General features: G+C 32.3%; 1 pseudogene; it reads left to right on the forward strand.

Annotated features, from left to right (window-relative positions):
• The first annotated feature begins 39910 nt into the window (after window positions 1–39910).
• Window positions 39911–40029, forward strand: LOC118603546 (annotated as a pseudogene).
• The last annotated feature ends 104150 nt before the right edge of the window (window positions 40030–144179 follow it).

A 144179-nucleotide genomic window follows, 5' to 3' on the forward strand; every position in this document is an offset into this window, starting at 1 on the left:
GGGTTCTTTCCTTCAGAATACTTTTGAATTGATCTAAAAATAAACAAATATAATATGTTTAGATCTTATTGCTGAATAATATGCCTTTATATAAGTATATCATATTTTGTTTATCCATTTAATGTTTCCAGTTTGGGAAATACACACACACACACACACACACACATACATTTTAATAATATCTACAAATAGATATAACTATGTACATAAAATCTATTGCTTTAATATATTATACCCCTTCAAGGAAGTAGCTTGATTTGATTGCTTTTTTTCTCTATTGTTTGTTAGCTTTTATTTAATGAATTTCCTCTCATATTTATAATTATTTTCTAATTTGAGCTTAATTTATTTTTAGCTTTTTCAGGTAGAAATGTAAATCATTAATTGTATATATTGTTATCTTTAAATAAAGCAGTTAAAGCTATACATTTTCTTCTAAGTCTACAACAAATTTTGATATGCCGTGGTTTCATTAAAATGCTATCAAATTTGTTATTTTTTCTTCAAATTACACATTGCATAGACCTGTGTTGTTTAGTTTTTTAAAGTGAGAGACCTCGTTTTATATTTATTATTTGTGTCTAATTTTAGGTGTTTGGGGAATATACTCTATACAATATCTATTCTTTTTACTTTTGGGGGATGTTTTATAACTCAGCATGTGGTCTGTCTTGGTGAATATCACATGTACACTCGACAAGGATATGTAGGTTGCTATTGTAGAGTAAATGTTATGTAATGCCATTTAGGTCTACTACATTTGGTAGTATTATACTAGGAGTTTCTATTCTCACTAATTTTTGCCTGCTTGTTCTATCTATTATGAGAAAGATGGATTGAAATTTGAAACTGTAGCTATGGACTTTGTTATTTCTCCCTTTAATTCAATCCTTTTTGCTTAATATATTTTGAAACCGTTCTGGTGCAAAATCATGTCATATATATGAATTGACAATTTTATTATTTTGAGATATTCTTTATCACTGGTCATATTCCTTTTTCTGCAGTTTACTCACTCTATTAACAGTCACATAAATTTCTTTATCAGTGATGTTTGTGTGATATATCCTTTTCTATCATTTTATTTTTACCTGTATGTCTGTAATTTAAAGTGTGATTCTTTTAGAAAGCATAGCATTTTATCTTTTTAAAATTATTTTTCAATCTAACACTCCAAGCCTTTTAATTTTTGTGCTTAGACTACTTAAAATTAGTATAACTATCAGTACATTTGGATTTTATTTATCATTTATTTTATTTGTTCCTTTTTCTCTCATATCCTTCCTATTTTGCTGAATAAATTATTATCGATATTCCATTCAGTCTCCATTCTTGATATTTTAACTGTGCCTTTGCTTTATTTTTAGCACTTGCTTTAGGATTTGCAGTATGTATCTTTAATTTGTCACTTTGTATGTTAGTTCAAGTGTAAGAATCTATAAAAATATGCTTCCATTTTACTTCCTCTTGTTTCAGGTAGCATGATTGATTATATATCTTCATAGTTAAAAAAATCATAAAATATTCTTTGTTTGTTTTACACAATCAATTATTGGTCTGGGTCATTAAAAAGGACCAAAACAAAGAAAGCACTTTATGTTTGCATTTATCTGAAGATTTATAATTTCCTGGTTCTTTAATTCATTTATAGCTCATTTTTCTAGCTAATATAATTTTCCTTCCATATTATGACAGAGTTCCTTTAAGATTTATTGGGTACAGTTCAGATGAGAATAAATTCTTTTACTTTAGTTAAAAATCACCCTGGTTTTGCCTTTATTTAATGGAGGAATTTTCAATAGAGAGAGATTTTGATTTTGATTTTTTTATTCTGCTTTTTCAAAATGGCGTTTTATTGTCTTCAGTTTTCATACATTCTGATAAGTATGACACCCATGTTATTTATTCTGTATGTATTTCTTTTTTTTTTCTTTTTATGGCTAAATTTAAAATTTGTTTCATGGATTTCAGTAATTTGATTAAGTTATGGTTCAATGTGCTCATATTTATGATTATCCTGCTTGGCTTCAATTTAGCTTGTTGTATCTGTGGATTTAGAGTTTTTATCAAATTTGGGGAAAAAATTACCCATTATGTTATTATCTATCCCCCTTCTCTTTTTTTAGATAGTAATTACTTGAATGTCAATCTACTTGATATCCCACAGCTCACTGAAGGTCTTTATTATTTTTTTAAATTTGTACCGTCTATTTTTTTACACTCTGTGCTTTAGTTTGGACAAATGCTATTGCCTTCAAATGTTTGAGTTCATTGGTATTTTCTTCTTCAGTGTTTCGGTTTCTCTTAATGTAGCCTAGTGAATCTAGGTTTTTCTTGTGAACACAAGTGCTTCCATTTTAAGGAACTGGATTGAGAGCTTGTAGTTTTGTTTCCTTTGATTTCTGAGCTGTGTAAACATAGTCTTTGCAATTACTTTTAGCTGACCTGAATGTTTTGTAAAGCATAGTTTTCAAAATTTAAAACCTTTCCTCCATAAATTGCTAGATATACCCGGATTTTGCCTTTCACAATACTCTTTTAATTCTGGAACAAATTTTCACTTTATTTCAGGATAAAATGATTCTGATATTTCTAGGAACAACGAAAATTTATTCCATTACCTATCACACACTAATCCAAAAGATTGAAATTGTACCAAATCAATTAACTTGTAATTCACTTAGAAAACAAATTGGTAATTGTAAACTGACTGCCATACACACAGGTTTAATGGAAAGCAAAGCTCATGAATACAAATGATGTAAATTTCCACAACTACCCCTTTCTTCTTCAGCATTTAATACTAGCAAAAATTAACATGAAAATTAGCATGATCCAACAAATTAAATTAAAAAGGAAAAGTTTATGAAATTAATATTTATTTAGTAATTGATATTGTAATATTCCATTTTACTTAGAAATTATTTAGCTATCAAAGATTTCTATTAATTAACCCAATATAATATTAACTCAAAGTTTTATCTTTTATCTAAAAGTCTTAGAAATTGTTTGAACTTATAAAATATGTTTAAGAGGCTCACAGTAGTTAGACAAACAGCAAAGTTTTACTGGATTTGTCAAGTTAGTCCATGTTGTCACTTTATTTGAACTATCAAAATAGCTAAAATATGTTTCTACAGATAAAATCATGGTATTTTTCAAATATAAAGTGCCATTTGTTAAACGTTTTATTCAACATAATTATTAGTAAGGAAAGAAGATGTTAAGACAGATTCAAAGTGCATGTGAGGGCATAAGTATAGATAGAAAATTAATGACAAGATATGATTGCTGAATTAATTTCAGTAATGACTAATACCCTTCTGAGCAACAATCTTTAACATTTAGGGTTGTCTTTTCTACAAGACAAAACTTAAATCTGACAAATTCTATAAATTAACATGTAAGACTGGGAGTTTTAATCATAGTAAATAGTGCATCAAAGAAATGCATTTTCCTAGAAAAATTTTAGATGAGTCTGAGCCCCCATATAATATTATAAGGACAATACCCAACTTTTTGCCTATTTCTATGTTTTGGATATTTTTTCTAAAAATTTCTCAAAGTGAAGCACACTGAAGAATAGGCAATATTTAAAAAAAGATATTTATTTTGATAGTGTTTTAAAAATAAAAGGGAAAGAGAAATAGCACTAATAACCCACCTCCTAGTCTCATAGCATATCCCCAGGTACAATCACATTCCTTTTCTTCTGATGGACATGACCTATAGCTAATAAAATGGCAATATTTTCTATTTGAGTATGACTCTTTTTGGCTCTTTCCTTTATATCTATATTCAGATAGAGCTAGATTTAAGTATAGGATTCAAACAAACAAAAAATGGTTAGGGCTTCAGACTGGAAGAAATTTTCCCCTAAGCTTCTGCCCATCAGAGCACAATACTTCCTGGTCCATGCCCACCAGGATTCCTACTCAGCTGTACTTGATTTTTTGACTCAACTGCAATAACGTACGTAGGATTATAGGAATGCTCTTTTTGATAACTCATATAGAACAACAGTAATATATTTAAAATTTATATATTATAAGCCAAATTATACTGCCTATATGAATCATATTTGTTAATATAATTTTTATTTCTCTTTTAATTTTAGAAGATTGTAACATTATTTAGCAACAGAAAAACTCCCAATATATAGAATTGACATCTTTTCCAATAACAAATAATCATAAACTTTAAGAAATAGCTTGCATCATGTTAAATATTGCTCATCTTATAAAATAACTAACGCTAATATCCTAGCAATATAACCAAATAATGTTATTATTGAAACTATAATAATATCCCCTTATAGTAACACTGTAGAATTTAAAAACCAATCCTAAACATATTATCAACTTTTATTCTTGCAAAAATTCTACAAGGTAGGTAAGATAGGTATTACTAACCCAATGTAATTTGTAAGAATGCAGTAGTAAGGGGAAATCTGAGCTCTAAATCCATAGATTCTGTTTCCAAGCTGGGTTTATTTCTAACCTTTAAACTTCCCCAGGTGTTTTATAATGTGTTCATATTAATTTTTAAAATGTGTGTAGAATGTGTCTTGGACAATTTTGAATTAATTTAGGTTACATGTGATAATTCTACAGTATTGTAAAAAGTGAAAATTCTTGAGTAATTTTACTATTTCTGTTATATTTCCCAACTAAAAATTTAGCAACAGAGTTCTAAATAAATATTAATAGTGGAATAGATTTTGAATTTGGGAGTGGGATTGTGCAACTCTGTATCATAAAATAATATTGTCAATACAATGAAATTTTCAATGTAAATTTTGTTTGCCCATTTCACTATACTTTAGGTCTGCACAAATCAGAATTCCATGAAAAGGAGTTACTAAATTATAACCAAAGAGCTAGTTCTACGATATATTAATCTGCAAAAAAAAAAAAAAAAAAAAAATATTGAAATACAACCACACTCACACAATTACATATTGACTATATATATAGTTACTTTCTCACTATAATGATGAGAAACCATGTGGCTGGTAAAGCCAAACACATTTACTGTCTGGTCTTCATTGAAAAAAACTTGATAGTTTTTTTGGAAAAAATTTCATTTTTATTATTTTATATCTTTACTACTACATATTCAATTTGAAGCAGGACACAATACTTTTTTTAATTTTAAATATATTTTATGTTTGTTGAGAATCTTATCTCATTATTACCTCCAAAACTTTCTAGGATATGCATTTTCACCCCTCTACTCTGTCATCAGTATTTCTTAATACAAAAAAATTGTATAACATTTCTGCACAATATAGCTGATAAATGGTTAAGGAAGAAGTTCAAATTAACGCCCCTTGCACATGAAATATAAGACTCACTAGTATATTCAGTTTGGGTCTCTTAGCCAGAGTTAAAGTGGGTGCTTGCTTTATGGTATATAGGGAGCTGAAATCATGTAAGAAATTTCCTGTGATAAATGAATAAGCAATAATAAAATGATCTCACTATTTTTATCTTCTCTACAAAAATGTCTTGATAATAGAAACTTTCTAGGCATACACAATCAAACAAAAACATTCTCTGCAGGACCAAACCAGAAGCACACTTGTCCTACATGCTACCCTTTGGGATCGCTCCAGAATTTAGATTGTGCTTGTGATTGAAGCAATTGTGTCTCAGGAATGTGTACTTTTACAATCTTATAAAACATTACCTAGGGCTAACTTATACATACTCTTTATAAGAAGAAAAATCTGGAATTAATGTCAATATTGACATCAAGGTGCAAGAACTAAACTATGGAAGAAAAGTTAAAATATAATTTCACTAGTTATAATGATAAAATCATGAAAGATTATAAAATAATTTACAATCTAGAAACATCATTGAGAATAAGAACCTTTAGAGTTTCACAGTGGAGTTTCAAGTGAAGGCTTATTTTTCATTCATCTGGTATAAAGCATTCAAGAAAAGACTAATTAAAAATGACAGACTGACACAATTTCTTCTAATGTTCTTATTCATTCATTTCAGTCTGAAAATGAATGATTTTGGTTCTAATAAACTATAACTATTTCTTCCTGTCAGCTTTATCTTAAATGTTGCTTTCTTAGTTACCAGTGTTAGAATTTGCCCAAGTTTACATATAATTAGTGCCAATTATTATTGCTAGCTTATCATAGCATGTATAAAAAAAGTATACTTTTCACTAAAAGCAAAAGAAAAGACTAAGAAAATTTTATGTTCTGTACTTTAAGTCATGATGATGTCTACTGTGAAAATGACACCAATAAATATCATTATATAGTATGGATGTAATGACTTTAATAAGACAATACGGATATTTTCTTTCAGTGTGGTTGTATAATTCTTATATCCAAGTGGTCATTTTGAGGTTATTCTGAGTTACAAAGCTATAATTTGTAACTAAATGGAAAGGAGAAAACCATCTCCAAGTTTCCTTAATTATTCTCCTATTATAACTTTTTTCAGATTTAATTATATGGAGGAAGAATATTATTATTACTATAACATTTATTCATTAGCTATTTGGTTACTTTATCAATAATTTAAGTCAAATTACATTCATAAATTTTATTCCTGTTTATGGAGTTTATTAAATAAACAATAATTATAATTATATGCAGTCAATCTTCTACCAGTCACTATTCTGGTATGTTATAAAAAAAAATTCTTAAGATGTTTCATGATATGGTCATCAGAATTTAATATTTAAGAATTATTTTGAGAAACCATGCTTTTCTACCAAAATAAAAACATTAAATGGGCAAGGATAAGAGCCTATGAAATAAGGGAATTAACAGAAAGGCAAATAGTAAAACAGATGCAAATAAGAAAATAAATATATTTCCATTAAAGATATATTTCAGATAATTATACTTTTTAACAATCAAATAATATTTTATCAAAGATGGATCTATATTTAAAGGAATAATGGCACAAATAATTTGTGGAAGAGAAATATTTATAGATAACATAATTATAATATATTTTATGTTTTAAAATCAAACTATAAATTTATAACATAACATATATTTCCAGAAATAAATTTAAAATGTTTAATCAGACTATCGTAATATATAATTTCAGGAACAAATCCTACATGTATTTTGAGATTATTTATAGTCTTGTACTTATTATTTATATATAGTATAACCTAGATGACATTTTATAAAATAAATGCAACAAATTTTCATGAAGTAAACTTGCCAAATTCAAAACATATAACAATATTAGCACCTAGATGTCTCTCTCATAATACTGTCAACACTAATCAACTTCCTAACTAACCCAATCTCCTAACTTATAACACCATAGAATAATATAATTGTCTTTGAAATTTATAAATAATAGTATAGAGTATATTCACCATCTTTGTCTTGATAGTTTTTGTGTGTGTGAAATTTATCCATGTTTGGGTGTTTGGTTGTAGTTGGCTCATTTTTACTTCTGTATTGTATTTCATTTTATTTATATACTAAAATGCAGTTTTTCATTCAGTAGGTAATGAGGATATGTTTTTTTATTAGCTTTTGGTTATTTAAAATAGTGTTGCTGTGTATATTTTTCTTCATATCTTTTTTTGGTAATTTTTATTTTTCAATTGCAGTTGGAATTAGCTTTAGGCTTACAGCATGGCGATTAGACAGTTATGTAACTTACAAAGTGAGGACTCTGATAATCTAGTACCCATTTGACACGATACGTAGTTATTACAATACTATTGACTATATTATTGATGCTATATTTTACAGCCCCACAACTATTTTGTAACTACCAGTTTGTACTTCTTAGTTCTTTTCTCTTACAGAAGGACCCAGCAAATTCATTGATATATACCCAGGTTGCCTCCATATCTTGACTATTGTAAATAATGCTGCAATGAACATATGAATGCACATGTTCCTTCAAAGTAGTATTTTTGGTTTCTTCAAATAAATACTCAGGAATGGAATTTGCTGAGTCCTTCTTTGTCTTGTTATAGTTTTTGTTTTTGTTTTTGTCTAATATAACTATTGCTACAACAACTTTTTTTTCATTTCCATTTTTATAAAATATAATTTTCAATCCCTTTATTTTCAGTCTGTGTGTATCTTTCCATCTAAAGTCAATCTCTTTTAGGCAGCATATGTAAAGGGCTTGTTTACTTATCCATTTAGCCCTCCCATCTTTTGATTGAAGCATTTGGTTTAGTTACGTTTAATTATTGATATGTATTGCCACTTTATTTTTCATATTTTTGATATTTTTTCTTCTTCTTTGAGAAGTCTCTTTAACATTTTTTATAATACAGCTTTGGTGGTGATGAACTCCTTTAGCTTTTTCTTAACCGGAAAGCTCTTTATCTGTTCTTCTCTTCTAATAATAGCAATGCTGGGTAGAATAATCTCGGTTGTAGTTTCTTGCTTTTCATCTGTTTAACTTTGACTATTTTGTGCCAATTCCTTCTGGTCTGTAATATTTCTGTTGAGAAATCAGCTGACAGTCTTATGGGAGCTCTCTTATAGGTAATTAACTTCTTTTTTCTTAATACTTTTAACATTCTCTCTTTGTCTTTGACTTTGGCATTTTAATTATAATATGTCTGGTATGGGCTTCTTTTGGGTTCATCTTGTTTGTGATTCTGTGCTTCCTGGGCTTGTATGTCTATTTCCTTTGCCAGGTTAGGGATGTTTTCTGTCATTAGTTCTTCAAATAGATTTCAATCCCCTGCTCTGTCCCTTCTCTTTTTGGTACCACTATAATGCAAATGTTTGTATGCCCGATGTTGTCTCAGAGGCCCCTTAAACTATCCTCAGTGTTTTGGATTCTTTATTTTTATTTCTGTTCTGATTGGGTGTTTTGTGCTACCTTATCTTCTAAATTGCTGATTTGATCCTCTGCTTCATCTAATCTAATGTTGATTCCTATTAAGGTATTCTTCATTTCAGCTATTGTATTTTTCATTTCTTCTGATGTTTTAACAGTTTCTATCTCCGCTTTTTATGTTTTCTATCTCCTTGTTAAAGTTCTCACTGAATTCATCTACTCTTCCCCTAAGTTCATTGAGCATCCTTATAACCAGGGTTTTGAACTCTGCATCTGGTAGATTGCTTGTCTCCATTTTGTTTAGTTGTTTTTCTGGAGCTTCGTTCTATTCTTTCATTTAGGACATGTTTCTTTGTCTCTCCATTTTGACTGTCTCCCTGTGTTTATTTCTATGTATTAGGTAGAGCTGCTATGTCTCCCAGTCTTCGTAGAGTAGCCTTATAAAGTAGGTGTCCTATGGGCCCAGTGGTGCTGTCTCCCTTGTCACTTGAACCAGATACTCTAGGTGTCTTCTTTGTATAGATTATATGTGCTCTCCTATTGTAGTTGAGCTTTGGTTGCTGTTTGCACACCATAGATAGGGATTGACCCTCAGGCTAGTTGGTTCTTGAGGACTGGCTAGTGACTCCAGTAGAGGAGCTGTTGTACAGGGACTCACCCTACAGAGTAGGATTCAGTTTAGCTGGGTTCTGGTGCCTGCCTATACTCAGCAAGACATACAAGACATACTGAGGCCAAATGCTACTTGTTTGAGCTTTGTGACACTTTGGGAGATTTTAGCAAAATCCACAGCATGAGCAAAGACAGGCCATTTGTATGAAAAATCCATTGGAAATGGCTTAGGGGTGCCTGAAAGTTGAACGGGATAGGGTCCTAGGGAATCACCAGGGCAGAGCAACCAATCATAGCGAGATTGATGGAAATTCAGATATGGTGGCCACCTGTGCCTACAGGCTGGTTGAGGGATTGACCCAAGAAAGGAATAGTGGCCTCTGCCAGCACTTCTGTCTGTGATAAAGCTGCCCCTCCAGCACTTACCCTGAAGCCAGACAACTCAGTTCCTCCCCATATGTCCTTGGCACCCTTTTGAGCAGCTGCCCCTGTATCAGAGCCCAGAGTGAAGGAGTCTGTCAGCAAGGAAGTCCATGTTCAGGATCCCTACAGCCCTTTGCCCCACCCAGCAACTATCTCTGCTGGTTTTTACAGCCAGAAGTTGTGGGGATATCTCTTCCCAACACTGGAACCCTGGGCTGGGGAGCCTGATGTGGAGCTGGGACCCATCGCTTCTCTGGTGGGACCTCTACAGCCAAGTTATCCCTCCTGATTTTTAACCATCACACCATGCAAGTGTGAGACCAGCCCCGTTGCATCTCCACCCTTCCCACCAGTGTTGAGGTGTCTTCTTCTGAGGTGTCTTTTAGTTGTGAGACTTCTGTTTAGTTAAACTTCAAGCAATTTTCAATGATGGTTGTTCTGTAGTTGTAATTATGACATGGTTGTGAGAGGAGGCAAACACAGCGTTGACCTACCCTGCCATCTTGCCCACAAATGATTCTTCTTTAATATCTTTGATGAAAATATGTGCGCATAACTTTTGAATATATATGTAGACATGAAATTGATGAGTCAAAGTTTTATATTTGTTCAATTCCAGTAGAAAACTATTGAGTAGTTTTCAAAGTGATTGAAACACTCTATATTATCAACTGAGAGTGTATTACTTTGTAATTGATTTCATATCCTTGTAAAACTTACTGTATACAGTTTTGCTTTTATTTTTGTTTTTCCTTTTAACTACCTCCAGTGGATATAATGATACCAAATTGAGGTTTTAATTTGAAACTCCCTTAAAGACTCCTGAATATCAAGATCTTTGCATATATTTACTGACAATTTAGATATATTCTATAAAATGCCTTTTCAAGTTTTAGCCTATTTTTCTATTGGGGTTTATGCCTCTTATTTATTGATTTACATGACTTTGACTTGTATCACCTATTTATATATTCTAGATAAAATCCTTTGTCATACAAGTAAATGTTTTTTAAATATGTCTCATTCTCTGTCTTGACTTTCCTCTCTTAATGGTGTCTTCTGATAAATAGAGCATAATTATTTCTGGCAGATACTTATATATTTGATTAAGTTTAGTGCTTTTTGTGTCCTGTAAAAAATTCTAGCCTACTCCAAATCAGGAAGATATTTATGTATTTTTTAGAAGGGTAATTGTTTTAATCTAAATATTCTATATTACATCTGGGGCTGGCATTGAAAATAAAGAAAAACACACCTCATTTTTTAAGCTATGTGAATATCTAAATTACTTCAGCACTATTGTTTGCAAAGATTATTTTTTTGCCTCCTGCGCTAAACTATCATATATGGCACGTGTTGAATGACCATTTAGATGTGCCTATTTTGGGATTATCTGTTCTTTTCTGTTGCACTATTTGTCAGTTCTTACTCTAAATGAGCATTGAATGTTTCTGCTCTAGTAAAATATATATTACAGTGAGCCATATTAATAAAAACCTAAATTGTGTATTTTGAAAGTAGTCAGTGCTAATAGAAAATAAAGAAGATAAAGTAATAGAGAGTACTAAGGGTAGATGAGAGACTTTACTGAGGAGACCACATGTGTCACTCTGAATAAAAGAAGGAGCGGTCTGTAAGGATAATGATGTGAGAACATTCCAGACAGAGGGAATAACTGAAGCAATAGCTCTGATGCAGGAATAGTTTGATATATTTGAAGATCTGAAGGAAGTTCCTTGTAAATAGACTTTTAAAAGCCAAAGAATAAGTGCTTACAATTGATATGGGAGGTATGGATAGAGGCCAAACATTAGGGTATTATTGGCCATGTGAAGATATCTATTCTTAGTTTAAAGAAAAAATTTGAAAAAGATTTAAGCTGAAGGTATATTAAATGGTCTAATATTTTTTAAAGATTGCTCTCCCATGTAGAAAATTAATCATAGGTGGTCAAGAGTAAAAATAGGGCAAAGAATTTGGTGACTATTCATGTAGCCCAGACAGGAAACACTAAGGATATGTATTTAGGTATTTGTACTAGCGGTGGTGAGATATAGTTAAATTCTGAATATGCTGAGAAGTTAGAGCTAAAGAGATTTACTGATGAAACAATGAGTAAAAGAGAAGCATCAAGGAAGTCATGTAGAAAATAACCTATGAAATTTAGAGAAATTATGGTTACATTGACTAAAAATGGGAAGACAGAGAAAGGGACATAGTTAGCAGAATTAAAATGAAATTTTGAGTTCAAATTTCATAATTTATTTTCATTACTTTGTTGTATTGTTTCTGTTTACTTATTTTTCTTATTAAAATGTAAGGCATTTTTTACAGTTTTGTTAACATAATTTATGTGCATATAGGTAAAATGTACAACTTGAGGAATTCTGACATATATAGTATTCATCTATATCTCTGAGAAACCAGCCTGACATTAACATAGAGAATATACTCATTATCCCTTCAAATATTCTCACATGTATTTGTAATTCATCACAATGTCAACCCTCTCTCATACCCAAGAAACCATTGCTCTGTTTTATGTCAGACTAAGTTAGGTTGCATTTTCTAGAAACTTAAATAAATAGAACCATATGGTATGTTCCCTTTGTTGACTAAATTATTTCATTCAATATAATTATTTTAATATCTGCACATATTGTATAAAATCAACAAAAACAAGTAAAATGCTTCCTACTACTAATAGGGAAGTATTAATCCATTGCATGGATGTACCACAATTAGTTTATTCACGCCTTAATGGGCATGTGAGTTGAATGCAAATTTTGGCTATTACAAATAAGGCTGATGTGAAATTTTACATACAAATCTTTGTGCAAACTTATGCTTTTATTTCTTATGGATAAATACCTAGGAATGCAATAACGGAACTTTATGGCAATCTTATATTTAATTTTTTTTTTGTTTTTACATTTCATTTATTTGTTTGTTTTTTTGTTTGTTTATTCAGCATTTTATTTCTTTTTCCTCCTTCTTTAGTCAATCATCTATTGTAGGACATTTCGGTTGCTTCCAAGTCCTGGCCACTGTGAATAATACTGCTATTAAATCAATGTGCAAATATCTTTTTGGATATAAGTTTCCAAGTCTTTGGAGTAAATACCCAGTAGAGGGGTTGTTGGATCATATGGTAGATCAATTCTTAGTTTTTTGAGGAAACTCCATACTTTTTCCACAGTGGCTATACCAATTTGCAGTCCCACCAGCAGTGTATGAGGGTTCCTACTTGTCCTGTTGATTATAGCCACTCTAGCAGGTGTGAGATGGTATCTCATTGTGGTTTTGATTTGCATTTCCCTAATAGCTAGAGATGTTATACATCTTTTCATGTATTTGTTGGCTATTTGTATGTCCTCTAGAGAGAAGTATCTGTTCAGGTCCTCTGCCTATTTTTTCATTAGATTGCTTGATCTTTTGTTGTTATTGAGTCATATGAGTTCTTTGTATATTTTGGATATTAGGCCCTTATAAGAGATCTTGCCTGAAAATATATTTTCCCATTCAAATCATTGTCTCTTTACCTTGTTGACAGTTTCTTTTGCTGAGCAGAAGCTTTTTAGTTTGATGTAGTCCCATTCACTTATTTTTGATTTTACTATTTTTGCCTTTGAGGTCAAATTAATAAAATCTTCTTTAAGTCCAAGGTCCCTGAGTTTTGTTCCTATGTTTTCTTCTATGCACTTTATTGTTTAAGGTCTTATATCCAGGCCCTTAATCCATTTTGAGTTAATTTTTGTGTACGGTGATAGACAACAGTCTACTTTCACTCTCTTGCAGGGGACTTTCCGGTTTTCCCACTACCACTTATTGAAGAGGCTTTCCTTTCTCCACTGTATGTTTTTGGCATTTTTGTTGAAAATTATTTCCCCATATAAATATGGCTTTATTTCTAGATTCTCGATTCTGTTACACTGGTCCATGTGTCTATTTTTCTGCCAATACCGTGCCATTTTGATTACTGTTGCTTTATAGTATAATTTGAAGCCTGGCAGAGTGATGCCTCCAGGCTCATTCTTTTTTCTCAGGATGGCTTTGACAGTTTGGTGTCTTTTGTGCTTCCATACAAATCTGACGATTTTTTTGTTCTATTTCTTTAAAAAATGCCAACGGGATTTTGATGGGGATTGCATTAAATCTGTATTATGCTTTAGATAATAAGGTCATTTTAACTATGTTGATTCTTCTAATCCAAGAACATGAAATATATTTCCATTTCTTTGTATCTTCTTTGGTTTCTTTTAATAAGGTCTTATCATTTTCCTTAGATAGGTCCTTCACATGTTTTGTTAGATTTATTCATATGTATTTTATTTTTATTGTTGCAATTGGAAAAGGAATTATTTTTTATTTTTATGACACTTCATTTTTAGAGTATAAGAATGCTATGGATTTTTAAACATTGATTTTTGTATCCAGAAACTTTACTGTATTTGCGTCCTTTTTCTTTTTTCTTTAGTGAGTCTAACCAGAGGTTTGTCCACTCTATTACCCTTCTCAAAGAACCGGCTCTTTGTTGCATTTATTTTTTCTATTGTTTTTTTGTTGTTTATTTGTTTTCAATTTCATTTATTTCTGCTCTAATTTTTATTCTTTCTTTCCTTTGCTGACTTTAGGCCTCATTTGTTCTTTTTCTAGTCTTTTTTTAAAGATGAAACATTAGGTTGTTTATTTGGGCTCATTCTTGTTTTTCGAGATAGGCATGTAATGGTATGAACTTTCCTCTTATTACCACTTTTGCCATGTCCCAAAAGTTTTGCTGTTGTACTATCATTACCATTTGTTTCTACATATCTCTTGATCTCTCTTTTTATTTCTTCTCTGACTCTGTTATTACTTAGTAACATCTTATTTAATCTCCATGTACTTGTTGTTCTTGCTTTCTTTTGACAGTTGATTTCTAGCTTCAAAGCATATGACCAGAGGATATGCTTGGTATGATTTCAACTTTCTTATATTTGTTGAGGCTATCTCTGTGTCTCAGTATGTGGTCAATTTTTGAGAATGTTCCATATGCCCTGGAGAAGAATGAATAAGCAGCTGTTTTGAGATGAAAGGTTCTGTAAATGTCAATTATGTCCAGTTGGTCTAATGTGTCATTTAGGGATGTTTCCTTATTGATTTTCTGTTTGAATTATTTGTCCATATCCAACAGTGGGTTATTTAGGTCCCCTACTATGATAGTGTTTTGGTCCAATTCTCCCTTTGGTTCTGTTAGTAATTACTTTACATATTTTGGGGCAAGCATATATATTTATAAGTGTTATGTCTTCTTAGTGCATGATTTCCTTTATCATTATGAGGTGTCCCTCAGTATATTTCTTTACCTTTTTGATTTTGAAGTCTATTTTATCCGATGTTTGTACTGCTACTCCCGCTTTTCTCTGAATTCCCTTTGCTTGAAATATCATTTTCCACCCTTCACTTTGAGTCACATTTGTCTTTGGAGCTGAGATATGTCTCCTGGAGGCAGCACATGATTAGGTGTTGTTTTTTGATCCAATCTGCAACTCTTTGCCTTTTGATTGTTGAGTTCAATACATTTACATTTAGGGTAATTATCTAAATCTGAGGTATTTTTATAGCCATTTTATCTTTTGCTTTCTGGTAGCTCAGTGATTCCATTGCTTCCTTGTTCTTGTGTTTCTGTTTTCTTTATTTTGTTTGGCTTTTGTGGGTTTTCCCTCTGGTCCTTCTTGTTTCACATTATATACTTTGGTTCTGAATCTTTGGCATGTGGTTACCATTATGAATATGTAAAGGATAGTTATATATTCTGTTGTCCCTTTTCTTCTTCTCATGCCTTATCTCCATTTCCCTTTGTGAATTTGGAACTTTGAATCTTCTCCTTTTCAGTCATTGTTGTCTCAATTTGTCCCTACGTATGCTGAATGTTCATTAGTATCTTGCTATAGCAAATCTCTTCTTATTTTAAACTTATAATGCCCTATTTCTATTAAGGGTTGCACTCCTCTGCTTTTATCAACCTGCCAGTCACCTTACTCCTAGTTGTGTATTTTTTTTTTTTTTTTGTCGTTTTTCTTTAGGTGAACTGACACCTTTCAGTATTTCCTGTAGTTCAGGCCTCATAGTGGAAAATTCCCTCAATTTTTATATGTCTGGAAAGGTCTTTAATTCTTTTTCATATCTAAAGGAGAGCTTAGCTAGATACACTATTCTTGGCTCATAGTCTCTTTCATTTAATTGTTTGAATATTTAATTCCATTCCTTGCTGGCTTGTAAGGTTTGTGCAGAGAAGTCTGATGATAATCTAATGAGTTTTCCTTCATAGGTTACCAGTAGTCTTCTTTTCACTGGCTGCCCTGAGAATTTTGTCTTTGTCATTGATTTTTCATGATTTTTATACAATGTGTCTCGGCGAAGGCAATTTTGGGTTGAGATAATTGGGTGTTCTGTTGACTTCTTGAATTCCAACTCCAGCTCATTCCTTAGATTTGGAAAATTCTCATAAACTATTTGTCTTAAAACGCTTTCTAGTCCCTGCTCCTTTTCCCTCCCTTTCAAGAATTCCCATTAGTATGTTTTCTCTCCTGATGGTATCAGCTATTTCTTTTTTTTTCTTTCATTATTTTTTATTCTTCAGTTTCTCTCTTCCTTCTGATTTATTTCTAGATTTTTGTCTTTGATATCACTGATCCTTCCCTCCATTTGGTCGACTCTATTTCCCAAGCTTGTTATTTTATTTTTCAATTCTTGCAGTGTGTTCTTTATCTACAGAAGGTCTATTCAGTTCTTTTTGAGTTTCAACTTCTTTGCTAAAGGACTCATTCTGCTCATCTAATTTTTTTTTCAGTTCCTGAAATTATTAATATGATTTGTTTTGGATCTCATTGAGTCATTTCAGAAGTACCATCCTGAATTCTCTGTCATTTAAGTCACATATTTCTATGTTTGTAAGCTTATTTTCTGAAGATTTTTCTCTTTCTTTCTGAAATGTCTTGTCACCTTGGTCGTTCATGGAGTTTAATGGACTATTTCTTTGCCTGGGCACTAATTGAAGCATATTCCACTTTTCTTTTTTTTTCTTTTTTTTTCCAGAAAGAATATTTATTCTATAATGGCCCCTAGCCTGTTGCAAAGGTGTTGTTGTTGTTGTTGTTATTGTTGTGTTGCTATTTTGGTTTCCCGTAGGTGGCATCTAAGCCTCTTGGATCTCTGCTTTATATAAAGACTAAATGTCTTGTTTTCTTGTAGATATTTACTCACACTTGCTACTCTCAGTTTAAGTCCCTGTCAGTTAGCAACAGTTTCAGTAGCATTTGCTCAGATTCTCCTGGGGTTCTACTGTGTTCATTCTCAGAGGGTATGGTAGGAGGGCCTCTCTGGGTTAGGGGTTTGGGGCTGTGGCTCAGCCTTGGTTTTGCAACCATGACTGGTAAAAATCAACTGTTGTTTTTCTGCAGTTCTTGTTTTTCTGCTGTCCCCGTTTCTCTGCCTTCTACCTTGATGACTGGGCACTGCCGCTGGCCGCGTGAAACTCACAGCACTCCCAGGCAGGGCTGTTCAGGGAACTCGCCATACCTTCTCTTTCTCCTCTTCCTAGAGGCAGCTTCGTTGTTTCTCCCAGTCTACTGCCTGACACCCGGGTTTTGACCTGTGGTAGCTCTTATGCATAGATCTCACGCTCAGACGTGCTGGTGTGCAGTTTGAGCATTTTTTGTGAGAGTTTTAGATGTTCAGCTTGTTTCAAGGGGAGAGATCCGAGGGTGTCTCTCATTATGTCATGTTTAATCCAATCTCATCATATATTTAATTTTTAAAAGAAACTTCCAAAATATTTTCAAAGTATTGTTTAATTTTCATCAGCTGTATATAAGAGTTTGAATTATTATACAACCTTATCGACACTTGGAATTATCAGGCTTTATAATTTTAACCATTCTGGTAGGTTCATAATTGTTTTTTCATTGTGACTTTAATTTTAATTTCTTTAATTACTAATAAGATTTAACATCTTTTTCTGTGCTTATTTGCCATCTTCTTTGATATAGTATCTATCCAAATATTTTGCTCAGGTTTAAAATTAGGCTATCTTCTTACTATGTAGTTATATGTGTTCTTTATATATTCTATATCTGTGCTGTTCTATACAGTAATTACTGTCCAAATAAGTATTAATCCATTGCATGAATATACTACAATTAGTTGATCTATTCACTTGTCGATGAGTATTGGGTTGCATGCAACTTTTGACTATTACAAATAAGGCTAAGGTGAAAATTTATATACAAATTTATTTAAATTTATTCTAGTTGAAATTAAATACAATTTAAAATTTAGTTTCTAAATTGCAACTGCTGTGTTTCAAGTGTTCAATAACTACATGTGATTAATTAATACCATTTTGGAATGCACCATCATAAGAAATTTTGATCAATATAGATAGTTTTATTGAACAACATTATTATAGATAACAGCCCTCTGTTGGATACATGTTTTACAAATATCTTCTTTCAGACTCTGGATTCTCTTTTCATTACTGTCTTTTGAAGAAATAAAAGTTTTAATTTTGTTTAAGCATGACTTACTGATTTTTTCTTTTACAATTTACTTTTTTAAAAAATATTTTACAAATTCAGTCACTAAGATTTTCTCCTACATTTTGTTTTTAAATACTATAGTTTTAACTTTTCATTTTTTAACTAAGATTCATTTCATATTAACTGTGTACATAGCATGTGGTAAGGATTAAGAATTTTTTTCAATATGGCTATCCAATTGTTCCAATACCATCTGTTGAAAAATATATCTTTCCTCATTGATTCATTTAGCACCTTTGTCAAAATCAATTACACATATAATCGTGGGCCTATTTCAAGACTCTTTCTAATCTATTATGTTGATCTTGAATCCTACTTTAATGCCAATATTTTGTGATCTTAATTATTATAGTTTATAGTAACTCTTGAAATCTAGTAGTATATAATTTACCATTTTGTTCTTCTCTTTCAAGTATTTCTGGCTCTTTTAGGCTCTTTTCATTTCCATTTAGATTCTAAAATTCCATGTGAAATTTAATATTAGCCTGTCAATTTTCATAATTAATGATAGTAGCATTTTGATTGGGATTTCCCTGAATCTCAAGATTAATCTCGGGAGAATTGATATTTTAACAATATTGTGTTTTCTCATGTATGAACAAAGTATACCATCCCAATTATTTAGATCTTCTTTTGTTACATCAAAGTTGCATAATTTTTATTATATGGGTGTATATCTTCTGAAAATATTTCCCTAGTGCTTCATATTTTAGCACTGTTGAAAATAATAATGTATTGGAAATTTTAATTTTTATTGACAACTCCTAAAATATTTTAATAATGAGAGTAAATTTTTATTTTGCAAGTTTGCTTAATTCACTTAATATTTTTGTAGTTTCAGTTTGCACAGATGAGAAAGAGAAAGTTATGTAGATAAAAAGAGTTTCATTCTTTTCTCTTCATATTTTAGATACGTTTTATTGTCTTATTGCAATGGCAGGAAGCTCCTGTGTAATGGTGAAGAGTAGTGTTTAAAGCAGATGGATTTCATATGTCCCTAATTAAGAGGTAAGCATTTGGTTTTTGCCATTAAGCATGATTTAACTTTAGGGTTTTTTGTTTGTTTTCATTTGTAGATAGCTTTTTCTCTTTTAAAGTTGAGGGAGTAAGCATAAATAGAAATTTATAAACATAAATAAAAGTTTCATTTTTAAAATGCTTTCTTCATATAAATTAATCACAGATTCTTTTAAAAATGTAAACATGAAGAATTATATACATCATGAATATTAAGTCAACCTTGCAATTCTGAACCAAAATTTGTTTGGTCATGATGTATTTTTTATTTACACTTTTTTATTTTATTTTTTAAAATTTTGTAAGCAATTTTTTATTATATTTATAAGATAGTGAGCAGCAGTTTTAAATTTCTGCAATGTTGTTTTTACAGTTATTGTATTATGTGTAACTATAATTGAGTTTACATCTTCATTCAGTTCTATTTTTTTTAGTTTTATGTATTTTGAAGCTGAGGTATTATGTACAAAAATAATTAAAAAGAGATTTTCATTTTATTTTGTTTTGTTCTTTTTGTAGATAGCATAGAGTTTTGGCTTGCTTGCTTGCTTGCTTGCTTGCTTTCTCTCTCTTTCTTTCTTTCTTTCTTTCTTTCTTTCTTTCTTTCTTTCTTTCTTTCTTTTTATTACAAGTTTTAAAGTAGTTTTAAGTTTCGAAAGCTTTGGGTGCAGTTTCATTGATTTCTCATAAACTACTTACCCCACACATGCATTGACTTCTTGACTATCAACATCCCCCACCAGAGTGCTATATTACAACTGATGAAACTACATCTATGCCTCATAATTACCAAAAGTCCATAATTTACATTATGATTCACTCTTGATGTTGTACATTTTATTAGTTTGGACAAATGTATAATGACATGTATCCATAATTATGGTATTATACAGAATACTTTCCGCCCTAAAAAATCCTTTGTGTTCTAACTATTCATCTCCCTTTTACTCTTGACCTTTAGCGGGTTGATCCTTTTACCACCTCTATAATCTTTCCTTTTCCAAAATTTTATGTAGTTGGAAACGTGCAGTACGCAGCCTTTCAAATTGGCTTGGTTATGTCCAGGTTTTGCAATTATGAATAAAGCTACTATAAACATCTACATAAAGTTTTTTGAGTGCATGTAAGTTTCCAACACTTTTGAATAAATACCTAGGAGCACAATTGCTGGATCATAGGTAAGAGTATGTTTAGTTGTGCAAGAAACCATCAAACTCTTCCAAAGTATCTGTGCTCATTTTGCATTCCCACTAGCAATGAATGAGAATTCCTGTTGCTCTGCATCCTTGCAAGCATTGAGCATTGTCAGTGTTCCAGATTTTGGCCATTTTAATAGGTGACAGTGATATCTCATTATTGTTTTAATTAGTATTTCCTATATGATATATTCTATCGAGCATCTTTTCATATGCTTATTTATTATTTATATATTTTTGTTTTTGATAAGGTGCCTGTTAAGATTTTTGGTTTATTTTTTAATTGGATGGTTCATATTCTTATTGTTGAATTGTAAGTTGGGTTTTCTTTTTCTTTTTGGTATATTTTTGATAACCTTTCTTTGTCATATGTATCTTTTGCAAATTTTTTTCCACTCTGTGTCTTGCCTTCTCAAACTCTGATATTGTCTTTTACAGAGCAGAAGATTTTTTTGTTTATTTATTGTGTTTTGTTTTGAATGATATCCAGTATATCAATTCTTTCATGAATTGTGCTTTGGGTGTAGTATCTAAAAAGTCACTGCTATACCACAGGTCATATAGCTTTTCTCCTACATTATCTTCTTGAAGTTTTATAGTTTTGCATTTTATGTTTAGGTCAGTGATCTATTTGGAGTTAATTGTTGTAAAGAGTGTAAGGTCGTGTCTAGATTCATTTTTGGCTTGCGTATATTCACTTGTTCCAGACTTTTTGTTGAAAATAATTTGTTCTATTATATTTCATTTGCTCCTTTGTCAAAGATCATTTATGTAGGTCTATTTTGGGGCTCTCTATTCTCTTACACTGATATAGTTGACTATTCTTTCACCAAGACAGTATAATATACACTATCTTGATTGTCATAGCTTTGTAGGACATCTTGAAGTTGGGTAGTATCAGTCCTCCAAACTTTTTCTTCTCCAATATCATTGGCTCTTCTGGGCCTTTTGCCTCTATATTCGTCAATTTGCTGATATTTACAAAATAACTTTCTGAATTTTGATTGAGATTTCATTGAATCTATACATCAACTTGGGAAGAACTGACATCTTGACAGTATTGTCTTCTATCCATTAACATGGAATGTCTCTTCAATTATTAGATCTTTGATTTTGTTCGGCAGAACTTTGTAGTTTTCTCTATATTATACATATTTTATTAGATTTATATCTAATTATTTGTTTTTTTGGGTGCTAATGTAAATAGTATTGTGTTTTTAACTTCAAATTTTACTTGCTCATTGCTGGTATCTGGAAAAGCAACTAACTTTTGTATTTTAATCTTGAATCCTGCAGTCCTGTTATTATGATCATATAATCTGCAAATAATGCCAGCCTTTAATTTCCTTTTCAAATCTTATTGCATTAGCTAGAACTTCTACTACCTGTTGAAAAGGAATAGTGAGAGGAAATATCTTTTACTGGTGCTCTAAAAAAAACCTTCTTTAGTAACAAACTATAGAAATAATTCCTGAAAATGTAGTTTTGGTCTGTATTTTCATTTAAATCAATATTCACAGATTTTAAATTTGGCTTATTAATCTTTTCATATTGAATGATATATGATATCATTGGGTTTAAATCTGCCATCTAGTTTTGTTTCCCATTGGTCCTGTCTGTGTTGACTCTTTTCTCATTTCTATTTACTTTTATATTATTCTTTTTGTTTCAATTTTATCTCCTTTTTAAAATTAAGTTTAACTTTTACTTTATTTTTTAACAATGCTTTAGGAAATATTTATATTAACTGAATCTTGAGTATATTTTTATAATGTCATAGTCAATCTTTAAGTATTTTTCTACTATTTCACATATGTTATAAAAACTTTACAGAGTAAACTTTTTTCCCACTCCAAAATGCTTTCCTTTGCTGTCATACATTTTATTTCCACATATGTTAAAAAAGAAACACATTGCTATTTCATTGTTATTATTTTCCCTATGTTTATTGTTATTTCCCTTAAACTATCATTTATTGTTTATAGGGATTTGAAAAACAATCAATAAAATATTTTTTACTTATATATTTAATTGCGTATAACATATTCAATTATTTTTAAAATTAGTTTTATCTCTTTTATCTTCTTAAGGCTATGTTCAAAAAAGTAAAATTTTTATTTCATTAGTGGTGATAAACTAGCTTTACTCCCATGATACCAGGATTCTAGGCCTATTGTTACATTAAATAAATAAAATCAACACAACTGACATGATTATTTTCATTATATAATTAGAGATATAAAAAATAGGTAATTCACACACGCACACCCACTCATGTACACACATGCACAGACACACAACATTCACTTGTTTGAATGTGACATATATGAAGAACAATAGGAAATTAGCTTTGTGAGTTATATGAATTAATAGATTTTAGAGAGTAAAATATTGTCTTATTTAAATGTCATAATTTTAATAGTATTAGTAATGTTATCTCATACATATTACTATAAAATATAAAATAATAGGGAAACATAATACATAAATAGCATTATTTCTCTAGAAAAATAATGCCTCTTAAATTTTGCAATTTAGAGGCAATAAATGGAAAATTACTGACTATATGCCTGCATAGCAATGGTTTTACAAACATTTTAAAGTGATAAAAATCAAATATTATATTATTATGAAAATAACTAACTACAACTAAGCTTTTTCATAATGAACAATCAACAGCTAAATTCTATTTACAACTCCAATCAATGTCCTTGTTCTTTTCTTAGTTTAGCTAAAGAACTACAAAATTTCTCCAATATCATATCAAATTCATTCTGTTTGAAGAGGCCAGAATTATGTCGGGAATAATTAAGAAGGATAAAAGAAAGAAAATCTTAATCTTATAGAAATGATTGAATACCATAATATTAATTGTATGTCAGAATTTAAAAAGACCAATTAAAATGAATTATAAGTATAAATTATAAATTTGATTAGAAAATATAATACATGATATTTTGAACAAGGTATCGTATCTGCTCCTGAAAGAAGGAAATTGATATTATACAATGTTAGATAATAATAAACAATCTTTGGAGTAAAATCCTGCATATATATGACTTCCCATTACTCATCATCATAGATTGGTTTTATACCCTGTGTATCAATAAAATACAAATTTTGTTTTCATTTCTTGGTCTTTATTCTTGCCACTATATTTTGCACACTGACTTAGGTAAATTTTAGGCATACCTGGCTTCCTCATGAGTACCATCTCTGTAATTGTTTTTGCTATACATACATGTAATGCAGCAAAGAAGTCAGCTGGCATACTAGGCTTTGTACTTCCTCTTAGTGGTTACCAGATTTTCCAAGTTCTGAGTGATTCAGTCTACTAAAGCCCCGGATTTAGAACTTCCTCTGAGATAAGAATGACCAATCATCTGTATATATTGCAAGTTTAATATAATCATCTGAATACAAAATGAAATTCTAGAAAATGGAATTAGTGCTCCAACTTTGACCTAGACAATCCAGAGCATATGGATATCAGTAAAATTATAGGGCTCTCTTTGTTTTTCTTCTTATCTAAAGAGAAAATGTTGACACTCTAAACATATATATTAATATTAATTTAGATAAAATAGATTTATCACTTTCCCTGTTATGTTTGAGCTTTTACTTCAAAATCTTTAATTATTTAATTGTGCAAAAGGTTATTTATAAATATATAATTAAGTTATTTTGCATGTTTGTGTTATCATAAGTTTGACAGGTTATTTACCCCTCGTAATTGCTAAGGTACTAAATCAGATAATTGATATAGACTGCCTGATAATAAATTAAACATTTATGTTAGTTTTCTGATGTTACCCATCTTCTAACATTTATTATTTTCTATCACCGTTCCTTTTAAGTTAACTAAATGAAGAACTATGATGTTCATGATAGCATATAGATACAAAAATGATTGTATGATTCATTAAAAAAATTGAAAAAGATTAACTAATATATATAACATTAATTTTTTAAAATATTTTTTTATTTTTAATTACTGTTGACATACAATATTATACTAGTTAAAGATGTACAATACAGGGATTAGACATTTATAGAACTTATGAAATGATCACCCCAATAAATCCAGTATCCATCTGATACTATACATAGTTGTTACAAAATTACTGGCTATATTCTCCACACTATACTCTACATCCCCATGATTACTTAGTAACCACAAATTTGTATTTCTTAATCTCCTTCCCTCTTCATCGACTCTCCTAACCCTACCCCACTATCTGGCAACCATCAAATTTTATCTATCCATGAGATTGTTTCTGTTTTCTGTTTGTTTATCCTGTTTGTTTGTTTTCCTACATTCCACACATAACTGAGATCATATGACATTTATCTTTCTTTATCTTACTTACTCCACTCAGTACAGCACCCTCTAGGTTTATCTATGTCGTTGCAGATGGCAAGAATTTTTTTTCTTTCTTAAGGCTGAGTAATATTGCATTGTATTTATGAACTACCTCTTCCTTATTTATTTATTCATTGATAGACACCCATGTTGTGTCCAGATCTTGGCTATTGTAAATAATAATTCTTCAATAAACATATGAATGCACATGTCCTTCAAAGTAGCATTTTGGATTTCTTTGGACGAATACCCAGAAGTGGGATTACTAGGTCCTTCTTTGTCTCTTGTTATAAGCTTTGTTTTAAAGATGATTTTATTTGGTATAAATATTCTACCTCAGCTTTTTTTTCCCATTTCCATTTTTATGAAATAATTTTTTTCATTCCTTTAGTCTCAGTCTATGTGTGTCTTTCTATACGAAGTGAATCTCTTATAAGCAGCATATGTAAGGATCTTGTTTTCTTATCCATTCAGCCACTCTATGTCTTTTGACTGGAGATTTAATCTACTTAAATTTAAACTAATTGTTGATAGATATGTAGTTATTGCCATTTTATTATTCATATTTTTCTCCTCCTCCTTCCTTCTTCGTTTTTCAAGAAGTCACTTTAACATTTTTTGTAATACAGCTCTGGTGGTGATGAACTGTTTTAGCTTTTTCTCATCTGAGAAGCTCTTTACCTGTTCTTCTATCTTAATGATAGCATTACTGGGTAGAGCAATCTTGGTTGTAATTCCTCGTTTTTCACCATTTTGAATATTTTATGCCAATCTCTCTGGCCTGCAATGTTTCTGTTGAGAAATCAACTGACAGTCTTATGGGAGCTTCCCTGTAGGTAACTAACTTCCTTTCTCTTATTGCTTTTAACATTCTCTTTTTGTCTTTAATCTTTGGCTTTTTGATTATGATGTGTCTTGTCATAGGCTTCTTTAGGTTCATCTCTGTGCTTCCTGGCCTTGTATGTCTATTTCCTTAGCCAGGTTAAGAAAGTTTTTGTCATTATTTCTTCAAACAGGTTTTCAATTCTTTGCTCTCTCATCTCTCCTTCTGGTATTCCTATGATGCAAATGATGGTACACTTCATTTTGTCCCAGAGGCCCCTGAACCTGTTCTTTTGTTGTTGTTGTTCTTTTGTCTCATGGCTGTTTTGCTTGGGTGTTTTCTGCTACCTTATCTTCCAAATTACTGATTTGATTCTCTGCTTCATCTAATCTTCTAGTGATTTCCTCTAATGTATTTTTTTTTTTATTTCAGTTGTTATATTCTTTATTTCCGACTGGGCTTTTTTTATATTTTCTATCTCTTTGTTAAAGTTCTCACTGAGATCATTGAGCATCTCTATAATCAGCATTTTGAACTTTTCAACTGGTAGGTTCTTGTCTCCATTTTGTTTAGCTGTTTTTCTGGAGTTTTGTTTTATTCTTTCATTTGGGACATGTTTCTTTGTCTATTTTGGCTGCCTCCCCGTGTTTCTAGGTATTAGGTAGGGCTCTTATGTCTCCTAGGGTAGCTTTATGTAATAAGTGTCCTGAGGAGCACAGTTGTGCAGTCTCCCTGGTCACCTGAGCCAGATGCCCCAAATGTGTTCTTTGTGTGCATCGTGTGTGCCTTCCTGTTGTAGTTGAGCTTTGGCTACTGTTTATACATCACTGGAAGGGATTGATCTCTGAGTTGATTGGTCATGAGAACTGGCTGTGACTATAGTGGAGGATCTGTTGTGCAGATGCTGACCCTTTGGGGCAGGATTTGCTTTAGCAGGGCCCTGGTGCTTGCCTAATCTGCTTGGTAGGTGGGTGTTTTGTAGAGAAGGTTGGGTGCTCTTTTGGTGTGTTCTAAAACTGACCGCCAGGTATGTTGTTTTTAGAGGCTCTTGGGAGGAGTGCTATTGTAGCCTGTGCTCTGCCTGAGAACACTTGGTATGAGCTACAAAGTGTTATGCAGATGGTTGTCACTTTTTCTGGGCTTGGAGTAACCTAGACTAAGTTGTGAACAGAGGCTGTTTGCTGTTAGTCGGGCCTGCTTAGCAAGTGGTACAGGGCATGCTGAGACCAGATACAGCTTGTTTGGGGTTTGTGAACCTTTAGAAATTTTAGGAAGGTTTGTAGCTTAAGCTGATATTGGCTGTTTGTATGGAAAAGCCACCAGAAGTGACTTGGGTGGCCTGCAAGTTGTGTGAGGTATGATCCCAGGGACTCACCAGGGTAGGGTGACCTGCATTAGCTAGATAAAGACACATATGGTGGCTGCCTGCGTCTGCACCCTGGGTTGAGAGAAGGCTCAAAAAGGAGCAATGGGGTCTGCCAGCTCTTCTGTCTGGAAGAAAGCAGCCCCTCCAAGCTTTCTCCCTGAAGTCAGATAATTCAGTTTCTCCCTATTTATCCCTGGTGCCTTTTAAACACTTGCCTTAGCTCTGGAGCGCTAAACAAGTGAGTCTGTCAGCAAGTAAATCTGCACACAAGCCCTTTAAGAGGAATGCCTTGGACTGCAGCCATCCTTTGTCTCACAGAAACACAATCTCTGCTGGTTTTTATAGCCAGAAATTTTTGGAATTTCTCTTGCCAGCACTAGAAACTGGGGCTTTGGAGGCTGCTGTAGGGCTGTGACCTTTTTTTCTCTTTGAGGGGACCTCCACAGCCAAGATATTTCTCCTAATTTTTAACAACCACATGTGGGTGTGGTACCAACCTGTTCAGCATCTCTGTTTCTCCTACCAGTCTTGAGGTGGCTTTTGGGTGTGTCTGTCTGTAGTAATAGGATTTATGTTTAGCTAGACTTCAGGCAATTTTCAATGATGGTTGTTCTGTACTGTAGTTGTAATTTTGATGTGGTTGTGAGAGGATGCAAGCACAGCACGTACCTATTCCACCATCTTGACTGGAACTTTTGCATTAATTTCTTAATGCTGTTGCAAAAAATTGCCACAAACTTGGTAGCTAAAAACAACATTAATTTATAATCTGTGTTATTTACTAAATTTCAGTTCTGTAGGTCAGAAGTTGGAATGAGTCTCACATGGCTAAAATCAGGATGTCAGCATGGTGTTTAATCCTTCCTGTAGCTTCTAGGAAAAAGCAATCTTATTTTTCTAGAGGCTGAGTCATTTCTTGACTTGTGGCCCCATCCCTTTAACTTCAAAATGATCAACAATCCAGTCTTTCTCACATTATATCCCTCAATACTTTTTCATTGTCAAATCTTCTTTGAATCTGAGTCACATTTCTGCTTCTCTCTTCTACTTTGAAAGAACTTTGTGATTACATTGGGTTCATCTAGATAATCAACAGTATCTTTCCTATGGTACAATCAACTGTTCAGTAACCTTAATTCCATCTGCAACCTTAATTTCTCTGCTAATAACATGATATATTCACAAATTCTGAGGATTAAAATGTCAGAATCTTTGGGGTGGCATTAGTTTACCTGGAACACACATGGTAAATTTTGGTATAAGTGCTAAAAATTCCAAAATTAGTAGACAGACACTTTTGGTTAAAATTTTGGAGACAAAACAACTTTACTTTAGTCTCTTGATTTTCAGCCTTCAAAATAAGTAAAGCTAATTTGGAGTTTTACCCATTTATTTTTCTTATTTTGAAGACTGAAAATGTTTACATATGTATCAAACATATATATGAAGATTATCTACTAAATTCTTTAATCTTAAGTCAAATAAAGGAAGATATTGAGGCTATTGAGATTGAAATATTACTCATCTAAATCTGTGGCTTAGTACAAATTTCTTTAATAATAACTTTTATAAACTAGCAAAGACTGTCCATGTACTGTTTTCTTTTAGTTTTATGAATAAAATTGAAATACTTGGGTAGAGTCACATGGAAACTAGGAGCAATCATGTGATGGCTATGTTCACTACAAGCAATACTAAGCACATAAAAATAGCATTCTTGCTGAAGAAACAAAAGCATCCTTTCATTGTTATTTAATATACTCTATTCTTCAGCTATAGGGCCTGACTTGAGGGTAAGTTATTATGGAAAAAGTAAAAGTATCAATCTTTTTTGTAATTGTTACACTGTGATAAATGAGCAGAGCTAGATTCCAGGTTATACACAAACAAGACAGCTACAATTCAAGGAAAATATCAATAGCCACTGTCAATCAGAAATATTTATATAATATTGAAAAAATATTATTATATTAAAATATGTCTTTAATAATATTAATTTATCATGACCATGTGGAATTCCTTTCATGATGTCATTTATCACATAATAATGTAAAAATAAGTGGTCATTTTAATCATTACAGAAAACTTATTTCGCAATATCTAAATATGATCCATGAAAAAAATTTCTAATAAACTAGAAATTCAAAGGGACATCTTTAACCTGATAAAAGACACCTGCAAAAGTCATTATAGCCAAATTTAAAAATTAAAATTACCGGGGAAATGTAATTAATATTTCCTCAAAATTATAATCAGTCATTTGTGATATGTTATCATTAATTTCATTTTACATTTTAACAGTCTAGCCAGTTAACTGGAAAGCAACTTTACTTCGCTTGTTTTTCTTAATTCTCAACCTTCAAAATAAATAAAAGAATGGGTAAAACTCCAAATTATGTATCTGTCTTATATATCAAACATGTATATATGACTATCTACTAAATTATTTAAATCTTAAACTATATAAGGGAAGATGTTGTTGCTGAAATATTACTCTTCTAAATCTGTGGCTATAAAAGCATATTCAAATTTTTTATTTTAATATAATTTTAGATTTACACAAAAGTTGCTGAGTACAGAAAATTTCTATGTATACCCAGCTTTCACTGAAGTTAACACTTAAAATAATTATAGCACATTTTTCAAAGTAAAGTAACTAACATTTTTATAATATTAGCAACTAAATTATAATATATATTTTATCAGTTTTCCCATTAATGTCCTTTACCTTTTCCAAAATTCAAACTAGGATACCATGCAATTGTTTCTAAGACTTCACTTGTTTTTCATGACCTTGACACATTTGTGCACTACTGGTCAGGTATTTTGTAGAATATTCCAGAATATAGATTTGTTGAAATTTTTCTGATGATTAGATTGGAGTTATGGATTTTGAGAGGGATATCTAAAGGTCAAGTGCCCCTTATATCAAGCATACATGATATGAACATGATTTGTTGCTGGTGATATAAATATAGATCACTTGGTTAAGATAGTGCCTGCCAGGTTTCTCCACTGTAAAATTGCTATTATTCTTTGTTTGCATCATGTTCCTTAAAGAAGAGGCACTAAGTCCAGCCTATTTTCAAGAAGAGGGAAATTAAATTACATCCTGAAAGGAGGACTATAAAAGTATGTATGGGAATATATTTAAACAACCACAGAAGTTAACAAGTATTTGAGGAAAAATATTTTGTTTTAATTTAAACTTTTATTTATAACAGTATGGAATTGTGGATATATATATATATATATATATATATATAAAATTTGATGGGTTATAATGCAATGTTATTATCATTTGTTGTTTTTAAAGATCTTAGCAAAATGCACTTCAGATTCATCCATGTTTTGCATGAATCGAGAACTCATTCATTTTGATTGTTGAGTAGTATTTCATTGTATGGAAGTATTACAGGTAGTTTACCCATTAATTTATTAAAGGAAATTATTGTGGATAAGATTGAGATGTGCCTCCAGTGTAGGCATTGGGCTATTATGGCCAATATCTGATTTTAGCAAATACCACACTGACAAAATATTTTTCTTAACACAAGTCTACTTCTCTTCCCCAATTCCTTCCACTTACCCTCCCTGATAACTTATAAGATCCCTCTTGAGTTGAACATTCCTCATACAGATGATAAATGGATGAATTATAGTACCTACCAAAGCCATTTAATACATGCCACTACATTTAAAACTGCAGTCTTGCTGGAGACTAAGCAATTCTAAGTATTCATTATCAACTACTTTATTTTCTTCATAATAATATATAATGGAATCTCAAATTATCACATTTATGCCATGTTTATTTTCTGTCTTACTCTACTGAACTATATGCTCCTTAAGGACAAAAGACAGGCTGTGCTTATAGCTGGAAGCCATAACTTTTTCCTTCTTTTATTTATTTATTTTTAGGGAGAAAGGAGGAATGGTGGTGGCGATACATCAAATGACAGAAACAACCACAATATTTATAGCCTGATTGATACACATCTTTGCTTCAAGTGAGTTTTATATTCTCTTTGGCATTAATTGGCAATTGAAGGGATGTGGTACAAGAAAAACAGTACCTAAAGTTTAAGCGTGATTTGTAGAAAGTCGTTTCAGTTATTAATTTTCAGTAGAATTAGAAGGATTTTGTGCTAATGTCCTTTTAATTATAATGACAGGGTACCAAAGAGTTCTGAATAATTTAAAATAATATAGTAATCATCAATCTTCCACAATACTGAAAACATTTGGTAAAGTTACTCTTTTCTTTTAATAAGCGAATCATAGGTTGTGCATTTTTTTATAAAAAATATTTTATTTTTTTACAAAGTGGAATATAAACATGAATTCATGAGATAATGTCTTTAGAATCAACTTTAAAATGCTGATGTTAATTATCAATCATTTGGACTACTTTAAGTTTCTTTAAAGTATAGAAAATGATCTTGTTCTTTTTACCAAACTCATAAACTGGATTTGGGTTTCCTGGTGTAGGATATACTTCTGCTCACCTATAAGGAAATATTTTTTATCTCACTTATGTAGAATAATTTACATTTCTTTTTTTTATTTGTTTTGCTGCAATAGATATAGAAGGCATTTTCCCACTTCTTGCCTAAGTGAAAAAAGAAGAGACATTCTGAATATATTATAAATATTATACTTTGTCAATTTTAGATGAAGAACACAAAGTTTTTTCATGGTGCTAGAAAATTTGCTAAGAAAAATATTAATTTAGATAGGTGCATGTTCAAGAGCATTGCCCAGGATATAATTGCATAACATTACTGATATCAGTACATATCTGAGAATCACTATTGATTAGATTCATTTAAAAGTGTCTGATTAAGTTGAGCTGTATATGAGGATGATATCTAATCTAGTTTTCAACTACTGGTCTCTCTCTTCCCTAATTATACAATAAACTGGCATTAAAATCCATGACTGCAAAAAAACATTGTTAGTGCTAAGATTATTGTATGTTTATTTTCATCAATATTTACCATGCCTGAAATGATTGCAAAGCCCCACAAGAGTTTATAATGTAGTTGAGGAAAGAATAGAATTTGAAAGAAAAATACTAGCAGGCAACATTATATGTAATATCTCAATAGTCTATTATTTACTTACAAGTAAATATTGATAAAAATAATAACTATTTTCTAAAGGTGGTTAGAAATTAGTCTCCATAAGAATATCTCAAAACATATCTTTTCTGTGTTATGAAGATCAGCTGTAATATTAGTAGTATAAAATATGTTATCAGTACTCTTTATTGTAGATAAAATAAATGTAGGAGAAGCTCAACCTAAAATACCCTAAATCAAATCATAAATCAGTTTCTCCTGCTCTATAATTTTCTATTTCTATAAATCCTATTCACCTAAATCATGTTTCAAATTCTAAACTCCTGTGTTTTCTTTGATTCTTTATTCTTCTTAAATGTCTATTCAGATATCAAGGACAAACTATTTCTTCTTTTTATTCCACTACCGAACTTATACAACTATTTGTTCTGATATGATGGCAGTAAGAATTCCCTAAGTGGCCTCACCTGTAGTACCTCCTGTCTCCCATCCATCATATTCTATATTCTGTTATACATTAATATTCCTAAATCATGACCTAGTTTCATTATTACTTTATTCTAAAATCATAAATGATTTGCCATTACCTAATGAAAAAAGTTAAAACAAATTATACTGACTATATAATATTGCCACAATCATATACTAAAATAATAATAAGCATAATAATATATCTGCATTCATTTTCTCCATTTTCAATGCAGTTTTGACACTAACTGTCCAGAGTTAGACTACGTTTTCACAAATTAAGGGCACAGGTCTCCACAGGACTGCTCTCACTTCAAACACCTGCTGCAAGCTCAGGGATTCCTAGTATCTGACCAACTGGCTACAAATTCAGACGTTCTCATTATCTCATCAAGTTTGATAGTTCACTAGAATGATTCACAGAAATCAGGAGAGTTCTATCTTTAGAATTAGAGTATTATTTAGGATTAGTTCTATATTTAGGATTATAGCAAAATGGATTCGAATCAGGATCGCCCAAAAGAGGAAATGCATAAGGTAAGGGCTGGGTCAGTCCCAAAGGCAAAACTTCCATGTTCTCTTCCTGTGGAGTTAGGATCTGTCACCCTCATAGAACATTGATTTATTACAATGCATTCAGTTATTATTAACCAAGGAAGCTCATTCGAGCTTTGAGCTTTGATGTCCAGAGTTTTTACTGGGAATCAAGAGGCACAAAATTGCAGTTATAAAATAAATAAGTAATAGGGATGTAATGTACAGCATAGAGAATACAATCAATAATACTGTATTAATTTTGTATGGTGGCAGATGGTAACAGGACTTGTGGTGATCATTTCACAATATATACAAATGTCAAATCACTGTGTTGTATACATGAAACTAATATAATATTGTATGACAATTATACTTAAAAATAGTTTTTAAAAAAGTAGAAAATTGAAAAACAAACAAAAACTAGTTTTTATTGAAATTTTATTACATAGGCATGATTGATTGAATCACCGCCCACTTGGCTGAATTTCCAGTCCTCTTATTCTCCCCAGATGTCAGGCTAATATCATGTGATTCAAAGTCTCAAACCTCTGATCAGGTCATTGATTTTTCTCAAATGACCAGCTCCTGTCTTGGGTAATCTTGTTAGCATAAACTCAGATGAAGTTTCAAGGCACTACAATAAATAACAAAGACATGCCAATTATTTGGGAAATTCTATTTAGTGGTCCCCCCCCCCCATAAGAGCCAGGGGCAAAAGCCAAGCAAATTTTTATTATATGACATGAGAAAAACTAAACCATTTCCTCAATCCTCTCTCCCATTTCACCTTAAAACAAAAAAATCTACTCTCTTATCCCCACATATAGAAATGCTACCATTCCTTCTAATTCATCATAAATACTACTTCTTTCGAAGCAATTTCTTAATTATGCCAACTATACGTATTTTAACTCTAGCATTTCTTATTTGTGGTTTTTATTATATTGATGCACACAACAAATATTAAAGTTATGTTCTGTACCAAATTATAGATTACTTTGTAATCAGTATGCTATTCATCTTTATTTTTTAATAATATTCATCAAAGAATTTTTCACATAATTCTCAGATATTTAATAAAAGTACTCACTTTGATTTATTACTCTATGAGAGGCGCTGAGGTGAAGAGAACATAAACAAACAAACAAACAAACAAACAAAAACCCATAATAACATTGGTTTCTAACTGTCAGATGCTTTTACACCTGAAGGGAGGCAAATCTTCTTAAGACACTTGGACCATAGCTCTAGAAAAAATCCTTCATGTGCAAAAAAAAAATTTTAAAATTACTTCTTGGAGACATAATTTGTAGTTTTAAATAGTTAGGATCTTTCTCATTTGAAATTTAGTCTCCTATGTAACTTCTACAGTAGTAGGGAGAGTCATTATTCCTTCCCAGTAGGAAGCCCAGACCTAAACCACCTGGAGAAATGGCAACATGATGTAAGAAACAAACAAGTTTAGTCAGCTTCAGGTCTAAACAGAGTAAAACTTGGATATCTAAAGAGCCCGACTAACAGTTTCTATAGCTATATAAGATTTTAGGCCAAAAGTTTTAGCAAGTAATTGATTCATTCTCCAAAAAATATTGTAGTATCTTTTTAGGTGGCAAAAAATAATAATAATAAAAATCTTTTTATTTGTCTCTAAAAGACCTAGTAAAGTGAAGTTAGCTGATTGTTTGGCATAGCTTATATCCGATATAGTTAGGGGAATATAGGGAGTTTAAACATGGCTGATATTTTGAAAGCATTCATCAGTTCATTATATTACATTTTGTGGAAAACGTGGCTAATGAAACCTTCGTGTTTTCTTATGTCGACTTAAAACATGTGAATATGCTTTTTCTCAATTAATGAAACAATCTAAAATATTTTGTTTCTATATTGCCTAATTTTGTCCTTTGCGATAAATATAATTGTTTACAAATGGATAAATACTAACAAGGGTACAAACTTATGGCTTTATTTTTTATGTAAAAAATAAAAGACACCTAGTGAGTTGCAAATATTTCATTATGTAATAAAAATATCATAGCTCTTTTCACCATTATGTCTTAGCAAGGTAGGTATTGAATTCTGTTGTTGTTTTTAACATTTCAACAAGTCATTGTCATGTCAACACAGATTTTAAGACATTATAAACTTGAATACACATAGATAATCAATTTAATTATCATCTTGGTATATTTCTTCAGAAGAATGTATTCTAATTATTCACAGAACTAAGTACCATTCATATATAAAAAGAAACTGACTTGGATGAATCATTACCTTAGGGCTGAAAATAAAATACCTTTACAGAGAAAAATGTTTGCATTCAGGCAAGCTATGCACAGCAGCTAATGGGGGTAGAATTCAGAGGAATAAAATGTAAGTTTAAAAATAGCTTTTTATAAAAAAGGAAGAAGGGAGAGAATAGAAAACTTCCCTAGGGATGCAGCATGCAATAAAATTTGAGCCTGATAGTGAGAAAGGCTATGGAAATCAGTGAATAACAAAAGGTCCCTGATTAATGGCATCCATATGGTTTCTTTAGACCTATCTGACATTTTTCTGTGTAGAGCATCCAATTTGAAATCAAGTTGAAACCACAATCTATACAGTTGTGTGGTTCTTTTACTTTCTTGTTTTTATTCAGTGGCATAGATGAATTTAAGAAAGCCTGTATAAAATAGTCATTTTCAAGAGCAGTGTCAAAAACTCAGCTGCAGAAAAAAAATAAATAAAAGAAATAAAGACAGGATTCATTTTTTAAAACCTTGAATTTTCGTATGAATATTTATTTTGATATATACGTCTCAAGGATTTGCCTGAAGAAAATTAAGGGAACAATATTATTTATTCTGTCATTTCAATCATAATAAAATTGTTCTCATTGTTATCATTTTATTAAGAACATAATTTACAAATGTTTGATATACAAGAGAAAAATCCATTTTCAAATGTACATAGTAGCAAAAATTGGTAGTTTGTATTTAGTCTCACCGGTATTTATGATTTAACACCTTGATTTATATTTGATTTTTAATAAAGTCTAAGAAAAATGGCAGCCTAATATAATAATGTCATGTTGAGCCAATCTAAACCATGTTCCTATTAGCATTTATTTATTAGAAATATGAGGTCCCCATTCAGGTTTTAGTAGGCAGATGTTACACTGCAGGAACATTCTGTCAATTAGTACTACCTTGTACTTTTATAATAATAACTGCAGAGAAATAAAATGAGAAACAAGACAGAAATTGATATTTAACCCCCTTATTGCTCTGGAAACATTTATTTTTAATAATTGTGGAGAAGTTTTTTTCAAATTACATGCTTCGTTTTGTTGATTTATTTTTTGGATAAAAGTCTTAGACAATAATCAATTTCAATACAACTACTTAAATAATGCATATATACATTTCCTAAATTTGAAAAGCATTGTAGCCTCCTTCACACTTACATCCTTAAAATGTACTTGTTTTAGATGTTAAAACATCATAAAACTAGATAGAAATTTGATGATTTATGTAAGAAAAATTGGCAATTGAAAATCACATATTTGTATGGTATGACAGATTAGTAGTACATAGAAAATAAAAGTAGTCAAGTGTTTTAATTCAAATAATATTTGAGTTTAAAATATTTGAGAATCTTACACATTTTTAGTTCAGTCTTTTTATTCTTTTTAAACTTTGATATCTGAAATCAATTATATTTCTTGAATTTTCTTGTGTTAATTTATTCAAGATCAAGTCTAGAAAATATGTATTATTTTGTGAGGAAGATAAGATCTTGATTATTTTTTAAAAACTAATATTCTTGAGTAGTTAGGTTCACACGTTATTCACTTTAGCACAGCTAAAGTATACACAATTCCAAAGAATGACAGTAAAATGTTACAACCATGATTTGGTTTATTATCTTGTGGTGTATATGTTGTGTCTGTGGAAGGTGTGGGGAAGGAGATTAAGTGGGAGAAGTGAAAATCTTAGGGACTGTGTATAATTTGAAAAAGTCTGTGAAAGGAGTTTGATAATTTTTCTATTGTTTCTCTCCAAACAAAATTGAGAAATATTTAGTACACTTAACTTTTTAATGCTTTTATTTTGAAGCGTACTATATCAATCTGCTTTGTTTTATTTATTATTTATGCATATATTTTATACGAGAACCAAAGTAACATATTGGTCATATGTTCAAACCTGGAATCATACCATGTGGGTTTGGAATGGAAAATGTTGGAATGTTATTATTTTGCTCACTTTGTTCATTGCCTGGTGTTGATACAATTGTGTCAGGAAGCTATATAGCTTCCTTTCTCTTGTCTTTACAATGGTGCAAAAGTTCAGATATTGCTAGAGTTTATATTAGATAGAATTGACAGTTTTGAGAGTTGACAATTCTGAAGCTATACATAAATGTACTTTACTAACAGAATTATAAAGCAAGTTGGATTCACAGCATTGCATTTCCCTTATGTTAAAGTTAAGGCAATGATCGGGTTACAATGGGACTCTAAAAATTGATTCGGAGACACATAGCAGCTTTCATAAAGATGAAAATTTTAAACTCCCAATTTTCCCTGAGACTCTTTTGCTACTAGAAACAGCTCTTCTCTGAGTAGGTAAATTTCCAATTGTTTGAAGAAGCTGTAATGACCAATCATGAGATGATTACAATACAGGAGATGCTAGTTTAAAACTCTGCTATCACCATCTCTCATTGCCTCTATATCAATAACCATTCCAAGAAGGCTATCCACACTTCTTACCAAGGGCTATCCAGCCCCAAATTTCAGTTGTGTTCTTCCCAAATCCCTGACTGCATTCACTTCTTTAAATTCTGTCTATCAGGGGGATTTCTCTTTGCCATGTCTGTAATACAAACCCTGAGCAGGGTTGTAATGTTCCTGCTATTTGCTTTTGGGTAATACCAGCATATCATGGAGAACCCTCTATAAATCAGACTCAATTTTTTATTCCTCAAATAATTGTTCATACTGAACACTTCAGGAGATCATAAATGTAGACGAAGATACATCAATATTGCTGGAGAAGCAGACATATAAGTTGGAGTTACTTGCTAATGCAAATTATGTGTGCTTTCAGGAACTGTCTAAACCAGATCTTGTATATATCATTTTTATTCAATGACAGAGTGATGCTTTGTCTACCTAACTTTATGGGTGTACCTGAATACACTAAATTCATGATGAGTAGCTCAGGTTACCTAAAATCTTGGTGATCTATGGCCAAGCTTTTAGTGCTGACTAGGGTGAAAACGATTTTCAGAAAAAGAATAATTATCTGCAGGGCAGAATCACTTTGTTTCAAAATTCGAAAGGTCTGCACCATTTCTCACAGCAAACTGCCAGAAGTTCACTGCAGCATTGCTGTCTATCATTAGACCTGCTGAGTCATGTGGTTCAGGTAGCTGAGTAGTTTGCACTGCAGTCTTAAACCATTGCAGTCTCCTCTTCTCTTTGTTTCTCTAAAAAAAAAAAAATCATTTTTATATCATTAAACTTTAAAACTAAGATAAAAGGGAGGGGACTCTTTATTTCTTGGTGTGATTATTCTTAAAAATCAGGAAGGAATAGGTTATTTCTCCATCATGGAGAGAAAAGTATGTGTTCAGGACTCAGGAGATCCTTTGGAGATCTGTTTAATTGTCTCATATCCTATATGAATGCTACATGGAGACAAACCACTCGATGTAGGCAAAACTAAAAATGTCCTAGGACCTTTGGTAAGAAAGGCATGTTAGTCTAAATTCTCCTGAGAATCAGTAAGAAACAGAATGAGTAGGATGTAGGTACATCAACCCTCTATATCCCATTTATATACAATAAATATAATATATAACATAATAAAATTATGTATATGGATTGACTATAAGAAATTTTCTCATGGGATTATAAAGTCGATTAGTTCGATGATCTGTCATCTGTAAGTCAAGAAAACTATCTTTTTGGCACATAGATAAATTTATAACCTTGATTATGGTGATGATTATCTTCATATACATTAAGCTATATACATTAAATATGTACAGTTTTTTGTATTCCAATTATACCTCAGTATAGTGGTGAAAAATATTCTAAGTCCAAAGTCCTGAGAACTAGAAGCACCAATGATGTGAGTCCCAGCACCAGGGCAAGAAAAAACTCAGCTCAAGTCGTCAAGTAGAGAGTGTGAGTCCAACCCTTCTTCTGTATGTTCTATTTGGGACCTCAGTGAGATGAATGACACATGGAGGGCATTCTGTTTTTCTTGGTCCACCAATTTCAATGCTAATCTCTTCCAAAACATCCACAGAGTCACATCCAGAAATAATGTTTAACCAGATATCTGTGCATCCCTTACTTATTCAAGTAGACACATAATATTGACTCCCACAGAAGGTTTGGGTCATCCCAGCAGTGAAGTGACTACAGTTAACTAAGGGGCTTGCTGAAAGTAAACAGGATATGGAGTAGAAAATAAAAGATATAAGTTATAAATTGAGGCCGTGACCATACATAGTAGGCAGAATTCTAACACAGCCACATGTTCCTACTCCCTGATGTCCCCTTGGAGTATGGGAAAGACTGTGAACATGATGGATTTTAGTCCCATAATTATATTATAGTAAATCACAAAGGCAGAGTCTATGGCCATGCTACCCTGAACAAGTCCGATCCCATCTGACCTCAAAAGCTAAGCAGGGTCGGGCCTGGTTAGTACTTGGATGGGAGATCATCTAGGTAGACCAGGTGCTATAGGCATTAAAAATAAAAAAAAATAAGGGATTGTAAGTTGACAAGGTCCTTGCAATTTGTGAGATCAACCAAGGGTTGCCTTGCCTAAAAAAAAAAAAAAAAAAAAAAAAAAAATCGATCGATCGATCGATCACAAAGGCAGAGATATTTTTATACGTAATTAAGGTTCCATTCAGTTGTGTTTGAGGTAGTTTAAAGGGATATCATCCTGGATGATTCTGATTCAATCGGAGAAATCACCTCTTAAAAGGGTGATTGAGCTCTTTGAAATACTCCTAGCCCTGAAGAAGTCAGGCATGCTATGTTGTACGGAGGCCAAATTAGTAAGACATGTGGATGGAATCTAGGAGCAGAGTAATCTCCAGGACAACAGCCAACCAAGAAAGCAGAGACCTCAGTCTTATAATCAGATGGAACAGAAAGCTGCCAACATGCACAGAAATTTGGAAAAATACCCAGAGCTCTAGAAAGGAGTCCAGTTTGGGTGGCATATTGAGACTAGCCTTGTGAGACACTGAACAAAGAACCGAGTTATGCTATGCTCAATATCTGAATGACAGAATTGTGAAATAATAAATGAATCCTGTTTTACACCCCTAAATTTGTGGTAATTTGTTATGCAGCAATAGAGAATTAATATACAGGATAATCAGTTATGGAAATGAAGGAAGACATTTACATGTCTTCCTCGTATTTATGTCAGTTTATTTGCATGTGTGTGTATATCATCGCCCCCACTCCTATTATATAACATATGTTCATATTCTCACTAGTAAGTTGCTAGATATCAAAAACAGAGTGAATTAGCTTGAGGAAGAATAAACATTACACAACAGTGGCTAAAGTAACATGTGGGTCCTTGTGCACTCTCTTCGAAGAGAGTGTTAACATGCATTTACTTATACAAGGTATAGTAAAATCCTGTGATGTGCAGACAAAGTTTTATATTCCTTCATTTGGAACTTAAATATGGCTTCCAAATAAGGTGCGTATGAATGACAAATTGAAATAATAGACAGTAGTGAATGTTGCTAATCAACCAGTTGGAGTTGGGAATCACATTTCCCACAATCCTCTTCACTTTAAGTCTCTAGAGATAGGGTTAGCCACAGGAGAAACTAGAGTAATATATGGAAAGTAGAAGTGATGAGTAGTCACTACTTTCAAAAAGTTATAATGATAAGATATGTAGCTGGGCAGAAGCAGATTCACTCAATTCGTCCCAGTTTATCCTCTTCTCTACTCTTCATCCAGCTTATTTTTTCAACTGCTGTTTCTGCTATTAAACAGCAGCCCATGGACCACTACCAGATGCTTGAGTGCAGATCACAGAGGTTTTAACTTTATAGAGGTAACTGTTCCCATAGACATCTCTTTAAGCTTCCACTTCAGTCTCACTTGGATGATCTGACATGTTTGTTTGTCATATTTTTCTGGCAAGTTCTGAGCTGATTTCCTGTGGGCTAATTATTCACCCTTTCTCTGATGCTATAACATTTCTTGCATAACTTCTCATCCTTAGCAATGTCTGTATTTGTATAAGAATATAAATAATATAAGAAATCTCTTAATCCCATAACCATTGTAGGAACATGACTTCTCTGACTGAACCATGGCTGACTCAGAGAGTCATTAGAAGGGACTTCCTTAAATATTTATACTATTTCTTAATGAAGGAAAAAATAGAATTTCAAATTAATTAGTTGTAGGAGTTCAAAAAAAGTCTTAAAGAGATAATATTCCTTTTTAAATAGCACGAAGTGCTGCCCTGTACTATAAATATCCAAATCGTTGCTCTAATCCTTTAGTAAAATGATATCTCCCTTGAATTTGTGGTCATTTAAGAGAAAAAAGAATTGCAGTGTTAGCTGGCAGTGACATATGCACAAAGGAAAAAAAATAATGTATGATAGAGGAAATAAATACAGGAAAATGCTGCAGAAGTATTAGCCTCAAGCCAGAAGCAACAGGGAGAAACATTAGCAATCCACTACTCTTCAAAGGTCAGCCACAAAAGTTCATAAAAAGCCTTACTATATTTTACTTTGTATATAGTTATTTTTGAATATCTCATATCTTTCTAACTAAATTATCAGCTTTTGTAGTACTCAAATAAAGAATGTGCCATAGATATCTTTCTATTGGCTAAATGCTCCTCTCAACTCTCTGACTCACACGAAGTTATTAAAGGCCATAACTTGCAGAGAGTAGTTCTAGTGAATACATATTGTTTTTGTCTGGTAACATACTCATGTGGATATCCTATCCAATAGGGTCCTTCTTGGGTTATCAATCTCTTGAGTCTCCCTTTCTTGGTACAGAGATTGTGTGTGTGTGTGTGTGTGTATGTGTGTGTGTGTGTGTGTGTGAGACAGAGAGAGAGAGAGAGAGAGAGAGAGAGAGAGAGAGAGAGAGAGAGAGAGAGAGAGAGAGAGAGAGAGAGAGAGAGAGAGAGAGATGATTCTGTAATTTGGAACACTTTGCCTGCAAGTATTTGTACATAACCCTTAGTTTTTAGACTTATGTAGATCAATAAATTGCCATTTGTTTAAAATCATTTATTTATATTTTCTAATATGCACTCAAATTCTGTCCAACATAAACAGTGTTACTTAGAAATGGGAAGTCGACGTGATGGGTTCTAGAATACAGAATTAACTGAACGAATTTGGGTTGACAAGTTTGCAGGTTTTATTTGTGAATCATTATATCAGAATTCAGACTATTCTACTATCTGTAGAATATAAATTAGCCTTGAACTCTTCTTGCCTACCTGTTTTCACCTGCAAGTAAATGTTTCAAAGAAGTTTTAGGCTTCTTTTATACAAGCCATTCTAAACAAGAGAAAGAAGCAATATGATACTGCTTTTGAAAAATGGCATGTTATGCCTATAATCAAAGATATGAAATTTATTTGTAATATAATCATATCTCCACAGAACTATGGCCTTTATTTTAGGTAACATTCAGTGTGAAGAAAGAAAACAGAGAAATGCAAGACTAGGACACAAAATGAACAAAAGAAATGCTGTTTAATTCCCAAACTGGATTACATTATTGAAGTAGGGGAAATATTAGTTCTGTCATACTATTTTAGCCCACGGCCAAGTAGAATCTATTAGGCTGAATGCTTTGAACATGTACAGCACATAAAGACTTGTTTCTAAGGGACAGAAATCTTATTGTCAGTGTCCAAATTCAAGATTTGTGACTCCGCTCAATCTCTGGCTATGATTATAGCCTCTGAAATAGACAAAAACAAAGCTAGCCATAGGCTTTTCTGAGGTTTTCAAGAGCTATATTACCAGAGGAAGCCTTATAAATGGGTGATTATTAATGTTCAGTCCTTAAAGCATCCTCCAGACCTCTTTAATAGTACATTCAGTCAGTAGATAGAAATTCTGAATAGCTCCCTGAAGAGAAATCCACCCCTCTGCTTATCTCAGATTAGTTCATGGAGAACCATAGATAAGACTTCTCAATTATCCTTATAGGAAGACCTTCAGTACTTAGGAAGGAAATTCTTATTGAACCTGGCCCCCAGAATATATAGTGTATGCTAAAAATTATAAATTCCTTATATTATTTTCTTTTACCCCAATACTATTGTTCTTCCACCATTGCATATCAAATGTAGATCATAGTTAAATTCTTTAATCAATAGATTACAGAATAGTAAAAGGTATCACCACAGAAATAGAGATGCACCTTGGACTCATCTTGTTATTACTGATTATAACCTTGGAATGAGGCATCTGGTAATTAGTGATTCTGTGGTGTAGCTGGCAATCTCTTTTTCTAGTTTATGTAGGATAGTCAAATTGCAATAGTTAGAATAGGGTCTGTGTGAGTGATGAACAACAAAAGGATGTGATATTCTGAATGTTTAGCTCTATTAGAGCTATCATATCATCCTGGTGAGAGATTATACATGAAGACTGAGTCAGGCCATTATATACGTTGAGCCCTTGAATACAGCTCTATCTGAAGGCAGATGCTTCCTTGGAAAGTTCTGAGTGTTAAGCCAAGAAATTTTACTTGCTAAACATATTTTCCATTCTCATGGTTAAATATACTGTTGCATGGCTAAATTGCAAAATATTCTCAATAGAATAGAGTAGGTGTTATGGATATAACCATATATAGTGGCTTATAGACAAGGAATTTAGTGAGTACTTTATGATGCAATAGTTAGCTAAGACCTTGAGTGGTCTACTTTGGGAAAGAACCAAATGTACTTTCTGTTTACTGAAAAATCAGAAGCAATTGATATAGTCAAAGATAGATTACAATGGTTGGCCTGTCCTTAGCAACATGCTCTTTAGGGAGCTGAAGACTAATAATAGACATGTTTGCTTAGTGCCTGCTGAGTTTCTAACATCTGCAACTAAAAGTCTTGGCTAATATAACATGAACATAAACAAATTTTAATAATACGCTTCTTACTATGGAGTGTACCAGATTCTATAAGAACCCTTCATATTGCTGTACTTTTAACAAATGAATGAATCCATTGAATTCTAAATGAAGAAGTCGCTGATGAAGATATTTCTAATTTCAATAAGAAGCTTAAAAATAAATGAGAACCTCTCGCTGTGGAATGACTTAAAATGTAAATGGAGAGCCTGGATGTAGGACATCAGAGACAAGTATTACAGTATATTGGCAGCATTTAAGAAAAGGAGTTGTGAACCAAAGCCTTAGAACAATGCCTATGAGGATTTTAGCTGAGGGGAACATTTATTGTTCCTCAGAAATGTACAAAAATGTGTACTTATAGTCATCAATTAACAAGTAGAGCTTTATTTTTATACAAAAAGAAAATTTTAACCTATAGTCTGAGGAAATATGATTTATGTCCATATTTTTTACTTAAATATGTATATTGTTATATATATAGTTATATAAATATATGTACAAAAGTAGAGTCAAGACATATCATTTTAAAAATCTGTAATTTCATAGCTACTCAGCTTCTCACACCCTACTACTAGTATTACTCAATATTAGTTGAGTTCTCACTCTGTGTCAGGTGCTGTATTTTATGTACTAAAAAGTTTAATGTCTGAAAAGTTGTAAAGATTGAGTATTTTTACTATTCCTACTAGATATATAAGACTGAGACCTAAGAGTGTAAAAAATTTTGGGAAAAAAATCTTCATCAGACTCTCACTTTTGCAAAGTTTATGAGCAGAGGTACTGATAAACTTTATTTCATACTATATTTGCCTTGAAAAATAGAGATAGTATCTCCTACTGGAGCAGAGGGGCCTTGAGTTTGTTGTCTAGTATGAGAAATATAATGTCTCCCTGTGGGGAAAGCTTGGGCAGGTTGATTGCAGCTCATCATAAAAGAGTAGGGATTCCTAAAGTTTGTCTTTCTTGTCTCAGATGCCAGTCATCTGGGTGTGCTGCACGCATCTAGGCCTGCGTGTGTCTCCACCATAGTGCTGGGAAGCCTGGGAAGGCAAGGGAGGCTTGGGTAAATAGTACAGTCCTGAGGCTTATGCTGCTCACTATACCTGAGACATAAAGTCCTTCATCTTTGACCAGCAAGCTTATGCCTTCTTCTAGCATTGTGGAACAATGGCGGACTAACTTGTTAGTATGAAAGTAGGGTAAGATCCCATACCCTTCATAATTCTTATCAAGCAACATGTTTAAGACTATCCAGCTAGAGTTAGCCAGAGAGCTAAGTCTTATACCCAGAAGTAACTATCTTTGGATCCCCTTTTTATTTAATAGCTATACATTTGGTGCCTATACCAGTCATGGAGTAGTATTATAGAAATATGTTAGTTTATTAAGGTTAAACTGTATTAATAAATAATTATATTAGAACAATATATTTTTTTACTTTTACCTATAATTCCACCTCAGAACAAAGGAGAACCATAAATCAAAACTTTCAGAAAATGCTTTATAACCATTAAGAAGATATAAAACAAAGGCATAGCTTTAAAAAAGTGCTTTATTTCTAAAACAACATTTTGAGAATGCAGCTATCAATTTGGTGGTTAGCATTGTAAAGTTTCAAAAAGAGTCAAAAAGTTTTTGAGATATAAGTTGGCTAATTTAGTTAAATAATGAGTTTACTAGGAAAGGAAATGGTATCCATTATAGGTGAGAAGTCATAAATGGGGTATTTAGAAAGATTTACCTGACTAGTGCTGGCAGGCAGAGGATAAAAGAAACACATTTAATCGGTACTTCAACTTATTATTCTGTAATTTGTAGATTTTTTGCTGCATCCTGAAAGCATCTAACTGTTTACAACTAATATCCAGTTAACTATAAGCAATTAGCCTAGAGTACCGCCAAACAAGTTCCGTTCACAATCTGTCCCATGTTTTAACACTCTCCATTTATCCTCTTCCTCATTGCTTTGAGACAGACCTTTGCACAATTACAATTTCAGTGAATAATTAAGTAGTCAGTACTAATAGAATTTATTTAAGTACCTTAGTGTGAAGAACATTTTACAAAATTTGATCTAATCGTAACAGTATCTAATTATTATCTACACTTTATAAAAGAAAATTGAGGTTCTGTTATTTTACCTAAATTAGCCCAGGGCAAACAGCTTATAACTAAGAATCTAGTTTAAACTTAAATTTTCTCTTCCACAAATAATAAAAGATTTTTTTATTCTACTAAAAGAATTACCAGAAAGCATATTGCATTTAACTCCCAGTGAACTATAATTCATGTAGGTAACATGTTTGAGTAATCACTCTGTGCACAGTGCTATATATAGGGGAATACTTGGAATTAACATAGATTCTGTTGTCATGCATACATGATGCTGTGAAAGTAACACAAAACATAAACAAGTGATTACAAGGTAACAAAAGTTAATAAGAAAAAATAAACCATGGTGCTCTAATGCAAAATACATCGGGATGTATAGTGAGTTGTGTTTAGTCAAGAAAGAGCATACTGAGATGACAATATATAGGCGGAGGTCTGTAGAAACATAATAAGCCACCTTTGTGAAGGGCCTCTAAAAGAGAAATCCAGTTAACGAGGATAACACATCTAATATGCCAGTGAGATATGCTATTGAAGGGTTTGAGATACTGAGCAATAGTCAAATTTTCTGCAGAACAGATTAGAGATGCTACAGAATAGGTGAGAAGTAGAGCAGTAAGAAAATCAAGATACTTTGTTCACATAAAATACACATTATCTTATAAGCAGGAAACCATTTGCAGTGTAGAAAAGGAATTTAGGAAATTGATAAAATGAGATGCAAAAATGCAAATTAAGAGGGTATTATGGTTAGTGACAGTGAGTGGAAAATGAAGATTCAATAGACCATGGATTGGAAAAAGATTTCAAGAGATTGGGGGCGGGGCAGGGCACAAACATTGATGATAGATTTGAACTGTGAAATAAAGTAGAAGAAAAAAGAAAGCATGCTACGCCTTCTGTTTCTTGGTATAAACAGTTGACTGATTGAATTATTAAGATGATTCTTGAATAGTTGCAGTTGAGGCACATTTGCTGTTCTCTTTTTAAAAACAATACTTTTATTGTTTTTACTTAATTATTGTGATTTAATGCCAAACACAAATGTTATAAAGAAAAATATTTCACCTAAAGCAATCTGAAAAACCCTCTTCCTCAAAAAATCTAGACATGCATAAATTATAATAAACACACCATTTCATTGTATAATAAACTGGAAGTAAATAAAAATCCACAAGGAAAAATTACTGATATTAGAATGATAAGCTATGAAAGCAATACTATTTGAAGAAGATATTGTCAGAAGGATTTTTATAATTCTGCTATATATTGTTTATATAACTTGTTTTGTAAAAAGAAACAAGTTAAAACAGTGTTCATAATAAAACCTTAGAGGAATCTTACATATCCTAGAAAAAATTCTAACACATGCACTAAGCTATGAGTATAAGAATGTTTGTACTAGTAATGAAATATTTTTTAATCTAGGTGTTTGCTTTATAAATATTTTGTCTAACTGAAAATGTATACTTACACATTTTCTATAGTATTACTTTGATATTATATATCAATAAACTGAGAAATATTTGATTCAGATTTCAAAAGGCAAAAGGTAGCTTAAAAGCTGAATGAATATAATGGAGTGACATTAGTAGGAATGATGAACTGAGGTGCTCCAAAAATTATCTGAATTGTGTTTTATTCTAGAAGCTGAAAATTATCAAAGATTTGCATCAATCCACATGTGGATTATTTAAGAAAAATGGCTGAATTTCAGTAAGAATAGTTAGTTTTATGATAATTTAACATGTACTCTCTCTAGCTGCATTTAAGACTGAAAAACCAACCATCCTGAAATCACATTAAAAACCAGCCCATGGAAGCCAATGAAGAGGGAATAATGAGGTTGGAGTTTTATCAAAGACTCATTTCCAGAGAATTGTCATTATTTGACTTGTATGGTAATTCTCTGGGAGTATACACATCAAAGCTTGTCTTTATTTGACCTGACTTGGAGCTTGCTCACAGCAGTCAGCCTTTTGTGGAGGAGTTCAGAAGAGTCACTAAACAGCATACGTGAGAACAACAACAAAAAGTAATAACATCTTAGAAGAGGGGAAAAAATCTGATTTTCAGAGCTACCACATTATATTTTTTACGAAGTCCAATTTTCAATAAAATATTATAAAACATGCGAAGAAACAAAGTATGGCCACATGGGAAAAAAGAAAAAATAATTATACAGTTACTGAGAAAATTTAGCTATTAGTCTTCCTAGACAAAGACTCTAAATAAACTGTTTTAAAATGTGCAAAGATTTAAAAGAAACTATTTAAATAATCAAAAAGTACGAGAATAATGTATTACCAAAGGTAGCATAAATAAAGTGATAGCTATCCTAATAATAAAAAATAATTTCTGTAGATGAAATATCCATAAAAATAAAATAAAATAATTACTAATGTGGCTCAACTACAGTTTGGGGCACACAGAAGAAAGAAATAGTGAACTATAAGATATGAAATTAAAGTTATTCCATATTAAAAACAAAGTAAAAAGAATAAAAATAAATACAAAGATTCTCAGAGACCTATGGGCCTCTATCAAGCATATCAACATATGCATAATGGAAGGCCCAGAGACGAGAATAGAAAAGGACAGAAAGAATATTTGAGGACATGTCTGAAAAACTATTAATCTACACTTCACTAAAAGTCAACAAACTCCAAGTAGTATATTTAAAAGAGATCTGTACCAAAAACATTACAAACTCGTGAAAAACAAAGATAAAAAAAATTTTGCAAGCAACAAGAAACAACTGTAAATACATCAAGAAAATATATCAATTATAAACATATGCACTTAAAAAGAAAGCTCCAAAATAGATGAGCAAAAACTGATAGAATTAAAAAAAATAATAATAAATTCAAGAATTACATTTTAAGACTTCAATATTCCACTTTTCATAATGAATAAAATGATCAGGCAGGAGAATTACATGAAAATAGAAGGCCTAAACAACACTATAAAGCAGCTAGACCCCATAAATATCTATAGCACCTTTTCCAACAACTGAGTTCTACACACACTTCTCTAAATCATAAGGAACACTCTCCAAAATAGATCATATGTTAGGCAATGAAAATAAAAATCACCATAAAGGTAAAGTATAAATTCATACAAAGTATGTTTTTTTGCCCACAAAAGAATAAAATTAGATACCAATAACAGAAAAACATGGGAAATTCTCATACATTTCAAAATGAAACACACTCCTAAATAACCAATGGGATAAAGAAGAAATCACAAAGGAAATTTTAAAAATTTTAAGTTGAACGAACATGAAAGCACAACATACAGAAGTGTATGCGATATAGGAAAAGCAGTATCCAGAGGGAATTTTTAGCTATAAACTATTAAAAAACAAAAAACAAAAAACAAGAATATCTCAGATCAATAACCTTATCTTCTATCTTAAGAACTCAAAAAAGAATAACTTTTTAAACAGAAAGTATATAGGAAAAATGAAATAATAAATGTGTGAAAATTAATGAAACAGAAAACATTACAAAAAATTGATAACACTAAGTGTCGATTCTTTGATTAGATTAACAGATTTGATAAAACCTTTACCTAGACTGATTAATACAAAAAGAGAAAACAAATTATTAAAATAAGAAATGAAGAAAAAGACTTTACTACAACCATATGGAAATAAAGTGGGTTATAGGTTATAATATGAACAACTGTATGTCAATAAATTAGGTAGTATAAAATGAATGGACATATTCCTATAAATATACAAATTGCTGAAATTCACTCAAGGAGAAATAGAAAATCTGAATAAATCTGCGATAAAGGGATTGAATAAATAATCACAAACTAGTCACAAAGAAGCACACAGGACCAGATGACTACTCTGGTAAATTCTACCAAATGTTTAAAGTAGAAATAACAACTTTTCACAATTTTCCACCTCATCTACAAAAAAAAAAAAAGGAAAAATAGAGGAATTTATTATTCATTCTATGAAACAAGCATTATCCTTATACCAAAATTATTTAAAGATATCATAGGAAAAATATTACAGCAAATATTTTTTTATGAATATGGGTATACAAATCTACAATAATATGGCTGTAAATTGAATACAGAAACATACAAAAAGAATTATAAACCGTGACCAAATGGAATTTGTTCCAGTAAGGCACAGTCAGTTCAACAATGCAAAAGTCAATCAGTGCAGGAGAAAATTTTGGGGAGATGGCAGAATAGGAAGCACCAGGAATCTTTATCTTCACCTAAACAACAATTTCATAATCTGTCTGATATAACTATTTTGGAACTCTGGAATCTATTAAAGGCTTTAAACTTCTAGAGGAAGCCTTAGCTCATAAAGTGAGGCTAATTTCCTAACACTGTAGCAGCTATCTATTATCCACCCCTCATCCATGTGGCATGTAGCTGTCCATATGTTCCTGTTGAAGCTTGCTCAAAATTTAGACATTAAAAAATAAGAAATTCAAAAACAATTGTATATAGGGGGGAATTATAACAAACACAAGGGAAAGGCTCATAAAAGACCTAAGAAGAACTTAAATTTACACTTCAGTAAAAAATCACCAGATATGCAATGAAACAAGAAAGTATAGCTTACTTAAAGGAAATAATTGATCAATAGAAACTTACTGAAAAAGACATGATGACATATATATTACACAAAGTCTTTAAAACAACCATCTTAAAGATCAAAGAATGAAAGGATGATGTAGAGAAACTCAAGAAAATGGTATATAATGGAATAGATCTATCAGTAAAGAGAAAATCTCAAAAGAAAGGAAAAAATTTCTGTAGCTGAAAAGTACAATAACTGAGATTAAAAATTTCTAGAGATATTTAAAGGCAGATGTGAGCTGGCTGGAGAAAGAATCAGCAAACTTAAGTATAGGATAATGGAAATTACTGAGTATAAGTAGCAGAAAGAATAATAATTGAAGAAAACTGAACAGAGCCTAAGGGATGAGTGAGACATCATCAAGTTGATTATTATATACATTGTGGAAGTCTCAGAAGGAGATGATAGTGATTAGAATGTTAGAATATGTAAAGGCTGAAAACTTTCCAAATTTGGTGAAAGACATAAATATAAACATCCACGAATCTAAACTAACCCCATGTAATTCAAGAGCTCCATACTGAGACATATGATAATCAAACTTTCAAAAGGAAACCCAAAGAAAAAATATTGAAAACAACAAGAGAAAAACAATTTGTCACATACAATCAATAAGATTATAAGCAAATTTCTCATAAAGCTTTGGAGGCCAGGAGGCAGTGGCTGATATATTCAAAATGCTAAAACTAAAACAACCAAGAATCCCATATCCTGCAAAACTGTTCTTGAAAAGTGAAGTGGAAATTAAGACATTCCAAGATAAACAAAAGCATAAGGAGTTTGTTACCACTGGACTCACCCTGCAAGAAATGCTAAAGGGAGTCTTTCTTATAGGGTGAAAGAAAAGGACAAGGAAATAACTAAAAGCTGTATAAATAATAATAAAAAAAATCTCAATAAAGTTAAATACATAAACAATTGTTAATGCTATTACTGTAACAAGGGTTTATAATTTCACTTCTTGTTTGTAAAAGATTTAACAGACTAATATATTTAAAAAACAATTAGGAAAAGGTAGTATTATTTTTACTTTGATTTGTAACTCTACATTTTGATTTCTACATTATTTAGAATTATAATGCATTTAAAATAATTACTAGTTTATATTTTTGATCACACAAATGTATAAAGATTTAATTTTGTAACAACTGAAATGAGTGGGGGACAGAGCTATAAATAGAATTTTTCCACATTATTGAAGTTAAACTAGTATAAAGTCAACATAGGATGTCACAACTTTAGAATATTAAGTGTAATCCCTGTGGTAACCAGGAAGAAAATAGATAATAGAAATATAAATGAAATGATGCAGAAATTAAACACTTCACTACAAAAATCAGCTTAATGCAAAATAATACAATAATGTAGAAAATAATGAAGAAAAACCTAATAGTAAGTAGAAAACAGGCAGCCAAAAAAAAAGGATGACATAGATGATAGAGGCTCTGTTCATCCCTCTGATGGCCAAATCAAAGTTGTGACAGAAACAAGGAGCAAACAGCAAGGAAAATCACCTGGGATCTAGATGAACAAACTATACAGCTAGAGAGAGAACTAAGAAATCACCCTGCAATGGCAGAAGGTAGGATGGAGTGAGGATGCGAGGTTGCCAGGTCTGAGTAAGATGGAGGCTACAGCAGCAGCAGAAGCCTCTTAAAGAGACTATGTCTGCAAGCCTTTTGCAGTGATGTACTTACTTCCTCTGAGCACCAGCACCAGTTCGGCTGTGCAGGGGGCACCAGGTACTTAAAGGGGGACGCTGAGTTGTCGGGGTGAGGGCTGAGGCAAGACTTGCTCTGTACAGAAGTGCTGGCGGTATCCATTGTTCCCTATTGAGCCTTCCCCACTCTCAGGGTGCGGATGCAGCACTGCCACAGCAGAGACATCATCATATGGCTAACAGAGGTCGCTCTGAACAGAGGATTTCCTGAATCTCTGCCTCCCCCAACTCATGGCTCCACCCAAGCCACATCCAGCTATATCCTCAGTGAGGCAGGTATGCCTTGCCAATCATTGCCTAGATTCACACTGATGGTGGCTGTGCTGTTTCTGGTGTGGCTTTTTGAGGCAACTATAAGCACAGCATCTGTGGATTGCTTGCTGAATCCTAACAGCGGCCCTGGAGGGGAACATGCTGGGATTAAAGTTGATCTGCAGCCAAACCACTTTCAGAACTGTGCCACTGGACACCTACTACACAATGCTGCACTAATAAGACCGGAAGACTTAAGAGCTTTGCTTAGTACATAGAAACAGACACAGAAAGGCAGCCAAAATAGGAAGACAAAGAAGTAGAAACCATATGAGAGAACAGAACAGAGATCCAGAAAGAATGGAGTCAAGCAATCTAACAGATGCAGAGTTCAAAACAGTGGTTATAAAGATGCTCAATGAACTTATGGGAAGTATAGATCAACTTAATGAGGATTTTAACAAAGAGATAAGAAAAAAACATAAAAATGGAAATGGAAATTATAAAAGGCAACCAGTCAGAAATAGATAACACATTATTTGAGATGAGAAGTATGTTAAATGAAATAAAGAGTGAATAAAGAAGAGAATCAGTTGACCTATATAGAGGAAGGGAAAGCCAAGGACACTCGATCAGAATGGCAAAAAAAAAAAGAGAAGCCAAGACTATAATAATAATTTAAGGAGCCTATGGAACACTATTAAATGTAAAAATATTTGTGTCATAGGGGTACTGGAAAAAAAAAAAGGCATCGAAGAGCTATTTGAAGAAATAATGATGGAAAACTTCCCTAACCTGGTGAAGGAAATAGACATAAAACCCAGGAAGCTCAGAGAGTCCCCCAAACCAGAACTCAAAGAGGTCTACACCAAGACACATCATAATTAAAATGCCAAAGGTTAAATACAAAGAGAGAATACTAAAAGCAGCAAGAGAAAAGCAAGGAACACCCTACAGGGGCACACTTATAAGACTGGCAGCTGATTTCTCAAAAGAAACCATGCAGGGCAAAAGGGCATGGCACGAAATATTTGATGTGATGAAAACCCATGATCTACAACCGAGAATACTTTATCCAGCAAAGCTATCATTTAGAGTTGAAGGACAGATAAAGAACTTCCCAGATAAAAATAAGCTAAAGGAATTTATCAGCACCAAGCCAGTATTACAGGAAATGTTGGAGGGACTTCTTTAAGAAAAAAACATGTATCAAAAACAAGCATAAAGAATGGTAATAACTACATTCCTATCAACAAGTACTTCAAATGGAAAAGAATTAAGCACTCCAACCAAAAGATAGAGTGGTTGAATGGATAAGAAAACAAGCCCCCTACATATGCTGCCTACAAGAGACTTACTTCAGATTAAAAGTCACACACAGACTAAAAGGAAGGGGATGGAAAAATATATTGCTTTGATGGACCTAGAGGGTATTGTGATGAATGAAATGGGTCAGATAGAGAAAGGCAAATATCACACAATCTCACATACATGTGAAATCTAAAGAACGAAATCAACAACAACAACAACAAAAGTGGAAATAAACTCATACATACAGAGAATATTTTGAGGGATAGTAGATGGGAGGGGCGGTGGGTGGGACAAAAATGGCAAAGGGATTAAGTGATACAAATGGGTAGTTACAGAATAGACATGGAGATGTAGAGTGTAGCATATAAGTGAAGGGGTGATCACTTTGCGAGTTATGTGGATCTTTGATCCCTGTTATATGACTGAAACTGATATATTATTGCATGCCAACTATAACTGGAAAAAAACCTCACTGAATTGTACAATATAAATACAGCAATGAATTGTCTATTATATTTCAATAAAGATTGGAAAAAATAAAATCCCAGCCAAAAAGGTAAATAAAAATAAAGTATTTGGTAAATAGAAAAATAATTAAAGTTCCTCTTTATCAGTAATTATTTTAAATGTAAATGGATTAAACTCTCTAAGCAAAAGACAGAGACTGGAAATATGGATAAAAACACACAATCCAACCAGATGTTGTCTACAATACCCACTTTAGGTCTTAAGACACGAATATGTTGAACGAGAAGAGATGCTATACTAAATCAGCCAAAATAGATTATAAATCAACAGTTTGCAAGAGGCATCATTATATATTAATAAAAAGTTTAATACAGCAAGATGTGACAATTATAAATATTTATACACTAATAACAGACCATCAAAACATGAAGTACAAACTGACAGATTGAAGGGAGAAATAATTCTACAATAATAGTTGTAGATTTCAATACCTCACTCTTAATAATGAGAACAATCACGTAGATTTAAGGAAATAGAGAATATACACAATACAATAAACCAACTAGATATTATCCACATATACAAAACACTACTCAGCAACAAAGCACAAACATTCTTTTCAAATGCACATGGGGAATTTTTAAGGATAGACCATATGTTAGTTCAAAAATTAAGTCTCAAAAATTTAAAAGTAGATATCATACAGAGTATCTTCTCCAACTACAACAGGATGAAGTCAGAAATCAACAACGGACAAGAAACTGGAAAATGCAAAACATTTGGATAATTAATAGCCAACTCTTAAACAACCAATGGATAAGTGAATAAATTGCATGGGAAATTAGAAAATAGTTACAGATGAATGAAATTGAAAACAATATACCAAAACATGGAATGTAGTGAAAGCAATTTGAAGGGGAAATTTATACCTATTAATTATCAGAGATGTACAAAATGCCAATGAACACATGAAAAAATACTCAAAATCTTTATTCATTATGAAAATGCAAATCAAAACCACAATAAAATACCACTTCACATCTACAAAGATGACTATTCTAAAAAATACGGGCAAAGTGTTGTCAAGGACGTGGAGAAATTGTAACTCATACATAATTGATAGGAATGTAAAATGATGTATCTACTGTGGAAAACAACTTGGTGGATCCTCAAAAGTCTTCTATACATAGAATGACCAGCAATTACTTTCCTAGGCATACACTCAAGTGTTAAGAACATGACTACACAAAACCTTGCACATAAATATCTATAGCAGCATTATTTGCAATAGCCAGAAAATGAAAACAACCAGTATATCTATCAATTGATGAATGAATGAACAAAAAATAGTATACCCACCTAATAGAATATTCAGGCATAATATGGAGTTAAATACTGATGTATACAGCACCATGGATGAAAGTTAAAACATTAAACTAAGCGAAAAAAGCCAGACACATAAAGCCGCAGACTATACAATTTTATTTATATGAAATTTTTAGAATTGGCAAATACATAAAGACAGAAAGTTGTTGCTAGGAGCTGGGGTTAGAGGTATAGGAAATGACTGGTAATATATGTAAATTTGTTTAGGGAATTATGAAACTAATCCGGAGTTAAATACCGATATGGTTTTACAACCTTGTCCATACACCAAAAACTACTGAATTGTGAAATTCAAAATGTTTATTTTATGGTGTGTGAGTTATATTCCAAAGAATAATGTATGGGAAAAAGTAATAGGCCAAGTAGAGTGACACATATTCTAAAAACATAAGGTTATCAAACTTATAGCTTATCTCAGCACACTATCTCATGATTGTCAAATATTTCAATGTGGTTTGAATATATTTGATACTTAAACAGTTTTGTGAAGTGACCATGAAAAGTAAAATTATCTCCATTTTGCAAATAAGAAAATAGTAAGAAACAAAGTTGCTAAGCTAAGATCATATGATTTGTGACTTAGATAAAACTCAGGACTAACTTCTGTTATGCCAATTAGAAATGTTCTCCAATAAAACATTAAATTTAATTCTAATCTTCCTAGCAGCGAAGTATAGAAGAAAAATAATAATTTAGACATTTTAAAGAAAATTTTATTATTAAGAGTCTATGATTCTTTACTCAGAATACAGAAGTATCTATAATTAAATTATTCAGTCAAGCAGAAGTTAATATTTGCCATATATAATACACATATTAAAACATAATTAGAATTGTATTTTATACTCTATCAAAAAGGTATAATTTAAAATATTTACATAATTTCAAAGCTATAACGTTCTTAAAATAAATATAATTTAAAATATTTATGGAGATTACAAATTAAATGGAGAAATATAGTGGTCATTATTTAGAAAGACTCAGTTTTTCTAATGGTATCAGTATTGCTTACATTAACTTATAAATTTAATGAAACCATTCAAATTCTTAAAATTATTTCTGACAGAACTTTGCAATCTGTTTCTATTTTTTAATGAAAGATCAAAGAACCAAGGAGAGCAAGACAATTTTGTTGATGGTAAGGTCACAAGATGTTAACACCTATATTACAAAGTAATAATAAGTAATACCATGTAATTTTGTAACAGAATATACAAAGTCAGTCAGAGGAACAAGATAGACAGCCAAGAACATATGGATAAATGAAATTTTATGTGGCAGTGCTTGCATTACAAGTCAGTGGAGATGAGAGGGCCAATTCAATGAATAAATAGTGCTGGAGCAACTGATTTTCCATAGTGAGGGTAGAAAATATATACCTAATTCACTTCCTCTCATTATAGAAAATAATAATTTAGGGGACTAAATATATCACTGTAAAAGTGAAACTATTAACCATTCAGAAAAGATATGTGCAAATACTCTCATCATCTTAGAATAAGAAAGGATTTCTGAAATATACCAAAGGAAGCAGTGGTTTATTTAGCTCAATGTGAACTGAAGTCTGATTTTCACTTCTGACATCAGCTCTCAGTAGTCTCCCCTTCGCTCACTCAGTCCAGCTACTTTGACCTCCATAATGTTCCTCAAATACATAACAATGTTTCGTATTTTAGGACCCTTGCACTTAATTCTTCCATCTCCCATGGATGCTTTTCCTCCACTGATCGGCACAATTAAAGTTTACCTCTTTCAAATCTCTATCAAATATCACCTTTTCAACAAGGTGATATATTTTTTTTTTTTTTGGCAAGGCAATCCTTGGTTGACCTCACAGATTGCAAGGACCTTGTCAGTTTATAATTCCCCATTTTTTAATTTTTTACTCCTACAGTACCTGGTCTTTCTAGGTGGTCTCCCATCCAAATACTAACCAGGCCTGACCTTACTTGGCTTCCAAGATCAGACAGCGTCAGGCTTGTGCAGGGTAGCATGGTCGTAGACTTAGCATTTTTAAAGCATTTATTTTTACATTTTTTGGGGCAACATTGGTTAATAAAATTATATAGATTTCAAGTGTATAATTTGATAGTACATTGATAAGTATATTGCATGGTATGTTCACGAGGCAAAGTCAAATCTCCTTCCATCAGCATATATTTGACCCCCTTTACCCTTATCAACCTTCCCCGCTATCCACTTTCCCTCTGGTACCCACTAACCTGGTATCTGTGTCTATAAGTTTTTGTTCTTCTTGTTCATTTGTTGCGTTCAGTTTTATTTCCCTCATATGAATGAAATCATACGGATCTCAACTTTTTTAGTCTTATTTCTCTTACCATGATAATCTCGAGATTCATCCATGTTTTTGCAAATGGCAGTATTTTGTCTTTTCTTATTGCTGAGTAATATTCCATTGTACATATGTACCATATCTTCTTTATCCAATTGTCTATCAAAAGACACTTCGTTTCTTTTCATGTCTTGGCCACCAGGAATAATGCTGCAATGAACATCGGCATACATATATCTTTATGCATAAATGTTTTGAAATTTTTGGGATAGATACTCAGAGGAGGTATTGCTGGGTAATATGGTAATTCTGTATGAAATCACAAAAGACTCCAAATAGCCAAAGCAATTCTGAGGAAAAAAAAAAGAATGCAGTTAGCATTAATATGATAGCTAAGTGGAGGGTTAGGGGAGAACGGGAACAATTGGGGAGATTGTTTTATGAACATTTTAGATGGCTAACTAGTGTACTGTATACTTGAAACTAATTTAAATAAATTTTTTTTAAAGAATAAGCCTGAAGGTATCACACTACCTGACTTCAAATTATACGACAAAGCAACAGTAATCAAAACAGCATAATATTGGCAGAAAAATAGACACACAGACCAATTTAATATAATTAAGAGCACAGGAATAAACTCACATATATATGGGCAAATAATTTTTGACAAAGAAATCAAAAACATACATTGGAGAAAGGTCGGTCTCTTCAATAAATTGGAAAACCACATGCAAAAGAATGAAACTAGACTGCTATCTGTCACCATACACCAAAATTAACTCAAAATGGATCAAAAACCTAAATATAAGACCTGAAACAATAAATTGCATAGAAGAAAGCATAGGTACTAAATTCATTGAGCTTGGATTTGGGAAGAATTTTATGAATTTGACTTCAAAGGCAAGGGAAGTAAAAGCAAAAATAAATTAATGAGATTATATTAAACTAAACAGCTTCTGCACAGCAAAAGGAACCATCAACAAAACAAGAAATTAAGAACAGGTTACTCTTTTTAAAATTGTAACTACCTTTAACTCTCACTTCAGAAATTCTGATTCTTTTTCCTCAGATTATTTTAATTTATCTGTGCAGAATTTATAACTTTCTAATATACTTTGTAGCAACTTATTTATGATGCAAATTTAAAAAAAATCAATCTATCTCTCTTTACTGCTACATAAATTCCAAGAGAGCAAAGATCTTTGTTGTCTTCACTAATATACACCCAAGCTCCCAGAATTATGAGTAACAAATATTAGGACTAATAAAAGTTTCCAATTGAATAAACTTTTTTATGCAGTCACTACTCACATGGCTTGCATTTTTTCTCTTGTTTAATATCTTTATCAATCATAACAGCATATAGATATTCTTTTATATTTTTGGAAAAGCTACATAGTTTTGACTTTCAGATTTATATATTAAGTTCCCTGGAATTCCTTTTAATGTGCATGGAGTGAGGTGATCAAAATATTATGCATTTTTTTCTTCTTTCACATAATACATTTAATATTAAGTATTTTCTTAACTGATGGTCACTGTCTTCTGTTATGTTTATCATGTTTCAAGTTTTCATTTATGCTGCTACTGCACTGACTATTCTCTTTTCTAAAAATTGCAACATTTAGGCATTTTATCATCTTTAGTCCATGGATAAAGTTTTTCTTTTCTTGTTAGTTAGTGAGAAACTAAACATCTTTGCTGCTAGATGTGGCAAACCTGAACTTTAAATTCAGTCTGCCTTAGATCTTCAGACAACATATGATAGCAATTCTTCCCTGTTCCATCACCTTTAGATATGTATTTAAATTCTGCTCTCTCTTGGAATACATAGTGTGCTCTCTCATGCATCTAGTTCTCCTCAAGTCTAAGCCTTCGTTGAGTGAACAGTTACTAATCAAATCATAAACTATTTTTCAAAGCATACTGAAATTCATTTATCTCATATAAAATTAGCATCTTTTTCTGACACATATTTATCTAAATGTCTCCCTTTCTGCATAACCTATTACCTATTGGGAACCTAATAAACATTTTGCTAAATATGTGAATTAATGAAAGAAACATCAAGATTTATGTGACTGATATAGTCCTATTACAATATTAGCTTATTAAAATAAAATTTACATTTAAAAATCTTGGTGCCTCAAACTATGGGACAATTATTTCTACATGTTTTTTGTTTGTTTGTTTGTTTTGAGTGGGATTTTAGGGGTAGGTTTTTTTTTTCTCCACAAAATGATAAAAAGGAAAAATGGAATTTTTCATTGTGTCTGCTTGTCATCTCATCCAAGAATCTAAAAATAGAATATTAATAGGTGATATAGATTCACCTAGTGTGCCACTTGGGGTAATTTGATTTTAAAAGAAGGATATGGCATATATAAACGATAGTAGAAATTTCTCAAGCGAGATTTTAAAAGTAACCATTCATGAAAATAATTTAAAATTCTATATTATGATCATACTGGTGCAGCTCCTATAATTTCCAAATAGTATTAATGTATATTTGTAGGCTTAACAGTGATATGGCAGAAAAAAATATGTGAATGAAAGTAACTTATTTAAAAATATGAGGTATTTTAAGAATAAAATTCAGTGTTCCAAAACTGTTTGTGTCAATAATAGTAGCATTGGGGTAATTGGACACAAATTTCAGGTGACTATTTTGAACAAATACACATGATTTGGATGACAAATTCTTATACAGTTTTTAAAGTTCAACTTACTAATTTCTAGTAACAGTTTAAATATTTCTCTCTATTTTGTCTAAGAAATTTATCATCTCTTTCTCTCCAACGTTATAATTTGGACCTACCATCCAAGTTCCCAGTAAGAAAAAACAGCTGCTACTGTGAGTTAAGTATTTTCCTATCTTTCCAAGAGGGAATTCTGGAAAAGCACATTCAATACAAGGTCAGCAAAACACTTCTGAGGTTCACAGTTCATTGGGGAAATCAGCAGAAGGGCTGGCTACAGCTGGAACATATGCTAATCACCTTGGCATCCGTTGCAATTTCTGCCAAGAGGTATCTCAGGGTTGCCATTATTAAAAATGCATCAGCCTCCAGTAGTCACCTTCTAGCTCTTAGATTCAAAAGGCCACGCCAGCAACTTAGAAGAGTTTGATGTCAAGGGTAATGAGATAAGTCAACTAGGAAGGTGTGCTTTATGAGGATCTTGAATCCAATGTAGGCAGTAATGTATGGCCTACTTTGGTTTTATTACTCATATTCATCAGAAGTCCATATTTGTACTGGCTACACTTTGGTTAATGGGAAGTCACTTTCCCAGTAAAATTAAAAGCTGTACATTTCTAACAAGATTGATAACATAACTGCTGGGTAAGGCCATAGAGTAAGTACTGAATGTCCTAGTAAATTATCTACAAAGTACCCATGATATGATACTGTACTTTTTATGTCATATTTTACATTAACACAACTGCTTAATCAAGACTTTAAAGTATTCCAATTTTTATATGAAAATAATTACCAAACACAATGGAGAATAAAGACTGGTTAGAGAGCGCCAGGCCTAGCATCAATCCAAAATTTGATGAATTAATGGAGAAGGAACATGGTCTCCCCAATATTCTTGCCTCCAAAGCAAATGAAGCCAGGGTAAATGTTCCTCAAAGGCATGTGCTGACTCCAAGAGCAAAGCCATTGAAAAGTTATAGTCCTTACTGGATGATATTTGCATCTTTTCTCTGAGAGTTTTCTTTTGCTCTTGGTAAACCTTTGGCTTTTGGAGTCAGACTTAAAACAGCAATATTCAGAATAATTTTGTTGAAATTTAGTTTTCAATTTTTCCCACCTGATGAAATTTGCTGCAGATAGAGTCTTGGCTTGCATGTTGAAGATTGTCCTGATGTCCTGGGATGTGTGGCCAGCACTCTGAGAGCCAAAACACTGTACACGCAGTGAGGAAGACTAGGCACTAAGTAACTCCTCAGAGGGTATGAACTAAGCACTAAAGATCTACCTAAAAATGGACCAAACAGATCACTGTTTCTCAGATCCATCGCAGAAAAAGAATATTCATGGAATTATACTCCCACAAAATTATTGTTGCATATAATTGTACTTTGGTGATCTTTGTGTCTACTTCAATAGTATATTTAAATTTTAATATAAATTTACCTGAATAGAAATGTGTAAGATCAAAAGGACACAGTGTGATTTAGTACTGCAGGAGATGCTCTTTAGAAAGGGCTCTCGCCAGCAGCTAGGTCAATTATGTCATGAAAATTAAACTTAGAACTACAAAAATTCGAAAGAACTGCATCGCGTTTCAGGTGGGTGCAGATGGGAGGCTTATTAGTCCTCAGGGATATAGAGGATTTCATAAGATAGTTTTGGCCAGAAAAGTAAAAGGCTCTAGGTAAGAATTCAGGGTCCTCATCCTAAAAAAAATACATATTTTTTAACATGTGGTCTTTCTTACGGCATTGTTTCTCTGTGGTGCAAATTTTTCAGAGTATTGTGGGAATTTTCTAGCAGAATGCAAAGATAGTTAGACCATTGAATTCAACCCATTACATCTCAAAAAGAATATGCCATATGTGCAAACTAAATAGAAGACACTGTTGCATATTAGGTTTTTTATCTCTTAAATCATGTGGATTTGTGTATGTGTGTATTCAGATAAATGTATGTGTACAGTTTAAAATTGAATGTATTTTTAAAATAGCATATATAGTTCTATGGTTTTGCAAAATACATTTAAATCTCACTTGCTATAAATTTAAGTATGCAGTAAAATACTTGTGAGGCGAGTGGCATTATTGTAAATAAATCTTTCTGATCCTCAAGTTGATAAAAAATGAGGAATAAAGAAAAATTGACAGAGTCAAAAATTTCTGGAAGATTTCAGTTTATGCCTCAGGATTTCGGTTTGCTCATCTGATTTTGATACTGTGTTAGATGTCATTTGGGGACATTATAACTAAATATTTTATGTTGGTAATGAAATATATCCGTAAGTATTTAACACAAACCACAATATAAGGAAAAGTTTCAATGAATATTTACTCTTTCCATTTCTTTGTTACATTTAATCAAACTCTACTGCAAACTTCTCTAACAACTCACATTCTAATATTCTTTGTAAGTTTCAAGTTTTCTTCCTGATGTGAATAGTGGGTTTTACATATAATAATTTGTGGGTTTTGGAGGGTAAATGGAAATATGTGTTCATAGATTGCTTCTCTTCAGATCTTCCACAGCAATATGTATAATGCATATGACAATTACCATAAACATGAGATAATTATCATATGTAAATCTGATAATAGGAGATAATAATATGTCCCTGGATAGATATATTTTAATTCTGGAGCTAATAGCATATATTATGACACAAATGTCATTATCTGCAGAATTTAAAGCTGAGGCTGCTGATGATCTTAATGAGTTTATTTGGCCAATCGAAAAAGAAATCTCCACACATAATTTAAATGATGAATTCTATTGATTAGAATAAAATCCATCATGCAACATTGTTTTGAAAATGTGTAGATCTTCTCAAAAATTTTGTTGAAAACCCAAATTTCATACTCTTCCCCAAGCTGGTATCATTTATGGGGTTCTCAAATTAATTTTGATTTTTCATTGACATATAAGCATGTAATAGAAAAAAAAAAACCATAACCTTTAGTCTAAGTTGTAATCTCACTGTACCTATGTTTATCTTCTGTATCAGAGATCTTATCACCAAGTACTATAATTTCCTATTTAGGCCATTGTTTCCTACAGTGAGCTGTAACCTACTTTCTTGCCTACATTTTACCTATATTTTATCCCAACAACAGACACTATATTTAATGCATAGTAAATAATAAATATTAGTGAATAGTCTGTTCATGAGTGGCCATACCATATTTTGAGTCTGTTTCCTCATTTGTATGATTGGTATACTATTTTCGGGCAGTATTTTCAATGATAGAAATGTCTAGTGTCAAACAGATATTTAATACTTCTTGACTTTTAAAAATATGTTAGTTATCAACAATTATTTCTTAAGTTCAGTATATCCCCATATTGAAGATAACAATTTCCCTGGCAACAAATGTAATTCTGTTTTCAAGTGATATCCAAATCCATCTAGTACTAACTGCAAATAATAGTCTCCTTGAACTCTAATTGAAGAGAATAGAATGAGTTATGCTTTATATACATAATATCATTTTTGATACAAATATTATAAAGGAAGAAGAAGGCAAACCTGCTGATTAGCCCTGAATAATGCAATGAGGCAGACACATATAACCTCATGATATAAGAAGCAGACATCTAAATGGAGATATGTGATCTAGTAACTTGACAGAAAATGTAGTCAGTAAGAGTGGAGTAATCTAGTCTAGGGGAATACAATGCATGACCATAGAATTCTCGTCTTACCACATAACCACTGATTCCTGTCTAAAAATGTTTGTTATTCGAACCAACCATCTGTGATATCATCAATGATTTCTATTATCAACATTAAAATGTTTCCCAATTTCTATTATCAACATTAAAGTGACTGCCCAAAATAAAAGAGAATATTAGGATATTCTTTTTTTTCAAATGATCTTCTTTCTCTCACTTTCTTCCAGCCCTCTCAATAGAGTCTGGTAAGTGATCTTCCCATGAAATTAGAATTTACTGCAATGGACATGAAACAATAGAAGGATTAGAAGTAGAAAGAGGAAATAAAATGTATTCTGTCTGCTTTCAACTTATAAAATACGCCAACCACAGCAAGGTGTCAATGTAGTTACAGTGCAGGGAGACTTCACTAGAAAAAGTTGTTTTTCTTTACCCTCCCCCCACTTTTTAAATATTTATTATATTTCAACAAAGTTTAAAAATACTAATGGCTGGACCTCATTCTAAAATAAAATCAAAATCTGTAGAGATGAAGTCAAGTTCTTAACAGTATGTTTATTTTTTAAATTTTATTAAATTTATTGGGTGATACTGCTTAATAAAATTATATAGGTTTCAAGGGTATGATTATATAATATATCATCCATAGATTGCATTGTGTGTTCACCACCCAAAGTTTACTCTACTTCTGTCACCATATTTTTTACCTTTTCTTACCTCACCCCACTCTCCTTTCCCTCTGGTAACCACTATACTGTTATCTATGTCTGTGAGTTTTTGATTTTTCATTTTGTTTGTTTGTTGATTTCAGTTTTATATCTCATGTATGAGTGAAATCATATGGTTCTCAACTTTTTCTGACTTATTTTTCTTAGCATGATTATCTCAGGATTGATCCATGTTATTGCAAATGTCAGTATTTCATCTTTTCTTATGACTGAGTAGTATTCTAATATATATATATATATATATAATATAGGTTTCAAGGGTATGATTATATAATATATCATCCATAGATTGCATTGTGTGTTCACCACCCAAAGTTTATATATATATATATATATATATATATATATATATATATATGAGTGACATTGGTTAATGAAATCCAGTAAGTGATTGTTTCCATATGTTGGCCACTGTGAATAATGCTGCTATGAATGTCAGGGTGCATATGTCATATGGGAATATTGGAAGTAAAATGACTGTAGGGAGTATGTATTATTGCTTTTGTAACTATTTGTTTTAGAGATTATAGAAGTACTATGTGTTTAATATGAGCAATTTGAAGAAAAATATAATTTTTACAGCCTAAATTTTAATTTAATTTTAATTAACATTTTAATGTTTCCTTTTAACATTTTTTTCTTTAATATTTTGAGAAGATCTTTTGGGATATATATCTCTTTCTTATTCAACCTATATTAAACACATTTACTTTTAATATAGCCTTCATTTACAGTTTTAAAGGCTGATAGCACCCTAGAGTCTTTTGAAAAGCACACATTTGAGAGCTCTCTCTTTTCTATAAAATGGATATTTTGTCCATCATAGCTAACTTTATATATTTGTCATATTCTTTCACTTCTGAGACACTCTGAAAATTGGATAATACCCTTCAAAATTTATTAATATTTTTGATCATTTCTTTGTTTGCTGATATTGCTGGTTATACCTGAGAAATTATGTAATTATGCTTTTTGGAGTCTTTTTCTCTTATTTGGTGTATTTAACTACTTTCTCTTTAATATATGTCCATATTTATATAAAAAATAACCATATATGTTTAATAAAGAGAATATATTTATTAAGAGAATTGGCTTCAAAATTAGACTTCCAGAGTTTGAATTCTAGCTACACTACTTGAAAACTGCATGGTTTTGAACAAGCTCCTCAGCCTCCCCAGGCTACATTTTTCTTATCTATAATATAGGAATAACGTTAGTATTTATTTCTTAGTCTTGATGTAATAATTTAATAAAATAATATGAATAAATTCTCTTAAAAGAGTCTACAGATTATTAAGCATTTGCTACAATTAGCTATTATTCATAGCATTGGTACTGATATCATATGAACTCCTTGACTCAAGTCCGATGATTTTTTAAAATATTTAAATGCACAGAAAGTTCAAATTAGTGAATCTGAGACACAGTTCTTATAATTGAATGATATTCTTAAAGTAATGAAATATATGAGAAGGCACATAAATGCTTAATCTCATTCACTGTGAAAAGTTGAAAAAATACCTGCTAGCCCACAGCAATATCCTGTATTTTTAGTTAATTTTTTGTCCTACTTTTAAAATTTCTTATTGACTAATCTCTGGTGTATACTTACTGTGGAAATAGAGATAGTTTGAGGTAAATTATTTTTGTCTTTTAAAATGTTAATATCATATGAATAGTGCCATATAATTATTTTTTATTCCTATTTTAATCTAAGTATTTGTAACAGAAACAATCTATTAAACCCACATCCAGACACCCAGAATATCTTCCAGTTTGGTCTTATTCACACTGAATACTTGGAGCTCATTTGTTGATTAGTATTGTGAAACAATTAATTTATAAAAGTATAATTTCAGTCTATCATTCTGTTAAGCCTAATGAAAAATGAATTAACAAGCAAAATCAGTGAGCTAGGGAGAAGAAGAAGGAGGAAGGGAGGAAAAGAGTTGTTGGTGTATCTATCTAGGTAGAGGTGCTCTAGCAGTCGCTGATATTTTTAAAGTAGACATTAAAAATATACCAATTAGCTTTTGACTTCGAGCAAGTATTGTAATGTCATTATTACTTTCTTCTCTATAAAAAGAAAATAATATTCCCAATCATTGGGATATTTTGATTGTAGTTCTTGAAGTATTGGGATACATGGAAAAATAATAAACTCTTGTAAGAATTTTTATAATCTTAAATTTTTCAGTTTTTAAATTGAGCATGATTCATACTATTTGGATGGTTTTACTAAAGCAAAACTATTAAAAAAGAATAAACTACAGAAAAAAAGTATATTTTAAAAACTGTCTTAAGGAATAACAGAGGAGGCCTGTAACTTTTTAGGAAAAAATACTGGAAATGTATATGTTAAAAGATAAATTGAAGAAACATTACATAGATAACAGTCAAGGCTCTGTCACCCTCTAATTGCATGTCCTTGGATATATTACTTAATCAGTCTAATCTTTAGCTATCTCTTCTGAAATAGTCAGTGACTAGTTCTTTATATATCAAGTATTAGTCTTTTTCCAGTAGATTCACTTCTTATTTCGGTGAGAGTTTTGAGAGGTATAGCTTTTCATTCGTGTACTCAGCACATCTAGAATAAACTTTTGTGTGAATCATGTACATTTCTAGAACTAGAGATAAAGGAAGACCAAATCTACCTTAAGAAAAATCATGATTTGGAAGATATATAAACATTTAATTATGATACTATATTTAAATGTTAAATGCTCCTGTGTTTGATATGTTAAAATAACAGAATAGTAATAACACTACTTAGGAGAGTTATGGAAGTCTTCACAGAGGAGAGGGAATTTACATTGGTATTTGAATAAGGAGCCAAAATGATACCTTTTCTTTTAATTCTCTGTTCGATCACAAGAAAATTAATTACAAAGTGGAAACTTATATGGAGCTAATTTGCACTGCATTAACACCAAATATAGAATTAAAATGCATAGAGATTAAAGGTTAAAAATTGTAAATAGAAATCTCAAAAAATGAACTTTGTGCTCATTAGGTCTTTTTTTTCTTAAGAATAAAAATATTATGGCATTATGTCTTTTTATTTAAAGCAAGCAGAAATTCAGATGATCATCTTTATAGGTATCAGCTAAAACTGCAGCTTCAGTCAAAAACTTTACAGTGGAAATAGATTGAGGTACAATATGACCTGTAAGAAAATAAAAAAAGTGCTTTTTAAAAAAAGTGTTTACTTATGTAATATTGATTTGTGTAGGACTTGGATACTCATGTTCAAAACATCTTCAGGGGTCTAAAATTAGAGCTCACATTTCTGTTATAAAGCAAGCACACTTGACTCAGTGGCAACCCTTATTCAGGAAATACTATTTTCTCAGAGACGAGGAAATATGTTTTAGTGCAGTGGCTTATTATTTTTTTTCCCCTTGGACCCTCGAGTATTCAAATAAGCCATCCTCACTGTTTGTCCCTTAGTCATTTCCTCACATTATTGAAAGGTAATACATAGCTGCTTCTGAATCTGTGACTCGGAAACCACTGAATATCAATCGTATGTTTTCATCACTCTCAATTGGTAAAGAAAACTCTGCTATCTAGCATGATTCCAAGAGTAGGATGCTCCAGTTAATCACACAGTCTTATGATCTACTACTTTCTTCACCCACCAAAACAATCTCAGAATCACTACCCTTTCACAGATGCCTTAGCCTGTATTTCCAGATGCCATTGGTTAATATTGGAAAATCTAACTTTGTGTCATCCCGTGTTCTTTATTCACTGGCTCAATAACGCAGGTCACAAATTGACTGGCTGTGATTTTTAGTTTATTGAAAAAATGAGGATAATATGATGTCTGCCAATCTCATCAAATCAAGGTATAGAAATTATTGACAGTGCAGAAGCCTTGCTTATGCCTCCTTTTAATGATTATTAATCCCAGAAATAACCAATATACTGACCTCTATCATGATAGATTAGTTTTCCTTGATTTTTAAGTTCTGCTCAAGTAGAAGTTTACAATTTTACTTTTGTTGCTGGCTTCTTTTACTAAATATTATGACTGTGATATTTGCCTGATGTTTAGTGTGACAGTACCTGTAATTGGTTCATCCTGTTGGTTGTATAAGATACAGTTGTCTTTAACACAATTTAATGTCGATTGACGTTTAGAGTATTTCAAATTTGGGACTCCTATTAATAATGCCACGATGTATACTATTTTATATGTCTCTTGGTGTATTTTGGTTGCTTATATACCTAGTGAAGCAATTACTGAATGACAGGAATGATGTATGCTCAGCTTTTGTAGATACTGAAAACCAGTATTTCATAGTTGATATACTAATTTATACTTCTACCAACAGTATGTGAAAAGTCTAGAACTTTTTTTTCACATTCAGGGGTTTATAATCACATCTCATTATGGTTTTCATTTGCATTTCTCTGAAAAATTTATTGGAGTTTTAAATATTTTTTTGAGAAAATACTTGCTAATATTATTTTTTTTGCCAAATTAAGGGTAATTTCTTTATTAATTCTTAGAAGTTCTTTATTCTACACATGAGTCTTTTGTCTAATATATGTATTGCAATACCTTCTCTCATTATTTCACCAGCCCTTATACTCCCTTATTGGTATGTTTTGATGGCTATTGCCCTACTTTATATAAAGTTTGATTTATCTATTTTTTACTTTATATTTAGTGCTTTTAGAGTCCAAAGATATATTACACCAATGCCTCTTCAAGATAAGGAAGATGTTCTCATATAGTACCATTAAGAAACTATTTTACCTCTCTCGTTTATATCTACAATCTGTATGGAATTTATTTCTGTATATTATGTGTTGTAATATTTGATTTTTTCATGTAGATATTTAATCGATCTGCTTATACAAAATTGGTAGTTTTCCTTTCTTAATTGTTTTCATTTGTGAGTTATCTTGTGCTGAGGTTTTCTTTGAGGGAAGGTTTTTAATTAATAACAGTCCAATTTAAAAAATAGAGATGGGATTTTACCCTTTTTTTTTCTATTTATTCTTTTATCAGTTTTCATGTTATATTTTTCTAGTATAATTTTTGCTTTTTCTAAGCTGTATTCCTTGTTGCCAGGAAGTTATTCACTCCATACTCTTGGTATGCTTTGTTTTCTGTGGTGATGTGCCTTTTTATATTTCATATATTGAGAATATTCCTTATTTGAGAGTTTTATTAGTCTTTCTAGAACTATATCATTTGTTCAATCTTTAAAATAGGAAAACTTTAGCTTTTAATTGTTTCCCTAAAAAATTTAAAAATTGTTTCTAAAGATTGTGATGATGATGGGGTTATATGTAATTGGATTATGGTTGTGGGCATATATGGTGCCAAGGGAGACTATTTTGTAATGGTGTCACCACATATGATTCCATCTGGATATAATCTAATAGCCAGGATTAAGAGGTTGAAGTTCAATGCAAAGTAGAGGAATTATTGCTTATCACAAGCTATTATGTTGATTTGTGTTCTAATTGAAGTTCTAAGTCTCCAGACCTGTGAAATAATAAATGTATGTTGTTTTAAACAATCCTTTTTGTGATACGTTATTATAGCATCCCCAGGAAACTAACACAGAAGCCAAAAACATTGAATCATTACAAAGAAGTAAATTAAATTACATGGATTGTGATTGGTTACTGTAGTTGGTTGAATAAAAATTATCACTTCTAATACGTTTAAATCACTTGGCCAATTAAGAATTGACAGAAAACAATAAGAGAAGATAGTTTGATGTTTTGAGTAGAGAAAAGAAGGCAAGGTATAGTCAACTCAGAAAATACGTGAATGAATGAATGGGAAATGAAGTAAGGTTACTGACAGTGCTGAGAGCCCATATATAACTTGTAACTACATATTTAAGTTGGGACATGTGAGCTCGGTTTTATGTTTTGAGTTTAGCTGTGCTCAACTATTTTGAATCAAGGTTGAAATCAAGGGTAAACAACAAAGGAGAATGGGACTAGACCACTCTGGATGTATTCAAGGAAATGGTCATAGTGTCAGCCCTAGAATGCCATCCAGAGAGGGGAGTATTGAGAATAGAAAGACAATGGAAAACATAAGTGTAGTGGAGTCCATTAATGGGTAGATTCAGCTGGATTGGAAATTGTTAGAATGATTGTTTAGGATATGTGAGCAGGAAGTATGAGAAATTTGGCTTGAAGCTGGGATGGTTTGAAATCAGTATTGAAAGCTGATGTAGTTAATGGTAAACTAAGGAATTGCTTTCCAGATGTTTCTATTCAGGGTATATATACAAAATGGAAATGTATTTATAGCAAAGTGAGGTCAACGGACAAGGTTCTTTTCATCCAGGGTGGAAGGACCTGAGGATCTGGCCCTTACAGTCCCACACAGCTGCTCTTGTTACTGAAGGGATTAATGTCTGGGATAAACCAATATCTTAATGGCACAAATACACGCCAAAGCAATTGATGAGAAACTGGCTTAGAATAAGATCATGGAATAATTGACTGAAGTGAATTCTGCTAGCATGTTGTAAAGAAAACAAGAGATTAAGGTGTTGTATGGATCCTCTACATGGAAGTTGAAATATGGGAATTGATGTTCTAATAAAGACAATGAAAATGGCAAAGAAGGTTTAACATCCTCAGGGAAATAAAGGAAATAATCTTCACTTTGTTAAACTGGAGAGAATGAGAGGTATGTATAGCTGATGGCACATACTTAAGAGGAGCTCTGCATTGTTTTTAATTTCTAACATTTACTTTTGATTCTTAGAATTCCCATCTGTCTTATTATGTATCTGCTTTTGTATGTTGTCTACTTTTTTTCACTGGATCCCTTATTATAATCACGGTTATTTTATAGTTTTTGTTTAATTCCAATACTTGGGTCATATGAGTCTGATTCTTTTGTTTGCTTTATCTCTTCAAAATGTTTTTCTACCTATAAACATCTTTATATTTTTCTTTTTTCTAAAAGTGAGAGGTAATATACCAGGTGGTAGGAAATGAGGTAAAAAACCCCCTAGTGTGAGTATAATTGACATCATTTGAGATTAATTGCTAGAAGCTGGGCTACAATATTTGCTGTAGCTATAGGCCTAGCGCCTTTGTTTTTGCCTTTCCTGTTGTCTTTGTGCTTCTCTAAAAACTTTGTCTTTAAATAGAGAGCATGTCTTGTAGCTCCTTCAGCTGTACTCTACTGTTATTCTGGAGCCCCAATGATGTGGTTGTAACCGGTGGGGGAAGGGAAACTCTTATAATCTTATGATTAAATTGAAATTTTTTTTTGGTTGGTCTTTGTCCTTAGGCTATCGTGACCCCTTCACAGGTGTTTCTTGTTTTCTCCCTCTTTTTCAAGAGACAAAGATCTGGCAGAGCCCTTAAGTGGATAAATTACAGCTTGGTTTCACCTGAGATAAGCCTCTCCTGAAGTCTTACTATGTGGAGAGTAAGCCTTTATAATGGGCAATGCTCTGGGGGTATTTCAAGATGGTTACTTTTCCTTTCCTCCTGAGGGGATCTTGTTTGGGTCTACCCCCTGAGAACTTGGAAAGATTCCTGGAGGTAAAACCCCGGAAGATGCGTGCCTCCCCACAAAACTGCAACTTCAAGGAGTTTCTTACTTTTCTGCTAGCCAGCATTCAGCCTTCAGCATTTCAAGTGTTCCACCAGCAGCTTTGCTCCAGGTAAGCAGATTCCACTTTGCTTCCTTGCATGCACCTACCTCTCCTAATTTTGGGGTGACAGGTTGCCCTGCAAATTCATTTCTCTGATGAGTTAAAGAAGAGTTGATTTTCGTTTTGTTTAGCTTTTATCTTATTGTAAGGATGGGAATGATGAATACCAAACTCTCTATCAGAGCTGAAATTGCCCTTTCAAACCAAATGTGATTATTGCCTAGTCACAGAGTCTTTTGGCTATTTTAACTTTCTTATAAATAGGAGAACAGAGATAATGTTTTACATATGTTGCTGATTGTTCTTATGTGTGCATTAAACAATAGAAATTACTACTTCAACAGATTAATGGTAGTTTCTCTGAGAGGTCAAATTTCTAAGTTATTTTATAAACTTTTTAAAAAAATAATTGCTGTATTTTATATATTATCTGTAATTAGGTAAATTTTTGAAATAGAAAATATCTGTAAAATGAGGATGCAAACTGCAGAAAGGATGCATTTTGCTATGGAAAGCACAGAATGCTGAGTAGAACTAAAACTAGGAAACTTTTAGGTTCTCACTAACACCTTTCACAATATTTATGACAATGACACAACAGTGCAGTTTTAAACAATAGTATAGTGTAAACATGAAGTATTGGAAGTTTGTTTTAGGCCTGAGTCACTCAGGTGTCTGTGTGTGTGTTTCATAGGCCCTCATATGCTCTTTGTGTTTGGCTGTTTGGAAGCAGCGTCTTCTCATCTGAATTCAATTATCTGAAATGAGAAAAGACATAGTCACAAATTCCACAAAAGCTGTGAGACCAGGTTCCCCGAAGACACCTGGGCATAGTAGAGGAAACTTGCGTTTCTACTTAAACTGACGCAGGTTTGCATCCTGACTATCCCACTTGTTAACTGTTTCACTTAAAAAGTCACTTTTCTAGATCTATTTATCCTTCCTCCAAGTTGCAACGATGATGATGATTCCTTCCTTTCATCCTACGTCCGTTCTTCTTTCTGACCATTTGCCCTTTGTGCACTTATATTCTAAAAATAAAACCCTAATGATTCAAAATCTCAAAATTCATCTGTGAGATAGACAACACATTTCATAGTTTAACAATTTCCTATATCTTTGCAGACACCTCTATCTCCTCCTTCAGTCTTAATATCTCAAATAAGCAGATGTCTCTTAAGGCCATATCTTTTCTCTGTTTGCTTCTGTACATTTGCTCTTCAGAGTTCTACCATCCTTTCAAATATTAACCATGTCTAACATCAAGAATCACTTCCAGATCACTGTTTCTTATACCTCAATTGTTATTTGTAAGATCATGACATTACAACTAGACACCGTTATTAAATGTCTGCTCTATTGACTAGTTTGTGAATCCACAGAAGTCAGAAATTTTACATGCACATATAAAATTGTATTTGTATCACTCATGCTTAGTCTATGACTTTTCTCTTAGTAAACTCTCAATATATAGTCTGCTCAGGCTAAATTTTACATTGACCTGAATGTTGCCCATAAAGTATATTATTAGATTATTGCCAAATCAGCATGATCTTATCTATTGACTAGATAGAAAAGTATAACTTTATTTTAACCCATTTGGTTAAGTTAGTCAGGTTTTGGACCATGTTTCCTGTTCTCGAATATTGTGGCTGAGCCTAAGCTGTGTCCAGGGATTTTTAATTGGAAATCGCCAAGCTAATATTAGATTACTCAAGGCTCTCTTGGAATAGGGAAGACTTGTGTTACACTAAGCAATTATGTATATTATGGCGATTCTTTATAAGAACGTGGCTGGTGCTTCAATTACCTGAGCTTTTTTAACTTTTAAAAAGCTTGGGGTTTTAAGATATTAAACATGTTTTCTATGTGTACCTGCCATTTCTTCTGAAAGTGATAACAATTTATAATATTCACATAAGTATGCTAAATCTTGCTTTAAAATATTATGGAGTATATTGTATTCAGCAGGGGCCTATTATCCTTTGAAGTCAGAATTCAGCGTCAATATTGTATATTTGAACTCTCTCCTTGCCTTTCCCAGATCAAAATAAAAATTTTATATGCCCATTTATAAAAACATGAATTCACATGTTTCTTCTGTTGTTTTTCATTTATATCAGTTTTATTTTGTCACAAAGATATATAAATAAATTGATCTCCTTGAATGACTCAAGGAGATATTTTTATTAAAAGAAAGATATTTTTTCTTGACATTTAAACCATGTCGTTCAATATCCATTCTTTCTCCAGATAACACAAAGCTCCTTCAGCTTTCCTGTCTTTACTTTCATCTCCAGAACCTATAGCACATATATGAACTGACGTTAACTTTTCTTTCCAGGTTTTTCCAGAGCAATTAACTATAAATAACATAACCAATCGTTTGATTTTTCTATTTGCCATTAACTTTTACTTCAGGTTTTTTCTATATTTACTCTAAGAAAATATAAATTACATTTTCAAGGAAGCTTAAAAATAGTTCCTACTTCATGGGTTATTGTGAGGACCAAATGAATCAATATATGTAAACTGTATATAACAGTGCCTGGTAAGTGCAATCTAGGTTTTGCTAATAAAGGTGTATTAAAAAAAAAAAAAAAAGTCTGTGCCTTGTCACAGATGGTAGAGAACTTTAAGTGAAATAGTTTATATGAGAGATTATGAAATTTATATGTGACTTCTCCAAAATGAGAAAGAAAAGAAAATGTGTGTTGTGGAAATGTCAGCCTTTTGAGAAAATGTGAACAGGGCCTACAGGGCTGATAAGCAGTGAAAAAGAGGTAGAACCAATGTACATCCAGTGCAAAAATTAGGCTGTGAAAGGGCCAAGATTAATCATGGCCTGTGAGGTATCATCTAGAGTCAAAATTAGTGTTCCAATATCGATTTGTAGTTTCTTAAATTGTTGAGTATCACTGTCTTGAGTGTCAGCTGGTGTTAAACTTATATTTTATTCATCAAATATGATTTATAAAACTCAAGAAGAGGAGGATAGTTTAATGTATATAGCTGTCTGCTTAATTCTCATGTCATTCTTCCTTCCTGATGCTCTAAGTTTATTTACCTTTTTTTCTTTGGGTCATTATTTTTCTATTCATGAATTACAAAGGGTTCATTCTTGGCATTGTAAATTCTATGGCTTTTGGCAAGTGTATAATGGCATGTATCCACCATTGTATCATAGAGAATAGTTTAATGTCCTAGAAATCCTGAGTTCTGTGTATCCATCACACCCTTTCCTTAATCCTTGGCAACAAGTGATTTTTTCCCCCTATTTTTATAGTTTTGCCTGTTGCATAGTGTTACATTGTTGGAATCATAAAATGTGTAGTCTTTCCAAATCAGCTTTTTTAAACTTACTAATATGTTTCTGCATGTCTTTTCAGGATTCGATAGCTCATTTCTTTTTACCACTAAATAATATTCCATTATCTGAATGTACCACATTTTGTTTATTGATCTGCTGAAGGACATCTTGGTTGCTTCCAAGTTTTGACCTTTAAAATAAAGCTTCTATGAACATCCATGTGCAAGGTTTTGTGCAGACATAAGATTTTAATTTATTTGACTAAATATCAAGCGCATGGTTGCTGAATTATATGAAAAAAAGTATGTTTACTTTTGCAAGAGATTGCCAAATTATCTTCCGAAGTGGCTGTTCAACTTTGCATTCTCTCTAGGAATGAAAGAGATACATGTCCTCTTCTTCCACATCCTTACCAATATTTGATGTCAGTGTTTCAGGGTTTTGGTATTGTTATGCATAGTATTATCTCAATCTCATTATTAATTTAATTTACAATTCCCCAATGACATATGATATTGAATATATTTTCATATGCTTATTTGCCATCTGTATATCTTCTTTGGTGAAGTATTTCTTTAGATTCATTGACCATTTATTAATTGAGTTCTTCATTTTATTGTTGAGCGTTAGGTGTTTTTGTAGATTTTGGTTAATAATCCTTTATCAGATATGTCTTTTACAAACATTTATTCCAGTCTGTGGCTATTATTCTCATTCTGTTGACATTGTTTTGTAGAGCAGACATTTTTATTTTTAATAAAGTCTAGTTTATCAATTTCTTTTATTGACCATGCCTTTTGTGTTATATCTAAGAAGTCATTGTCAGATCTAAGATCATCTAGGTTTTCTTTTATGTTATGATTAATGAATTTATAGTTTCGCATTTTATATTTAGGCCTGAAATCCATTTGAGTTAATTTTTGAAGAATGTAAAGTGTGTGTCTAGATTCATTTTTTTTTTTTATGTGGATGTCCAATTGTTTCAGCACCATTTGTAGAAAGGACTGTATTTGCACCACTGTATCGCCTTGGCCCCTTTGTCAAAGACAAATTTATTTATGTGGATCTGTTTCTGTGCTCTCCATTTCTTTGTTTTTGTTTCATTTGTATACCCATCTATTTTTTTCAGTAATACCACACTGTCTTGATTATTGTAGTTTATAGAACAATTTGAAGTTGGATAGTGTCACTCCTACAACTTCATTCTTCCCCTTCAATATTAAATTGGGTATTTTGGAACATTAACTTCTCCACATAAACTTTAGCCTCAATTTATCATGAAACAACTCACTGGTATTTTGATTGGGATTGTGTCGAATCTATAAATCAAGTTGGTAGAACTGACATTTTGTTAACATTGAGTTTTCCTATCAATGCACATGGAATATCTCTTCATTTATTTAGTTCTTTCTTTCATCAGAGTTTGTGGTTGTTCTTGTATAGATCTTGTTCATATTTTGGTACATTTATACCTAAATGTTTATTTGAGGGAGATGCTCATATAAATAGTATTGTTCTTAATTTCAAATTCTGCTTGTTAATTGATGATACATAGAAAAATTTTGCATGTTAATTTTGTATTCTCCAACTCTGCTATAACAGCTTATTAGTACTAAGAGGTTTTTTTGTCAATTTTTTTCAGATATTTATCATAGATAAGCATGTCATTTGAATAAAGACAGTTTTATTCTTCCTTCCCAACCTACATAGCTTTTCTTTCCTTTTATTCCTCGTTGCACTATTTAGGACTACCAGTACAACGTTGAAAGGTAATGGTGAAAGGCGATATCTTTACTTTGTGAGTGATCTTTGATGAAATCTGAGTTTCTCACCATTAGGTATAATTCTGGTTTTAAGTTTTTCAGATGTCCTTTATCAAGATTTGGAAGTTTTCCTCTATTCTAGTTTTTTAGTGTTTGTTTTTATTTATTATAAATGGGTGTTGGATTTTGTTAATTTTTTTTCTGGGTTTATTAATATGATTTTATGATTCTATTTTAGCCTGATCTGATGGATTAAATTAATTGATTTTCAAATGTTGGACCAGCTTTATGTGCCTGAAATTAATCCTACTTGACTGTTGTATATAATTCCTTTTTTACATTGTTGAATTTAATCTGCTATTGTTTTGTTAAAAATTTTTGCATCAGTAAGAAAGACTGATCTATAATTTTAATTTCTTGTAATGTCTTTGATTTTGATGTTAAGGTAATGCTAGCTTCACAGAATGAATTAGGGACTATTTCATCTGTTTCTGTCTTCTGGAAGAGATTATATAGAATTTATATAATTTCCTAAATGTTTGGTAGTATTAAACAGTGAATCCATCTGGGCTTGGTGCTTTGAGTTTTGGGAGATTGTTAATTATTTATTCACTATCTTTAACAGATGTAGTCTTGTTTAGATTCTTTTTTGTGTATGTCAGTCTTGACAGATTATATCTTTCAAGGAATTGATTCATTTCATCTAGATTATCATATTTGTTGGCATTTAATGACTTTTTAATGTACATGGGATCTATAGTGATGTCCTCTTTTTCGAAATTAATAAATTCTGTCTTTCCCATTTTTTCTTCTGACTGGAGGCATACCATTTGTGTAAATCATTTCAAAGAATCATCTTTTTGTTTTGTTATTCTCTATTTTCAATTTTATTGATTTCTGCTCTAGTTTTTATTATTGCTCTACTTCTGCTTACTTTAGATTTAATTTCCTCTCCTTTACCAGTTTAACAAAATGGAAGCATATTGATTTTTTTACCTTTTTTATTATATGCTTTCAATGCCATAAATACCTCTCTAAACTCTGATTTCATTGCAATGCACAAATTTTAATAAGTTATATTTTCATTTTTATTCAGTTTGTTTTTAAAAATTTCTGTTGGGATTCCTTTTTTAACTTGTGTTATTGAAAAGTGTGTTTATGCATCTCCCAGTATTTTGATATTTTTCAGGTGTCTTAATTTTAGTTTAATTGTTGTCTGAAAACGAACGTTATATAATTCTTTTTATTTTGCTAAGGTGTGTTTTAAGGCCCAGAATGTGGTCTATTTTGGTGAATGTTTCAGGTAAGTTTAAGAATAATGTTATCAGCTGTCGTCGGATTAAGGAGTTTATGGATGTTCATTATATCCAGTTGATTGATGGTGTTGTTTCATTTGTGTCCTTACTGATTTTGTGCATACTGAATATTTTCATTTTTGATAGAAAAGTGTTTGTTTCCAACTCTAGGAGTGAATTCACCTATTTCTTCTTGGAATTCTATCAGCTTTTGCCTCATGTATCTTGATACTCTTTCGTTAGGTGCATAATATTAAGAATTACTATGTCTTTTGAAGTATTGATCCCTTTATCATTATGTAATACCTCTTTTTATCCCTGATAAATGTCCTTGCTCTGAAGTCTATACTGTTGAAAATTAATATACTAGTAACTCTTTTTGTATTTGAGTTACATTGAAGAGGAAATTTCGGGAATTTTCATTAAAAGCTAATTAAAAGCTTTTTGGTTCTGCTTCTGTAAATAAGCTTGCTGCATGCAAGAGCTCACTTGCACTTTGCTGGACCTAAGCAACAAATGTATCTGCTTGTACTCCAGCAGCTCCTGGCTCTTGTAGCATTTTGTGCCCCTTAGAAGCTTTCACTTTCTGTAACAATTTGTAACCATCTGTAACCCATAACAACTCTCACAGCTTGTGTAAAATTCTTGTATGTAAGGAATGTTGCAACTTTGCTCTGGGCCCAGACTCTTCAGAGCACTAGCTCCTCTGGGACCCCACGTAATAAACCTGAGTTCTCCTCTCCAAGTAATTGCTTGTTTTTTTCGCCGGTCTGACTTTGGAGCTTTTCCTCAACAACATGATATATCTTATAACTACATTTACTTTTAGTCTGTGTCTATATATGAAGTGGATTTCTCATAGAGGATATATAGTTAATTCTTGCTTTGTAATCTACTTTGACAATTTGTCTTTTAATTGTTGTATCTAGACCATTGACGTTTAAAGTGATTATTGATATAATTAAATTTATATCTACCCTACTTGTTTCTGGTTTTCTATTTGTTGCCATTGCTTTTTGTTCTTATTTCTGTCTTTCACTTTTTTCTGTCATTTGTGGTTTTAATGAAGTATTTCATGATTTTTTGTCTTATCAATAATATCCTTTTCACTTTTTTAGTGATTGCCATTAAATTTGCAATATACACTTAAAACTAATTGAAGTCAATTTGCAAATAGCACTATACTGCTTCACATGTAATGAGAGTACCTTATAATTTAAAAGAAATTTATAATTTCTTTTTCCCATCTCATGTCATTACTGTCAATCATTTCCCTTGCATGTGTGTACATAAAAGCATATATATGTATATATAAACATGTGATCAAGTACATTATTACTACAGAAAAATATTTTATCTGTGAGATTAAGAATAAGAAAAATAAGTTTTTATTCTACTCTCACTTATTTCTTTTCCAGAGCTCTTCATTTCTTTATGGAGATTTGAGTTTCCAAGCTGTGTAATTTTTCTTCTCTCTTGAAAATATTTTTAAAACATTTCTTTCAAGGAAGGTCTACTGGCAACAAATTTCCTCAATTTCAGTTTGTCTCATAAAGTTTATCTCTCTTTCAATGTTGAAGGATAATTTCTACAGAGTTCTAGGTTGTTTTTCTCTTAGCATTTTAAGTGTTTTACACTTGTCTTCTTGTTTGCATTTATTTTAAAGAGAAGTTAGATATAGTTACATTTGCTCAACTATAAGTAAGGTAATTTTTTTTTCTCTGAATTCTTTCAATTTTTTTCTTTATTTCTGATTTTTATTTATTTATTTATTTTTTAGTTTGAATACAATATGCTTCTGTAGTTTTGTTTTTTTTCTTTTTTGTGGGGAAGAGGTGCAATTCTGCTTGGTGTCCTCTGAACTTCCTAGATTTATGGTTTGTTGTCTGACACAAGGGAAAATTCTCAGCCATTACTGCTTCAGTTTTGCTTTTCTCGTTCAGTTTCTTCTGGTATTTTTTGTTATGTATATGCTAGATACCTCTTCTAATTGTCCTACAAAACTTGGCTATTCTGTTACAATTATTTTTTTAGTTATTTCTTTTTTCCTTTTGAGTTCGGGGCTTCTCTTGAGTTGAGATAGTTTTAAGTTTAGAGATTCGTTACAATTTGGGGGGTAGCAGCTTGAGCTTTGGCATCATCTTTCTGATGGATCTCAAAAGATTTTTTTTTTTCAGTCTGTTTAGCTTTTTACTTGTTAAGAGGTAGTGGTGACTTTTATTTCTTTACATGTAGAACCAAAATTATAATTCTAATCTACTTTTTAAAAAATTATTTTCTTCATGTTCAAAGAAATTCCTTTCTAATCTTCAAGGGTAAGTATGCTACTGGAAAATTCTTAGTTTTTAATTGTCTGAGAATGTCTGAAAAATATTGGGTCTTATTTGAAATTCTGGGTTTCAGGTAGGAAATCCAGTATCCCTCAATTTGGTGTTCTACCATAGGTAGAGTGTCTTTTTTTTTTTTTTTTTCTCGAAGCTTTCAAGACTATTTTCTTGTCTTTGAGTTTTATAAATTTAATTTTGACCTGGGTTAGTGTGGATTTTGTTGATGACCCTCACTTTGGGTTTCTATCAGCTTCTTTACTCTGTAGATTTTCGTCTTTTGCCAAATTTGAAAAACTTGGCTATTACTTAATTGAATATTGTTTGTGACTCATTATTTTCTCTTTCTGACATTTTCATGTCAGAAATATCGTTGTTATGGTTCTACTGATTCCTGAATCTGTTTGTGTTTTCTTTTCTCTATCATTCAGATTATTTAAATTCCATTGATCTAGCCTCAGGTTAATTATATTTTTTCATCCTTGTTGCTACTCTAATATTGAGCCTATCCAGCATACTTTTAAGTGTATGATGTATTTGGTTCTTTTTTTATAACTTGTTTCTTTGCAGAGATTTGTTTTTATTATTTGGAGATAATTTGCAATTAAATTCTTTAATGGCCACCTTAAAATATTTTTTAGATTATCCAAACATTTGATTTGCTTAGTATTGATATCAGTTGATTTTCTTCTCTCATCCATGATGTGATTCCTGGTTTTTGTTATTATATGTAATATTTTAAATTGTATCTCAGACATTTTGTCTATAATATTAAAGGACTCTGGGGCCTGTTCAGTTGTTTAACAGGCACTGTGTTTAGGTTTGGCATGAAGATTCTGGCTTAGTATTATTGTAAGACCCTCATTTAATCTGAAGAAGAATGGTAGTCCCTGGGCTGCCTTCTCTTGCTAGATTAGAAGTCAGGAAACACCAGGCCTGGGATACATTTTTCTACTGGGTGTGGAAAATGAGATGCCCCATTGTTGTGTTGTTTCTTCAAAGAATTGTATCATCTTCTTGCCATTTTTCAGAGGTTTGTGTGTAAATGTAGACACACACATACATACACGTACACACACAGACACACACACACATATACATACTTGTGTGGTTTATAATTGTACTTAGTCAAGATGAGCAAAGGGAATGAATCTATATAATTTTGTCTAGACTGGAGGTGTTCTTGGCTTTTAATATTACTAAAGTTATTCAGTTTATGAGTTCATCTTGCTTAGGAAGCATTTCTTTATTGCTGTAACTAATCATTTTTTTTTTTGTGACTTTTACATACCAGGTATTGTTCAGGCAATTTCTTACATGCCAGTCCATATAAGCAAATAAACACCTGATAAAAGAATTACATATTTTATATAAGAAAATGTAAAGAGTTTAAAATAAGTGAGACCATATTTTAAAATTCATGTATCTGGTGTGTAGTCTATACAGTTCTTAAAAATAGTAAACTTGTCTCATTGCAGAATTCCAGTATGTGTCCAATGATGTAAGGAGAAGTATCGGTGAGAGTCCAGTTGCTAAGTAAAACTTAAATATATTTATTCTTAGGAATGACCCTTAATATTGGAAAAGATTTTTTAATGGTTTACTTAATCATTGGAAAGACTAAAGAAACAGAAACTAGATGGAGCACCCAGGAATAACTCTCAAGAAATAAAACATAGAATTGATGCTTTCAAGGGAAATATTATCTTATTATGATTCAAATGATAAATAATAAAAATAGTGATAAATTGAAAATCACAGTGTCTTTCCCCATCTAGTATCATACCATCAAATGAATTCCTCATAATTTTCATTTCTCCCAAATCAACTCAATTTTAAAACTAAGAGAATCTAATCAGACAAAATGCTAACTTCAAAGTAAGTCTAGTAAATATGATTTCAGAGTTCCAAGCTCTGTTATACAATGCACACTAAAAGGAGATTGCTGATATGAAAAAATATGCTTAGAGAGATAAAATTAACATTTTGTTTGCAAGAGAAAAGAATAATTTACCCTTTAGCAATTACTTGGAACTAACAGAATTCAGAAGATAGAAAATATAAATTATAGTATAATACAGATTGTAGTAATTGAGGTTTTACTGAATTTGTGTTTTGGAGGGTGGATATCATTTCAGTATAAGATAGGTAGGACATCTTTTATCATATACATGTTCTCATAATGTTATATTTACAAAAGATATAATCAGTATATGTTGAATTTCACTTTAATTTGAGCAGGATAGGATAATAAAGTTCACAAATGTGTATAGCCTGTTGTAGTAGGTGATAAAGAAAATAGTCTGGAAAAAAAAAAAGCAGGTTTATAAGTGTATAAAGCAAAGTGCCAGAGAGATAAGAGCTCCACAGAGAAGAGGCTCCAGAGATCTGAAAAGGATTATCCTTGAGTTTTTCTCTGAATAATAATCAGCACAAGTATGTAATGAAGTTACATGATGTTAGGGAAATTAATGTCCAAAAGAATTAGAGGTAACAGTACCCTTAGATAATACAGGGCTAGAAACAGTTTTTTTTTTCCACCATGCACAACAAAATATTTTCATAAATTAAAAGATGTTGAACAAAATATTCAGAGGAATTTTGCCAGTAGTGGTACAAAATTAGCTTTAGACTAAAAATCCTCCTCTAATACTACCAAGTATTGCTTACAGTAACTACAAAAAAACTCAGAATTATTTCCAAGCAATTTAACTGGGTACCAGAATTAAGCACAAGAATATAACTATGAATACAAAAATATCTAGCAGCCAACAAAGTTAAAAACAAAAATTAGAAAAATAGGACCTACTCTGAAGAGAGATTAATCTAGATATCACACAGGTGGTAGAATTAGTGAACATGGAAAGTAAAATCTATTACAACTTTCAGTTGTCCAAGACACTATAGAAAAGATTGAAAATATTAGTAGAAAAAGGAAAAATAAATCAACAAAAAAATCAGTTTTAGAGATAGAAACTGTACGTACTATATCAAAAATACACCAAATGAATTAATGAAACATCAGACGTTGCAGAAAACAACATTAGTAAACTTGAAGACAGACTTATTCAAAATTAAGCACAATGAGAAAAAAGTATACATATATATACATATATATGTGTGTATATATATATATTTAAAGCGTTCATTTTTTTGATCTGTGGAAACCTCAAATGATCTTATACTTATAACTGTCCTCATTTGGGATGGGAGAGCAGAAGAACTTTTTGAAGATATATTGGCTATAACATTTCCAAATTTATTCAATAATACAAACACACACATCAAAGAAGCTCAGCGAAATGCCAACAGAATGAATTTGATACCATATCACAATCACAATCAAATTGCTGAAAACCAGTGATGAAGAAAAATCTTTAAAGTAGCCAGAGGGGAAAAACACATTAAGCACAGGAGAACAAAGCTCAGAATGACAGCCGATATATCTTCATTTAATCATGCAGGAGACATTATAAACTTGAAGTGAAGTGCTAGAAGATAATAGCTGTTAAACAAGAAATCTATACTTCATAAACACATATTTATAACATAAAATAGAAATAAAAATTCTTAAAGACAAAACCTGATCATCACATGCAGACACCCACCATGATGAATTTAGAAGGAATTATTTCAGGCACAAGGAAAATTATACCGGAAGAAAATCTAACTAAAAATAAAAGAAATGGCAAACACTGGAATATATATATATTTTTAAAATTTTATTTTTATTAAATGTATTGGGCTGATATGGGTTAATAAAATCATATGAGTTTCAAGGATACAGTTCAATAAAACTATATTGCATTGTGAGTTCACTATCCAAAGTTAAATTTTTCTTAATATAATCAAAGAAAAATTAAATGACAATGCATTATGAAGTTTAGCAGATTATTAACAATAGTGCAACAGTCAAAAGAAAAGTGAGAATTAGAAATATTAAGATTTTTACATTATATAGGAAGTGCTACAATAACAAACTATATTAAGTATAAATAATATACTCCAAAAGAAACTGCTAAACTGATTATATTAGTGTTATACATAATTATTAAAAACAAATACAATAGAATCACATATTTTTAATTAATCCAAAAGTAGTAAAAGTAGAAAAAGTGAATAAACAGTAAATACAACTAGAAAACAAAGGAAAGTAGATGTAAACCCAAATATTAACAATTGCATTAAATGTAAATGGTCTAAAGACCTTAATTAAGATGGAGAGTTTAGTAGAGTATATTAAAAAACAAAGTTCATCTATAGGGTACCTATGAAATCCATTTTAAATTTAAGGCACAATTAGCTTAAAAGTAAAAGAATGAGAATGAAATATCACCAGTACTAAAAGCTGAAGAAGGGATATTCTTAACATCAGACAAAATAGATTACAGAGAAAAGACTATTACTGATAAAGAAGGTTATTTAATAATATGTAAGGTGTAAAGTCAACCACAGGATTGAATTCTAATTAACTTTGGAATATATGAGGTTAAAACAGAATTACAAGAATACATAGACAAATCCAATATAGGCAATTACAGCTGTAGATTTCAGCACCTTGTCTAAATACTTATAGAAAAAAATTAGTTAATTAAGATACTGAAAACCTGGTAAATTAAGGCAGGATAATATTAAGCACTTCTAGGACAATTGCATAATTGCAAGAGAGGTAAACATTGTTTTGCTATCTTTACTAAAATTTTTGAGTGTGTCTCATACAAGTCTCATCTGTCACCAGCATTATCATGATAAAACTGTAAAGTTTGGATATGGACAGTAGTCCAAGCTTCAGTCTCTTTGAAACCTAGAAATGAAATTTGAGGTTTTCTTTGTCATTATGTTTCCTTAAGTCCTTTAAGCCACAGAAATAGCTAACAGTGACAATACAATTTCTTGTCTTTTGTATTCTCATCCTGGGAATTCCAGCCTCCCGTTACAGTGGCAGCCAGTTTTAGTGGTACTGTCATTAAGGAACTTTGAAAATTGTATCACTTAAAAACTACCGTTGCCTTCAGTCTCAGTCAGAGGGAAATGCAGTATCAGTGGCATCAAAAGTATCAAGCTGGCCAGTCTTTCAGACACCCATGGAAGTCTTTGCTTAAATACGTTACCTCTGGTCCTCTACACCCTTTTAGCATATATTAAATCTCACCACATGAAGTTTTAACAGGTCTCCGTGTGAGTTTGTGTGTTTTTCTCTGATTTCAGAGTTCGATTCTGGTAAACATAAAAATTTCTACAGAGGATTCATATAATGTACTCAGAATTACTGTAAACTTTATATGCTGACTTTCCTTGGTATTCTCTATAGCAGGCTATCCACAACATAAAACTCAGACACTTTGTCTTTTCAAAAAGATTCTGAAGAAAGTCACCTAGGTTAGCCAAAGGTCGTGTAGTACCCAAGCTTTTCCTCCTAAAACGTCCTCCAGAGTAATATAAACAACAAAAAGGGTGATAAAATCTACACAGAAACCATCTCAGCATAACATGAAGATAGACAATGCCTAGAATTAAAAATAACAAAGAGTAACAAGAAAAAAATAGGGACCCTAGTGCATCCGCCCATACCCACCTCACCATAAAGCATTGTGATAATCAGAGGCAAACATGAAACAAAAGGAAATAGTAACTGAGCAAAAGATAAAGGATAACTGTAGGTAAGGAGCCTAATTCTGACATGAAAAGTTAGAAACATTAACGCCACATTAAATCTTAAAATTCCGAAGTACAAGTGTCTGGGCAAAAATACAGGCTATATAGAATAAACTTTAAAATATGCGTTATGTAAACAAACAGGCATGATTTAAGGGCAAGAACACCTAAAAGTTTCAGAAGTAAGACAAGTTTTAGAAAGAGATTCTGGAAGAGAGAGGACAAAGGAAAGAAAAAGCACCCTTTAGCAAGTAACTCACTTGTGAAGAGGAAAGAAAGAAAATGAGAAAACTACAGTTTTGCAAGACAAAAATAAACCATATAATTGGAACACTCACAATGTCCCCTCCTCTAAGAAAACAAGCTCCCCACTGTGAAAGATCTGTCTTAAATCAATTGAGCCTAGACACACAAAAATCTATAAATATCCTTCTCCAACTTACCTCTGACATACTACCATCAGTTATGTCCTCCCTTGATGTGAGAAATTTAATGAATTCAGATTTCTTTCATCAATAGGTTTCCCTGCCAGTCTTTATGGGACATTCAATTGTTAAGAAAATGCTTCTTCAAGTCAAAAATATAATCTCCACGATTAAAGCATATTTAATTTAAAGCTTGAAAATCAAGTAGTTACGAATAGTTTTTCATGTCAATTTTAAATTGAGACTCAAAGATATGATTTAGAATAAATTTTTGCATTCATTTACACAAGTATGTTTACACACATTCTCATTCTAATGGGAACAAATTTTTTTTTTTTACAGACAGCACAAACAAAAGATTTGCAAAAAGCTTGCTGTTTCCTGTTAATTGATTCTTTGTGTTTTTTTTAATAACTATTATCAATTATTTGTCTCATGACCTACTACTTTAAGCCCGAATACAGTTGTAGTCATTTTAACTTACTGTATGATTACAAAGAAAGTTGTATTACCTCTCAATTCATAAGAAAAACTATCAATTCATATTTTGAAACTGTTTTATAATCCTTTACCAGTTATAAAATTGTTGCCATGGATACTCTTAAACATAGACAATAATTTAATTTATTTCATTTCCCTTTAAGTTTGAAATCCTCACTGAAAAATTTATTTGCTCCAGCTGTTATCACAAACTTTCGCTCATCAATTAAGGTGCTAATTGGTATGGAGATCTGTTTATTTACAGAGGTGTCTCATAGCCTCTAGTGGTGCACTGCATATATGCATTATGAAAAACAGACGTGCATTCTACAAAACAAATCACTGACAACAGCTGGATAAGAGGATTTTTACAAAATCACTCATGATTTGGAATGCCCAGGACCTTCACTGTCATCCTCCTATCCGTATACCTCTCAGAGAATAATAATTGCATTGTTTATCTAAGTTAGAAAGTAATTCATACAGTAACAAGAAAGAAAATGGAGTCGAGAAAACCATGAAGATATTACTTTTATATAAAGGGCATATAGGAAAAGAACTTCAAACATGCAAAATAAATTAATTGTTCAAATTTTCTCAATAACAGAGGAGCAGAATAAACCTGTGTCTCCAACTTTTAGTTTCCTAGACTGCTCAAAAGTGAAATCTTGACATTAAATAATAGTATTAATAATAATACCATTAATGATAACAACCTCATAATGAACACTTTTCATCTGTCAAAGATCCTTAAATTATCTCTAAACATCACAACAACCCTATAAAAACAGTTTATTTTTAGCCTTAATAAGTGCAAGTAGGATAGTTAATTCCCAAGGTTATAAGACCAGTAAAGGGAAAAGGTAACATTCAAATATATCTGTTTTATTTCAAAGCTATTTTTAAAATATTCTCCTGATGGTAATGAGACATATGGGAGGGTTCTCCTTGGTACCTCATTTTCCTTAAGTATCTACATCTGTAAGTCCCCTTCATCCAGTAACTATATTTCATTCTTACCGAGTCAAAACACTTTAATGGTCACTTCGGCCTTTTTGTATTGATTATTGGCCTCATATTTACCTAGACACCTCCTAACTCCTATTTCAGTATTTAGCTGGGACGTCATTTACCCAGGAAAAGCTTCCTCCAATTCCCAAAATACAAAGTCTTCTGCTCTTATACTAGATACTCATATACCCTACTCTTAGCATTTGAATTATTACAAGTGTAATCAATAATTGTCCGTAAAATTATGTCTTTAAACTCAATATTCTTCATTAGATCTAAGTTACACAAAGTTAGATAATGTGTGTCTTATTCGCAGGTATGACCCTGATTTCTTATACAATGTCTGATGTGTAGCAGGAGTTCAGTAAATATTTGTTGAAAAAATAAAGCAACTATATTTGAGATAACTAGATAGAGAAAAGTCATTTTTGGTATACACTGATTTGTCTTCTAAGTTTCTACTTCATGGAACAACTGAGTAATATTCCAAATACAGGTAAAATGTTAGTGTTGGAAAAATCTTTAAAGTTTATCTAGTTCTAGGTCAAATGCTTGAAGCTTAGATCTCTTTAAAGGATCACCTGTTCTGTGGTTAAACATCTTTAATGTCAGGAAATTTATTATCCAGAGAAAAACCAAATGCACACTGAACCCAGGAATAATTCAATTAAAATGCCCCTTTGGTAGCACACTAAACTCATGTCTAAAAGACCGATTATAAAATTTCTACTTTTGCACCATATAGGGGAGGTCCAATTAACAACCAGAAGATACTAAGAATCATATCCATTCATCTACGTGGGTATGGATAATGTAGACCCTTACACAACATAGTCTTAGATATAATCTCTGTGTCTCCTTGACAGTTTGGATGCATTTCCAGCTGTGCTTCAGGGAATAGCCTATTTGCTAAAACATACACTACAGGAGATTGTTCCAGCTCACTGGAATCCTATTATTTAGAGGATAATTCCTAGCCCAGAACCACAAAGCTCTAGGATTTTGAAATGTCACTATTTCAAAATAGCTAAAAATTGGACTCCTCTGAGAGTACTTATATAAGGTTTGAAGAGAAAAAAAGAAAAGATAGTGATATAGTAGGATAATTTCTGTTATCATAATGCTATTTTTGGATTAAATGTGGGACACATATACATACAAAAAGAAAACTCGAGATTCACATTACTAGAAACACATTTATGTTGTGAAGCTTTAATATTGCCTAATTCTTTTTCATTTCCTTTTTTTTTTTTTTTTTAAGATTCAGTCATCTTCTGGAGCATATGTGCTTAAAGTGGAAACACTCACATAAATAGCTATGGCATTAAGTGAAGGAACATCTCTACTTGTGCTTAATTTGTCAGTCTTGGTCCTCAAGTGTGAGAAGCTAGCTATATAAGAAACTCTCATACCGTTAGTGAAAGTAGTTTATTGCTAAAATATTATGAAGCCTAGACTTCTTTACAATAATTATATTCGCATTTCAAATTATTTTTTCTCAATCAACATATTTAGAGTCACAATTAACTATATACCCATAGCAGTTGGCAATAAATATTTTCCTGCAAACACTGGCTGATATAGAAACACCTTTACCCACAGATACATGTTGTTCTCCATGGTGTACTGCATTATTTGTTTTGCTGACAAGAAACACTCAAGAATCTGACATTAGATCACTATCAATTATGTATGAAAGAGTGGCAGAGAAACTCAAGGGAAGACATGTTTTGACTTGATGCTAATATAAAACGCAATAGTTGTTACTCTGGAAAACACTGATGGTGCCAAATAAAATTCCAGATATTTTAGAATCAAAGTTGGCATAAACTATGAAATAGTTATATATTGGCGTATTGGTATGTTTTTTTTCTCCCTTATGGTTTTGTCCACTTTTATCTGAAGTGGAAAAACGAAGCTATTGATTTATCCTCTTTCAAATACTATTACAGAATATTTCTTACTCTACCTCTAGGCTAATAATACCTTTTTAAAAATCTCTAACAAAATTGAAGAGGGTACCTGATATAGATTAAAAATGAAGTAAAAACTCACAATAATGGCAGTAAAAGTAAGTAATAACAACAACAATGTAAGTAATTCTATGAGACAGAGTAAAGAGACCAAGCATACTGAATTATTTCATAGAACACATTATAGATTAGGTAAACACACACACACACACATATGTATGTATATTTATATAAACACACACATACATACATACATACATACATACATATAGTGCTTTATTGAATACCTTAGGGCTTAAATTGAACAGCTTACAGGGATTTGGGTACTTATATCTGTGTTGGCCATTTTATTAGAGACTGCAGATATTCACACCCAACAGATTTTTTGAAACTAGTTTTGACACAGAGTATCCAAGGGGAGTTTTGTTAAATATCTGGTAGATAGGTAACTGTGTCAGCAAAACAAGCCACATCTACTATACAAAGCTATCTATAAATCAAATGGAAATGTGTTGGGTTTTCATTTTATAAAGTTTATTTCTTAAGGACAAGATCGATGCATAGCGGAGGACAGTGGGAAGGCTAGTACCAGTCTTGGTGGTAGTTTAATAGTTCTACAGGAAAAGAATTTTTTCATTTCAGCACATTTGGCCTAGCTCCTATCATAAATCTACAATTTCATATTTCAAAAATTGATATTAATTTCTTTACCTCTCCAGTGAGGTGTAGCCAGAATGAGTATGTGTTGCATATACTATTCTGAGCTACGATTTATCAGAGTTCTCAACCCCTTTACCCTTACACATACCTTTACCAACTAAAACAATATCAAATATGTTTACTTTTTGTATTCTGAAAATATCACAGTCTTCTTATCTTTCTGGAATATTTTATTTAATTGTATATAAAGACTATAATCCTTACTTTTTGTTTTCCAATTTAGTGAGCATATCCTACACTTAAGGTTTCAGAAAGCTCTATAAATCATGTAGTTCCAAAGTATGCTCTAAGCATATAACTTCACCCTTTCAGGAAAAGAAAAAAAAAAACAAAGCTGTTTTCTTTGCATTTAAGATTTTCCAATACAGTATGTAAAGCAAAAGCATGATAAAATAGGAAATAGGAGTACAGAAAATAGTCATTTTTTTTTGTTTAAACTTGTATTTACTTACCAAAATGTAACCACACTAAATAAATTATTATTAGTAATATGTTTACTAATTACTCTGTTCACCCTCACTGAATACTACCCACTCTTTTTTCTGGATTTAATTTCCTTAGTCTAGTACATTCTTTTTTTAAAATTTCCTTACGTGATTCATGATTAATTTTGTTTTCCTGTGTTTGAACATGTCATCATTTTATCCTCACTCTTAAACGTCCATTAGGAGTATATACAATGCTAGTTTGAAAATTTTTTACCATTAACACGTTGAAGACATCACGTAACAGTCGTGTGGATACTATTGAGTATGGGAGAAGTCTGATGTTACAAATATTATTTCATTATAATATATTCTTTAATAATTACTGTTGTAAAGATTTATTTGCTAGTACAGAATTGTGTACAGAATTGCGCTTATTTACTCTTCCAGTTAATTACTTGATGTACTCCTTCATTGTTAGGACTCATGTTTGTTTTCAAGTCTAGGACATTCTCAACCATTATTTCTTTTAATATTGCCATCTCATTGTATATAAGTAACCTAAATGGCATCGTTATCTAGGGAAACTCGAATTACATGGAGACTTATACATTTAAGCAGATTTGAAATCAAACTCCCAAATGTATTTCGACAGAACAAACAAAATTCTAAATAAAATGAGAACATAAACACAATTACAATAGGCTGAAGACAACCCATGAGATGAGACTTACTGAAAAACAATCCGAAGAATTTAGTCATCAGAAAAATTAAAAGTAAAACCACAATTAGATTTCACTGTATGTGAGCTAGAATGGCTAAACATTAAGAGACAGTATCACGTATTGACAAAGACGTGAAGTTACTAGAATTCATTGCCAGGGTATTAAATAGTATAATTATTCTGGAAAACACCTTGGCAGTTCTTATATATTTAAGCACATACTCACCAAATAACCAAGTAAACACACTTCTAGATAAATTCCATTAGCAAGGTAAATGTTTTTAAATGTAAAAAAAGAGAAAAGAAAAAAATTGGTACAAAAGTGTTGACAAAGCTTCACTAATAATAGCCAAACACTAGAAACAACCTTCGTTCAAAAAAACAGTGCATGGATAAACTAATCATGATATATCTTTATAGTAAACATTGTTTAGCAGTGAAAAGAAATGTACTACTAATATATGCAAAAATCTAGTTAAATTTTTGAGATATATGAGTTAAAAAAGTAGACAAATGAGAATGCCGTGTATATGAAGTTCTAGTATGGGCAAAATTAATCTATATTAAATATTAATCATATAATTTCGTGCCTGAAGTGGAAGTTTGTTGAATTTATTGCATTTTTGGTGATGGAAATTACTTTGGGGTGGTGGCTATGTGGCTTTAAACATTTGTCTAAACTCATTGACTTCCTTATTTAAATCAATGCATGTTATTGTATATAAATTATAGTTCAGTGTATTTAATTATCTAAGAAATTTATATCAAATTTAAAGAGTTTAATTTATGTCTCCGAGTTATGACTGCAAGTTATGCTAGGGATATGAATTATTTGTCAGTACCTTGGTACAGAAGAATAATATCAAAAATTCTCCAAACAAAATAGGACTCTTCAAAGATTCTCAGTAGCCAAAAAAACATGATAAATTTATCTCTCATTTAGCAATGCTGTGGGGGCGGGGCGGGGCGGAGGGGGGGAGGCATTGAGAAAGAAATACATTTTTTTGTTGTTGTTAAACCTAGCTTTGTTGTTTTGGTAGGACTCTTTTCACTTTAAATATGGTATTGCATAAGAAATGGTTGCATTACAGTGGGTTTGTTGAGAGCACATCCTTTGTAGTGCTAAAAATAAATTCATCAATCAAATAAATGTCAACGGATTGATTTTTGTAATGTGTTTAAGTGAATTTTTTATCCAGGTAACACAAGTTATAGTGACACCTGTGTAAATTGTAGCTGGGGAAATTGGAAAGCCACATGCAAAAAAATGAAACCACGCTGCTATCACCATACACCAAAGTTGACTCAAAATAAATCTAAGACCTGAATATAAGACCTGAAACAATAAATTGCATAGAAGAAAATAGATGTTCTTTGAGAATCTTGATAGTCTGTATATAAAAATGAGCATCTTTAGACCAATTAGTAGTACATTAGAACTGACAAGAGTTTAATAGAATAGCTTGACACAAAAATATATATTCAGTAATTCACACTCATTATGAATAGTTAGATATTGTTTGTAAAATAATGCCACTCAAAATTGGCCCCAAAAGTAAAAGTTACATAGAAGTAAATCTTCAAATATTTCCAAGAATGTTAGCAGGGAAAGTATAAAATGATAATGAAAATCTAAAACTTTCACTGGTTTTCTCATTTAAAAAATATCACAAATTTTATTGTTAACAATTACCAATTTGAGGTTTTCTAAGGTTCTAGGAAATCCTTAGCTCATATATTTTTGAATTTTACCTCACTTTATAACCAATCCCCCAATTCTGTTTTTCTGAAAATGCTATCGAATTGCTGGTGGAGTATCTGAGTTTTGATTTCTCTCTCAATAGATATGATTAAGTTCCTGTCTTTTTATATTTTGTTCACATTTTCTATCAAATTATATAAGCTCCATGAGGACAGAGATTTGTCTTATTTTTACTTTATTAGTAATTCATCCCCAGTGCCTGGAACAGTGGTTGGCGCACTGCGGGTACTCAATGCTTATTAGCTGAATGAAAAGATGCATAATGCATAATACATAATGCATAATGCTTCTGGCTGTGTTCCCGGTGAATTTTCTAGTGATAGTTTTCTAAATTTAAATCAGTAAATATAGATTTGTGGTTCAGAACATGAACTCTGGTACCAGAATATCTAGGAAAGAATCTAGGATCCACTTCTTTGTTAAGTATTACCAAGCATTTTTGGACATACTGGATCTTTTAATTTCTTTATTTGCAAAAAGAGGATAAAAAAGGTTTGTCATGGTGACTTTTTAATTTATTGGGGTCAGTTAATAAAATTATATAGATTTCAATTGTACAGTTCAATAACATGTCATATGTGTATTGCATTGCATGTTTACCACCCAAAGTCAAATTTCCTTCCATCACTATGTATTTGACCCCCTTTACCCTTTACATTTAATGTTTGATATGCTTAGAACATTGCCTGGGAAGTAGTCAGGGCTTTGTAAGTGTCTACTGCTAATCTGCTGCTCACTTCCTATTTAGCTATCTCAGGTCTTTCAACTAGACCACCTATTGCCTTTAAAATTTCAGTCACTATATTTTATATTTCTAATATGTTATTATGGTTCTAAATATTAACTACATGTTTAAAGTATTTAAAAATTATTGAGGTATAATATAATTCTAGGAATGTGCACATTGATGATTGTAAAGATTGATAAATTTGTCCAAAACAAAAACCCATATAATCTACACCCAAATCAGAAACCAATATTATTAGGACCTCAAGAAGCTCTCTTTTGTTGTACATTTCAGACATTGCAAAATACCTCATCACTGTGTAGGATTCCAAAAGGATAATGAAAATATTCTGAATATATCACAATTTATGTATCCATTATACTATTGGTAGTCATTTAGGTAGTTTTTAATTTTTATGCCCAACAGATTTTATTTCATAAGCTTCTGTTTTTGAATTACTAATGCTAACTTGTTCTTTACCTCTCTTAAAATTTAAATACAATTATCTAAAATATCTTCAAGTTGTTATATTGTTCCTACTTTTTGTTTTAATCGGTGGTTCTTTCGACTGTTAGTTTTCTCATGTGCTTTGTAGTTCTTATTTGTGAGCTTCTAATTTAAAGATATTTTTCTCATATTATGATTTCAAAGACCATCTGGCTATATAGTAGTAAACCAGGTTCATAGTAATGAATCAATTTTGATTTCTTAACTGACAAAGATGTGTTGTCCTTTAACCACATGCATAATGGACCATACCCCAATCACTTATGCATGGTCATGCTTCTGCCCTCAGGCAGATTTTCTTCCTTAGCTAAAGACTCAGGAAGGTGACGTAATTTAACACCAATTCATGTGCAGTCTCACTAGCCACTAAATTGCATATGCAGTCCTAATCTCTTACCATATGAAGATTGAATTTGATCCCATCTTATAAGCAATAGAACTCCTTCCTGCCCTGATTGTCCAGAAGCAACTCTCTGTACAGCTTCAGCCTGTGCTGCCTGTATTTTCTATTTCTCATCCATAGGGATTTTTTTTTCACACAAGTACATATTTAATTATTATTTTCATATTCTATCAAGTATATCTCTTTAGTTGAATGAGAAAATTTTAAATATTTCTTATATCCACAGTCTTAACTTTGAACATCTATATTCTCTATAATTAAATATATTTGTTCCCCATTTTATTAAAATATCTTTAATTTCAACAACAAAAATTTGAAAACAAAAATAACTTACCAACTGATACATCTGTTACAATATGTCCTAATATAACTTCAAATTTTTACTCCTGCGCAAGCAGAATAATGTTTGGTTTGTCCTCTCGTTAACATATGTAAGAACTGTTGTTGAGTTGTACAAGTTCTTTGTGTACTTTGGAGGTTAGCTCTTTATCCAAGGCATTGTTTACAAATACATTCTCCCATTCAGTTGGTTTCCTCTTTGTTTTGTAGATATGTTTTTGTTTTTGTTTTGTTTGTTGTGCAGAAACTTTTTAGTTTGATATCTCATTCATTTATTTTTGCTTTTGCTTCCTTTGCCTTTGAGGTCAAATTCATAAAATCTTTAAGTCTAGGGTCCATGAGTTTAGGACCTATATTTATTTTCTATGTAATTTATTGTTTCAGGTCTTATATTCAGGTCCTTAATTCATTTTGAATTACTTTTGATGTGTGGTGAAAGACAAGTCTAGTTTCATTCTTTTGCAGGTGGTTTCCAGTGTTTCCAGCACCATTTATTGAAGAGACTTCGCTTTCTCCATTGTATGTTTTTTGCTCCTCTGTCAAAAATTATTTGCCCATATATATAGGGATTTACTTCTGGACTCTCAGTTTTGTTCCATTGGTCTGTATGTCTCTTTTTCTGTCAATGACATGCTGTTTTGATTATTGTTGCTTTGTAGTATAATTTGAAGTCAGACAGAGTGATACCTCCAGCTTTGTTCTTTTTTCTCAGGATGGCTTTAGCTCTTTGGCATCTTTTGTGCTTCCATACAAATCTGATGAATTTTTTGTTCTATTTTCTTTAATCCTGTTGGAATTTTGATGAGGATTGCAATAAATCATATAATATGTTAAGTAATAAGCTTATTTTTAACCATATTGATTCTACCAATCCATGAATATGAAATATCTTTTCATTTCTTTGTGTATTTAATTTCTTTTAATAATGTTTTATAGTTTTAAGTGTATAGGTTCTTTACATGTTTTGTTGGGTTTATTCCTTAATATTTTCTTCTTTTTGTTGCAATTGCGAAAGAATTGCTTTTTATCTCTTTTTCTGTAAATTCATTATTAGACTATAAGAATTCTATGAATTTTTGAACATTGATTTTGTATCCTGAAACTTTATTATATTTATTTATTATTTCTAATAGTTTTTTTGGTGGAGTCTTTAGTGTTTTCTATACAGAGAATCATGTTATCTGCAAAAAATGACCATTTGACTTCTTCACTCCCAATTTGGATGCCTTTTATTTCTTTTCTTGATTGACTGCTCTAGCTAGGACTTCCAACACTATACTGAATAAAAGTGGTGAGAGAAGACAACCTTGTTCTTGATCTTAGAGGGAAGGTTTTAAAATTTTCACCGCGCAGTTTGATATTAGCTGAGGGTTTGTTGTATATGGCTTTTCTTATGTTGAGGTAATTTCTTTCTATACCCATTTTATTAAGTGTTTTAATCATAAATGGATGCCGTTATCTTGTCAAATTTTTCCCTGCATTTATTGATATGATCATAAAATTTTTATCTTTTATTTTGTTTCTGTGGTGTATCACATTAGTCCATTTGCATATGTTGAAACATCCTCGTGCTCTTGGAATGAACCCGACTAGATTGTGATATATAATCTTTTTAATGTATTGTTGTATTTGATTTGCTAGTATTTTGTTTAGGATTTTTGCATCTGTATTCATCAGAGATATTGGTCTATAGCTTTCATTTTTCCTCCTCCATTTATGACCCTACTCAATCTCTGGTCTCTGCTTGATTTTCACAGGCATTCCTCAAATACTCTGAGAAAATAATCTCCTGATAATCCTTCATGATGATCCCTGTCTGCTTAACAAACTCCCTTTAGTAAACTCTAGTGTCATATGCTTAAATATATCTGAGGCTTGGCAGTTATACATATCAGTAGTTTTCTGTGTTGTCTTTTCAAGAAGCACATTTTAAAGATCATAGAACTGACAGACCTGTTTTTTTCACCATTTCCCTGTCTTCTAGAACAATGCATCTTAAATTTCATGTGTATGATGAACACCTGCTCCCTTCTTAAAATGCAGATCTGATTTAGTGAGTCAGGAATGTGCTTGAAATTATGTATTTATAACAAACATCAGGTGATGGTGATACTGGTGCTAATGATTATGGACCACACTTTCAGAAACAAGGCTCTGACTCTGGGATGACAAGTGACTGACATTCACACCTGTACATGTGTAACTCTGGCATATGTTCACTATCTCCAACATAGTAGCACCTCAATAAAGTTTTCAGGATCAATGGATGAATAGTAATAATAATACCTAAGGTATTTTGATGCAGTGAACCACATTGAATATTTCATACTTAGTGTTCTAATTTTTCTTCTAACAATCATATAAGGTAGGTTTAACTGTTTATAAATATTCAAGTGTTTCAGAAAAGTACATTAAATTAATAGAACAAAAAGCTAGGAAATGTCAGAATTCTTATTCTGACTTCACATTCATCTTTAGTTTTTTTGTTTTTATACACTACATTACCTCTACAGTTATCTATTCTAACAACCAAAATTTTCAGAAAAAAAATTTCAAAGAATGAAATATTTGTGTGTGTTGTGTATATTTATGTATATTGCTTTACCTTTCTACGTCTGTTTCATCATTTTTTATAGTTTTAATAATCCTGTTTCTTTGGGATGATGTGAAAATTAAGGTAGATAGCCTATGTAAAGCAATTGGTAAAATGCCCAGAATGACATGCATTTAATAACTGTGTGACCTAAGGTCAGAGACATGGGTCTGAATTTATAGACAGTCTCTGGTGAGGGGGAAAAAATACAGTGGAATTGAGATGTGCTGCTTTTTTCTTTCATGGCGAATAGTATTGGCATGTAATTATATGATTGTATTCACTTTTATTGTGCAGTTTTCTTTAAAATAGTTATGTAAGACAATATCAAAGAATGGTGATTTATGTGTGCTTTCCATCCACTAAAGAACTAATAATGTGTTGGGTAGTATGATAAGATAAACTTGCATAACCTCTTTTTATGCATACGGAGTAGGGTGCTTAAAGATGTCATGAAGCCCAAACTAATGATATGAAGTTAATTGATTTACATGTATATTCAATAAATTATGACAGTTTTCTCCTTTTCAACGTGGAAGATACTTGAGTAACAGGAACTCTTGTTCATTGCTGGTGGGAATGCAAAAATGGTAGAGCTATTTTGTAAGGCAGCTCATCAGTTTCTTACAGAAGAACTAAACATACTCTTAACATACAGCTTAAAAGTCATGCTCCTTGGTATTTACTTTAAAAAGTTTAAAACACATGTTTACACAGAAGCCTACACACAGATGTTTATAGCACCTTTATTCATAATTTCCATAGCTCGGAAATGACCAAGATGTCCTTCAGTGGATGGGTGGATAAATAAATGATGGAACATCCATATAATGAAATATTATTTAGTAATAAAAATGTGCTATCAAGCACAAAAAGCATAAGGGAAACTTAAATGTATATTACTAAGTGAAAGAAGACAATTTGAAAAGGCTACACACTATATTATTTCAACTACATGATATTCTGGAAAGACCAAAATTTTGGAAACAAAAAAAAAAAATTCAGTGGTTGTCAGGAGGAATGAAGAGATGAATAGTGGAAACAGAGGATTTTGGGGGCAGTAAATTTATTCTGTATGATACTGTAATGCTAAACACATGCCATTATACATTCGTTAAGATCCACAGAATGTACAACACCAAGAGCGAACCCTAATGCATTCTATGGACTTTAGGTGATGGTCTGTCAGTGTAGGTTTATCAGTTCTAACAAATGTACCCATCTGGTGAAGGATGTTAACAGCAGGCACACTGAGCATATGTGGGGAAAGGAGTGAAATGGGAACCCTCCATACTTTCCACTCAATTTTGCCGTGAGCCTAGAACTGTTATAAAAAGTAAAGTCTGCATATTTTTTTTTAAGTGGGAGACCCCATAACTTTGATACAGATTTATCTTTTTCAGCCACAGCTAGGTTTTAACAACCTTATTCCTTTTGAAAGTCAGAAATATTAGAAATTTAAAATACTCTAGTGTAATTGAAAGCTACTCAACCTGTGATTATTTAAATGAAATCATTTGCAAAATACAAAAAGTACATAAATATCAGGCTAAGCTGTCAAGGTACACCATGCGAGGTTCCTGGTTCATTGTGATGAACATGTCTCCATAATGCATTTTAGAAACAACCAAATATATGAAAAGTTTCCATTTGCAATTTTGCACTATTTACATTATTTTAAATTTTAAGCAGAATTTCAATGTTTTACTATATCTCACCCATTTGGTCTTAACCATACTGTTCGCATCTACAAAAGATTTTCAGATTTACCAAAATAGTTTCGAAAAGTGATTAGACCTGACTTAATACAGGTTATTGAGAAAGAAATTACTTTGCTTTTCCAGTGATTTTCTATAAAACTTGGAAATATTAGTGCTGCACATTAACTCAAACTAGTTTTAATGTCAATACATTTCTCATCTCATCAAATCTTCTCAACTACATGAATTTATTTCATATCTGGGATGCCATAGCTGATAGAATAGAAGTGATAGAGGAAAGTTTATGAGGGAGACCACAAAACGACTAGAACTTATAAAGCTTTCATTTGAAAATAGGTAATTTCCTTAAGACTTGGAATTATTGTGAGAGAGAAATTAGTTTACTTAATAACATACGCATGTCCATTTGGATCCTAAGCATAACTCTGCATAGTACCTATTTTAGAAGAATAAATCTGATATATGATGAAGACAGTGTCTATAATTCTGTTCTATGTGGCACATCAAATTATCATGTTCAGTAAAGGTTAAAAATAACATTTATGTAATCACAAAGTATTTGCAGTGTTCAAGAGGACAATTAGCCTGCTGTTATCCATTTACAAATATAAGGCACCTCAATTGGGTACTGAGTTTTCCACACTTACCATTTAAAAATGAATTCTTATTCCTACATAACCATAAAAGCTAATCGGTCATTTCCACAGTAAAAAACTAATTATACATGATAATGTCTAATTTATGTGTGTTTATGCGTATATAAAAAATACATTTTAAATGAAAAAATTTCTATTCTGATCTGTCAGTATTATGATTAAAATTGCCAGTTTTTATAATTAATATGCATATTTATCAGTTAACATCTTGATCAGGCACAATTTTTGGTATAGTGACTATAATCATGAGATAGCATGTCTTTCTTCTTTTGTATTTTGTGATTTTTTTGACAATTGTTAATTTTGCTGTAATGTCACAATACTTTTTCAGTAAACAATTCCAAATGGTTTGGAGTTAACCAAAATGTTTTACAGTTTATTTTGTAAGCCCCTTAGAAATGTTTCAACCCTTTCTCATTCCAATAAGTAAAAACTGACAGGTGTTATGTCTACTTAGCTTTGCCTACAAAGTGTATCTTTATTAGAAAAAAATTTCCATTTATAATTTGATCCCTGTAATTTTCTTTCCTTGATCCAACTCCTTAATAGAAACATTTATTGAATGCCTAATTGTGCTAGCCATATGCTAGACACTGATTATGTAAATACAAAGAGAACTTTGTCCTTTCTCCAAAAATGTATAAGCTAATGGAGTAAAAAGTATAGCTGCAAGGTTTATAGTAGAGTATGTAGCATATTTAAGTAGAAAAAATCACAGTTAATGGTAGCCTAATGACCAATTTTGAAACTCCTTTTTAAGCAATTAAGTTCTCTAAAAACAATATCTTAGTGACCAAAGTAGTATCATGATTATAGCACGCATATGTAAATCTGTAACAAATACTTAACTTTCGCAATAACTCCATTTCTCAAAGTTCTTTTTTTTTTTTTTTACTTCATTGAAATTAAAGTTTATGTCTATGTGGATTTGTGTGTGTATAGAAATTTATGCTGAACTCATACTTAAGTGATACAGCTTTTTCCTCATACTTATAAGCTTTAATCTTTGGAAGAAAATGAATATAAGAGAATGATTTAAATCTGACTTTTAAAAATTCTCTGATGTCATTAATAATATAAATGATCATAACTGAAACAGAAAATGTTTGTTTATGATCTGTTTTGAAAACTAATGCTTGTGCATTTAAGCCCTCTCAGCTTTCCTTCAATAAGTAAAGTTAAAAGTATTAACATTCCAGTTATAAAAATTAAAATAACATTAAAATTGAGTCTCAACTAGAATTTTATAGGGTATTGATGGCTAAAATCACCAAGGTATAAATACTTTAGAATTTCTGTATATTTGACTTTAATAATTTAATTAGTATCAATCTAATGACATGTTTAATATTAAATAGATGTACAGCACAATCATTTATTAAAAAGCATAATCTCAATGATTATTTTTCACTCTACTCCTCTACTTTATTTCTATACCTTTTCTGTTGAGCAACACAGAAGAGAAATCATGCAACAAACTAGAACACTGAAAATTTATGGTCTCTAAAGTCACATGGTTTCCCAATGCCTTGCAGTATCTTCTAAAATGTCCCTAATTAGTTCTCTTCTGCTTAACAAATTTTCTGTTTCAGAATATCTCTGTTCTCTTAGTCTTCCTGTTCTACCACCATGTACAGTTAATTGAAACAAATAACGCCCTTCTAATTTTACAGATAAAATTGTATCCCACATATCCAGCAGGCGCTCTTATTAAACTTTCTTCAAAGAGATTGCAAGTTATAGAGCAACCCATTTTGGTTCTCATAATCCATTTGCTTCTGTACCTGTCATTTCCTTAGATTGTTTCATTGAAATGGAACCTGTTTCTCCCATTGAAAGTAAAATATTTCATCCACTTTCTGTATCCTGTATGCTTTAGCACTCTCAGTGGTGTCACACCATTAATTGCCTCTTGTTCCCTCATTGGTTGGTTTCCATGAGAATTTATTCCCCATCCTTAAAAACTTTCCTTTAAACTTAAATCTCTCTCTCTATATCTGCCACCCTCTTCCCTGCCGCCCCCTATTCAACCACTACTTCATAGTAAGAACTGTTTCTATGCATTGTACTCATTTTCGTATTTACCACTTGCCACACAATTCATTTTTGCATCCATTCATCATATTAAACTCTTACTTTGCATCAGATTTTGTACCACACAATAGAATTATAGTAGCAAATAAAACAGACAGGTTTCTATTCTTTTGGAGCTTACCTTCAATTGGTAAGTCAGAAAATAAATTAACACATTTGAGGTAGCTATAAAAACTATGAAGAGTAATAAATCAGGGTAAACGGATAGCAAGAAGAAGGTGGTGGAAACCCTTTCTGATAAGGGGATATATAAAGAGAATTAGGGGAGTGAGTGTGTGGAAATAAGATAGAAAGCCATTCCAGACTTAGATAATTGTTGATACAATATGTTAAGGCTGGGTCATGTTCACAATCACATTTAAGTACAATCTGGTATTTACTACCACCATTCAAGCCGTGTAAAAAATGCCTCACTAAAACCAAAAAAAAAAAAAAGGGCAATAAAAGACTATCAAATGCCATATCCCTGAAATACAACCTGTTAGTAAGGCAAAGCTGAGATTATTTTGTGGTCAGAGAGAGTATTGACTTAATGAAGTCTCAATAGTGTCTCAGAGTGTGGATGGAAAAATTGGTATATTTATGAGATGTTGATTCTTGTTTAAGGTAGGTCGTCTTTCCATCCGTGGGCTTGCTTAGGATTAGTTAAGGATAATGAAATAATAGTTATGAAGCAGTGGAAATAGCAAGGTGAGGGTACTGAAGTTAGGGTTAAGAGTCTTAAGAAGTAAAGGGTTGATCGATGCTATCTATTCAAATATTGAAAAGCTATTTTTGTAAGGTAAATGGTGTTTTGTGGACTTCCTAAAATGAACAATAGAGTTATTTCAACTTTTCAAGTTGGATTGATTAAGACACTGGATTAATATATTTTTTTAAATGAAGAGAGTCAATGTAAATGTAAACATGTGGCACATATTACTTTACATATTAATATAAGCTCTATGGGTACAAATGGTATGGGGTTTCAGGGTCTCTTTACAGTCATTCTTCACTCTGAGTTCAAGTTGGACCATTGATATCTGAGAACAGACCTTCACTACTACATAAGATGTCATGGTCATATGTCAAGTTTTCCAAGGCTGATTGTTTCAACCTCCACAGTGGTAGGTTTTCCTGTTCTTTTTGGGCAATCATTTGTTGGATCACTGAATGGCACAGGGTTGGCACAGTGGTATCTGAGGTTGAGAACAAAAAATAATAATAATAAAAAAAAACTGGAACACAAACAAAACTGAAAGAAAGATTAGCATAATTTGAAGTCCAGGCCTCAGCTGGGAGCCCAGAGTACCCATATTAAGAACCCACTCTTCATTATGAGGAACCCACAATTCTAGATATGGGATTATCAGACAGCTTAATGAATTTTATTATTATTTTTGCTTTCCAGATATTAGTAATATTACAGATCCCACAGAAATCTGAAGAGATATAAGTATGGTATTCTTCCTTAAAAAAAATGCCACATGTTCTCTTTTGGGAGACCAATTGTATATCAAAATGGCTCTATTTTCACACACCACCTGCTTGATTTTATAAACTTCATAGGTGAAGTTGTCAATAGCCCCAGTGGCATTCTCTATCCTGATGTTCTCATACATAATATTCTGTATATGAGTTTGCTTGCTTTCTGAGCCTCTTGTAAAACATGAAGTAAAGAGCCTTGAGGAAAAAAAAAGCAATCCAGAGTTCATCTTGAGTGGTTAGAGTTTTGGTTCTCAAATTTAATTTTTTCTTCTTCTGTTTCTTCTTTAATGAAGTTATTTAGTAACTTCCTTTTCATAGAAGAAAAGATAATGGATCAAAATGGATTTTGAGTCATGTCAGGTCAGGTGCTATCATGAAGTCAGCTAGTAGTTTATAATGATAAGACTTACATATCCAGTTTTCAGGTAGTAGCCAGTAGTTTTTTGTGCTGCAAATGCACACCAGTCTTTGGAAGTCACCAACAATCTATTTTTTTTAGCCGCGATATCCCTAAAGCAATGTAAAATGGTATTCTAATGTTTGGCAACACTTATTAAGAATAGTCCAGTGTCAGGCAATAAAATGTATACTATTGAGATCATTTGGTCTATTTAAAGCAATAGAAAAGTAGCACATCTTACTTTTAATATCTGTGAAATTATAACAGCCTCCAAATATGCACAATCTGTTCCTTAGTTATCTTCTAATATTCTGTTTCTGTGAGAGTTCTATTATAATAGCTACTTCCCTCAAAAGGTCTGTGAACATTAATTCAGTAGAGAGAAGAGGCTTCTTTTGTAGATATGATATGAGAGAGGATTTTAAATTTCTGGCTCTCCATATTGTAATGTTTGCCACCTAATATATCATATAACAATTGAGTCTTATTACCCAAGAAACAAACTGATTCATTACAAAATAACTAAAATCCACAAATAAAACTTTTACCAAGGAAAGCTATAGAAATCCATAAGATGCACAATATGTGAATGTGAATTCACCATTTTAAATATCATCAGTTTGCTTGTATGCTTTAATCCATTCATGAGCAAATTTGAGCCAGATACTATATTTAAACCAAAGAGAGATTAAGGAGACAGAAAGCAATATTATGAGCCTTAAAATAACATAAAGGTAGCCTTAATTAAGGAAAACATAAAGATTTGTAATATAAAGAATAAATGAATGCAGATTAAATTGTCACTATCTGTGTTAGTGTTCCATGGAACTCGGGAGGAAGATGTCTACATTTACTGCAGTTGTCCAATTTATCTAGAATTACTGGATAGAACTTATATTCTTTCCAAAAGTATTACTGCTAGGGAGTTCCTAATAATTGAGGTCTCTGGTAGGGACCAACTTCCTTTGATTCTATGAGGATGATACATTCCTTTTAATTGAGATACATGGATTCAAGGATCAATTATGTGAAATATCATTGTTATACTAACTACTAATATTTGATAGGTTCTTTTTCTTTAGGGTTTAAGAGCTATTTTTCACTGGTATTTGGTAATTTAGAAGGATTTTAGGAAAAAATGAAGCATATATCTTACTAATTAGACTGGATATAGTACATTAAGTTGCTTCTAATATTCGTCCATGTATGTTTGCAATAACAGTATGGAGTTCAGAATAGGAAATTGTATTTCTATATGTGTGAACCTGCATATACTAACTCATAAGGGAAGAGTTATGAACAAAGAAATTGATCTATTGACATTAAGGCCAATGGAAGTACTTTAGGTCAGAAGTCAGCAAACTACAGCCCACGTGACTTGTGGCCTGGTTATGTAGGGTCCCAATTCCAAGTCTATCTCTTAATGAGTACTCCCACTCAACACTAGGAAAACCTTCAAGTCATCTTTACACCTTATAGTCACTCTCCTATCAAAGTTTAAGAATTCTTTTTGTTAAATTTCTCATTTAAATCAGTAGTTTCCAACTCCAAGGCCACGAACTGGTACCGGTGTGTGGCCCGTTCGGAAGTGAACCACACAACAGAAAGTTAGCAGTGGGCCATGAGTGAAGCTTCATCTGTATTTGCAACCGGTCCCCAGTTGCTAGTATCACCGCCTCAGCTCCACCTCATGTCATCAGACATTAGACTGATTAGGAGCATCAGTCTCTGGTGCAAAAAAGGTTCAGGACTGCTGAAAAACTGTTTTTTTCCCTTCATGATTGGATTCAGACAGATATACTCATCAAAATCCAATGATTACAATGAGTTGATGTTCTGGGAAGATTTGACTGTAGTAAGGGATATTATTTTAGAGGTAAAGGGAGGTCTGTTATAGGTCTTCCTGCCCAATATTTTATTTTAGTCTTAACATATGACCCATTGGCAAACATGGATTTAGGTACCTTAAAGTAATTTCTAATCGACCTACTTAGGTCATAGATAGCTTGCAAGTAGAGGCTAGAAAGTTATGTTTTCTATTCATCAGATAATGAAAGAAGAGATTTAGGTCTTAAAATATTATAATAATAAAAATGTGTGAGAAAGTGCAACAGAATTTCATTGGAGGTAAGTTTAATTATTAAGAAACGTTTATTTTCAGTAAGCAGCAAAGATGATGCAACATGAGGAAACATCAACCTTAAAGAAAATCCTAAAAACCAAGTTAACAGATACATCCAATAGTTTAGTGTTGATGACCCTTGCCTTTATACAAGGTGGATCAAACAAAACACCGTAGTAAGTTTCTGGTCTATGATGATTATCATGCCATTGAGTCAAAACCCCAGTGGCTTGTCCAGATCCTAAGTAATGGGTAGAAATATTTACGATAATTAGAAAGGGATAAAGGACAAAAAAAGCCATATCAGAGCTTAAGTCTAACAAAAGGCCTATATAACTGGCATAGCCAAAGAATTCTCCAGGTGGGAGGATCAAGGGGCCTCAGATAAAGACTTGGATTTTTATGAGAAGTAAGATTGTCAAATTTTGGCTTCCACAGAATACCACCCAAATAATGTCAGTAATGTAAAGGTGAGCTTAATTTTCATGAAGTGAGGGAGAGAACTACCTTGATAAATTCTTAGTGTCTTAAAGGAGGTTGGGCAAATTTGGAGTATTTACGTACTTTTGGGTTCTTCTATGAGTTAGGTCTTCCAACATGAAGGCTTGATTAGGATTGAGATAAAATCCTGAGAGAATTGTTTGGGATTGATGGACACAGTAAGACAAAGATTTTGAGACAAGGGTTTCCAAGAGGCTTGGGAATAAACAACCATTTAACGTTATCTATAATATATAGATTCAAGTTTCTGTTGACTTAAAATTGTTGGCAGGGAGGTGTTAATGAAAACTTTTTCATGACACTTGTTAAAGATGGTAAGAACAGCTTTATTAAAGAGGGACTGCTTCAATAGGCTGTTTTTCAGAAAGAGGGAGAGAAAGGGAGGGAGAGGGGAGAAGGAAAGAGGTTGATTAAGCTTAACTATACACAAGAAGGACAGGTAAGAATTTATAGCCAAGGAGCAGGGTGGGAATCTGTAGAAAGAAAATTACTAAAACCATCTGGAAGATTCTGACTAAATCCACTTGACAAGAGTGATAAGATATTGAGGGTGAGGGATAAGGAATTTGATCAGATACAGAGGATGATCAGATACCAACAGGAGGGGAGTTTTGATAAATCCTCTCTGACTCGGAAGAATTCTTGCTAAAACTGGACTAAATCAGCCAAGGACAGAGCTCAAGTCACAGCTTGGTAGATGAGAGGGCTAAGAGACTCAAGTTTGGTCAAGAAGAGTCTTCGTCAGGGTGGTGGGGGACAGAAAGGGGTTTCGGTAATGAATAGTGCAGTCACTGGCAACTTTATCTTTCTTAGAGTTTTCTAAAATAGTCATTAGGTTGTTAAAGATGGTGGAACAATAAAATTATGTTAGCAAATATAGCCAAAAGTTAAACACATATAATGCAGATAATAAGATGCACAGAATAGAGGGTTTCAGTTTTCAAAACTCATACAAACATTTGATGATCTTCCTCAAAGGGAGTGAGAACACTTTTGTGTTTCGCTTTGGGACTCCTTGGTTGGGAGTGAAGAAAGTCCCTTTAATTCCACCTTGTATCCTAAAGTTGAATGTTGGACAGTTTCAAAACTCACTTCTTAAAAAACTATTTTGATTGAAATACTACAAAAATGATATAGCTCCTCACTTTAGAATGAAGACATACCTTGCAACGATTGATTTGTTTTCGGGTTCAGAACCCAAGGCAAAACTCAGATAAGAGCCCAGCAATAATATCCTTTAATAAGAACAGGACTAATAATTCCTCAAGAACATCACTGTGGTACTCTTTTCCCCTTTTGTCACTTTATTAGACAGCTATTAATGCCATTTAATTCATTAATTAGAGAAGATAATACCTAATTTTTTGACCCCTGAAGTTTAATGTTATTGGCTATGAAGATGCCTAGTCCAATTTTTAATACCATTAATAATTTTACCTTTACATTTAAAATTGTATGTACAGTTGTAAATTTTGCATTAACATTAGATATTATTTCACTATTACAGCAAATATCTATTTATTTTGACTTTAAGATATTAACTAAACCTAGCATATTTTATGACGTTATAAAATTTAAGGCATGCACCAGCTCATTAGAACTACACAATGATCCTTGACATAAATAAGGAAGGAAGACAATTGTATGGAGTGTACAGGCTAGTAACTGTAAGAAGCAGAGGAAAATGTGTCATATCTATGGTATGAGGTATTAAACAACAGCAAAGTTGGGTATGGGTGTTAGAATTTTAGGTTGTTTAATGAGTAATCTTCCACTTATTCATTCTTCATCCATAATTCAAATCTGCAATTTCAAAATTGTATGATGAACAAAGCACTGTTCATAGAAGAGATTTTATAAAGATATTTTTCTCAAGAGAAACCTGTACATGTAGATGGTGAAATTTAAAATATACTCTGACTGTAAAGAAAGTGGGCAAATTTCCAGGGTCTCCTAGCAGTCTAAGATTTCAATAAAAACTGTCAGTAAAGAAAAGAGTTTTGTGGTTTGCTTTTGGTTTTTTACTATGGATGTCAAGCTCCTTTTGTAGAACAAAAGCAGACTAAGGTCCTTAATCATCATTATTATTCTAGTACTTGTAGGCAGATACATGATTAAAATTTTATTTTAATTCACAGCCTCTATTATAGGAAAGGATTTAGAAAACTCATTGAAATGCACAACTCTTTCAGGTTTCTCCCTGTAAGTAGACACAATCACTGTCTAGAAATAAGGAAGAAGCAAGATTGGGGTTTTGACATGCAAATGAGTACCATAAACTCCTCACTTTGCTTCAGAATTTATGTATCTTAGCTGTCACAACACTATTTCCTGAAGCAAAGTAGGTGTGTTGTAGCATCTCTTAATATAGGGATGCTAAAGTTAAACAAGGTGTGTGATGTGGCTATTTGTACATGGAATGCAAAATGTTCACCCAGGCTATTACTTGAATCTAAGGGAGTTAGAAGAACAGGACTAAGAGCAAAGGAATTATGCTAGGTCGGATGGTGGTCTATCTAGCATAGCGGTGAGTAGTCAACAGGATTTTTAAATACCTTTAGGAGAATAGATTTTTCCTTACTCATTGTCAAAGGTTAGACTCACAGGACATCTATCAGGTGCTTGGAGGCAACATGTATGGAAGCAAATAATCATCAAGTTTTAGACACATTAGGCTGGACTTCATAGTAAGTTATACTGGCTATTCCTCACAACCATTTTTCATGGAGTATTTTACTATAACTATTTAGTAGATGAGGAAATGGAATTTTAGAGAAGTGAAGAAACTATTCAAGGATTCAGTTACTTGGTGGCAAAACAAATGTTCACATATTTCTATTTTTCACCTAAGAGTTCTCCAATTTCCTCTTAAAATCCTTTTTATCAAGAATGTTCTTCCCCAATGTACATGCCGGATCTTGGCCGATCTCAAAAGCTAAACAGGCTCGGGCCTGGTTAGTACTTGGATGGGAGACTACCTTGGAATACCAGGTGCTGTAGGTGTTAAAAAAAAAAAATGAATATTCTTCCCTATCATCTTAATTTGACTGGAACTCAATCTATGAAATAAATGAGTACCTGTATATTAATTTATATAAATATTTAATATTTACCTCTATCTCTATATCTTTTCCCTAAAACTGTTCCTAACTTCCTAAAATTAAGTTGCTGCCTCTCCAATGGCCTCATATTCTTAATATTTAACACATCTCATAATAGCTTATGTGTTTATTTTACTCACTAGATGGTGTTCTCTGATGTCTAGAATAGTCAGTCTCAGTCCTTAACCATGGTTATACCCCAGTTGGCTTGTCACATATGTAAACTAAAATTAATTTTAGAATGTAATAAAGAATACAAAGCATTCATTTGAGCAAAAGGATCTGCAGCCTGGGAGACTCAGATTCAGGTAGCAACCCAAATTGCATTCCTCCAGAACAAAGGGTAAGCCAACTTTTTACAGCAAAAATTCCCACCCAGGTTTTCAGTTAGGGTCATTTTATGTAAAGGAGGTATCCCCATTGTGCAGTTATGACTGGACAAGGCAAGTCTTAGCCTGTTAGTAGAAAGATGAAACCAAGGTTCCCCTGTAGCGGTTGACTCAGATGTTGTAAACAAGAGAGGCAAAGTACGGGAAGCGGAGCGTTCAGTGTGGTTCAGTCAGGTTTTTCCCAGCATACAGAGTTAGTGAGGAACCCCCACCAGCAAATAGCTTCTATACTTATTATTTATGAAACTTGGGACCTTGACTGACCATGAAGATTCCATCTCAGGAGATAAATTTCTTCTTGGTGTCCACATATAGCAGGTGCTCAATAAAAATTTGAATAAACCATTTGCTGAATTATATTGGTGGAAAAACTGTACCACTTTTATTAGCTTTGATAAATATTATTATTTTTTTGTTTTAAAAATAAATGTCGAACTGTGGTCTAACCACAATTCTGTGGTTCAGTTATGTAAGACTCACATGACTTATCCCCTTTCCCTTTAGTTACACCATGAATTAGTTCCTCTCCAGGTTGTTATCTGTCATCAATCTATGAATCCTCTGGAATATGTATTCCAGGCTATGTCAACCTCTCTCATCCTTAGCCTGCCATAGCTTATGGAGTTCCCAGCAAACAATTTAAGGCTTGATATTCATGACTGTGCTATTTAAAAATATGTATTTTTGTGTGGGCAGATATACCTTTTCAGTATAGATGTTTGGCTAATTGAGTCAGGTTACATTCTGAATATGTTTCTATCAACTACTCTGAGCAGAATGATACAAGGTTTTACTGAGTGGTAGTATTAACTTCATCATTGGACAAATACACATTTTGAATTCAGTTTATTGTATTACCTGGGATAAAGAAAAATCTCTCGAGCCTCACTTTTCCTTTTGTGGAGGAGGAAGAAATTTTCCTCTATACTCAAGGTTCTTTTGGCTGGTCTAATAATCAAATAGACATGAGACAGACTAGCAAGGGAAATTAACCAAATTTAATATGTAAGTATGTATGGGAACCTCACATACATGAGAGTTAAAAGCCTCACATAAATGAGAGGCTCAGAGATGGAAGAGGAACATGGGAATATAAGACATTCTGAACTAAGGAAGGTTAAGAAGTTCTTCCTGAGCTTCCAAAGTTACCCTTAGCTCAAAACGATTCACCCACGGAGGCATGTCTTAGGGTGACTCGCTCAGAACTCCCACACTATATAAAAACATAAAGAAAAATTACTGCAGCTGAGAGTTGTCTTGAAAATAATATAATGTGTGTGAAACTACTACACAGACGGTACTGTGTTAGGTTCTTTCATTCTTTACTCTCTTTACTATTTAACAGGTCATCTTCAGAATTTTTCATCTACCATAGCCATTTTATAGGCAAAGGCAAGTAAGTATTGCCATTTTTAAACTTTTCCCTTCAATTCTACACACTATTGCATTATTGATATTCTCCTTTCATATTTTTTTCCCTAAAACTTCAGGTCAAAAGAGCAGACTGTGTCTCTGAGTAGAGGTGGGCCAGAGTGAACATGTGGGAGGCAAGAAAAGGTGATAAGGCTTAGGTTCCACTCTTCCTGCTGTTTTTCCTTCAATATTTCTTACTTTGAAGAGACTCATGATTCATCTCATTTGCAATTCATGTTTTTACTGTTTGTCCTCTTCATATATTTGCTTAGGTGCCTCAAATATCTCCCAAGGCACCCCAAAATTTTCTACTGTTTTCTCTCAGCATGCACCCTTTATTTTCAAAGCAGCAAAATGACTTTGATTCTCAAAAAGTGGTGCAAGTCATATAGCAGTTATCATTTATAGATCCCAGTCTTGCTCACAGGCACCAGATTGTTTATTGGCCCAGCACCCCAGGCCTTTCTTCAAGGCCAGCTGAGTGGTAACTTCCAGAATAGTTCGAAGACATGTGGTCTTAGCTACATTGTACCAAAATTGCCTCACTTTTACGGAAAGTCAAATATAAAGAATTTGAGATTTTTAATCTTGTTTTTCAATTTTTGATGACCTATAAGGTTATTATGCTTTGGAAATTGAGAAGATACAGAGTAAGAAAAAGTTAGTTGGAAGAGAGGGATGGGACTCAAAAAATTGGACAGAGAATTTTAATAAGTGAAAAATATTTCTACATGTGTCTGTGTGTGTTTAAACTTTGCAGTTCAGTTATTATTCTTATACTTTGACTATCCCAGAAGATGTTCTCATCATAAGCAAAGACTGCATCTTATTAAGCATAGTTGGCATGTGTAGTGGAATAGGAAAAAATTTACGTCTCACACAAAAAATCTAGGGCTCAAGGTCTGACACATGACATCATGTACTCTTCTTTTTCTCCTCTTGTGTTCCCAGTATCAAATCCAGTTATTAATGTTGTTTAAAAATTATTATTGAATGACTGAATCAATGAACTAGTCATATTTGTTACCATGTTAAAAATTAATGTTGAACCATAATATGCCTTCTTATTTATATATGTTTTAGGAAATTTTACAACACATTCAGCACAGATTATTTAAAGTACCTTGATAAAGAAAGACTGAGTTAGTCAGAGGCAACTGGTCGAAGCTGTTTTTATTTTAGATTTAAGTCACAAATAAAAGCAATGAAAAGTAGAAAAGTCAGGAAAGTCTTTTTGAGGTTTTTTTTTTTTTTATCTTTTAAGATATTTATGCTTTCTTTAACTGCCCTGTAACTTCAGCAACATCAGAGTAAAGGAAATTTACTCTCGCCTGCTGTGTGCCAGACTCCTTTACCAAAACCATAGCAAGTCCACAGATTGTACACACATCCTTTAAATGGCACCATGCTGACCCTATACACTGACTTACAGCCTCTCTCAGGAGCATAGTGACTCTCCTACTGGGATGTCTTAGAGTGCCACATACAAACCACAGAGACTGGAAGTGGTCCATTACAATGCACAGTGAATTATTTATACAATTACCAAATATGCTCACTTAGCTCAATGGGATAAAAAGTCACTGAAAAAAAATTTACAATCTTTCCTACTCAAGTATCTTTCAAATCTAGAAATGGAGTAAAAAACATAAATTTTTATGCAGTTGGAGTTTCTAAGCCATACTGCTGTTTTCAGCTCTTAATGATTCAAAAATCATAAGTCACATGTGAATATTTATATGCAGAAAAAGCACTAAAGAAAAACAAGTGATGTTCAGTGTAAGTTATAGTTAAAAAATGTAGAAGTTGATAGACACTACCTGAAATTTTTTATTCATTTGGTTTAAAAAAAGATTGTTTCTATAGATGTAAACAGTGTAATTGAAATAACATCACACTAGTTTGGTAACCTGATAGGCCATGGCCAAGCAGCCTTTAGATCGGATGATCCAGAAAAGTAGAACCCGATACTGTGCAAAATCTTTTATATAGTATTAAAGTAGGCACTTGAGTGCTGATATGGCAACTCCTCTAGAAAAAATGGTTTTAAAGTCAGAGGCCTAAGTTCTGATTTTTTTTTCATGGTAGGTTTCTTATAATTAATAATTAGTATTAAGAAAATTGGCTAACAACCCTGGGTACACATTCATGAACTAAGATATCAGAGCATTTTGTTTGTTCATTTGTCTTCTTATCTGGTCTATGTATATTTTTATAGACCAGATAAGATCGACTATACACACACAGACCCCCTCCCTCACTCCCCCCACCTCCATGTATGCCAGTTTGGTAGTAAAGTGAAGTGAGGCAACCTTGACATGACTTTGTTGTTCCAACCAACTTTTGATTACTGACCAGGCTTGTGACCTGCCTTGACTTGCTTTGCTAATACCTTGGTTTACTTCCTACATGACTTCAGTGGAACTACTGCTGACTCACTGAACCTCAGTTTCCTCACCTGTGAAATAGGTATATTATCTTTCTGCCTTTACCATAGGATATGTGTCTTACACAAGACAATGTGTATTAAAATACTTGGAAAATAACAAAACAGTATACATATATTAGCATGCATATTTGCATATTGGTATAGTATATAATAGTGAAAGTTACCTTGAAATTTTACTTTAAAAACCCTTAAAGAAAATCAAAATACCGAAGACACGATCTAGTCTTCAAAGGACATATAATCAAAGAAGGAACAGAAAACAAAGCAACATAGTATATTAATTTTCTGTTGCTAGATGATAATTTGCCACAAACTTATCAACATTTATTTCTTCAATGCCTATGAATCAGGATGTTGCAAAGCTTAGCTGGGTCCTATGCTTAGGATCTCACAAGGCTGTAAACAGGTGTTGGCTGGGGACGTAATGTTGTCTGAGGCTCAGTAGGTGAAAGATCTCCCAAGTTCACTGAAGTTATTGGCAGATTTGTATCCCTGTGCTTGTAGGAATGTGGGCTTCAGTTTCTTGGTACCATCCACATGTCCCTTCAGCTCCCCAAATCTGCCTGAAATTCCTTGCCACAGGATCCTTCCGTTTTCGTTAGCCCACCATATGGCAGGTTTTGTCTTCAAAACTAGCAAGGGAAAAATAGATACTCCAGAACAGTGGTCCCCAACCTTTTTGGTAACAGGAACCAGTGCTCCTGTGAGAATCTAATGGCTGATGATCTGAGGTGGAGCTGAGATGGTGATGCTAGCACTGGGGAGCTGGCAGTTTACTTACAGCCCAGTTCCTAATAGGCCATGGACTGGTACTGGCCTGAGGGTTGTGGACCCCTGCTCCAGAAAGATGTGCTAATATTTTATGTGATATAATAACACAAGTTACAAGTAATCGCATCCTGTCATCTTGCTGTATTCTATTGGTTAGAAATAAGGTTTTATATATACTCAAGAGCAGAGAAATATACAGGGTATATACACCAAGAGGTAAGGATAATTGTTGGGATCAAACTAAGAGTCTATCCACCACACATGGAGTGGCCTGGAGGTTCACTATAGGGTGCTCATTTTCTGTGGAGATTTTTTCATAAAGCAGCATATCACTGGTGATACCCTCATTATTAAGAAAGAGTTTTGATTTTGTTGACTGTCACATTTTTTTGTGATTCAAGATGAATCACTTTATGTGAAGAGTGCTTCATCACAGTGTTCAAGTGTGCATGTTCTTTTGCATTCGTGCATTTATATGTTATAACAGGACACATATCAAATTAAATATAACATAAATTATGGGAGACATTTGATTGTTCTTCTGTTTTCAATAATTAATTATCCACTAGTTGGCTGATGCAAGCTTTAGACAAATATTACCTTTTTTAGAAACAAAATAAGCATCTGTATTTCCACAAAAATACTTTCACTGAAAAAAATATTTGCATTTTTAAACAGATTCAGTGTCTGATTTACTTATGTCAGTAATCTAAGCAGTCTTAGTTCAAAAATATATTTCTTGATCATAAATATACTAGCAGAAGGAAAGTAATTACTTTGAGATGGAAATAATTATGGTTTTAAGAGAAGGTAACATTAGAAAAGGGAAATGACAATAGAATAGAATGAGCAAATAAAGTAGGGAATGTGAGGAAAGAAAGAGCCCAGCAGATTTGGAGGTCAGCTTCGTACTCATTAATTCTCAGAACCCTACATACCAATTACTATATTTTTTATTTTACTAAAAAACAAAAAAACATGAGAGCTGCAAGAAACTAAATATTTTGCCCCAGTTAAGTAGGCAGGTAATGAAGAGTGAGGATTCAGATGTTCATCTGTGGGCCTCTGTGCTTACTCTTTTCTTCATCCCAGTGCATCTTGCACTGTGATTCTGAAAACATCCAGATAAAAATTATTACCTCTGAAAGACATTAAAATGAAAATTCCTGATACCCACTCCACATATGCAGAACGAGAATCCCTAAAGTAATAGTCCAGAAATCTGCAGTTTAATCTAGTACCTCAAGTAAATTGTATGCCCATTGAGATCTGAGACTCAGTACCCAATACGAAACTCATTGATTTAGAGAAAAATAATCGGGTCAATTCCCATTTAAACATTCATAGTGTTATTTTGAATTAGGCAAGGCACAAATTCCCTTGCCCTTATTTTTTAGCTCTTTGAACATGCCTTCTGACCTCCACTGTTTTTGAGAAGTCAGCAGTTAATTTTATTGTGCTTTTCTTACATATGATGAGGTTTTTTTTTTTTCTTTCTGCTTTCAAGATATTCTCTATCTTCGGCTTTCAGCATTTTTAATATGATTTGTGTAAGGGCAGATCACTTTCCATCTACTTAACTTGGAGGTCATTGAACTTCATGGCTGTGTAGACAAATGTTTTTCAGGAAATTGGGGAGTTTTCAGGCATTATTACCTTGAATATCTTTTCTGCTTCTTACTCCTTTCCTGGTACTACCTTTATGTGTATCTTGGTGTGCTTAAAGGTGTCCCACATTTCTCTGTTCACTTTTTGCATTCTTTGTCTCTCTCATTTAGATTGGGTCTATCTTAAAGTTCACAAATTCTTTCTTCTGCCAGTTAAAATCTATTCTTGAGCCTCTCTCATGGATTTTTTTAAATTTCCATTATTGCACTTATCAACTCTAGAATTTCATAAATTGTTTATCTTCATTAATATTCTTTAATTATACACCATCTAACCTTTTTTTACTTTAGCCATATTTAATCAGCTTTATAATAGCTACTTGAAGTCTCTGTTCGTTTAGTGACTTTGCTAGACTATTTTAGTGTATTTTCTCCACATTGTGGAGGTTTTGGTGTCACTCATCAGGGGGCTCAGGCCTGGGTATGTGCGTAGTTACCCTGGGATGACTAATTTTAGCAGCGTTCTCCAACTTTCTCTCCATGATCTCTCTGTTAACCTGTCTGCTTCATTTGGTATTGCATCCTACATGTGAGGCTTCACTAATTATTAGCTTAATGTTTCATTGTTTTCGACAATGCCCTGGAGCATAAATTTCTCAGCAGTCTGACCCAAATAAATTAGAGCAAAGGTAGTTTTTGAGTTCAGTGTTTGAGTTTTCTGACCCCAGCATATTTCTTCTTAGCTGTCTCTTTCTCTGGTTCTGTCTGATGAACTAGATAGACTGTGGTTTAGCTTGTTGCTCTTAATTACAAAGAGCTATTGTTTTTGAAAGTGCTTTTAGCATCACCTTTCTCATGCTCTGTTTCTAATAAAAAAAGTTCCTTTTAAGAGAGTTTTGGAGTATTCCTTCTTATGGACTTCCTCTCCCTCTAAAATAATTTCTGAGTCCCTTCTTGATAATACTTTGAATGTTGCCTAGGGCAATAGCCTCTGGTCATCTCACTCCAGGGTGAAACCTCCACTCTATAAGCAATCTGAGGTGAAAGTTATCAAGGTCTTATTAATCTCACCTTGCCTCTCCTGGGGTAGAGCCTTGATCCTATGCGTAGGAGCTGGGTGGTGGGAGGAAGCTCTGATCTCTCAACTGTACTCTTCAACTTGGAGTTGGAAGGGATAGGACACACTGGTGTCCCATACTTCCTGGCGATATATGGTAAGCAGAGGGGAGAGAAAGGCCAGTCCCTTTGCCACACCCACCCAGAGCCAGGGTTCAGCTTCTGCCAAGCTGAGTGACAGAGGGAGAGGGTCATGGCTTAAATTCCAAAGGATCTTGTTTTCTTTACTGAATTATAGATTTTCTGGAATGAATGTTTTCTTCATTTGTTGTATATCCTTAGGACAGTTTTGAGAGAAATTGGTTTTTTAAAAAAAATAATTTGTACTAGCTTTGCTGGTTTTGCTAGGGAGTGGCTTTGTGGAACTCCTTACACTGACATTCCAGAAGTCGAATTCCTAGTCTTAGATTTTACAATTTATAAAAGAAGAAAGAATACTTACTCACAGAGTGATGTTTAAGATTAAATATGAAAATATATGTAAAGATTTTATAAACAAAAAAGTTGTGCTAATATATTATTATTCGTAAAAGGGCATCTGGACAACATTTATAAAAGGCTAACATTGGCTTTTTTCATAAATACGAATGTTTGAGTCAGGCTTTAGAAAGAACGATGGAGGAAAGATGACCTCCTAGGATGGGAATTTAAAAGTAAAATTGTATACCCTCTTCTATGTCTAATCAGAATAAAATAAAATTGAGCAAGTACTTCTTGGCCATATTGTGAAGATTTAAGTAAGAATATTGGAATAAATGTTGCCATGCAAAACAATTAATTTTTTTTTAGATTTTGGTAAGAGGCTGCTTTATAGAGAAAATAACACTATTTAGCAAATTGAAATTGCACAAAACATATTGCAGGATTTCATTTCATAGTCTCATTAATTAAATTGGAAATAAAGAAGTTATCTTTATCATATAGAAATGCATATTAAAATATTTACATATGAAATTAGAGTATGTCTAGATTTCTTCATAACTGCTTCAGCAAAACCAAAGACTTGTGGGAGAAAGAAAAATAAATCAGTTCAGCAGATGTTTGGCAATTGTTGAAAAGAAGTGGTGGGTTTGTGGAAGTCCATTATAAAATTTTATTTCTGTATATGTTGAGATTTTTCATAATAAAAAAATTAAAAATAAAAAAGCACATAGAGTAATGCCTGAAAATTGGGCAACAAAAGATAGATCTTTTAATTCCAGTGGAAGTGACAACAGATGGTGAACCCTTCTTCCCATTACTGAGTTTTGTTTTCTTAATGTGATGGATGTGATATGACTGCCTACATGGTTCCATTATTCTTTGTTATTAACATATAGGCCTCACCAATATATGGATGCAAATGTATAAAGTGTTTTCATTTTCAAAACCCATAGATTTTTAAAAACTAGATTCTAATGAAATTTTTAGGGGCACAGTACAAACTACTTACATTGTTTTAGTGTATTTGTTATTTGGCCTAAAACACATGTCAAAGGAATTAGCTTATAATAGTTTACAAACCTAAGATTAACATAATTTTTCATCCAAACTGAGACATTTTTGAGAGTAAGGTACTATTAATAATTATATATCAGGCAAAGGTTGATCAAAATGAGTCACTGGATCATATGGACATTGTAAACTTACCTGAAAGAAGGACGGTGTGTAGAGTATGAGACCTCCTTCCAAAAATCTAGTATAAGTATTAAAGAGAAACAAAATCATCTGATTCCAATCTTTCTTCTCTCCTCTTTCCCTTCCTCCCCTAACCACATTTGTCTATCTCTGTCTTGGTATCTAAAAAAATTTCTAAATTCAGTCCCAAGAATTTGAAATGAATTACTTGTTTAAAGTCATATAACTCACAAGAGATACAGGATCATAATTTCCATATCTTGATGACCAGTAAAGTGCTCCTTCATATAACAATAAATTTGAAAACATCAATATCCATTTATAAGTCCAGTTCTACAAAAACAGCAGTTACATATTTTATTTAAGTGATAGCGAGAAAGATATGCCAATTTTGTCTGTCAATAATTAAAGCACATAAATTTTAACTACATAAAATACACTTTTAAGCTTTTATAATAAAAAAAAATTGGCATGATATAAGAACACACATAAAGGAAATTTCAAGCTCAGCATCAGAAATTATTTCTGTCAGTGGACAAATTAGGGAAGTTAGGGCAACATAAACATGCAGGAGAGAGCAGTTTATTTTTGTGTGACCTCATAGATGTTTACTGCATTTCCTATAATTTTGTAATAAACTGTTTAAAATTTTATTAACTGGTGGATATGGTCTAATATAAGCAAAAAGACTTTTTCATAATTGTCAATACAGTATACTTAGATTTCTAACATTAATTTAAATATTTCTAACACAGAGCTTTGTTTTAGGAATGGATTCCATTTGATACATTTCTTTGAAATTGTTCTGACAAAGCATTAGTGTACAGGCCTGATAACTCCTTCTTCATACAAAAAGAATTTGCCTGAAGGGTTTCTTTCACAAACTGTCTGTGGTATCTTCATTGGTACTGACATCTTCTCTTTGTGATGACAAAGCAGCCATCCACACTGTAATTTGACAATCAAGTGAATGGTATGGCTCTCAGATAACTAAGAATAGAGAAGAGCTTTGTCTACAAAATCTGGTTCATCTCCACAATTTTAAGTATTAGATTTGAGTCTAAATCACATCTCCTATGAAAGCACCACATGCATTTGATGTCTGAATTCAATAACCAAAGTACCTGATACTATGACAGTAACAGAATCTGAATCATATGCCCATTACTTGGGAAGTGAGATAAACACACACACATACACACACCTCCATGAAAAAGGTAATATTTTAAAAATTTATTTAATTAGTTTCAAGTATACAGTATATTGGTTAGGCACCTATATAGTTCATAAAATAATCCCCCTATTTGTTCCCTCCCTCCCCGGCCCACCACCTAGCCATCATATTAATGCTAACTTCATTCCCTATGCCATGTTCCCCATGCCTGTGACCAACTATCAACTACTAATTTGTACTTCTTTAACCCTTCTCCCTATTCTCCAATTCTCCCAACTCCTCTCCCCTCTGTCCATCAACAAATTGTCCACTGTATTCGTGAGTCTGTTTTTGATTAGTTTGTTCTCCTTGTTCCTTAGATTTCGCATATGAGTGAAATCATATGGTATTTATCTTTCTCTGACTTATTTCACTCAACATAATAACCTATAGGTCCATCTATATGCCATTGCAAATGGTAGGTAATATTCCATTATATTTATGAACTGTAACTCCTTTATCCAATTGCCTGTTGATGAGCAGTTAGGTTGCTTCCGTATCTTGGCTATTGTAATTTGTGCTGCCGTGAATATTGTGGTGTGTAGATCTTTACGAATTATCGTTTTGGTTTTCTTTGTTTTTCAGACGTGCAATTGCTGAGTCAGAAGGCATATCCATGTTTAATTTTTTGAGAAACCTCCATGCTGTTTTCCATAGTGGCCATACCAATTTGTGATCCCACCAACAATGTATGAGGGTTCCCTTTTCTCTGCATTCTCGCCAACACTTGTTGTTTTTTGACTTATTGCTGATAGCCATTCTGACAGGTGTGAGGTGATATTCCATTGTGGTTTTAATTTGCATTTTTCTGATGGTTAGCAACCTTGAGCATCCTCTCATATGTCTACTGGCCATCTGTATTTCCTCTTTGGAGAAGTCACTGTTCAGGTCAAGAAGGTAATGCTTTAACTTGATGACATGATCTGAAATGAACCTAAATTAGGCAAAGTAAAACTTTTTTCCAGGGATATAATTGGATATAATTGATTAAATTATATCTTAATGACTAGATATAGATAAATATACCACTATGTAGTTCAAAAAGGATAAATCATAAAATGATAGTATCTATGACTGTTTAACCCTAATCCATCAAAACACAAAAAATTGGCTTTTGTTCATCAAGTGACTGATTTTAATGAAAGACATGTCTTAAATAGCTTTATTCGAACCTGCAAAATTGGCAAACTATTTACTCACTGGCAAGAGAGGTTGTAGTCTAGTATTCTTTCAGAAGAATGAGATAGAGAAAATGATCAAAAAGAGTATTGAGAACCCATTTTTCTACCAAATTACTGACAACAAACAAGACTCTCACAACTTACCTACAAAAGAGTTAATCAATATATATTTTGAATCATTCGTTCATCTATTCTAAAATATTTTAGAGCATCTACTCTGTCTCAAGCACTTTGAAAGTCACTGTCAGACACCGTGTGCCTAAAAAGGCATATGTATATCCTGGCTATTTAGAGGATAAAAAAATAAGTTAAGCTTCTCCATTTTTCTTCCTTTAGTCCTCATTTCTCAAAATATCACTAGCCTTCATCATTTCTTCACTTTGGTTGCCACACTGTGTAGTTTGGGTATCCTCTAAGCCTATGTCGTCTTCCTTCTTTAAACATGCTTATTTTTTTAGAGGCTGAATCAACCTTTGAATCTTAGACTGGGTTTTCAGAGTATAGTTGCACTTTTGCTTTTTAAATTGCTGGCAAGGAAGTTGAAAGACAGTAAGCCTCACTACTTGAAGTTCAGTGATCCCTGAATGAAAAATAAGATCCTATGTACTCTATCTCTATATAGCCTTGGACACTTAAGAAGGAAAGATAAAAGTAAAAGGTATGTGATTAGTTTTTTAAGAGCTTCTAATCTAAAGGGGAATCAAATTATAATGAATTTTTTAAACTCCTAATGAGATTAAGATCCTGTCTGCTGAAGAGATCTTTTATTTTCTATTTTTGAAAGAAAAGGCGGGGGGAGGAAAAAAATATTTTTGTCCTTGTGATGAGAGCGCTTATGATTTACTCTTACAACTTTCCTATGTATTATATAGCAATGTTTATTTTAGCCATTATGCTGTGCATTATATCCCTTGTATTTATCTAAGTATAACCAAAAGTTTGTAACTGTGACCACTTTCTTCCAATTTCCCCCACCCCTGCCTCTGCTAACCACAAGTTTGATCTCTTTTCCTATGAATTAAATTTTTTTTTTAAGATTCTACATATAAATGATCTCATACAGTATTTGCCATTTTCTGTCTGGCTTATTTCACTTAGCGGAATGTATTTAAGGTCCATTCATCTTCAATGGCAAGATTTCATCTTTTTTATGGCTCAGTAATATTCATTATGTATGTTTGTACACACACACACACACACACACACACAACTTCTTTATCCATTCATCCATCAATGAACACTTAGGTTGTTTTCATATCTTGGCTATTGTATATAATGCTGCTTGAACATGGAGGTGAAAATATCTTTTTGAGTTAGTGTTTTTGTTTCCTTTGGATATATTACTAGAAGTAGTGGAATTGTTGAATCATATGGTAGTTCTAGTTTTAATTTTTTAAAATTTATTATTAGTTTAAAGTCTATTTTGTCTAGTATAAGTATAGCTACCCCTGCTTTTTTTTCTTTTGATTACCATTTGTTTGAAATGATTTTTTTCTACCCCTTTGTTCTCAGTCCATGTGTGTCTTCAAGTCTCCTATAGGCAGCATATTGTTGGATTTTGTTTTTGATTTATTCAGCCATTCTGTGATTTTAATTAGAGAATTTACTCTATGTTTTGAGGAATTATTGATAAGCAAGAGTTACTGTTGCCATTTTGTTAACTGTTTTCCAGTTGTTTTGTAAATCTATGTTCCTCATTTCTTATCTGCTTTTTTTTGGGGGGGGGAGTGTTTTAATGTCTTTTGGTATCAGCATACTTTAACTTCTTTATCTTATTCTTTTGTATAATTACCATAGGATTCCTTTCTTGTGATTGTCATGAGACTTACATAAGATATCTTAAACTTATAACACTGTATTTTAAACTGATTACTTCAATAGATTTGTAAACTTGACACTTTAAATTCTCCACTCTCACATTTTCAGTTTTTCTGTTATAATTTATATTTTTTTCACATTGTATTACTATTAGCGGAATATTGTATTTAATGTTATATTTACTACTTTTTAAATCTTTTAAACTAGAGTTGTAAGTGAATTTCACACCACTGTTAACATATTACAGAATCTAATTATGATTATATATTCACCATTGTTAGTGAGATTACCCAATGTGTTTTTATAATGTTAATTAGCATTCTTTTACTTCCACTCAAAGAACTTTCTTTAGCATTTCTTGTAAATCGGGTCTGGTGGTAATGAATTTCCTCAGCTTTTGTTTGCTCAGGAAAGTCTGTGTCCTTCCTTTGTTTCTGAATGACAGCTTTACCAGGCATAAAAATTTTGACTGACAGATTTTTTCCCAATATTTTGAATATGCCACTCCATTCTCTCCTTGCCTAAAAAGTCTGTTGAGAAATCACTGATAGTTTTATGGAGTTTCTCTGTATATGTAACCTCTATTCTCAGTTTATTCTTTACATTTTTTTCTTTGTCTTGACTTTTAATAATTTAATTACGTGTCTTGGTATAAGCCTATTCATGAGGTTCAATCTATTTGGTGGCCTTTTGGCCTCATAAATCTGAATGCCGATCTTTCTCTTTTGGTTTGTGACATTTTCATCCATATTGCTTTAAATATGCTTTCGGTCTCTTTCTCATCTCATTCTGGAATTCTCATAATGCAAATATTATTTCTTTTCATTGTGTCTCAAAGTTCCTGTAGGGATTCTTTATTCTTTTTCATTTCTTTTTCTCTTTGCTTCTCTGAGTAATTTTCAATATTCTATTTTTCAGGTTGATTATTTTTTATTCTATATGATTAAAACTAATTTAAGATTCTCTATTGAATTCTTCAGTTGCATTTTTCAACTCTAGGACTTCTATTATTTTGTTTATTTGTTTAATGGTTGCCGTTTGCTTTTCAAACATCTTATTTTGTTTATCTCATTTTCCTAATTTTGATTAGATGTCTGTGTTTTCTTGTAGTCTACTATTCTGAACTCTTTGTCTGACAGTTCATAGATCTCCATTTTTTAGTGTAAGTTATTACAACTTTAATTTCTTTTGGTGGTATCATATTTACCTGATTTTTGAGGATCCCCAATTTCTTACATTGGTATTCACACATTTCAGTAATCATTTTTCTCTCAGATTTTATATGTTTGCTTTGACAAGGATAGTTCTTCATTAACTCATTTTGAGTTTTGGAGTATATCTGCTATTATGGTTTGTTTTGGGGTGAGGCACCTGAGCTCTGAGGACTGGGATGAGAGGTATGCCATTGGCTGAAAACAGTTGATAGGACTACTGTCTTGAATTACTACCCACGTTAAGCTATAGGATGGACTCTGCAGTTGCCTGGATTCTTTGCTGAGCCTTATTAAATCTTCAGATCTGGGTATTACTGTCAGTATTAAATAGGGCTATGCATTAGCTTTTCTGCTCTATCAGGGCAGCGAAATTGGACCCCACATGTACACCACTGTTGTTGGGATCTGATTCAGGCCATGGTGCGTGGCAGCAGGAGAAGCCAGTAAAGCTCATTTTTTGTCTTAACACAAGCCAACCCATACCCCAACTTCCCTGACTGAACAAGGCTACTGGCTCAGTCCGTCTGCCTCTTGGATCATATACCACTGGGCTACATAGTTTCAAGGAGTTGTCTCCTGCCTTTCTGAACAGATGGGGCAGAAAGACACTCTCCACATTTGGGCACTGTAGGTGTGAACTAGGTCTGCCAAGATCCCTGTGCTGGTTGTTGCAAGCCCCTCCTCCCTTCTCCATCACAGCAGATTTCCAGTGGTTGAGCCACACAGAGTCCCCTACAATTCCCGTAGTGTGCTGTGAGATCAGAGTAGGGACTCCCTCAAAGTGACCCACAATGCTAGAGGTTGGGATTGATTGTCCCACCTTGGTTCTCTTTTTCACAGGAAAAACCAGAGACTCGGGGAGACCTCTTTGTATGGTGTTGCACTAGTCTCGGGGAGGGGCAGTGCAGTCATCTTACAGCTACTTCCTCACCCCTTCTACTGTTGTCTCTCTTGGTCCCTCATGCATCATGGGGGTGCTTCAGCCTCATCCTTGTATTTTCTAGAATTCTCTTAGTGGTGTCTTGTTATTGAACAATTATTAGTTGTCATTCTTGTGAGGGGGAGTGAAGTCAGAAACAAACTTTTTTGTTGCCATCTTGGTGGCCTCACTCCTCTATTTTCTATTATTAATTGATATTTCATATTTACTAAGCCAAAAAGTTCACCTATGCAGAGTAATATACAGAAGCAGCACATGGCAAGTTAAACGTATCTGCCCTTTAGGAAATTCAGTTAGCAAATTAAAAGTAATAGAAACTGAAGGTTATTGCATAAACACTGTACACATTAAAACATCTCTCTCTCCCTATTGCTTTATGTATGGAATAATTAAATATATTTCAAAATAAGCCCTTAACACTGGGAAAGTAGGAAATGTATTCTGGTCATGCATTTAGAAAATATAGATGATGTGTCAATGTGACTGGTATTTCTTCACAGAAATATTGTTTGTTTAATTAAAAACAGAAAACATATTTTAAAGTAATATAACTTGAAAGCTTACAAAGGAACATATTTTAAAAAGTAGAAAAATATTTGTGACTCTTTAGAATAGTTAATGAAGAATTCAGGCTGTGGTTATGAAATCACAGGAAAGCATGGTACACAAAAAAACCCACAAAAAAAACAAAAAAAAACAGCTGTCTACTGTATACCAATAAAAACTATTCAGTCAACATAAGTATAGGAAATTTTTTTGAAGTACTGATGTCTTGCCCTTACCATAGAATAATTGATTCAGAATTTCTGTGAGTTGACCCTGTACATTTGTATTTTAAAATCAGCAAAGTGATTCTGATGTTAGCAAACCACTATTCTTATATATGCCAGACTCCATTTGAATTGGAGAATAAAGCATCAATTTAAGTTTTCCTGTCATTATTGTGCTTAATGAGTGGTAGCTGAAGAAGGGTCACAAAGAAAGGTTAATTCTGATTTGAGAAATAAGTAAATTTTTAATGCAATCAAAGAAAATTATTAGACAAGAATAGTTGTGCATGTTCCTGTTAGTTACATAGGTATATACATCTTTGAAAATATTTTATATTGTCATTAATACATCTTAAGTTTATACATTTACACACATTCATATATGTGCATGCTTTTTAAAAATTGATTTTTAATTATTGACATACAATATTATATTACCTGCAGATGTACCATATAGTGATGAGACATCTATATACTTTATGAAGTGATCACCATGATAAGTCTAGTATCCATCTGGCACCATACATTGTTATTATAATATTATTGACTATATTCCTTATGCTGTATATTACTGCCAGCTATAAACTTAATCATATGTGTTTTTACAGGCAAATATCTGGAGGAGGAAAGTAGATGGCAACTTGTTAAAAGATAGTCTAAAAGAGTGGTCCTCAACATTTTGGCTCTAGGGACCAGTGCTCCTATGAGAATCTAATGCCTGATGATCTGAGGTGGAGCTGAGGTAGTGATGCTAGTGCTGGGGAGCAGCTGCTTACCTCCTGCTATGCAGCCAGGTTCCTAACAGGCCACAGACTGATACCAGTCCACGGCCCAGGGGTTGGGGACCCCTGATCTAGAATACCTTAAAAATGGGCTTGTATGTAGCAAATGCAATAGAAAGAAGTGAGATATAGAACAGAGAGCAGAGGAATGAATGGAGGTATGTTTATAGAACAGGGATTCCCAAGTTCCCCTCTTACCCACAAGCAACAACAAAAATCACACAAGAAAGTGAGACTTATCTGAAGTCACTGAACAGTTCAGAATAAAATAAGGTATTTCCAAGATAATGGCTATGTAGCAGTTCTCAAAAGCCTCCAGTATAGACAGGAGCAGAAAGTTAGAGGGCTTCGGAATGGATATTCCTTAGAAAGCAAATCTGATAAATTATTTGAAAGAGATAATCATGTGGATGATTGATTTGAGAAATATTTTAGAGAACTATGTGAAATTAAAGAAAAATTTTGTGAGATAGACATTTCAGGTTTTCTTTGAAAATACAACAAATGAGAGAGAATAACTCCAGGAAAAAAAAAATTCCTAAAATTTGTATGTGAAAGAAAATGTATTTAGTACACTGTTTGTAGTTATTGATGAATGACTACATCAACATAATAAAAAGAAATAATATAAATTTAACCAAATAACGAGATATGATTTATTGGGCAGATAAAGTTTAAGAAAAGGAAATTTAAATGAGTAGAAATAATAATTATTATTAATAAGAACCAGCATCAACTAAATGCTCATTATGAGTTATACAATGTTGTTATACAAAGGTAATTTATACTTATTAACATAATTCATCTACATAGAAGTGATGGTTAAAATTACTTTGCACATTTATAGATGAGGAAATAGATGCAGAGTAAAGTTAAATAACAATCCCTATATCACTCTAATAAATGCCTCAGTTGGAAGGTGATATATTAGTTTTTCTCAATTAATTGATCAAGACACCATCATACATTAATATTAATTAGGAATATGGGGTTAAGAATAAAATTGCTGAGAGTGTTTACCTATTAAGAATGGCATGTTATGATAAGGAGGAAAATAGAGTCTATGGAATCATTGAAGACAAAGGACTGCTTCAATTGTGTTATAAACCTCTTATTAATACTATGTGACTTTTTCATTTATTCTCATGACATACTTTCACAAATTCCTTAAGTTGTTAAATTTTGTGAAATTGTTAGCTATTATAAACATATCGGAAAGCAATTTATATCTCAACACATGAAGCAGAGGAATATAATAACAAAAAAAACCTGAACTATACCACAAACAGCTAGAATTCAAGTCAGAATAGTAAGAGAAACAGAAGCTTATTTGTTCAAGAAAGGCATTACTTGCAGATAAATAGCTTTGCATTCACTTACAGCTATAAAACATTTGTTTCTGTATACTATCTCAGCTTTTCGTCATAGCATTTCTATTTGTACATTAATCCCTAAATTTAATGTTGAGCATCCTGAAGTGTGAGAGTGGGGGGATATTTTTAAGTTGTTTTCCCATTGTGCCAGTTAGAACAAAGGCAAGGTTAGCATCTAAGAATCTTGACTCCCATTGTAGTGTACTTCACAGTGCTGATATAAACTGTTAGTACATAGTTAAAGATGAAGGTATGTGAGAGATGCCAAAAGAAGATGAAACTCATTATAGTCAAGTAATCTAACAGTTTGTGAAGTTTCTTTTGGAAGTGTTTAAACCTTCAGAAAGGAAATGAAAATTTGTCCTGGAGATTGGGACATTCGTTTGCCATAGAAAGATGGATTTCTCCATGTATTCTCAGTGAAAACTTTATGATCTATAATGCCATGGCACAGTAAATAATCCATCTCAATACAGAGATATAATAACCCATTTCTAGTAGAACTCAGTGGAGGAACTATAGCTATTAACAGAATTTTATGGCATCCTTTGTTGTGTAGATTAGAAATATTATTCCAAAGTAGGAATTCTGGAAAGTTTAGAGTTTATGCAGTATATTCAACAAATGCTATGCCCCTCCTACATGCCCTAAAACGTAATAGGCACTGGGACCAAAGCAGTGACCAAGATGAGCTATGTTCCATCCTCTATGAGCTCACAACTTTAGGAGAGAGAGAGGTAATGAATGAGTAACAAAGATAAAGTAAGGTAGACATAAATACTAAAAAAAAAAATAAGGCAGGGCAGGGAATGTGGCAGAAGATGACTAAAGAGTTTGTTTAGATTGAGGCTCATACATATCTCTCTGTGAAGTTGGCATTTGACCTGAGGCTTGAATTAATAGAGAGCTTTGCAGTGATCCAGAAACTAAGCATCCAAGGCAGAGGGAAGAGCAGGTGCAAAAAATTTAACCCAGGGAATAAGCTCAGAACATTTAAGGAATAGAAAGAAGGGTAGTGAGACTAGAGGCAGAGCTTTCAACTGGACCAAGTCACAGTAGCACCATGCAAATGAATTACAGATGCACAAAGATATCAGTATCCTGTCTTCAAGACAGCTGAACGTGGTGCATGTGACATGAGCTCCTGGACCCGAACCCACTGGTTGTGAGCAGTCTCTTTGAAATGCCCCAGTGTTCCATGAAAAATATTATCTTTTTCTATTTATGTCAGTATTGATGGAAATTTGGAAAGCACGAAGTCTAGAGTGGAATGAATGTGAGGTACAAAATGAGTGTGGACAGGGGCAGAAACCAATTTATATAAAGCCTTGTGGTTCTTGGAGAAGAGTTTAGAATTTACGTGGGAAAGCATTTACAAGGAATGACATAATTTAATTTATGTTTTGATACTTTCTCTCCAGCTGCTATACGGAGAGTACACAGAGCAAAGTAGAATCAAGGAACATTCCACATCATCATTAGCGTGACCTTGAGGTTGTCACTTGCTATCTCAGTTCCAATTTTTTTTTTTTTTGAAATCATCAAAGATAATAGCATTTTGTCTTTCGGTGTGCATCACAAGTGTCTCATGAAGGGAAGTTGAATGATGTCAGTGTCTGCCCTGAGAGTGATAACACATAAATGGGAGATTGTTATTCCTGCTGCTGACGCCACACATTCCAGCTTGACAACTATCTCTCATAGATCAGTTTGTGAACAAGGGCTGATTAACTTCCCAGAAGGAGAGAGATAACAAGAGCAGTGAGTCTCTAGGGATTGCTTTGACACTGATTAGTTCCCATTGGCCCTGCTACTGAGAACAAAGATGAATAGCAACTGAGATATATATTTATCCATGACCCTTTTCTATCAATTAAGCCTCCTGAATAAACAACAAAGACATCTATCACCTCACTGCCATGTTACTATTTTTCTGGTTAAGTACTTTAGGAATAAGACATGCCTCTTAGTGTGTCTGGTTAACAGACATGCCTGCAGTTGTTAAATAGGACAAGTCTCAGCGATCTGTTCTAAATGACAGAGAAACCTGTAGGCCTTATTTAGATAGGATTTCAAAATGTCTAGATGTAAAAATCCAAAAGCACTTATTTCTGTTTTGTTTTGTTACAATCATTTCTTCCTGAATAAGTAAAATAAGTTTTTACTCTATTTCCTTATATTGTATTTAAAATTTTTTTAAATATGACAGTGTCACTGAACTGAAAAGCTTTCATTATTTATATATTGGTTCTTTAACTGTGAATAAAAGCATGATTCTTCCTTTCAAAATGAGAAATATTTTTAAAAGATAGTACCTGAAGGGCAGTTAAGGAATGAATTTTTAAATGATAAAAACAATAGAGCAAGAGAATGCTGATGAGATGTAATGGAAGTATTTCAGAGAAAGAGGGAGAGAGAGAAAGAGGAATTGATGAAGGATTAAATTGGATACCACCATATTAAAAGGAGAAGAAGGGCTAATTTTAGGAATTACGCCCTTGAATATGTGACTAATAACAGATTCAAAGTAAAGATAGGTTGACTTTTTTATTAAAGCAAGGATACTTTGTCCATTGTAGGAGGAAAGGCAAAAATATAATTACAGGTTCATTGGGTAGATACGTGGAATATAGAGAGGATGAAGGAGCTTATATAAATCTGCCTATCTTTATTTTCTCCTTGAATTTTGAAACAAGATCATCAGCTCTGAGTCCTTCCAGAAGAGTGTCAGAGGAAGTTTGAGCAGAAAAAAGAACCTGGAATAACTTCAAATGCAAGGGATCTCATTGACTGCTGCAGTTTTAACATTCTTAAACTCATTTTACTGGGTCATAATTGCTCGCAGAACTGTTTCTTAATAAGAAAATTTCTACCATTAGATGATGACCTCTTGTTCTCATTTAGTGATTCTCAGGAGAGTTTTGGTTATTTAATTGCAAGTATTTGAGAATAAGCAATGACAATGAAAATAGGTAATACAAATAGCACCAGTTTAAAAATGAGAATATCATTCAAAATTTTATTCCACCGTGTATAAATTATGTTGATCTTTGCCAAGTCCCTTCTTTTAAAGAGAGTTTATAACTGAACTATGATAAAAAGAAGATAAGGAGTCATCATGAGATGAAGGAGAGAGGGATTACAGAGCATGAGGAAAATTGGGTGGTGATAGATGTTTTTATTACAATCTTGCTGATGGTTTCCTGATTATATACTAAAGATAAACTGGATCAGAGTTTAGGCTTTAAATGTGTGCAGTATATTTCATTCAATTATACATTAATGAAACTAAACGAAAAAAGTTATAGGATATGACCTACTTCATATAGTTTTGGTAAATTTTAAATAATTGTACATCTATGCATAACTCAAATTCTCAAGGGCTCTAAAATATCAGATTATTTCTTACAAAAGTAAGGTTTTATAATATGAAAAGTTTATCAACCCTGAGAAATGATAAATACTTGTATCTGAGACTAAACAATTGAAGAAATTTAAAGGGATTTTTTCCCTCACACAAGGGAGGACTTGAAATATTTATTAATATGCAAGTTCATAGATACCCCAGCCTACGATGACAATTGATAGAAGGAGTATCAGTGGGTGAGGTTGCTACTTAAGACTACTACTCTTCAGGAAGTTTTACAAAAACATAGTGTTTATTTTTAGGTTTCTTTTGGTCTTTTCAGCTACTCTGCTACCGAGGCATCAAACTCTCATGCTGATAATGCCCACTCCATCATGGTTTTAAACTCAATTGAAAAGAAGCTAGTTTGTTCAACTCCAGTAAGATATTTAGGTGCTTAATGTGTCATCTCTAAGTAGAATAGCTGTGTTTTAAAAGGAAGCCTATAGAAACTCGGGTGTTCATTCAATCCGTTATTCCACACCTGATTTCTTCTTCTTACGGTAGGAACTTTAACCAAAAAACTAATAAAAAATAATCTATTGTTTTTTGTTACTATGAATGCATTCTCTTTTCTCTTGTTCAGATATAACCAATAATTGAAGCATCATCTCTAGTTGTACTTCCTGTGTGCTTTCTTTCTGCTCCCAAATTATTTTGCATTTAAAATCAGGAGCATATTTTCTGACACCTAATCACTGGTATTTAGTATACAAAGATGAAAAAGGGTTGTTATGGTAGGAGCTCTCTTTTGTTTATAGAATATGTAATACACCTTAGGAAGCAATAAAAATATTTTCATTGAAATTCAAATTGTACCTGTGGACACATATTTTGACCAAAGAAAATCTGTAAATTCTCCTAAGTAAGCTCCTTTATACTGCCTCTGTGATTTTCTTCCTCTCTCCCATGCACATATAATTCATTAGTGCCTTCTAAATTTCCATTGAGCTTGGCACATATATGTATAATAATACCTGTCACATAGTATTATATTTAATTTTTACATTCCTTAAGCCTTTAATGCAGGATGTATATTTTATTTATTTTTATATCCTTAGGATCAAGTATAGTTCCTGACATTTAATAAATAATAGTTGCCGAAAAAAAAAGAAAAGATGGAGAGAAGCGAGGCAGGCACTATCATAGGAATAGGGGTTAAATCAGGAATAAAATTTAAAAAAACTCTATGATCTCATAAAATTTACCTTTAAAGTAAAGTTTATCTTCAAACTGGTCTGTTCTTGCAGCTACATATAATGTACATGTGGGCATACACGTGTGTGCACACATAACATGTATATATAGATACATGTGCATGTATAACACATAGATGCATGGATACATATGTGTGTATGTATATATTATATGTAATTGTATATTAGAATTACTCTTCCTGCTGTTAACTACAAAAAATACAGGCTTGTTCTAAACATGTATTTTTCAGTTCTATTTTTCTATTACTCATTAACATATATGATTCCAGTTGATAGACTTTAAAAAACATTTGTATGTTACATGTACACATTGGCTTACTTCTAATTTACAGAAGTTCCAAATGCTGATATTAGCAATAGTTAATTACTCATAGTTGACTTAGATTGCTTTTTTCAAGAGATAGTCATTCTATTTGGAAATGAAAACACATGCCATATAGTACAAATTTAATTTTCTAAACATTAAATGAGAGTTATGAAGAGCTAACTACTGTATATTTAATTGAAAAGGCTAACTTTTGGTGTCAGGAATCACTTAGTCATGTGCCAAAAGCAAAGTATGTATTTTTTACTACTGTTACTTTTAAAGCATTTTGAATACATCATGATAAATGAAATTGCATGCCCTCAGAATGTCCTTATATATTTTAGAAAAGAATCATTTTAAAACAGATTGCACACTAATCTTCTATAAAAATGTTCTACCACATTTACAAAGTAAATTTATATAGGAGAGAACTAATAACCATTTTACTCTTATCCTAAATATATGAATTTTGAATGGTATTAACTAGTATTTAAAAGGCTTTTTACTTTGTCATTTTTCATTATTATCATTAATATGACATGCTATTTCTATGTAGTCTTTGGGTGAATACTAAAAAGGTCGATGTTAGTAAAAACTTTTTAAGTAAGACTTTTTTTTTTAGTTTCTTGCCTGTATGCTGAAGAAAAATTGCATTTTACATTGAGAGTTCATAATATCCAACATCTTCAGGACAAATTTTGAAAAAAAATGAAATGTAAGTTAACATTGAAATTGATTTATCTTCTTTGCTAATTTAATTAACGATATACATAAAAAGCACTATTATTTTCAAAATTATAGTGACGAACTAGCATAAAATAATCACATCTTTTTAATTGCATGTATTTCTTAATTAAAAAAAAAATACATCTTTTCTTGCTAATCCTTGAGAACAATACCAATCTAAAGTCTTCTAAGAGTAATTTTAAGTGATACACCAATTCATACAACATACACACTTATGCACACACACGTGTGGGCACGTGCATGCACACACACACACACACACACAAAATGCCAAGGCTATACAGATTGAAGTAGATTATGTTTAAATTAATAAAATGTCAGAAAAAATAGAAATGAGTTGTACTAATAATCACAATTTTATTTCTCTAAACAAGTATTTACCATTTGGTTAGAATTCAGTCAGCAAGTTTTTTTTTTACTATGCTGACTATCACCCTAGTGATATAGTTTTATGTATATACATACGTGTACATATTTTTTTTTAATTTTCATGTTGATTCTTGCTTTACCTGTGGGTTATTTAGATGTATTTGATTATAAATATTTCTTGTATATTCTATGATTGATTTCAAATTTAATTCCATAGTATTTGGAGAACATACTTTGTATGACTTAAGTCCTTCTGAATTTATTGAGACCTGTTTTACAGTCTTATATTTCCATCCTGAGTATTCCATATGTACTTGAAAAGGATGTGTATTCTGCTGATATTGGGTAGAATGTTCTATATGTCAATTAATTTTGTTAATAGTGTCGTTGAAGTCTTCTAGATCTTCTAATTGATTTTCTGTCTAGTTGTATAAATAGCGAAGAGCATTAAGTAAAATCTTAAAACTGTAATTGCAGTTTTTTTTTCTCCTTTCAGTTTGGTCACTTTTTTTTCATGTATTTTAGAGCTTTGTTGCCAAATATATATATTTAACTTATTGAGTAACAATTTAATTAGAAACTACCCTCTTTTTCTCTAGTAATAATCTTAGTTATAATGTCTATTTTTTTTCTGATAATACACCAATTCTCTTATTAGAGAGAATTTACTTTAAATTTACTTTAACATGGTATATATTTTTTCATCCTTTTACTTTTAACCTACTTGAATCTAAAGTGTATCTCTAGAATTCTATCTTGCCATTTTTTATTAATATACAGTGTTACTAATAACAAAGTACAGAAAGTTATTTAAATGGTTATAGAAAGTAGAACATAATTACATTTCAAACAGTCATCGTGAACAAAATGAGAAAAACCTAATGCCTTTATTTATTTAGGATCTCCCGTGGGTTTTACTTTTCACTGGTTATCTAAGTCCTCTACCACACACCTCCACACATGCACACATGCTCATAATTTCTCAGCTAAGGATGTAAAAAGAGCTTACCTCTGATTTTCTGTAGCTAATTTCCAAGATCTGCCCATTAATTTTTTTTTTCCGATTCACTGTTTGACTTAACTAAACCACAATTTTATAATATCAAAGCTCTCAGTTTTCTTCATTTCTTCAAAAACAAATTTAAGAATTTTTTGCTGGCGACAATATAAGGTTTTATTTAAGGCTCAAACTCCATCACCTCTCTAGCAAAGCTGTTAGTTATCACATCCAGCCTACTTCCTACTAGTAAAGTTATTGCCTAACCTGAGAATTGGTGGTGGGAACAGGCAAGATGCTAACATACTCCCACTGTTATTACTCAAAATGCTAGCATATTTAAAATAATAAATTTATCTCGATTTATTTGCTTTTGATCAGTTTCCAGTGCTGAGAAATAATTGCGATTTTAACATAATTTTTTATACTTATTTTATACTTATAATTTATCACTTTTATACTTTGGCTGAGCAGAATTGAGTAGGATTGACAACACTGTTAAATACCCATAATCATAAGTTTTCCTCCAATTATCTGTAGAAAATATTTTTAAAATGAGAAGCAACATTTACATTTAGCCACACATTTATGTTTTTGTCACTCCATTCCTTTACGTAAATTGAATTTTCCATCTGTTTCTATTTTCCTTCTATCAGAAGAATTTCCTTTAGCATTTGTTATAGTGCAGATCTTCTGGCAATAAATGATCTCAGATTGTTTCTGTCTGAAAATATTTTTTATTTTGCTTTCAGTTTTAATGAAATTTTCATTGGGCAACAGTTCTAAGTTGTTTTAATTTTTTCTTTCAGTTCTTTAAATTTAGCACTCCATTTTTCTTGCATAGTTTCTGAAAAATCTGTTTGTTTCTCTGTATTTCAATTTTCATTATTTTTCATCTCTATATGATTTGATATTGCATTTTATCTCTTATTTTCAGCAAGTTTATGCAATTTCTAGACCTATTTCTATTGATGGGTGTGTCTTTTGATTATGGGTCATATTTTTGTACTTCTCTGCATGCTTCAAAATTTTTTTGTTTTTGGCTTTTTTTGTATTACTTTAATTGTAAATTTTGTTCAAGCACAGAGTTTAGTTACTTGAAATAAGCTGAGTACTTTCAACGTTTGCTTTTTAAATTTGTTAAGATGGTTCCAGAGCAGTTGTTGGTCTAGAGCTAATTTAGCTCCATTACTAGGATAGGCCTCTGAGAGTTCTACCTGCTACTCTATACATTATTTTCACTCTGGTAGGAATTTCAGTAATTCTTAGCTCTCTGCGAACTTCAGAAATTGCTTTATGTACTACTTTTTAAAGGTTCCATCTCACCTGAGACATTTTTCTTGCATACATCCTTCAGTCATTCCCAGGCAAACATATATGGGAAACCCTCTGCGGATTTACAAAAATATGTGTGTATATGTGTTTGCGTGCCTCCCTCTTCTCTGGTAACCTGTCGTGTAATCTCTAGCTAGCTTTAGCTCCATGAAATTCAGTCTCTATTTCCTCAACTAAGTGAGAGTGCTAGGCTCACCTTAGATCCACTTTCTCATGTTGTAGAGAAGCAGTAAGATGTGTAAATTGTAGGATCCATCTTGTTTGTTTCTCTCTTCTTAGGGAACTCATCCCTGTGCTACCTGTTGTTTATTTGAAAATTATTGTTTCACATATTTTCTTTAGTTTTATAATTTTTTTTTAACATATGACGGTAAATCCTGTACCTGCAAAATATCTTGACAAGAACATCCTATTTCGATTTTTATAAAGATTGCATTAAAACTATAGATGAACTATAGGGGCATTAGCATATTGATAATATTGAGGAGGCTTTTAATCAAATAACATTGTATTTCTGTTTCTATTTTATTTTTATTTAAAATATTTTGTGATTATTTTTGTAGAAATCTGGCATATTAAATTTTACATTTATTACTAATTATAAATACACAGAATCATTAAAAACATGAAACAGCACAGTATACTTACACAAGGCTTTAATTTAGCTAAAGATATCTAAATAAAGCAGAAAGAAATATTGGCAAGTACTGAAGAGTCCAGACTTCCAGGCACAACCCACTGGGTCCTCTCAGTAGTACAAAATATATTTCATTTGTATTATAAACCTCTGAGAATGTATTCACTCTCTTGGTTCCAGGCAAGTCTAGGGACAGCAACATTGAGGAAATTTTTATACCCTTCAACTTGAATAATTAAAAATAGGCTGTTTAATTGTTTTATCCAATTGAAAACCATCAATCCATATGTCCCTGAATAATGTAGATAAGCTAGAACAGGGTACTTTCAGAGGAGTTTTAACTTTACATTGTATGTAAACAACCATGCATCTCTTAATGACAGAGATAACGTTCTGAGAATGCATCGTTAGGCACTTTTGTCATTTTGCAAAGGTTGTAGAGTGCATTTACACAGACATAGGTGATATAGCTTACTAGGCTATATGATATGGCCTATTGCTCCTAGGCTACAAATCTATATAGCATGTTACTGTATTGAATATTGTAAGTAATTGTAACACAATAGTATTTGTATATCTAAACATATCTAAAAATAAAGGTACAGTAAAATATGGTATAAAAGATGAAAAATAGTAGATCTATATAGGGCACTCACCAGATTGAAGCTTGTAGGACTAGATGTTGCTCCAGGTGAGTCAGTGAGTGGTGAGTGAATGTGAAGGCCTAGGACACTATTATACACCACTGTAGCCTTTATAAACGCAGTATATTTAGGCTATACTAAATTTATTTTTAAAATTCTTTAATAATTAGCCTAATAAAAAATAAATTATAATATTTTTACTATGTAAATGTTTAAATTTTTAACTGTTTGACCCTTTTCTAATGACATAAAAAAAAACACAGGCACATTGTACAGCTGCACAAAAAATATTTTCTTTATATCTTTATAAACTTTTTCCTATTTTTATTTTTCCACTTTCAAAACCTTTTTGTTGAAGCTAAGACATAAACATTAGCCTGGGCCTACACAGGGTCCGGTCCGGATCATCAATACACTGTCTTCCACCTCCACTTCTTGTCCCACTGGAAGATCTTTAGGGCCAAGAACACAGATGGAGCTGTCATCAGCTATGATAACAATGCCTATTTCTGGAATACCTGCTGAAGGATGGACCTGCTTCAGGCCTTTTTTTGAGGAAGTGTCATTCTTTTTAGAAATATGTCCATGACAGTGTACTTAGTTTGTATCTTCTTTTTTTAATTATAGATTTGCTTGTAACCATATAATGAGCTATGAGCATTCGTCTCTGTTAATAAAAACCTTTCGGTATTGAGACCCATATTTTCAAACGTTTTAAGGAGATGTCGAGTCCTGGAAAAGCTTCTGTGAACCTCTTCACTAAATTTTCTTGGGGTTTCTTTTTTTTTTTCTCCTGCAGTTTTCTTTTCTCTTGCATCTCTTTCAACTGTGCAATTCTATTCTTGTTGCAAAAATTCCTTATTAGTCAGTTAATTAGGAACCTTTCAGTTCTCAATGTTATTCTCATCCGCACCAGGTCAAAGTTATTTGCTACCTCAACCTCAGCCTTGTTGATTTTTGTAATCTCCTCATCCTTGGCAAATCATTTGATGTCATGGACAAACCTCTTGAGTGTCTTCTTCCAGATGCCATTTCTACACTTTTTGGTGACATTACTCCAAGCCCAAAACAATGTTCTTGATGCAGTCATAGATGTTGTAATCTTTCAGAATTTCATCGGTGTCTTCTCAGTGTTTTCTTCAGTTGCAGCAATAGGCTGGGCAAATATACTAGACCTTAAAAGCTGTTAAAACTCCTCAATCCATTAGTGGATCAAAGAGGTGGTATTTGGAGGAAGAAATGCCACTTTGATTCTGGGAAGATCATCAATAAAAAGAGCAGTATCAACAATAAGCAAAATTTGAGAAGTATGTTATTCAAACAGTACTTTTCCATTTCTCTAGCATAGCAATTCATGAGGGCATTTTAGAAAAGGAGCTGAATCATCCATGACTTCTTATTGCTCAGGTAGTACACTGGCATTGTTTGCTTATTGATATGCTTGAGGGCCCTGGAGTTCTCACTATGCCGGATCACAAAAGGTTTCAATTTATAGCCTATTGCTCTCAGTCAAGACTGTTATTCTGTTCTTAAAGGATTTGAAACCTGCCATTGACTTGGCCTCTTCATGGAGGAAATTCTTTTCAGGCATCTGTTTCCAGAATAGGAATTTTTCATCCATATTAAATATTTTCTTGGGCAAGTAATTTCCCTTTATAATCAGCTTATCTAGAGTTTCCAAAAATTCTTTATTTGGCCTTCATATCTATTCACAGACTCGCCACTCACTTTCACATTCTGTAATAAAGAACAATGCTTAAATTGTTTAAAACACCAAAAGTTAGCAATAAATTTAGCATTGTAGCCAGATCCAGCCTTTCAACATCACAAACATTTTGCTTTGGCCATCATTGTCATAGTGCTGAGAAGGATTTGCTTCTGTGTCTGGTCTTCAATCCAAGTTATTAAAAGTTACTCCATGTCTGATAAATTTTTGTTAGTCTTATTGCCTTTAATGAAACAGATTATTATTTAACAGCTTCCAACATTTCATTCTTGTTCAAGTTTGTAGCTGTGGTGAAACAGGATGTGCTTGACTAGTGTGCAATAATCATCACTGATTTTCCACCTATGTAGTACTTAATCAGGTTTAATATTGTTTTCAGGCCAATCATTTGACATATTCTCCCATTGGCAACATTAGCAATGGATTTTGTATGCTTAAGGGCCCCAATGAACAAAACAACATGAGATTTAATCAAGCACAAGAGAAGGATGCAATCAAGAGGTGCAGTAAACAAGATAAAATAGGCTGCTATCATTGTTACATGGCATACTGTTTTACAGCAAACTTTTATAAGTAAAAAGAGTACACTCTAAAATAGTGATTAAATGTATAGTATAGCAAATAAATAAACCAGTAACATAGTCTTTTATTAGTCCTATAAAGTATTATATATGGTACATTGCTATATGTGTTATACTTTTTTACATCTGGCAACATAGTAGGCATATTTACATCAGCATCACCTCAAACTCATGAGCAATGCATAGCACTACAATGTTATGGTGGCTATGACATTACTAGCCAACAGGAATTTTTCTGCTCCATTAATCTTATGGAATCACTGTCATATATGTCATCCATCTGTGACCAAAATTTTATGTGGCATATTACTATAAATCACTAGCTAGACCATCATCTTATTCTTATCTTGGCTAAAGGTCAAGATCAACCTTCTAAATTCAGTGAAGATTAACAAAGATATCCTACACCCACTGCAAGAGAACCTTATTCTTATACACTATTTTAATATTTTGATATTATTGTGATATATTTTACATTTAATTTTCTCTTTGTTTTTGATGTATAGATATGCAATTTAAAAAAACGCACATAAGTCATGTATACTATTCAATGAGTTTAGATACACACATGCGCCAGTGATACTGTTACTGTAATCAAGGTGGTAAACATATCCATCACTTCCAAAAGTTTCCTCAATACCTTTGCTTTTTTATATCTTTTGAACAACTCTTCCTATTTTCTTCTCCAACAGTCCCTGCAAACACCACTGTTTTCTGCTTTTATATGTTTTATTATTTCAGATACTCATAAGTAGAATTATGCAGGTTTTTTGTGATAGTTCCCTTAAAATAATGTCTTACAAGTAGATTTCTGTTTTGGCAAATGGTAGTATTTCCTTCTTTTTAAAGGTTGGATAAAATTCTGTTGTATGTGTATACCACATCTTCTTTATCTATTCATCCATCAATGGGCATTTGGGTTGTTTCCATATCTTGGCTATTGTGAATAGTGCTGCAATCAACATGGGCATGCAAAAATCTCTTTAAAAGTTTGATTTTAATCCTTTTGTATATGCACCCAGGAGTGGTGCTGGATTATACAGTATTCTAATTTTTTGAGGAACCCCAACACTGTTTTACATAGTGGATGCACCATTTATATTCCCAACAGTATACAATGGTTCCAATTTCTCCACAGGCTCACCAATACATGTGTTTATAAAAGCCATTCTAACAAATGTTATATAATATCTCATTGTGGTTTAGATTTGAAAATACAATTGTGTTTTGTATCAATTGACATTACATATAGCAATATTAGTGTTAATAGTTGAAGTAATTTATCAATAGATGGATTTTTTATATTACCAATTATATAATCTATGACAGATTTTTTTTCCCAACTCCTGTGCCTTTTAATTTCTTCTTGTATGACTGGAATTTCTAGTACAATGTAGAATTGAATTGGTAGAGTCAGGTATTCTTGATTTGTTCTTAATCTCAAGAAGGAAGTTTTGACAGTTTTGTATCAACTATGATGTTTACTGTTGATTCTGTATAGATGTACTTAATCTGAATAATAATATCTCTTCCTTTTCTTAGTTTAATAAGAATTGTTTTGATAATAAAGTTGAAATTTATCAAGCAAGTTTAGTTTTGAATGTCTTGCTTGATTGGATTATAGTAAAATAGCATGTTTATTTAAATTATCTGAGATTTTAAAAATGGATTGAAATGTGTATCCTGCAGTTGTTTTG

Source organism: Rousettus aegyptiacus, unplaced genomic scaffold (assembly GCF_014176215.1).
Source record: "Rousettus aegyptiacus isolate mRouAeg1 unplaced genomic scaffold, mRouAeg1.p scaffold_m13_p_5, whole genome shotgun sequence".
In the NCBI taxonomy this organism is placed as follows: domain Eukaryota; kingdom Metazoa; phylum Chordata; class Mammalia; order Chiroptera; family Pteropodidae; genus Rousettus; species Rousettus aegyptiacus.